The 144,179-nt window shown below is 36.4% G+C and overlaps 1 protein-coding gene across 1 annotated transcript; it reads left to right on the top strand.

Annotated features, from left to right (window-relative positions):
* Positions 1-58,111: 58,111 nt before the first annotated feature.
* On the top strand, positions 58,112-132,516 carry LOC114360477 (uncharacterized). The gene is made up of 4 exons (XM_028315199.1): positions 58,112-58,201; positions 58,549-58,701; positions 59,362-59,505; positions 132,340-132,516. Exons 1-4 carry the CDS (start codon positions 58,112-58,114, stop codon positions 132,514-132,516), a joined length of 564 nt encoding a protein of 187 aa, XP_028171000.1.
* The last annotated feature ends 11,663 nt before the right edge of the window (positions 132,517-144,179 follow it).

Below are 144,179 nucleotides of genomic sequence, written 5' to 3'. Positions count from 1 at the left end.
CTAACAAATTTTACTTTTTCAGGCCACAGTAAAACGAAATAGTACCTAATATAAATACATTCGCAGACATGAAAGTGAGCGGTAATGAGCTCTACAGTCATTTCGAAAGTCATCAATATCTTAGGCTGGGTTGCACCATCTTGGGGTGCGATGGTGAGCGACCTCCTCGTGGTGCACCCTGGGCAACGTCCGCGTGGTCTGTTCACGCGGGCGGCTAACTTCTCAACTGCGCGGCAGGTCTCGTCAACTCGGCGGGCCTGTCGGGCAACCCGTAACCCACAATTGAGTGGGCCGGAGGCCGTCGAGGCATTTGCCCGGGCCACGATGCAGGGGACATCTTTAAAAACCCCCACAGGTGGGGGCTGGCGGGGCGTTTGCCCGGGCCCATTCTTTGGAGGGCCGCTCTCGGTACTTCTCTGATCAGCAGAGCTAACCGAGCAGCGGCATAGAGCAGACCGTAACCCGCTACGGCGGGCCGGGGGTCCTGTTATACCAGGGCCGCGAGGAGAAAACCTCTNTAAGTAGGTATTATAAGCTTCTAAGTATTATAGAGGCCAGCTAATAAATAAACAGAAATACGTTCATACTCGTAAGTAAACGTGACTTTAGATTTATAGAAATCACACACTTATTACTTAGGCACATATACACACTAGCTTGCGTGACATGTGGTAGGTAGGTATATGGACGATTAGTCCAACTAGCCATCTTCAGGTGTTAATCTATCTATACTAATATTATAAATGCGAAAATAGCTCTGTCTGTCTTGCTTTCACGCCTAAGTCGCCCGGTTCAGTGAACCGATTTTGATGAAATGTGGCATAGAGATAGTTTGAGTCCTGGGAAAGGATATAGGATAGTTTTTGTCCCGGTTTTTGAAACAGGGACGCGCACGATAAAGCTTTTCTGTGACAGACAAAATTCCACGCGGGCGAAGCCGCGGGCGGAAAGCTAGTATGAAGATATTTTACCATTCTCTTTAACTATGGTAAAAACCGAGACCACAAATCAGCCAATCAAAGTTAACGATTCAATTAAAACTGGAAAGGTAGATAGAGGGTAGGCCAATAAAATCCTTATATCGTGTCCTAACACTCTCATAAATAACGAAGAGAGGACGAATATTTCAAATCGATAGATTCCGTTTAATCGATATGGAAGTGAGGTCACAAATTACGTCACTGAGGACTGGTGAGCTCAAGCCCTCTTAGGGTGATACATTATGGGGGAGGGTGATACATAAAAATATATCTTGTCGTGGGAACCTGTTGCTTTCTATGAAAGAGTGTGGCTTAGGCCGCATTTTCAGCTCTAAAGGATATCGCTCTCTTAATATACAGTTTCCCTTTACGGAAGGACACGATTCAAGTGAAGATCAAGCGGTGTTAAATTTTAATTGCTTTTTGCGCATTTTCAGGAGGGGAAGATTTTTTGTTTACCATTTTGGAGGAGGTGAAATGTGCGCTGTTTTAACGCTTGATAGCTTACCTGTAACAAAATGAAAAATAATAATTAGAATACAATTTGTGACAGATACATTAGAGAATAGATTCAAAAGACATAATCTTGTATATAAATAAAAAAGAAAGTAAAATTATACTAAAGTTAATGAACAGAAGTTTGTACTGAAGATGAAAAAAAAAAAGATGCTGTACAAAACCTTCGAAGAAAAACCATAGTCTTTTCAACATTAAAATCTAATATTTTTAACATTAAAATTCAAACCAAATCTTTTCTTGGCACGAGTCGAACGGATATCATTTGGAAGAGTTCAGTGAGGGTATATGAAAATAATAGTTCCGGAGTGTGTTCGTATGATTAATGATATCTAACTGCGGGACACTGGATGGCTCTTTGTGTTTGTGCTTATAGTCTTTTTCACCTAAGATGATCCGTATGACGTTTCGAGTTTGAAAGATTTAGAGATGTCACATAACTAAACCATAGCGATTTATCTATCGATTTTTATCGAAGAGTTACTAAAACCTACTTTTAGAGAAATATTTTGTATAGGTGTTATTTAACGAAAAATATGTTTGTTTTAATTACAATTATTATTGTAACAATTTTTTATTGATAATATTCAAATTTCATGGTTCGTGTTCAAAAACACGATTCCTAAAAAGTAGTGGTTCTGTTTCTTTAAATTAAAAACTATTAATTTATTTTCAATGCGTTTATTAAAGTCAATAATCAAAAATACAGTTGATTTTTGTGATGTTTTTAATAACTAAGTATTCACTGCAATCGATTAATGAACCGCGGAAATAATCGATTTTATTATACAAGAAATACCCCAGCACTAAATCTATTCCGTTTCACACATTGCGTAGGTACATTAAATAAAAAATATTTTTACATCGTATTTAATTAAAATATAATCAATAGACTCGGATTTTACTATATATTTCAAGACAAGTAGTTTTTTTTTTTATTATATTGCTAATAAAATACAAATATTTTTTTAAAAATATTCTGCATATGTAGTACCTATGCGTAATATGGATAACCTTGAAGTGTCATACGGATCATCTTACGTGAAAAAGACTATAGTTAAGTCTTGATAAAAACAGAGCTTTGAAAGTCACTTACATAGAGCGGTAGTATTACGTATAAGTAAGTGTAATGATTATGTTATTGTCTGCCTGTTTGTACACCTACTATGATAAGCTAGGGGGTAGTAGGGGTTTCTTAGCATGAGGTTGGATGTAAAATAACTTGTAATTACGATTTAACAAAGAATGGAGCAATTCAATCCGGCGACTTAGATCGTGGACCAAGTTATGAGTGGGCCCAGTCGACGGAAGACTCCCATTTAGTAAAATTTTATATTGTAATACGTCATACAAAATGACATTATGTATTGGACAGTTTGTAGAGTCTCATCATTAAGCTATAGATAGATTTTTTTAGTAAAAATATATAAAAATATCTCAAAATCTCGATCAAAACATACTTGAAAGTTCCTCCAGTGCAGTTGCAATCAAGTGCATTCATAATACCGACGCGTCAGTAAATTGCAGCTTGCATTCCAGTTATGCTTCCCGCGGATCTTGCGTCGGATGCTAGCTACTGAAATAGTGCTAAGGTGTTGCCATTTTTTAATATGGTGTACGGAAAGTACTGCAACGAGTCAAGGAAAAGAAATAAAGATATTTTGTCTGGCTGAGAAGGTCATATCTAGGTTTTTTGTACGGGCTTGATAAGATACTGACTAAAAGAAACCATACAGATGATTAATGTATTTAGTATAAAGGGCAAAATTAATTGTCTAAGTGGACTTAATTAAACGCATGCATGACAATGGATTAGGACGTTGTTAATCTTAATCTAAATTAGCATAATATATTACGTATCTAATATTGTTTTTGCTGCCTAATTCATTGTCAAAATTATTTCATTGGAAATCTATCACATAGGTAAACACATACGTCTAACAGAACAAATATAATTAGCCTAATTACTAAAGTCACAATTACTGTTCCATCATGGACGTTGCTTCAAATAATATTGAAACATGCTCAGTGTGTGATGGGCTTTACAGCAAAACAAATTACGAGTGCCTCCCCTTCCTAGACATGCTACTTTCGCATTGTGGAGGATGCAGTCAGTCGGGTCGCGGATGCAAGCGATTGAAATGTGGTCTTACATCCTACGTAGTTAAGACTACTTTACTTATAAGGTTGTCACGTAAATGTCTGTGTATCATGCTTTGAAAATTATCATGAAGATGTGAACGCGATTCAAACAATGACAAGAATAATACACGTTGTTATAGGAAGGTAAAAATGGATTTTTCATCGGCTTTTCTCATTAATGAATGACAAAATCAAGTAAAAAATGAATATCAAAAGTTAGGAAAAGTTTGCAACGATTAGTGCATTAAAATATTAATAGTTCGACTGAGTTGCACCAACTTACTTTAACGGTAAATAAGACAATAACCGATGTTTTTTGTATGGAGTTTGACACGTTTCTGACGTTGTTAAAGCTAAAGTAAGATGGTGCAACTCGGCCTTAAAGTTACACAGCAAACGCGGNAGCAAACGCTGTCTAGGCCCGTAAGTCAGGAGTCAATATCAATAAATGAAAAATGAAAATGAAAATATTTATTGCCAGATCAAGTAGTACAAAACAAAAGACAGACATCCACACTAAAAATTTGCTCTCCGGTAGTAAGACTGGGTTGCACCATCTTACTTTAACTTTGATAAACGTCCAAAATCTGTCAAACTCCATACAAAAAACACCGGTTATCGTTATAGTTACGGTCAAAAAGGTGGTGCAACTCAGCCTTAGTAAAACTTTTAATTAGAATCCAGTTATAATTTGAGTAACTCAAGTAAGCAAAAAATAGAACAAACAAACCCATTTTATAAACGTTAAAGTACCTACACACTCAACCCTTTTCAGTGCAACTAGAATCTTGACGTTGTGAAACTAATTTGTTTGAATGGAGATCTCACCCACCTTACGAGGTAGGCACTAAGGGTTAAAACACACTCGCTACTTTATAAAAATATCACAAAGACATTATATTAGAACATTGTAGCTGTAATAACAACAAATACTTTTTTCATTTTCAACATTAATGAAAGTTCAGAGAGAGCGCGGCACCCACCGTTGCTCTCGCCTACATGATTTTAAATGTTTATTGTAGAAAATTTTTTGGATATTTATTATGTACTCAATGTGGCTCTTAAATGGTTTGGTATAACCGGTATAGTTAATATTATTAATTTAAGAAGTCGATTTGTATGTTTGACTATAACCATAGCTTTTTTCTTTGATAAAATAATGGATGTTTAGATAAAATAAGATGCAAATGCATGAAGCATCTTATCCATTCGCAATTCTAAACCTAATAGCGTTAAACAAAATAGCGGTTTCAAGCTAAACGTGACGTCACGTTGACGTTTACATGCGGCTTGACAGCTGCCGAGTAAAGCCGCAAGCACACTCGCTCACCATCAAACTGTAAACACGTCACACCCAGCTGCGCAAATTTACCTGCTGCAGAGGCTTAAAAGTAGTTAGTGTAGTTTGGCCCTATTTTGTACAACAGTCCTTTACAACTCGCTCTACGTTGTAGAGGTATGAACGCTTCCTAATATACGGCAGGTATACGAGGTGTGGCTATTAAATAACGAGACTGACGCTGCTACAGGAGAAGTGCGCAAGCGCCGAACGCCAGCAACCAACATCTGTTAGCGTGAAGCCTTCTCTTTCGAATGAAGTGCCTCTCGCTTCTGTAAACAAATCAGTATAGCCGTAGCCTTCGTTCGCATTAGAGTAGTTTTTTTGTTTCGCCGTAAAAATGTTAAGTGTAACAGTATCTAGCAACGAATTGTTGTGAAATTTCATATGAAACTTGAAAAAACCGCTACTGAAACTTATAATTTATTGAAAGAAGTGTATGGCAATGAATGTTTATCGCTTGCACGTGTTTTTGAGTGGTTTAGGCCTTTTTAAAATGGCCGAGAAGACGTTCAAGATGATTCACGCCCGGGTCGCGCCTCCACGTCAAAAACGGATGACAATATCGAAAAAATCGGTAATCTAATTCGAACTGACCGTCGGTTAAGTATTCGTGGGATTGCTGAAACTGTACGAATTGATAAAGAATCCGTACGGCAAATATCACATAACAATTTTACACATGCAAAAAGTGTGTGCCAAAATGGTGGCCAAATTTTTCACTTTTGAACAACAAGAAGCTCGCAAAAATGTTTGTACTGACACTTTGAATGCATTATTCGCCGGATTTTGCGTCGTGCGACTTCTATCTGTTTCCTAAGGTGAAATCTGCATTAAAAGGAACAAGATTTGAGTCTGTTGAAGCCGTGAAAGAGAAAGCGGCACGCGTCTTGAAGGAGCTGACAGAAGAAGACTTCCAGCACTGTTTCGAACAATGGAAGATTCGCATGGAGCGTTGTAGGGATAGAGGAGGGGTGTATATTGAAGGTGATAATAAGTAAAAAAGTATGAAATCAAAATAAAATGTTTTACAGCGTCAGTCTCGTTATTTAATAGCCACACCTCGTATTAATTTTGAGGTGTCGTAAGTGATAATTCTTAGTTGTGGTGTTGTGTCTGCAGTCTCCTCGGTGTTAGCATATTTGATCATTGTTCTGATGAGAGTTGCGAAACCTTAATTAATATTATATCAGTTCTAAACAATCAATTTTATGAGAATTATGTATTTTTTTTACAAAAAATTGCGAATACCTAAACCAGTGAATCAGTTTAACCCTCTAATTTTGCAAAAACGAAAAATTTCATAACATGTATTTATTGTATTAATACCTTACATTAATACCTATTTAATGTATTATTAGTATCTTTTAAAGCTCTTTCAGAGATTTTGATGTTATGCTTATAAATTACGTTTTGAACCCTATACCTACTGCTCAAATTATTATGTACACTAGTTTTGTTTCTAACAAAATAGACTTGTAATATCTCAACTTCATTTACAGAAACTTTAATACAAACCACACAGTTATAATACCAGTAACTTCGCCGTTCCAGGAAGATGTGTAATATTCATTTTGCGACGAGCAAAACCACAGTACACGCTTCGCGTTACAATGGGGTGAGAGTTTGCTAGTTCTTTTTGGGAAGCAAATCAATGCGTATCAAGCTTCCCTCTGTCTGGTTTTCAGCATGGGCAATTAGTGAAAATTGAGATTTTGGAATATTGAGAGTTCAAATTTTGTGTTGGGCCAAACATAAATTGCCTTTGTTATGAAAAACAGTTTCATAAAAGCTAAATTCAGTGTTTCAAGTAAGTCTGTTCTTAGGTTATAAACTTTGTTTTTTTCCCTGTTTTATAATATTGGGTAATGGAAAGGTCATCCTAGCGATGTCAATATTAAAACGGCTATTTGTACCAGTAGGATTTTCACAGTTCAATACTTTATTAGATATATAAAATTGGCTCCTCAACTCGTCTGGTCAGCATGAGAGAGAGAGCCAAATTTTTAACTATCTTCGGTAAATTAGAGAGAGTCGTGTTTTTTTATCCATAACGAGGAAGCTCTTGGCCTGTATCTCACCTGATGGTAAGTGATGATCAGGCCGAAGGTGGAAGCGAGCTTCACCCAGAATCCTCAACCACGGAGGAACTGGCTATCTTGCGTCTAACTGCCGGAACACAACAATGCTGTTAACATTGTTGTTATGGCGACAGACTTAGGTAAGATGGTGGTAGCTAGCCAGGCGGACTTAGAACAACCTACCACCAACCAAACCGAATAGAAAAATCTGCCCCCACTGGGAATCAAACCCGGGACCTCTGCGTCTGAAGCAGGTGGTCTTACCACTAGACCACAGAGGCGGTTCTTGAAGTGAAGACGATATGACCTGATGATGATGAGAATGTAAGAAATTAACAAAGTTAACAAAGTGTTATCTGAGGGCACGGCAGTGCCCCCACCAAGTCGAGCAAAATAGCGGCACGGCCGTACCATCCTTTTCTCGAAGCAATTCAGGCCATTTTCGATACTTATGTACCTAATTACAGACTTAAACTTCGCCACTTATCATTTAACATCATCCTATATCTCTAAGAGCAAGTTAATGAACCTCAGGTAAGTTTTGCTTCATAGTTGAGATAGTTCTGAGGTTTAGTCTAACTAATAACTCTAGTTGATGTGCCAATTTGTAATTTGCGTCGCAACATAAAGGTGATGTATGGGATCAAATTGTTATGCAGCTATTTAGTCAAACTATAATGTGGAATCTCAGCTTCAAATATTATGACATTTTTGCTAAAACCAATATATTTACAATACTTTTTTTAATTGCCTTCGTGATCGTTTATGTAATAACTTTTAAACATGCAATTAAAATTAATTCATCGTATTTTATGTTGTAGCTTCATAAAATTATTCATTCACAACTGATTGTTTATTGTTTGTATTGATAAACTTATTCATATTATCTTTTATNCGAGGTAGGCACTAAGGGTTAAAACACACTCGCTACTTTATAAAAATATCAAAAAGACATTATATTAGAACATTGTAGCTGTAATAACAACAAATACTTTTTTCATTTTCAACATTAATGAAAGTTCAGAGAGAGCGCGGCACCCACCGTTGCTCTCGCCTACAATATGATTTTAAATATTTATTGTAAAAAACTTTCTGGATATTTATTATGTACTCAATGTGGCTCTTAAACGGTTTGGTATAACCGGTACAGTTAATATTTGATTTAAGAAGTCGATTTGTATGTTTGACTATAACCATAGCTTTTTTCTTTGATAAAATAATGGATGAGTAGATAAAGTAAGCTGCAAATGCATGAAGCATCTTATCCATTCGCAATTCTGAACTACTAGCAAATATAGGCTAAACAAATAGCGGTTTCAAGCTAAACGTGACGTCACGCTGACGTTTACATGCGGCTTGACAGCTGCCGAGTAACGCCGCAAGCACACTCGCTCACCATCAAACTGTAAACACGTCACACCCAGCTGCGCAAATTTACCTGCTGCAGAGGCTTAAAAGTAGTTAGTGTAGTTTGGTCCTATTTTGTACAACAGTCCTTTACAACTCGCTCTACGTTGTAGAGGTATGAACGCTTCCTAATATACGGCAGGTATATTAATTTTGAGGTGTCGTAAGAGATATTTCTGACTTGCTGTGTTGTGTCGGCAGTTTCCTCATTGTAATAGCTTATTCATTATTCTTGTGCAAAACTTGCGCCACCTAAAATACTTAATATTACTCGTATATCCGTTCTTAACAATCAATTTTATGATTATATTGTATTATTTATCAAAAAATTGAGAATACCTAAACCAGTGAATCAGATTAACTCCTCTAATTTTACGAAATCGTAAAATTTCATAAATTGTATTTAATTTATTATTATGTTATCTTTTAAAGCACTTTCAGAAGTTATGTTTATAAATTATGTTTTGAACCCTATACTGCTCAAATTATGATGTTCACTAGTTTTGTTTCTAACAAAAATAAGGATGTAAATTGCTCACAGCTTCATTTACAAAAACTTTACTTCGAAACACACTGTTATAATACCAGTAATTTCGCCGTTCCAGGAAGATGTGTAATATTCATTTTGCGATGAGCAAAACCACAGTACACGCTTCACGTTACAACGGGGTGAGAGTTTGCTAGTTCTTTTTGGGAAGCAAATCAATGCGTATCAAGCTTCCCTCTGTCTGGTTTTCAGCATGGGCAATTAGTGAAAATTGAGATTTCGGAATATTGAGAGTTTAAATTTTGTGTTGTGCTAAACAAAAATTGCCTTTGTTATGAAAAACCGTTGCAAAAAACCTAAATCCAGTGTTACAAGTCGGTCTTCTTTTAGGTTATAAACTTTGTTTTTGTCCCTGTTTTATCATGTTGGGAAATGGAAAGGTCATCCTAGCGATGTCAATATTAAAACGGCTATGTGTTCCTGTAGGGTTTCCAAAGTACAATACTAGGCATAAAAATTCATCCCCATATCTATGGTCAACAGGAAGGGTGTAGGCAAAATTTTCAATTTCCTTCTGGTATTCTTGGAGTCGTTTGTCATTCTTGCAGAGGAGATGAAATGATGATAAAAATTTAAGGCTGAACCTTATTTAGACGTAACAATAACAATAACCGGTGCTTTTTGTATGGAGTTTGACAGATTTCTGACGTTTGTCAAAGTTAAAGTTAGATGGTGCAACTCAGCCTATGAAATTAACAGAGTGTTTTACCTAATTACAAACTTCCTTCACCACTTATCGTTTTAGTATAGTTATTAACATCCTATATCACTAAGAGCAAGTTAATGTAACCTCAGGTAAGTTTTGCTTAGTTGAGATGCCTGAAATTAGTTCTCAGGTTTAGTCTGACTAATAACTCTAGTTGATGTGCCAATTTGTACTTTGCGTCGCAATTTATAGGTAATGTATGGGATCAAATTGTCATGCAGCTATTTAGTGAAACTATAATGTGGAATCTCAGCTTCAAATATTATGACGTTTTTGCTAAAACCAATTTATTTACAATACAGTTTTTTTTTTCAATTGCAGTCGTGATCGTTTATGTAATAACTTTTGAACATGCAATTAAAAGTAATTTATCGTATTTCATGTTGTAGCTTCATAAAATTATGCATTCACAACTGATTGTTTATTGTTTGTATTGATAAACTTATTCATTATCTTTTACNTCTTTTATAATGATGGATTGAAATCATCAGCTCGAACAAAACTCTACAATACCAATTTACATAATCACTTCTACAAATTACACTGCTTTGATCCAAATTATATTCCGTGTAAAACAAGATATCCTCTTACACTTCCAAACATAAGAATCCAAACGGAAAACATAGCTCGAACATTCAAAAACGAACGTCGAATAAGCAAACATCGAAATGAGGAATTTAAAATTACAAATTGCCTGGTTATTTCCCACAATCGATTCGTGTCAGCCACTGTGGCAGGTAAAAATCGGAGTCGCTGCCAGCGGGGCGCGCCGGGCCGTAATCCTATATCTGGAGCGAGCCGCCATCGCTCGCGCCAAACATTAAAAAAAGGCGAAAATGACATTTCCAATTTTCTACTGTTGCCCTCCGGCAAATTCATTTTATTTGTAGGCACGGATTTGCGCGTGAGGATTGGCGGCGTAGTTGGCAATATTTCATTGCCGTCAAAGGAATTTCACCCCGCACTGGAGGCGACTTTATTAACGAATAATTTGAACTTCCTCTAAAAGGAATTCCTTAAGAAAATTAAAGAAATTCCGCGCTTTTTGATTCCGCCCTTTTTGGCAAATAAAAAATAAATGAGTTGAGTACCCCACGGAGACTTTTTTGACGAGTTTTAATATTTGAAGGCATGCAGATGTTGCTGTTTATAAATTAACTTGTAAGATATTTATTCGGGGCATAAATTCAATATTATATTGTGATACCTTGAATAAATGTTTAATAACATCGATGAATGTTATACACCATAGTTTCTCAACCTTATTATCGTACGTTACAACGTCTATACTCGTATTATGGCTAAATTAAGTTAACATGAATATTCAGAGTCCGTCTCACCGCTTCGTGTCAATGTCCCTGATAGTTTATCAAAAAAATATTTGACGGATAAACTATAACAAATATTTATTGTTAGATATACATAATAATCTCTCAAGTCAACAATGGGGCATGCTGAAAACCAGCGTCGTGGCCTTCCCCACCGTGGGCCACGGTATATGCTGAGTGGAGGGAGTCCCATTGCGATGGGCATCGCAATATTTATGTGCTATTTCTGTCTTTTTTTCCGTATACCTTCTTTGTCCTTAACTAAGTGATGTTCATCGTAATAAATGTTTCTTTCTTTCAATCTGAATTTTCATCAGGCTCCGATGAACTGGCCTTATGTGAAGTTACTCTTTTATTTCTTCTTCCTTGCTTCTAAGCTTCTCAAACCTCCGACACGAGCCCAAAATATGTTTGTCTCACCTTAACAGCCACGGCAAACAAGTTTTAGAACCAAAATGAATGACGGAACGCGTCACACAGATAGATTCATGTAATATTCATGACCGAGCCCGCGACGCGCCGTTGCCGCGGGAATTTGCTATAAAATTACTCCCATCTAATCATGTTAGTGGGGAGGGGGGTCGTTGCAAACATTTCACCACTACATATTTAATGTCAAAAGTTCCATTCGCGGGTGACACCTGCGATGTGATTGATGTGTAAAATGTATGATAACCGGAGATTCAAATGCCTACTACTTACTGGATAGCATGAATCCTCTTTATAATATGCTGACATTGTAGTAGTCAGAAGTGGTTCGGAAACGTAGCCTCTCACTATAGGCCTTATACAGAAGCTCAAAGCTGCATAGCATGCTATGTTTCTCTACGAGATCGAATCAGAAATGAGGAGATCCGTAAACGAACTAAAGTCGCTGACATAGCCCGAAGGATTAGCAAGCTGAAGTGGCAATGGGCAGGGCACATAGTACGCAGAACTGACGGCCGATGGGGCAACAAGGTTCTGGAGTGGAGGCCGCATACCGGAAAACGCAGCGTGGGACGTCCACCTACAAGGTGGACCGACGACATCGTAAAGGTAGCAGGGAAGCGCTGGACGCAGGCCGCTACCAATCGATCAACATGGAAAGCATTGGGGGAGGCCTATGTTCAGCAGTGGACGTCCTATGGCTGAAATGATGATGATGATGATGATGATGTAGTAGTCAAAGTCACAACCCACATTAACCATCTATTTATTCAGTGGAGGGCTGGTGCACTAAGACACCGATAATCTTTGCCTACATTAGACACCAGTCTCCCACAATCTTAGTTGTATCGTAATTTAATAATAATCTACATAGTTGTACCAAATACACTTTTGTACTAGGTATGATAATTGTGGTGAGAAAATAAATTTATTTATTAAACTTATTTATTATTTTAACATCACATTGCTATGGCTGAGCTGCGCCATCTAATTTTAATCGTAACTTTATCGATAACCGGTGTTTTTCTATGGACTTTGACAGATTTTTACGTTTGTTAAAGTTAAAGTAAAATGGCGCAACCCAGCCTAAGTTAACAATGTTTGTTTGGACATTTTCCAATATTTCAACTTCATTATTTATTCAAGATACTTTCACCACATAAGTGTGGGAAAAGAAAAATAATTACCGTATACTTTTTCAAAACATGTTATCTAAGGCTGGGTTGCACCATCTTACTTTGACTTTAACAAACGTCAAAAATTTGTCAAACTCCATACAAAATACACTGGTTGTGTATTTTGTATGGTGGTACAAAGTACACCGTGACTATAACGATAGTCACGGTTAAAGTTAGGTGGTGCAACTCAGCCTAATATTCATATAAGTTTATATTTTAACCATTATAAATTACAGCTGTAACCAGTCAAACTAGCTTAATCTATAAGATGCTGGAATTCAATATTAACCCCGCCAAGCCTAATGCCCGCGATACACCGCAAGCTAAACTTACTTAAGCTTACAAACTGCAGCGTCTTTCATACTCGGTTTCGAAAACTAATCAATAGCGAAGTTATGTGAACTAACTAAACTTTGAACGCTAACTAACCTGACGGTAAACTTGCACTCTTTGCCCTTTTGGCTGTTCCTTCATCATCTTCTTTGTCAATTTTGTTGTGACATCACTTTAGACAGATGTCAGACTATACAATAGACAGTCTGTCAATAAGTTCCTTGCCTTTCGTTTCGTAGCTGGTTCCGCGTATAGACTTTTACGGTAGATGAAAGCCATGTCCATCCTACACCTAATAAAGATTGTCCACCTATTCAGAGTATCACATGAAATTTGAAACGGTCTGAAAATGCTGAAGCAAATGTAACGTTTGTGAATCTGGCTACATAAATTTAAAAACTGACCATGTGTGTGAAATCTTAAGTTGAAATACATTACACACGGTAAGATTTGGATCTACGTCAATGACCATTAATGTCCAACTTCTGTGATGATCCTATAGGTTAGTAAGTAGACTCTACTATTGAATTCCTGGTGGCATCAATTCTAGAAACTTTTTTACAAAGCAAATAACAGACGACGTTTCTAAAAAAAGAAGTATAAAATTCGTCAGATATAAAGTACTCATAATATTTTCAATTCGTCTCCAAAACAAACAGCAGCAAATATTAAAACCAGCGCAAAAAATCCATTCATTCGAATTTAAAGTGTCTACATGAGAAAACGTTCGGTCGCACACAGGTCTGACACAAAACGTATTGTTATGACAAATCCTATTAGCCCGAGAATTCTGTTTTAGGAAACAATGTGCGAAAACTTTCAAACAACGGGTTTTAAGTTCGGACCGGCACACCCACCGTTTAGACTTAATAACATTCGGAAAGTTGTTTGTTTATTGAAAAACCGGCTCGCGAGTTTTCTGAATCAGTCAGATGGAAAACAGAATGGAATATTGTTTTAGGTGTATTAAAAAGTAGGCAAGAGTGATTTGGGCGTTAAGAATGACTGTAAGAACGTATTTATTAAGCTTTTATAGTATTTTTCTGAAAAAACACCTTGAAAATATCTTTAAGTGTCAATTTTTAAATATGAAAACGACTTGTTCGGCTAGTTAGGTAATTCCTATCCATCCTACCTTATCCAATTCAAAAGTTCAACTGGTAAAGTTACATCATCAAGTTAGTGCTAACTCGGACATCATTTCAGTCGATCAAAATAATCACCAATCGTAGATATTTGGCTTGAAATACATATTTAATAGACTTTCACCGGCTAGAAGACTTTACCTTCAAATGAAAAAAAGAACTAAAAACGCATTCCAATATCAAAAATACCATTCTATTTCCACCACGGACCCCCAAAACTTTCAGCGATGTTCACAGATCGCTGGATCGCGATTCCGACATCCATGTTTTGGCGATGCGTAATGGGGGCCACGGTTCGATTGTTGGGTCACACAAAAAGACCGTGGGAACCACGCCGGTGGGCCATCATGTAACTTGTTTAAGGTATGCCCAAACAACTGTCAGGATTTGTGACCGACGTGACCAGCGTTGTGTTTCGCGGACGCGTTTTTTGAATAGTACTTACGTATTTGTATTTGTGTCCTGGTGGAATAATAATTGTTTGGGACTTTGTGGTCGCCACCAGTTGGACTAAGCTGTGAAATATATAACAAAACGCACAGATGTTTTTTCGTTGGTTTAGGTTATTATGATGCTGGCAGTTTTTATAACGTTTTGTCTCTATTAATTTTATGCAATATAATATTAATTGAAATTGAATTACAGTTACTTTGATAAGAATAATGATTCCAAATTAACAACATAAAAATGAAAGTTCAAGTTCAAAAGCTTAAGACATACAGACAATTTTGAAGACAGCAATAACCAAGTTGGAAGATATATAGTTATTTTTCAAAGTGTGTCCCAAACGAGAATTGAATCCAGGTCCTCCAAATCTACGATATCCAAATCTTTTAGATCATACAACACAAAGTTGGTTTATTACTATGCTAAAAACACAGCGTGAACAAAACAACAAAAGCAAAACAATATTGAGATATCAATTAAAAACTCCGTGTTATTTACCACACATTCGGCTCATAAATAAGTAATTAAAGGTAGCAGTTAAATATAGGACCTAAATTCAAATTAAACCTTTGGGTTTAAAACGGCCCACCCATTCGGTTCCGGAGGACGTACAAATTCCTAACTTCCAGTCCAGTGCTTTGCTAAGCAATTTCAGCCTCTTTGATGTTCCCAAAGCGTTATAATATCTAGAGAATCGTTTGGACAGAAACACGGATGTCATTTTAATTTTGTTTGATCACAATCCGATCATGATCGCTTCTGTGACTAATCGGTTCATTTTCTAATGTAGGATGTACGATTGTTAATTTCCAATTAACGCGTTCTAATCGATGGGAGGATATTACAAATTAGGATCCGATTGTGCTGTGATGTACATAGCTAACTGTTGCTCATTTAACAGGCGAGTGGATACTAATTAACATTAAATTTGATCATCTAATATGTATAAATACATGTAAGCTAACGCTCGTAACTACGTTCTTGTGAAGGTCAAAAGCTTTACTTTCTGAATTGGTTGATATTTTAATGACTGAAAGGACTTCTAATTAAAGAGGTTATAGAACAGAGATCAAAATGTGTTAGGTACTCTAAAATTCTTGAACTTTGATATTTCTTTAGCAGATCAATCACACAAAATCACTCTGATTTCTTTTCAAAAAGTTGGAACAATGCATCACATCCGACCGCTTTGATGGATTTGCTAGCTCTTGGTATTGGCTACGTAAAAGCAGTAGTCAAGAAATCAACATGAATCCGTGAAGTCTGCAATGGACCTTATAAATTTTGAAATAGTTAGATTTGAAATGGGTTTTCTTAACTTTCAGACACACTTGTTAAGTTTCATCTAGACTTAGGCCTTAGGCTTAGGATATTCGAATTGAGAAAGTATACCAAGTCATGGAGCCATAAGAGGATGCAAATCTCATCAGTACGTACTGGAGGCGCAAAGGTGAAGCGGTCAATCGAAGTGTCGCACGACTGACCTCAATCAATTGGACCTTCATGCCCCATTCATGTTGAACGCCCATGGCGTAGAAGCGGGAGCGGAAGCGATAGCGGGAGCAGGAAACACAGATGTACTTATATGAAAGAGCTAAGGACTAAGGCGCAGCGGTCAATCGAAGTGTCGCACGACTGACCTGATTCAATTGAAAGAAAAAAGATACATTTACAACAATGGACATCACAAAAATACAGGCAATTACATAGACATGACAGTGGCACATAATAATGGAAGAAGAAAAAAATAAAATCAAGAGTAAATTGAGCAGTGCCACCCATTCACCAACAAGACGCCCACTGCAATGGGACCTCACTCAGCATATGCCGTGGCCCACGGTTACGAAGGCCACGGCGCTGGTTTTCAGTGTGCCCCATGCCGAGTGAGGGTTGGACCTTCATGCCCCATTCATGTTGAAATGTCGCTTCCGTGAAGCGAGTTTAAAAGCGGGAGCGGGAGCGGGAGCGAGAGCGATAGTGGAAGCGGTAGCGGGAAAGATAAATGGGAGCGATTGGAGAAGCGAGCAGGAACGTGGAATTGGTTGTAACCAGTGGGTTGTAATGTATCCATATCCATGATATAAATGTGAAAGTGACTCTGTTGAGTTTGAAAGTCTGAATCACTGGACTAAACTAATTTGGGACCTTAGAAAGGACATAAGCATCCTTTTGTCGCAAAAGTAAATCCCTAGTAGGGTGAATAAGTAAAGGTTGTGGAACTTTATGATGTGTCCATCTATTAATGTTAACGATATGCTTTTAGTTACACTTAAAATACCTACTAAATAGTTTTTGTATTGTAATACTAATTAGCCGACCGAACAATAACCTTTTGATAGACTGAAACCACGTAGATTCCTATGCAAAAGCTAATTAAATATTACGAAAATCTATCTATACAATAAAAGCGGAAGGTCACTGACTCACTCAGTCATCACGAAATCTCAAAAACTACAAGGGTTAGGAGTCTCAAATTTTGCATTGAGGTTCCTTTTAGGATCCTATTATATCCAACGCTGACTGCGTTAAATTAAGACTTCAGGGAATAAATTTCTAGTAAAGATGAAGATTGCCATTTTTTCGGCAATAGATTAATCCCGATCCCATTATAATTCCCGTCATCATTACAGATCACATAAGTTACACGTAATGTATTACACAAACATACACGGCGGCCATTTGCCAGGCTGTCCGGTATAATGCGCTAATTAATTGGTAATCCGAATACAAAGCAAATCAATTAGGGGCAATTATTACTGAGGAGACGCTGTCAGTCTGTGGGTGACTTGCGGGGACAGGGATGTGTTGTGGGTGGCATTACACTGGTATTTGTGAGTCTTAAAATTCTACTCGTAGTACTACGTCACAGGACTTATTGGTCAACTTGCATTCAATCATAAAACCATTCGAACACGCTAGAAAAAAAAACATACGGGTCGAATTGAGAACCTCCTCCTTTTTTGAAGTTGGTTGAAAATAGAACATAATTATTATAAATAACTAGAGGCCGCCCGCGACTTCGTACGCGTGGATCCCGTTTTACCCCCTTCGGAGAGGAGTTTCGTAAAATCCTTTCTTAGCGGATGCTAATGTCTTATTTTAGCTTATGGGTTGAAGTAAAAACTAAAGTCGGTAAAGCATCATTTTGAGTATTTCTGTTGCACTTCTAGTTCTACTTTTTCTGAGCACTAGGTAACTTACAAAACTGAGTTCTTAACTTGATGTGGCATCGTCTGTGTAACTCTATTTGAAGGGAAAACCTGAAAATTTTAGAATAAGACCAGATTTACAACAATGTAACATTTCAAAGGCTGTTAGAGCATTCAAAGAGCGCAATAAGATTCTTTTAAGCTTGCAGCTTCACAGAAAGTATGTAAAGCTGGACGTGACCCGGGGCCAAGCCCTGACCTCGCGACCCACTGTTGGGTTTATACAAATCCCTGGGACATCCACTTGGGCGTTATTATGCCGACCCACTATTTTGTGAGTATGCTCAGTTGCAAACAAAACGAGTGTACGGATTACAATATAAGGGAAATTATTATAAACAATAGCTTTATCTCAGAGCACTTCTTTACCTGCATGATCAGATCAGTTTTTATTCATAGATACACTTTATCACTTTTTATATTCCTACTTCCAAAAACAATTACATAAAATTAACCAAATATTTATTATTGGGTACGTTGATTATTTGAAAATTATAAATAACTTGAAAAAATCGAACTGCCTAAGGCGGGAATTGAACCCACGACCTTCCGCTTGCCGGGCGACTGCTCTTCCAACTGAGCTACTTAGACACTGGATGAACCCGTCGAAATTTTCAAGTGTAATACACTGTTACAGCCAGCGTTTGTTTCATCAATGTTAAGTATACCTACCCTACAATATATCGTGGGTTCAATTCCCGCCTTATGCAGTTCGATTTTTTCAAGTTATTTATAATTTTCAAATTAGTTTGAGATGCGACTCTTAACGCTAAAAATTAAATAACTACGTTGATTAATTATTCGAAAGTTATGAAACGTCACTATTTTCCAATAAATAACCAATTAGTTAATCTCAATGTTTTTAAAAACTTATATTACAATACCTACCGATAGAACCACTGCAAAAAATATGTTTACTATTAAATATTGGACATTTTAAATATCCTTGGGTCCTGTTACATTACATTGCCATCAAGGCTTAATTTACTTATCCTATCATATCCAATTCCTGTCTCATCCCAAGTACATACATATACATGTACATATCTACATAATACGCAGAAGCCGCCTTCAATTATACACAATTTGATGTCGGATAATTAGCCGCTGCAACCGTTGACGGCCAATTACCGCTTGACTACTTCATTACAAACTACGGCTTCGAAATTTGAAGCGACGAGATCAGTAAGCACACGTCATCGTCATTATTATCTGAATAAGGCGCCATTCTTTTTTCGGGGTAAAAATGCACTGAATTGCACCTAACCTGCGGGGACAGGGTTAGTTATATGGGGATACCAAGTCAGAGAGACGAGGCACAGACCCACTAAAAATACAAAAATACCCCGGTGCTCCGTCATTCGCCTTAAGTGAGAGGAACTGTAGGATTCCGAAAAAAGCCTTCACGGCTACAGCTGAATAAAGAACTATGACCTAACCCAATGCTCTACATAATCATCATCATTTCAATCATAGGACGTTCAATGCTAAACCTAGGCGATTGGGGGATTGGGGGACCAATGATTTCTAGATTGGCCGGTTGGCAGCGGCCTGCATCTGGACGCAGGCCGCTGGCGCCTACTGCCAATTCTATCATCAATTACTGTTTCTTACCGTGGACTGTGGTATTGAGTACTTTATTTATAACTTAAATGCTCATAGATCAGAGTACAGAAGGTGAACTTAATGCCTTATGGCAATGTTTTCCAGTTAATTTTAGGGCCAAACTTCCTGTAAATTACAACAAAAGTACTGTAAAATGCCGTAACGTGGGAAATATAATGTATCAATAATATCATCCCGTCTAGCGTGGTCATTGTAAGCCAAATCCTCTCCATTAAAAGGTCGGTCTGTTGCAATGGCGAGCATTAACACAGAACATGGCTTTAAAATAAGTAACCTAAATCGACTCAAATCTTGAAAATTTAATTGTTTTCTTACCGTGAAATCCCAGAGCAATTTAGAACATTGTTTATCTCATGAGCTTACCGTTCTACTGTCACTACGTCCATTGTTGCAAACTACGCCTGAACTGAGCATGTATAGGATACTGAATTGTAATTAATTGTCAATTAGCTCTGACCTTTACTTGAACTTAGAATTAGAAGGGATGAGCGCAAGGGCAGGTTTTGTAGGGTAGGTTTACGGGCTAAGGGCGAAGGAGCTGGATGGCGTGAAGATTAGTGGGTTAAGAAAGATTATGTTGCGAAAGATTACATTATTAATATAATGTAATACGAGTATAATGTGATGATACATGCAGAAATACAAGTGCCTGTAATTGCCCTACCTTTGAACAAATCCTTACAAATGAGCTACATAAAATACTTGGGTGTGTAATATATTTAAGTATGACATAATTAACTTGATCGCTAATACTCAGCATTAACATACATGACATGTACTGACTGATAACTTCAGTAGAACTCGGTGATAAGTTGGATATGGAGGGTAAAAAACAAGTCACTATTTGGAAAACATGTTTTACATGCTTTTAAGAACTCATAAGCTGAAAAGAACTTTACTAAGAGTAGTATAGATAACTAATTCTATTAACCACTTCCAAAACAAAACAGCAACCCTTCGATGACGTCGCATTGAGTGTGTTTTATGCATACTAAATAAAAAATGAAGCTGAAAGACGGAATGGGTAAAGAAAAAAGACTCCATAAGAACAACGCTAGAACAAAAATACGCTAATGTAACGAGTATTAGCATGAATAATAAAAAAGCAAGGTTCAGTATCATAAAGTGATGTTATAGAAGTAATGGGAGGAAAAACGTCCCGAGGGGCCAGAGGGTTCGTAGGAAGTTAACAATATATTTAAATATTTACCTGGAAGTGATGGGTCCAGTTTTGAATGTGATTTCAGATGCTGAAACTTACTGAAAATAAACAGTGGGTCGAAATTGAAACTTCGTCGAAAGTTTACTTGGAAGATAGTTGTTTCAATATTCTTTGGTAAGTTTTCAGTTTAAAGAATAATTGACAGTTAATTTCAAGTGAGAATTGTTTTAATAAATATTTGTGCCTGTGGTGTTCATTCATGCGCATTTAGAAAAAAAATATGCTTTTAAAAAAGGATTTAAAAAATAATTTAAACGTGTATTTTTATGTTTATTTACCTAACCTGCTAAACAACTTTATAACTTCCCTTTTAATATATTTTTGGAGTTTCTTTTACACAGTTTGCTACATTAGTCAATTCACAAAGTCAGTTATCTAAACAAAAAACGAAACTTCATCTGCACCGAAAATATCAAAACAAAACCAACTCCAAAATACCCAGAACCCATTCCAGCGTCACTAACTCCCAGACCTATAGAATCTGCTCTCAGGAGTATGGGCAAATTCAATCTGAAGGCTCCACTCCCAAATCACCTGAACACTCTGCGGCGTATCTGGTTCGCTCCAAATCTAATTTGGATACATTTTCTTTCATTTCAAAAGTTACATCGTATGCCTTTAATGCCGGTGAAGAGACATGATCGATGTGTAGGGCAGGGACTCGTAATTTTGCCCGAATGCCTATATGGCAAACTGATACCTACGCTACAGTGCTTAGGTATGTACCTAGTTTTTTAGTAAAATATGTAGAGATGCCCAAGAAGATGTATTTCGAAGGTATTCCGAGGAGACTTAAGACGATCCTTTTTGACTAATACAAAGTTTTGAGTCAACAAAGTTATAATAATGATAACCTCAGCTGGTGTTTTATCGTAACTTTGTTAATGCATCAAATACGAGTAGGAAATATTACTTCAAAATTAAATGGCACATAAGTGAATCTGCATAAAAACTAAACTTGTGATGTAGGAAAACTATCTGAATTGGGTATTTGACACCATTTCCCAATAATTCTAAAGCACAACTTTTTTAAAAATACACTTCTTTGTGGTCTTAAAAACTAAATTAATTTTTAATTACCTGTAAATTACAATTTTTGGTTGCATTATTATTGAAAAAAGTAGTTTCATTGAGTTGATAAAATTGTGACGTCACATGCTAGTATTGCCGTACAAAATCTATGGGAGTGTCGTTTTGACAGTTTTAAAAAGTACGTCAATTGATTGGTGGTGTAAAATACCATATTATTTTTGGCTTCAAAAATAGATTTTGATTGAAACAAAAACGCATCATGGTGACCGTTTTGTTTTTATTCTCTGGATAGTTCATTGACTTAAGCATATCCACTGTAAATTGAGACGTATAGATCTTTTCTTCGGGCAAAAATTGGTTGTTATACTAGCCTCTCATATTGCTACTATACATCTTGCTTTGTCCCATTCCGTGTGGAGAGACGGCACGACACTCGCATACTGATGCGTTACTTTTAAAATTTATTACTACAGTTCTGGATAGTGCGGTTTTGTCAAATAAAGCATCGTCGATAAACAGAGTGAGAATGTTTTAGAACTCAAACATCTAGTTTATTTTTTCAATAAATAATAATAATAATAAAATCTTTATTTAAGCAAGACAGATTTACAGAAAAACGGATTGACAGTCTTAAGCTAATTACATGCTATGGTGGATTGTGAAGAAGTGTTGGTAGCGGTTCTCGCACTAGGTATGCACATGTATCGCGAGAAACCAAGTAACATTTTGCCAAGCAATTTTTGTGCGGGTGGACTGAATTGACGACTGCCTTTGGGTAATTTACTTACATAATACAAATTTACAACAACAAGCAAATTATACAAGAGTGGAGATATATTGTAAGTGTGTTTGTCAAGTAAGTAAAAACCTTTATTTTGTTATGCCTAATGTAAATTTAATCGTATCAGTTACTCAAGCTGTTTCTCTAATTCATTACACGAACGTGATTAATTTGTAACATTAGTTTAAGTTCAAACAAAATCGCATTTCTAAACATAGCACTAGCATTAAATTTAAGTGCCATTCCATTCTACGTTGAAACTTGAAACCGTCTGAGAGTTAGTATAAAAGTTCAGTGTAAAATCTATCGAGCCATCGACATTTACTATCGACAGCACTACCCAACGGTCGGTGAATAAGAAGTAACGAGTTTTCTTTGCATCGCGAACCTGACTTCTAGCCGCGATCACTAAACAACTTTTTTTATTTTGTCTCGATTCTCTTCATCAAGGTTCAGGCGACAGTTAACCGAACTTAACACTGTGGTATCTTATTTAATTGGAATAGGTGTTAGTTTGCAACAAAAATGTATAATCTGATGTGCTGTTGGCTGAATATTAACCAGCCTTAGAGTTGTTTGTTCCGCCACTGCTCAACTGATTAGAAAATCCAAAAATAAAATATTTTACCTTTTGATGCCACCGGAACTATTCCCTCCTCTCGTTCCACCCCTGCAACTTCTGTGTAGCCAGGATCTACAGCTTGACCGCCAATAAAAACCCAAACCAGTGAAGGTCAAGTTTGTCCTGGGAGAAAGTTAACTGTCATTGGAAATTAACCAGAAGAACATAGGATTTCGAAGTTCCTTTTGACGCTACTATCCAAAATCACAAGCCATTTTGAGCAGACTTGACGTGAAAGATTACAGAAGAAATATTTTGCAACTGTAATATTTTCTTTGAAATGAATTTATAATCCCATTGACCTTATCCTGAAATAATATGGTGGAAATGACGGTTTGAAAGCTTTTGAGTTTGTCCTTCAATATTTGACTTTACTTATGTTTAAATTTATTTAGCTGGTTGTTTTTCTTTTGGAAGTGGGTCATTCGGTGTCCTCGTGCAATTTAATATGATTCTGAAGACGGAGTTTACAAAACTTATTCATGTTTTCGCAAAGTTATTTTTGCAAGTTCAAATCAAACAACTTAAAAAGTGGCAAGGGAACGTCCCTAATACCTACCGNGGGACGTTATTTGCTACATAAGATTTAACTTTCACTAGAAAGAAACAGCTGTGAACTATGACAAAAATCATGTTTGAAATATTTGTAGTTTCTAATGCAAAATTAAAATGTCAATAAAATCTATGTGATGGCCGTTGTGGAAATCATTGGGGGAGGCCTATGTTCACCAGTGGACGTCCTATGGCTGAAAATGATGATGATGAAACTATGTGACTCCCCAACCCGTTTGGCTAGCGTGGGGAGTATTGGCAAAATCTTCCATTTGCCTCTGACAAAGAGGGTCGTGCTCCTTCCTGCAGTGGAGACTAAATGATCTGAAGATAATGAGGATGTGAAAATGCCTTCATTACTTTAAAACAAATTTGTGTGGGCTTGTAAAGTTAATTTAATCCCATAATCAGCCATTACATATAAGTCTAAAGGCACATAAAATAAAGTATTAAAATAAAATTCTGTTAGTCAAACAAAAACCATGAACAATTCGCCACTGCAGCGGCGACACGCCATTTGTTAAATATTTGTATGCGGGCGAGCACTTCGCGCTCACTTTTCTTACTTGCCGTGACGAGCTCGCTTCAGACGGCTGCGAGCTATTGAGCTACACATGCGGCCAAATACAGGGCGTAATTGAAATAGCGACTCCTATGTTAGTGTAGTTGGGAAGCTAAAATCACCCTTGCTTTCTTGAACAGTTTCACCGGTATTTTTTACATTTTAGCGTACTGGATTCCATAGAAAGTTTTTAGATCTAAGTATGAATAAGTTTGAAATAATTATTTTAGAAGTAAAAATAATGATTAAGACGTAGGTAAATTAAAGTGAGAAAAAGAAGAACTATACCAAATATTTTTAAATAGCTAAGAAAGAAATAATATTTTTCGTTAATGTCAATACAATTTGGGAGTGACAATTTCAAAGGGTGTGCACTCAAGAGCGAACTCTCTTGTCCGTAGCGTGTCACTATGAATTAGTTCGGCGGCACATTGGCGTGTACAGTCCACGGCACATCTGGCTATATTTCTGTTGTAAAATAGCACGTACAACTACCATAGGAGATGCCACAGTGTGTGACTGTACCGCTCGTTGCTCAGCTCAGCTTGCTCCGCTCGAATTAAGTTTCGCTCGTGCGGCGCTCGCTCGTGATACGCTGATTGAAAGGCATCTGTGTACGTGCGCTCTTATCTATTGTTGTTCGACAGCTCTTGGGAGGAAATGTGTCGCAATGACAAACGATTTGTATGTGCTGACGCTAGAACGATGTCAAGCACTACTAGAGGAGGAATATTTTATAGCGTACTGTACGTACCTACAAAATAAAAATAAATTTTACCCCTTTATTAATAAAAAGTTACGCGTTTGTTGAACACTATTTTAAAATGACATTACATCACTAAACGTTACTTTGAAGTACTGTTCATCTAATGTGTAATTTTTATTAGAAAAGGGGATAATCTTTTTAAGGCTGATTTTCCAACCGTCGAATATCATACAGTTAACAAAAGGCGACAATGGTATGATGCGATGACGCATCAAATTTTAGTTCACGTATCAATAATCAAAATAAATTTTATCAATGAAAACCGAGAACAATACAATAAAGTCAGCGACCTTCCTTCCCTTTGCGAAACTTAATATCACATATTTAAAACGATAGGATAACTCGTAAACCCGGTTCAACATAACTGCTAGTGATTCAGTGCAGAGATCCATATAAATAACAATGTCCATAGTATGTGATATATCGTTTATGAGCAACTTAAGTGCGCTATTGTCGTTTTCGTATCACCCGTTCCGTAGTTTATTGCTGGGTCCATAAAAATGCAGCGAACGGCGCACGGTTCGGCGAGCGATGCGGTGGGTCTGCATCTTCATCTTCATCTTCGTATTTGGGTAAGATGTGGCTTGCTATTCAAGGTAGGTATACACTGTGGCATCTTACGTCGTTAGGATAAGTGCGATTTTGTAAAAAAAAAAAAATTAAAAAAAAACTGGTGAGTAGTTACAAATTCAGCGGTAAATACCTTTTGTTCAATGGTAGGTAGGTATATAATTTGGATTTGATGAAGTTATGAAGTCGGTTAAAAACTTGATCAAATGACACACACTTGACAGAAACTTGATTTAGCCACAGTTTGTCATAGTTACATTAATTTTATAAGTTAGGTACCTTTCGGTAACTTTACAGTATGTCAAATTTTAAATATACTCTCAGTTGAAATTCCATCCTTTTTATCGAAATAATGAGTTTCATTATCATAATAAAGCTTAATTTCCTTATTTATTTCGGAATCCAGGCATTGGAGAAAACAATGAACACAAAATATCCCGAAAGTGAGGGTTAATTTTATGAAATATTTAATATAAATACTTCTCAATTTTACGGCGATCTCAATGAGATTTTAAAATTTCGTATTACAGTGGTTTCGATGTGAAATGAAATTTAAAATTTCGCGCTGACCGCGATTCTCCCTGAGGCGCCGTGTCAGTTGCCTGCTATCTGCTGTCAGAATTGTTAATGTGGTTCAAATCAACGGATTTCCGTAAACAAGAATAAAAAAATAAACTTAACTTGATAAATTTTTAATATTTTTCCAAAAAAAGGTTATTACCACTTTATTCGTTTAAAAGTGTCTAAAAAGACACTGTTGTTAGTGAGAGCAATATAACATTTTAATGTATGTGTAACAGGAAATGTATGAAATCCGTCATTGTATACAATTCCTAGGAATTGTGTATAATTACTAAAATCACACGGAAATGTGTGATGTAAATTATATTAGACACATTTCCTAGGAAAATTACACATTTCCTAAACAGCAATCGGAAATGTAATTAAGATAACAATGAATACGCGTGAACATGCGGTGCGAGGGGAGGATATTGCATCATCCGATTACGCGGGGTCTCTATCGAATCGCCAAAATTTTTTGTACGCCTAGTTGTCTATGGCACACAAATTTTAAGCCTAAATTTTTTTTACACAAAATTATTTTTATTACGCCACTTTTTTTTCTCCGAAACATAAATGGCGCTACCGCGGCAGCTATGTATGTGTAAGGTTGCAAGTCTAACCTAACCTAACCGAGACTGTTATCCAGCCACAGGAGTACTAAAACCTTCATGCCTGCGCTTGTGCCGCTTAGTTTTATACATTTCCTAATACAATATTGGAGTTCTATAAAATTCCTAGGAAAAGTATACATTTCCTAGGATATGCGCGTATTAAAAAATCAATATTTTATACATTTCCTAAATAGCTTCGGAATTGTATACATTTCCTAGGAATAGTATACAATTCCTAGAATTCATACATTTCCTGTAACATATGTACGTTTTAATATGCACAGGATAAGGGTAGCACTCAGTTTTTGAATTGCTACACACTATTAATACAAATTATAATAAACAATATTGATCTGTCACTAAATTGCCACTGCTAAAGCCAAAAAGCAGTAGAGAAAATTGATGCGGTTTTCTTTCCTTGTTCTATGACTCTACATCTGACTCTGAACGAACCGTTAGGCCTAAGTTACTGCAGTTTGACATTAAACGTGTCTTTAAGACTAAAATCGTCACCAATACTTCCCAGTCCCAGACCTCTACATTTACAAGACCGGTAATTTCATTGATCCACTCGCCCATCGGCAGCTCATAATTGAATTCTCAGGAACAAGAGCCGTCACAGAACAGTCCGCAGTCTCCGACCGCGCGGCGAAGTGCACACTAACTTGCACAAATGTTTGCCGGAGTGTAGGCTATCCTTGATTTGTTAAAGTAGGAGATAGAATTGCTAAAACCAAGTGGCAGTAAGTGGTGCACATACTAGTAGCTCTTAGAGACAATGGTTGGCAGAAAAGTTCTCGAGTGGTGACCATGGGATAGAAGACGTAGCGTGGGCAGGCCTCCCACTAGGTGGACAGACAAACTTGTGAACGTCGCAGGAAGTATCTGGATGCGGGCAGCGCAGGACCGATTGTTGTGGAAATCTTAAGGGGAGACCTTTGTCCAGCAGTGGACGTCATTTGGCTGAAACGAGGAGACAGTGTCTTGACTTGAACGCTAGTCTCTGGATTTGTTGGTTGGTTGATGAACTAACCACAAAAAGATAGCTGGCAGTGGCTGGATAAAAAAAAAGTTAGAGGTTTTGGCACTTTTTGGAAAAAGCTTTCATTCAGCAACGGCCAACAATATACTTAATGATGCAGAGCACGAATTATGGGAACCAACAAAAGATCAATTTCACAAAATTGTAGTAAGAATCATTCTCAAAACTTCCACGATAACCTTTTCACGTCAACCTTTTTTAATATACCGTTTTGCTATTTTTACCCCTTAAAACCTGACAGCTTGAAAACTCGTTGATAACTGGATTAAAAAGCCGATAACCGTTTTAAAATCTTCATTATACCATGGCACTCATTAACGAGGAAAGTGTGTCAGTACCTACATACTAATGTCATGTTTTGGCCAAGTTACCAAATATCCTAAAAACCTTCATTCAAGTATTGTCTGTCTCCCCGTCCTGGGGGGCTTATAGGGCCCACCGTGTCCTCGTCTTAGGGAGCTTGTAGGGCCCACCGTGCAGGCGGGCAATCGGGAGGGGCTGTGGTAGATAGGGCTTTGTCCAGAATCCCACAGTTTCTCCCTTAGTTTATAGCGAGTAACGGAAGCATCGGGGTAATTTTAATGGGTAAGCCTCGTACTTCTGACTTGGTGAGCCGCACATAGCCTACCTTGTCCCCGCAGGGTAGGTATGCGATTCAACGAAAAAAGAATTGCGAGGATTCCATTTTTTAGTCCTGAAATAATGCCAAATCATGGTGTTCGTAGTCCACAGGTTGAAGTTCATCGAAGTGCAGTGGCAGTGGTCTCACGGTAATCAACCTAAGATACCGCAGCCTGACGATGTTTGCCGATCTGATTATATACGTAGCATTAATGTAAGTAAATACAAGGTACCTATGACATATTGGATGTAACTTAAGCATTAATCTAGGTCAACATTCTAGATTCAATATCGATTTCGATCCTCAAATAGTTAATAATTATATTTTTGTGTCACTTCTCCTTGAGTTACTACTCGTATGTAAACTTAATTTTTTGATTGCTATTATCATTTATTTATACTTATAAGAATTTATCCTATCACATGCTTGACTTATTGTGAGTTTTAAGTGCTACGCGGGTCGTAATCTTCAAATTCGTGCAATTAATATAATTATCACTACTTATTAAGTACTCCAACCAAGTATGAAGCTCAGAGTTGAAATTAAACAGCACCGGCAAAGCCAAAGATATCACTTGATTTCGAAAATTAGCTAAATAACTTCTTTTGACGGCATTGCCTGTAATCATACCCGAATTTAATCTTATAATTAGTTTGGTATCAACTCCCAAAGTTTCGATGTTAACGCCCTTAAAAACTTCTCAATCTGATATTGCAATAAAATAACTCGCAAGTTTACTTCTCAAGTTTCAACGTAAAACTGTCCTTACAAAACGAAACCGATAGTTCTTGCTTCGGCGAACAAACAGTTGAATTAGGAGTCTGTAGATCTTTCTAGATTAACTGTTTATTTTACAAAGACGGGTCTCTTAAACCATCTGAAACGATAAGAAATTTTCTCAGCCTAACACTTTTTGTCATCCAAAACAATTTTTTCGTGGAAATGTTTCAGTATTTTTCAGCCGGCCCCACAAACTAGATTCTCGCGTTTTGCATAAAGAGAATATCAAAAATCACCACGTTTATTGAACAGAATCGAACTGGGAACCCGATGAAACGGGAGTAAATTAATAATCGTATTACTTTTTCAGTGGAATGCAAATATTTGATGATTGCGTTGCGGCGAGTGCTGAACGCCGATACTGGGGCACGCGGACGCGGCAGCTGCTGGATGCGACTGGGAATAAATAAACCAAGCTTTGAATGCAGAATGTGGAAAGATTTTGAAACGTGAAGTCGGTTGAGTTGTGAGCGAATCATAGATCGATTCGCGGGCTGTGAGATCAAACATGCTCGGAATGAAACAAGGCTTGTTAAACAGCCTCAAGCCAGATTTTGAAATGCAAATTATTTCTGTACTAGATACGATTAAAACGAGAATGGTCAATTCTTCGATGAGATGATTAGGTAGTCTGGAATAACTATTTAAAGTCATAATATTTTAATCATAGCCATTATTGTAGGAATTTAAGATAACACAAGACAGTAACTAAGTAACAAGCCGTCACCATAACACATGATTGGGTTATTAGTTCGTTTCAAGCATATTAAATTACATAAATTAACATAATAATATACAATATTGATGAAAATAGTCTATCATCCAATAAAATGTATAAGCAAACGAAGACGTCGTATCCAGAACTAAATAATTCCTTGCCCTGGTGACGAACGCTGCAAGCGTAATTTGTGTAACATTCATAATCGCTTCCCCTCACTTCCACAAAGCATTCGTATCGTGTTTTGATTGATTTTTCCGTACTTTCAAACGGTGGGTTTGAATCGGAAAATAGTACGATATTTTCCCATTTTATATTGGAAGTAATGAAATAAAGAAGAAAGAAAGACTTGCAAAGCGAATTGAAAATAGAAGAGTTTTAAATTCGCTATGCGAATAGCAAATATCAGACCGAAACGGTATTTCTGATGAAATATACAACTCATTGCACAGAAAATAACTAAGAGGAGGAGTAAATTGATTCTCGAGTAAATACCACGATTCAGCAAAATACCTTACTGTAAGTACTCGCGACCTCAAGAGCTTGAAGTACGAAATGGAAAATCCAGGAAACTGTTTGATAGGTTATCCTTAGAACCTTCAAAAAGCTGGCAATAAGTCGAAAGATGAACTGCAATCTAAGACAACCAACAACCAAACCAACCTACAAGGAAATAACTTGGAACTGAAACAAAGTGTTGCCTTATTTTAAAGACTGCCACGGCATGCATTGTAGTCAGTTTTTGAGTTTAGAAACTACAAATTTAAAAAACACGACCTCCTTTAGTGACATAAAGCTTTAAAATTCATCGGTCGACGCTTTGACAGCTGCCCGTCAACTTCACAATAGTGCCGCCAGTAAAAACGCTTCCTGCGACCGGAGGCGTCAGACCGCGTGTAGGTACATCACTAAATTATTCCGCTGCCCCTGTGGACGGTTTAATGAATTTTTAATCAAATTACAACACCGGCCCCGTGAGAAATTTTACAGATAAATCTTTACTGTTATCGTGATATAATAGCAGGATCATTGTGTCTGACGTAAGACCGGTTCCGAGTTTCGAAATGAGATTTTATTTGAGATGTTTACGTTGAATTATGTTTTGAAGCTCGTAAGAGAATGTTTGCATTATTTAATTTGGGATTTTCTGTACGTTACATTATTAGGTCGTTTTGGAAGACTCTCACACGTAGGTGCTCAGGTGTAATTATTTTTCCGTAGTCTTAATTGTAGAGACACGAGAAATTAGTATTTTCTTAAAATTTATGGTTTCACTGACTGTAAATGACTTTTATAAGACTGCTAGAGCGAACGAAAGATGGATATGAGAACGCATTACACAGCAAAATAAACTGTAAGTTAAAAAATTTTGATATTATCTCTTCAACCATCACCGCAAAAAATTCTGAAAGCAAAAGATAACAACAAAGTATATTTTGCGTTGTCTCAAAGACATGGTAGAGTATATTGGTTCCCCCATAATAAATGTGAGTACTAAAGGTTTAATATATCTTCAAGCATAACAGCAAAAATTCTAAAGGCAAGGACTAACAAGGTATATTTTTAGATATTTACGGCGCGAAGCCCCTCAAGAACTCAATTTCGAACGCGTCCTGCACCCAGACTACCGGAGATATGAGGCTGGAAGTGGCCAAGACAAGCGGAGAGGATAGACAAGCGGAGACGGCGCATTATTTATAATCTAATATGCATGGAACCGCTGAACGCCCTTTCTCGAAAATAATAAATAAATACGGGAGCGCGCGGCCTCAGGAATATTGGAGCCATGAAACCAGCGGGGAAAACAGAGCGTTTCTTAAGTTTAAAATTTTTTAAAGATAGCGGAAAAAAATTAGCAAAAACTGAATTAAAAATTAGCTCAGTAAGCGTATTTATATTGAAAACACTTATTTAAAACACAAAAAACTCTTTATTTTACATTTCTGCTCGTTTGCCTCCGGTCACATAAAAAAAAATCATACAACCTTCTACTGACTGACGATCTAGGAAGATCGCGGGAGGAAGCACCCAGATACTGCGTAAATGGTCGTTGTAGAATTAATCCTTGTAAGTATTTAGCTTTAAAATGGTCTAGACTAGAAGAAGCTCTACGAGTATTTTCCAGTTTTCCATCAAAATACAAATCATCAAAAAATAACTTGTCAAGCAACGCCAGTCTTATTTTTTTATTGTATCCTCTATTTTTGTGGCCCCAAGAAACAGCCGTCTAAAACAAACGTCGTCAAATTGAAATGTCTTAACAAACACTAAATTTGTAATGAACATTTTGTCTGAAGGAATTCTATAGAAGATCGCAAACTTTTCAGGCTTCTTTTGGATAGTTAATCCGTTTAATTTTGTTTTTTTTTTTCAAAGTTTAAACTTCTTACATTTATGTGAATATGCGGGGGTGCTGATATCCATCCTCAACACGTGTAAATAAAGGATATTTGTCACATAATATAATCATAGTATTTGACATAGTTTTCTGATCTCATATTTAATTCAGTATTTCTTGTTTTCGGGCCCAATAATAATATGCATAATAGCACCTACATACTTAAATTTCTACTATCTATCTATACAATGGCTTAAATCTCCCTCTATTGCTTAAAAAAACCAAACCTATAGACAATCTCTGAATCACGGAAAGAATTATCCCCTTTTTGATTTTTTACGATACTTAATTTCATCGAAAGAATCGAAAAGTAAACAAAATTAGGGATACTTCCCACCAAGACCACTAATGCTATTTCTTTTTGAACTCACCAAATTCCGCAGTAATCAATCAGTACTTTGAGCAAGCCCCCGGCGGATAACGGAACCAATCTATCTATTAAAACAAATTTCAAAAGGGCAATCGAAAGTGCGTTAGCAAAAATCCCATTTAATAATTAATTTTACAAACTTCACTCGGATAAGCTGGGAAAGTCGGAAATATTGAAAAAAGGGCCGATCACATTTTTATTGGGCCATAACCGCGGCTATTATGGGGGTCTAGTATAGCTTCGAAGCCCCTCAGTGCTCGGATAATATTTTTAGTCATAACACTAAAATAAAAATAATCATAAAACGGTGTAAAACTCAGCTACTGGTAATTTGGTGTATCCTTTACAGCTGAAAGTAGCGCGAAAGTGCAACCAAAAAGTACGGGCGAACTCGGGCCCGCGCTGTTGTATTACTATAGCGGCCATAATAGCATGACACACCGGACGCAGGACGGTAGCAGCGCGTTGAAAGCGGTTTTCGAATATTTAAANCCCCAGATTTTTGACAACCACCCGCGTTGCAACTGCTTTGAAACTGCGCTGCTTTCAGCGTGCCTCAGCCGCGCTGAAACTGACCCGCACTGCTTCTGACCCGCGTTTGATCTGTGGGAGCCTTAGACATTAAATGTATGACAGATTATACAGTGTCCCTACCGGATACTTTTAAGACGAAAATCTTCATAGATGTTTTTGACGCACTAGCTAGAGACGACGGTCAATGTAAACTCGCACTAAGCCCTCTGATGATAATATTACGAATGTATCAAAGGGATTGAGTTTCGGCAATACACGAGAACCCTTGTGTTATTGGTCAGAAATACCTACACTGAATAACCAGTAGCCCTGACAAATTCATACACCAGCAAAAGCTGTTTGCCTTGCCTGTGTGTAATCAAACTTTGAGGGACACGCGAGTTTAAACTCTATTGCATTTGAGTCCATCGTGAAATATGTGACGGTAGAGTCAATACACTTGTTTGCTGTGAGGTATATTGATGTTGTTGCGACACACCGAATATTAAATTTTGGCTCTATTCAATAAGGATATCAGTTCAACGCATTGATTTTTGGTAATTCAATATGTTTACACCGATGCGATCCTGTACATATAAATTATATTGCGGGAATGCAAATAAACAAATGTTTGCATTTGGTATTTAGTTTAGCAGCAAAAATAAAAAGCTTAACATTTACGTGGTTGTAAACACAATCTACTTATTTATTTAGAAGTTACTTGGGATCATAGCATTTCTTAGAGACCATTGGATTTTCTAGTAAATATAAATACGTTAAGATGGATGTATGATTGAATTATTTTCGAAATCAAGACAAATTCCTATTCAATTAAGTACTTGTAAAAGTATTAGCGCAAATGAAATGAAAATTAGGTCTCTACTCATGATATAATTTAAGTACATGCTGCCAGTAGGTATCTTTGCCTCTTGTTGCAAAAAATCTTCGCAGGTACATTGCTGAAAGCATAGCACAACTACCTACCTATACATCTTACACACAAATATTTTTAAATATGCATAACCAAATGCCATTGCTATCCCAAACCGTGGAAAGCAAACGATCGAACACTCGAGAGCGATCGGCAAACGTTCGCTCCAATCCGCGCGACCTATGCGCTGGCACGCGCTGCGACGCCCTCTGTGTTTTATGACGCATATATTTTTGGACGATGTTTGCGAGCACTCGAACTGGGAGTGCTGAAAACTATGTTTGGTTAATGGAAAATAATGGATCTATGTATACTTTTTGAAAGTTCTACTGAGCTTTACGCTAGGCTTACATAGCATTGGCACGATCCTGGCCTATGTAGTAAGAATTACAGAAATTGTAGCCAATGTTGTTCTGGTACCTAGCTAGAGGTTAGAGCAAATCCCTCTAGCAATTAAGGCCCACAAAACACACGTAAGACCGTGTAATATGAGAAAACTCATGTTCGTAATTTGTTTTCTTAATCCCAACTAATCCCAACTAATATTATAAATGCGAAAGTAACTCTGTCTGTCTGTCTGTCTGTCTGTCTGTCTGTCTGTCTGTCTGTTACGCTTTCCCGCTTAAACCTCGCAACCGATTTTGATGAAATTTGGCATAGAGATAGTTTGAGTCCCAGGAAAGAACATAGGATAGTTTTTATCCCGGTTTTTGAAACAGGGACGCGCGCGATAAAGTTTTTCTGTGACAGACAAAATTCCACGCGGGCGAAGCCGCGGGCGGAAAGCTAGTTCTTAATACGTAACTACGAGTTTTATAGCCTTTTTTAGCAAAAACCAAAAGTTTAAACATTAAACCATATTTCGCTCTCCGGCATCACTAAAGATACTTACTGCACATAATATTTCTATTCAGCGAGCCCGAGCCTCGCAGATTTTCAAAATAAATGTTACCTCCGCAGAGAAACTCGGCGTATTCCTTGCGGATTCCAGATAATAAATTTTAGAATGGCAAAGTGATTTAGACGAATGATTTCGGATTTGTGGATTGCGCCATAAAATTAAATGACGTATTGAATGCTCTGACTGAACGCTCCATTGATCTTTATTTGTCGATAAAGATGTTTTCTGGCTTTGTTGATGTGGCGAAAGTATTGTGATCTTGAGAAGTTTGCCTATGACCAGTGTGCCATGAGTTTACGTTAGGTGTGCTCGCTAGCGACTGCGTAAAAAATTACATTTAAATGTATGACATATTGTGCAGCGCCCCTAGCGGCTACTTTCAAGAAATAAAATCTTCATAGAATTTTTTGACGTATTCGCTAGCGAGCTCACCTAACGTAAACTCATGGTATAGATGACCCACGCTGAACTGTCCCGCCAAACTCAATGACAGGGGGGCGCTACCATCGTTCAACTATATGGTTTCCAACATGGCAAAAATCTGAACCAGCGATCCGGTATTGACGGTGGCGCCCCACTGTCAATGTCATTGACAGGACAGTCCAGTATTTTGGAACTATAGGCACACAGGCCGCTATAGCAAAACGATACTCAAATCTTGACTGAAACTTATGCATAGATCCTGTCATGTGATTAGTTTCATATCGAGATTCAACCAATTTAACTCAAAATCAACTTTAAGTGAATCAGTAAGGAAAAATATTGAAATTTGTTTTCTGGCACTTTTGAAATGGTGAAATGAGTAGGTACTCTTACTTCTTGTTGAACTTGAGTAGAAAAGTTTTTGTTCTTAAAATGTTTCTTAAAGACAAAAATGTTGAATCATTTCTTTGCGTGATTAAATAATAAACCGATCCTGTGAATACGCCTTAGTAGCATACGGAATAATTTAACACTGGTAGTTTTAAGTAATAATAAGGGCGCTTTCAAAACTGTTCCGTAACACCCGCTTTAAACGGGCGTATGTATATTTCCCTTCCAAAACACAATCTGATTGACCTGTCCCGTGATATATAGGTACTACATAAACCAATATAAACCAACTCGATCGCTGCCTCGCCTGCACCGTTATTAAATGTTTACATTCGAACGTACCGTGGGTAATGCAAACAATGTGGATTTTCGCTCAATACCACCTAATCCTTCAGTATTTTCAGGCCCATAATTTATTCCTTTTGTGACATCAAAGGTACAATTTAACGTTTTTACATTACCCGCATTCATGTAAAAGCATAACGAGCTATTTATCCAGCAGGATTAATACATCGATATCTGAAATTATAATGGGTTCGTGTTTGCGAAATACAGGGTGACTTTGCAATCAGTATCCAAATTTTTAAGAGCGACTCAGAATCAATAACTTAGGCCCAGTTTTTTTATTCATAGTTAAAATAACTAATTGTTAAATTTTGCTACTAAAGATTAAATATTAACAAAATGTAAACTAATAGTTGAAAAATGTACTAAAAGTCAAGCTAACCATTGTCCGAAAAAAATATTTTTCTGATATTTAACCACTTGTCATTTGACATCTGTTAAATTTAACTATTGGTTATTTTAACTACGAATCAAAAAACTGGACCTTAATCGATTTTTGTAAAGAAAACATTTTTTTTTTATATTTAACTTATTTTTATCCGCTGCGCGCGGTTTCAAAATTGGCACAAGTGGATAAGTTGCTTCTTTCATAGAAAAATACGTACACACAGTTAACTTCAAAGCTTAATAGACATAATGGTACGCGAAAATAAGCCTTAATTTAAAAAAATAAGATATGGACACCCGCTTAGATTTTCAATACCTACTGATTACAAAATCACCCTGTATATTCGTATGTTATTTGTGTAGAAACTTACACGTCTACGTTAACCACCGATCAAACTAACGGATCATGAAAGTCATATTTGCTCTAGTATCAAGTTAATCTAAAGTTTTAGTATGCATTTAAGGTTACCAAGGACTCACTTTGATATTTTAATATGGATTCTCTCTCATAAATATAATTATTTGTTTTATTACAACGTTATTTTCAAACGCCAAATTATGTTTATAAACTTAAGTAGTTAACTTACTTTTAAGATTTATCAAGCTGATTTTCTAAAAGGAAAGGTGTCCTACTTCTATCCATTTGTACTCTAAAAAGTGAAATCTTTGAGTAGCAGGTAGGTACTCTGTTAAAGTTACCAATACATTTTTATACCTAATATAAAACAGTTGGACGACGTGCTTATTGACGGGGGCGCTCTTATTTACTTACTTTAAATGCAAGTTATCTCACAAGTACTTAGTGAATAATCTCAACTAAAAATCTCTCTCTCACCACCTTACTGCGCTTAATAGAGCGAATATTCAAGTTGCAAATTATTCATTCTATGTACAGTTTGCCGGTTCGTGAGCACTTTATCGACAAGACCGCGATTTTAAGCATCACTAAACATCGATAATTGACGGGTCCTCTATTAATATTGACTCCGAGAAGCCCCTAGAACGCCTCTTGGTGTTAACGTTTAAGTGAAAGATATTATAATTTTCCACATGTTCGATTATCCCGAAGGCTTTAGGGGAATAGTATACAATGTAACTTTGGGTTAGTTTAATTGTGTGTGATTTTGAAGGGTGTGTTTATTATGAGCCCGTAAGATTTAACTATGGAACCAATTGCTGTGTTAAGGTTAAAGGAAAATGGATACGCCTTCATCTTGTAAAGGTCAGGTCAATTTCAATCATTAACTCCTAAATATACATAGGTCGTAAATTTAAACAATGTTTTTGCAATGATCGCAAAAGTGGAAATTGCGAGATTAAAAATAAAGTTGATGTCAATGAATATAGTGAGTCAAAAGAGGTCTGTGACTATCACAATCGCATATTATGAGCTCAATCAAACCGATTGATTTTAGACAGTCAAGTCCAATAAAGTTTAAAGATGCTCTAAACTTAACTAGAAGAATTTTTTTGTGTACCTATTTCAATTGGAAATCAATGCTTTTGTATTAAGAGTTAATTTCTAACTATCAAAATCGAGGCGTCCCAACAGTAAGAAAACTCACAAAAAACGTCCCCTAAATCACGAATAGTCCAGTACATTTTTGGCCACAAGTAAATTTACATGGGCTGTTATAATTGTTGTGTCTCAAAGACAGATGATCTTTGCCAAGACATTTATTTCTCGAAGCTAAACAAGTTAATCGTCGTTTGGACATAAATTGAGATTAACTGTTAATCGATACACTGTACAGAAGAAGGTTGCGCTGAGGGCTATACATTTCGTAATTTGCACAAGGTCTAGGGACAATTAACGCTGGTTTTCTTTTGCTTTTGTTTTTAATCCAAAATTATACAAGCTGCCCTTAAAATTTTCAAGCAATTCGTTTCAAGTAGGTTAATTTGAAATCAATCCCTTTGCGAATTTGTTTGTGTGTAAATGCTAAACTAAATACTTTGGCAAATAGAAGAAATACGGCCAGTATCTGTTTTAGTTTTCATCCACGTGAGTAATTTATTGAAACAATGTGCTAGGTACAGTAACCAAAGCTCACAGAACGAATGCTCGTAAACCAAATGCTCGCATAGAGTACCTACCGTGTCTAAGAAAGAAACGTCAAGCTAAAAACTATATAATTTTATTTGAATTGAGCCAATAACCTATTTAACCAATGTAACAAACATTCCAGAACCCTAAACAAGCAGGTACACACTAACTTATCACACAGTAACTAAACTGTTCCCCTCAATAATTCCAGCCATGTTTCAGACGGAAGCACTGGCATGCACTGGGTCGTTGATAAGCTGAAAAAGAAAAAGAAAAGGCAAAATGAGCCTGAGCCGAAGTCCTGTAGCAAAGGAATAAAAAGTGTGCAGCCTCAAATGATTTTGCCTCGAAAACGAACATTACTCGTTACAAAAGTTGAAAAACAAAGCAAGTAAGACGTTTCGAACGACTGCGGGAGTCGTCGGCCCCATTGACCCCAGTCCCGGGATGCATTCAGTTGCACAATCGTCTTGCAAGTAAGGCAAGAGACGTAGCGGTTTGCATAATACCCAAGGTTGGTTAAGGAAAACGTCGATGAAAAGTATATCAAATGAATATTATGGTGATGGTGTGAGTAATTAATGTTTACCTTAATTTGTTGTTTTATTTACTTTTTAATTTGTGTATTGTTATCTTATTTATGTCTTATATGTTATAATTTTATTTACGTTAACTTTGACAAATTATGTTCTTTTCAGCCAAATGACGTCCACTGCTGGACAAAGGCCTCCCCCAAGGTTTTCCACAATAAACGGTCCTGCGCTGCCCGCATCCAGGCTCTTCCCGCGACCTTTACCAGATCGTCGGTCCACCTAGTAGGAGACCTCGTAGGACAAATATGTTACTTCTATCTTTCCGCCCGCGGCTTCGCCCGCGTGAAATTTTGTCTGTCACAGAAAAACTTTATCACGCGCGTCCCTTTTTTAAAAACCAGGATAAAAACTATCCTATGTCCTTTCCCGGAACTCAAACTAAGTATCTCTATGCCAAATTTCATCAAAATCGGTTCAGTAGTTTAGGCGTGAAAGCAAGACAGACAGACAGAGTTACTTTCGCATTTATAATATTAGTATAGAAGTATAGATTTTGGTCAGATTTAATCAAACTGTATAATATTTACTATAATAACAAAAAAACGCGTTAAAGGTCATCAATTTTAATACTTATAATGTTTGTAATATTACCACAAGCGATGTACGCTTCACAACCATCGAATATCGTGAAGAAATAATAGTAAATATCACGATGATTCCATAACAATTCGAGTCTGAAATTGCGTTGAGAACGGCAGATCGTGAGTTGTGTCGTAAAAAGAGTCGTTGCACCCGTTAACCCCGAAACTCTGGATGCATCAGAATAAAATAGCTTTAGTACGCAAGTGAGGGACTGTAGCGAGTTAGGTAACAGCGTACATTAAGGGTTAAATGTAATTGTTGCAACTATCTCAGTTTTTACTTATGGCGCAGTTACACTATGCGGGAAATTGAGCGAGATGAAGTAAGAGCACGCACACCGAAGTATGGGCGACGCACGGCCAAACTAATTGAAATGCGTGTTTACACAATGTCCGGTCAGTATCTAGCATAGTGTAACTGCGTCATAATACTAAACTAGTGAGAAGCTAGACTGGGTAACGGACAAATAATTATGAAACAAAACATCTATATCCATAGTCTACTGATATTATACATGCTGTAAAGAACTTTATATGCCTGTTATTTATATCTTTTGCGCATTTTTGGTGAAATAATTTTGTTGAAGTTTGGTAAAGGTCTACTTTTCTGTCTGTCTGTCTCTAGACAGATTGGAGCTCAAATAAAGATGCAAGCTATCTTGTTATTACAAAAAATACATACTTAAAGGGTTTAAAATAGGTAATCAAATGTTTTTTAATCGGTGGACAAAAACTTTGGTAACTTATAATTCATTCGTGCTCATAAATGAGGTACTTTAAATATTTTCCCGTCTATACTGAAATGAATATAAATACAACCTGGATGAATTTCATTTACTATCCTAAATGTAGCGTAAATTATTGGAACCGCTATTCAATTAAACGTCCAACTTCATTATTTTGTTACGGCTGGTTTGATTTAAAGTACACACGTGACATCAAAGTGAAAACGAATAAAGTGTACCTAATTTAATGCATCACTAGTTTGTTACCGTCAGCATCATTATTGGTAAAACTGATAAATATAGACAACTAGCTTTTGCCCTCGACTTTGTCTGTCTCAGATAAACTTTATAGGTAATATTTTTATGCAGATCAAGGCAGGTACTTGACCACAATCGTACCTGATATTAAGTGAGATGCTGTTTAGGATGGTACATATTATTATGTCCTGTAAGTGCTTTTCAATCTCGCCTTGAAAAGGCCCGAATTTTAGTATTCGGGAAAGACAGCAGCAAGCAACGATTCATTTTTATGCATAACAAGGCAGGTATTTGACCACAATCGCACCTGATGTTAAATAGGATGCAGTCTAGGAGTATGCCTATTCACTCTCGCCTATTTCCGGCCCTAGCTGTCCCTGTAGGTCCTTTTCAAGAACCGTAATGAAAACTATCCTATGTTTTCCTTTTTGACAAATTTTACTTACCTAATAAACTCATAAACTCATGAGCTCTACTTATCTTTGTAAGGGCTTGTGAAAAATATCACACGATTCACACGTCTGTGTGAAGTGAAATATTACAATTGTCTTATATTAGAAGAAGATGAATGAATAAGACTTCAATAAAAATATCTGACGATAAAAAAACTACAAACAAGAGAGAGTCTGCTCTATATCTTGTAGTCACATTTTCTGTAAATTTCAACCCCAAACTTTTTCACAATATAAATTCAGTGATTGCGTCTTTCAGTAATTATGCCAATATGTGTGCCAATTTAACCCATAATAATCATAGTTTTAAACTCTTCTATCTTATCATCATCATCACCAGTAATCCATCCAAGTAAGACCATTGAAACAGCCCTCCCACTAATTATTTCCGCCAATTATCGCAATTCGTAATCCCCGGTAAGCCAGAACTATCTTAATAAAGGTATTACATAACACAATAACTTTGATGTGTACACGGTGCCTGTGAGGCCTGCGCTTTGATTAACCTGGACTGATGCTTGGGGATTGAGACAGCGCTCATTAGTGTACGGAATATTTGTTGTTACTAATCTGATGGTATAGATGCAAAAGACAGTAATATCGGGCTGCTAGTTACATTTCACACGTCTAAATAACTGGGTAAAATTTTGATAGATCTAAGGAGTTTAAGCTTGCTCCACCTGAAATGTTAGGGGATTAGCATAAAACTTGAACAAAAAACTTCTTTCGCTATACAAAATAATTAGATAGGTCCATTATTTTTATTATATTATAGGTAGTTGCCTAAAAATAAATACGAAGGCTATATACAAAGGATAAGGATACATACAAGACACAAGGAAAATATTTTAAATAACTTAAAAAGACCAACATTTACAGGAACTCTTTGTGAATCATTAAATAAACTGTAGTGATGTACCAACGGCAACAGTGTTAACTATTCATTCTCGTTCTATCGCAAAGAATCACCATTTGATGAGAGCGAGAGCAAAAACGGAAATGGATAGTTAACACTGTGGCCGTATGTAGTATGTATAAGTCGTTTCAAAAATTTGAGAGAGTGACGTAGATCAGTCAAAATAACTTAAAAGGCAATTCGATATTTTTTTAAAGTTAAAATTACTACTGTAAATTATTCTTTAATCAAAATGAAAATGACTGTTCCACTAGCATTCCCCAAAGACGGGTCTCAGATAGGCATAAACTTTGTACAAATTAATTGTGTGTTATACCTATTCAAATAAGCCACGAAATCACTATCTGTTTTTGCTTACTTAGCCAAGTTCAGACCCGATGCTGAGCTTCGGCCAAATATTATCTTGCCGTTTAGCATAATCGTTTATTTTGTAATAGGCAAAATTTGATACAATGTAGAGTGAGCCTGCGGGCTGAGAAAATTTGTTTAGTATCAAACAAAGGGTGGTTAATTCTTAAATTGCTTTCTAGTCACAGTGTTATTATAACTAGTATTGTTTTAATCTAGGCAGCAGTTATTAAGTTACTAATCAACAATCATTGAATTGATTCTTAATAAAATTCAATCACCGTTTCCCTGCTTTAAGTGAAATGTACATGCCAATAGAGTTTTAGTTTTTTCTCCCTGGGATTAATTAAAAAGTGATAATTTTAGCACATTTAAGAAAGTCAGATATTTTGCAAATACCCATCAAAATTTTATTTTGTTAAAAAGAAATAAATGGTTTATAAAAATGTTTAAATTTTTTTAACAAAAAAACGCAATAAATAAATGTAAGGATGTTGAATTCTATAACGTAACATTTCCATCGGTTAATTTTACCTCATAAAATATTTCCATCTTAGTCGTGTATAAGAAATCTGACTAACCCAGAAACTAAATCCCAAAACCGGCTCGTAAAACCGTAAACACCCCACGTAAGGGCCTTTGTCGCGCCGAGCGTAAATATCAGCTACAACTGGCACTGCCTATGCAAATTTCATTTGCTAGTAATCCACTCATCGGGATTGCTTCTGATTGATAGGCGCAAATTGGGAACGGGGCAGGAGCCAAAATGGCCGCGCGAAATCCTGGACTGGACTCGGCCGTTCCTGGAATTTTTGTTTCTGGAATTTTGTACCTGGACTTGAGTTTTTGACAAAAATAGGGTACTGTTTGAGCTCTTTTGTGTACAAGTCTGTTTGTCAACAATCATTACATTATCTATTGAATAAATCAATACATTATTTGTAAGTAATCCACTCAAAAAAGCCTGGAGTGAACTCCTGCAATTTTTTTTGACAAAAATAGGGTCAAAATACCTACTGTTTTTAGCGGATATCCTTCTATAAAAACTAAAATTAATACATAACTGTTATAAAACATAAAATTCATTAAGATTAGTTTCCCATCTTCTTATTCACTTAAAAAAATAATCATAAATACTAACACAAAGGCTACAGAAATAACCTTGTTTGTGTGTGTCTTGTGAGCTTAATGAAAATAAAAGTAATTTCTTGCGGATAATTCTGACGCTGGTAATATGATTCATAATCTTTCTAATAATAAATTCATAATTGAATTCAATGCCATTGTTAAAGTTGCAAACAATCTTAACTACGCCAAATGCCTGCCTTCTCCACAAAAGAAAGTAAGGATAATCCCATTTATATTCATTTCCCAAGAATCGTGTATAGAAAACGAAACATTCACTCAAACCAACTAGAGTTATAGTTAATTTGTTGTCAAACATTAAAATGATTAAGTTCGTAAGTCATGCACACCTTGTAATTACTTGTCGTACAAAGGAAATGGAACTTTACGGAGCAAAATATTTTACCTACTTTTACAACCGACACACGCCATCCGTCAACATAGCTCAAATTGAACGAGCAGTCAAATAAAATAAAAAAATAATTTCGAATTACCAATAAAAACAAGAGTTTTTATTTATCAGGTAAAGTAAATATTTACTCGTATTTTTATAATGAAATTATATTTAAAGTATTATTTGATCGAATAATCGAGATACAAAAAAAAGAACAAAAGGCTTGAGCTATTCTGGTCGTATAAATTTAGCTGAACAATTTTATTAATTCGCTGGAGAATAAAAGATACATTAAGTACCTACGACAGAAGACTATAAAGCTCCCCCATTATTACAAAAATCTCGCTTGACTTTGTAGTTACTTTATTAAAACAAAAATATTTAAACAATTTGCTGCAATAATTGAAACAGAATGTAATTTTCATTCAAACAAAACGACCTGGCTCTTCTAATTACGCTGTCGTTATCGGAGGGCTATGTTAAGCCCTCAACACCGCTTTGTTATTAGTTTTACTGCTATTTTTATAGCTTTAATTGAAGTTGACACCATTTCGTGTGCTTTTACGGCGCTCTTTATTTGTTTTGCTATTGTGAATTAAAAAAATATAGGGGTGTTCGCCGCAGCGAGCACTCAAATATTTGTAGTATGTTCCGATGTTTTATCTGGTGTCATCGTAAAATGTGACGATAGCATTTGTTTGGGTTTCGTTGATTTAAATTTCGTGATTTCATTGTGTATTTACGTTTATAGTTTTGGCTGTGAGGTGTCTTTTATGTTTTTGTTTTGACGTATTTGTTATTTTATCTATGTTTTTAGGATAAATTGTTACAATCAAGTGATTTTTGTCAATGTAGAGTTTTTTAGTTATTATTTTATTTTATTATGTTCTATCAGTGGTCAAGCCATCGAAACAAAATTGAATAAAACTTCATTATTTGCCTAATAACAGTAAGTTTTTTATTAATAAAATATTTTTGCAGTGCTTACTGTAAATCTTCACCGTAGTTAAATAAATCAAATACGAAAAATCTAGTAAGCTCAATTCATGCTACATTAATTTTATGTATTTTATAGCATCATCAGTTTTAATATAAAGTTCTTCCAAAAAGCGAACCCCGAACGAACTCCGTCCAATATCCACAAAAATAGGAACCGCATGAACTCTAAATATGAGCCAAGAAAAGGCATCCTTTTAATAGCAACTCTCCCATACTTTCCGAGCAATTGAAGAGGTCAGGGCTATAAAAATAAACGAGAGCACTCAAATACAGTTTCCCTGTACATACCTGAACCTTAACTCCAAGGCGATAAGGTTGGGAATGGAAGGGGGGGTTATGGTGGGGTGTGCTTCGAACCGTCTGGATCGGGATACGTCCAAATGCAAGTATCTGGATGTGTTTTGTTCCGCTCGAGAGGGCAGCGCCTTTGACACCTGTTTCTGTAGGGTCGCGTGAGCATACGAGGATGTGATACGCGTGCTCAGAAGACTGTGATCTGAGATGGGATCAGAGGCGCATTAGTTTTATCTTGTGGATATCTAAACCAATGATTTTCGTAAAGGAATCACTGTTTATGCCTGAATTTCCTGAATCAAAAAAGTCTGTTAACTTGTGGAATAACTTCAAATTGGCTAGTGACTCTTTTGAAAGATCATTCACGAAAGATCAGACAATCATTAAAAGATACAACTTCAAATAAACTACAATTCTATCCCTGAAATAACATAAAACAATTTTAATTAACTCTAAAATAAGGTTTATATCTTGAAAATTATAAATAACTTGAAAAAATCGAACTGCCTAAGGCGGGAATTGAACCCACGACCTTCCGCTTGCCGGGCAACTGCTCTTCCAACTGAAAGGTTTATATCTACTAGAACCTATTTTGTCTGAACTAAATAACTACATTTTTTCATCTGCTATCCCATAAAAACTACAACATTTAATTTTCATCTCTGCAAGTCTAACACCATCTTTCCCGTGACTCCGTTGAAAAATCCCGTTCAATAAAAATGAAACACGGAAACAATATTATTTGTGCCTGTCGTGTATGGTTTATATCCGAGGAGGCAGTTTATCAGCTGCTACCTCGGCTGAGCGAGCGGGACACCTGTTTATTCTCAATCGATGTCACCTGCACTGTGACAGGGGGGACACCGTTTCGTAAGTAGGAAGAAAACTACATATTTTTGCGTTTGTTTGATTCTTCTTTCTTGAAATGATCTCTTATTTCGTATTTTGTTCTCTTGTAAAAAAATAATAGACCGATGAAATACTGTGAATTATACGAGACACCTGTTTATTCTCAATCGATGTCACCTGCACGGTGACAGGCGGACAATTTTATTCGGATGTAAGTTGTAAGAACACAACATATTTCTGTGTCTGTTTGATTTTTCGACACTAAACGTAAAATTATGCCTTATTTGGTCGTATACGTTAGCCTATCAAGCCTCTCACATGTTTTTAGAAGAGAAAATGTGATTGATGACATAATGTACCTAAATAAAACTAAAGCACAAGGTACACTTTTTGAGATCCAAGAGGGAATCATCCTTTGTCGAAAAGAGCCTCTTCTAAAATTAAAAAAGGTGTATGTACCTATATATTACAGTCTCTACTTTGGTAAGATCAAGTCGACTGATGACATCGTAAAGGCTGCTACCAATCGATCAACGTGGAAAGCATAGGGGAGGCCTATGTTCAGCAGTGGACGTCCTTTGGCTGAAATGATGATGATGATGATGAAGATCAAGTCGTGTAATGATTGCGTTAAATCGATTGAACATCATCTCGTAACATTACAAAATTACAGTATCTTAAGTCTCCAATATACTTCAGATACAACCTTGGCGTGCCATGAGCAATATGAGCATCTTTGCCATTCTCAACTATCAAAAACCACGCACACCACCGCAGTCTACCAAAGACTGCGAAATAATTTCAAATCACATTACTTATAACATTAAAGCAAGATTACACCTAAGCCTGTTTGAAAGCAATTTAAGACCCAGTTTATTTCTTACCTGAAGAGACATCGCAACTTGTAATCAGCAGGCAATTATCTATATAATTATGGAGTACTCGGATCCAGTAATTTGCTTGTACAGTTACGTTATTCGAAACTCCAATCCGTTTAATGAGATTTTGAGCGTTTGATTTGTCCAAATTAAGGGAAATGTAAACGGGATTTTATTGTATGTTCCAATGGCGCTTTTGATTTAGATTTATAATTGGGAATTGCTTTTATGTTATGCTAAATTGTTTTTACATATTTCTTGAATTTGAGTTCTAGTGTACTTGTGTTAATTTTCAATTTTTACATCATTGCTTTATTTTTATCTTGGTTCCACATGAACATCTACAACGTGTTCATGTGGAACCAAGATAAAAATAAAGCAATGATTTTGTTGGTGGTGAGAATAGAGTCAGTTTATGTAACTCTACATGCATACAAACATGTACAGACAACAACACAGGCATTTTTAGTAAAAAAAAGCACTTATTACAATGTCTTAAGATGGTACAATAGCTTGACGTATTCGCTATCGTCTCTAAAATGTATAAAATATTCACTTCAGTACAATAATTTATTACTCTTCAAGTCTTAAGGCAAGAGTGAGAGTGTCGACTGTACTGATTAGTCTGTACATTTTGGTTGCTTATTTCGGCTCTTAACTACCTACATAAAGAAAAATGCCAGTGTATTGACGTGATATCCTGTGAAGTCACCTTATTTGGTGTAATGTCATCGTGTATGCCACCTATGACTACATTTAATAACTTCAAGCAAAACTGTGAGTAAATACCTGCCTAAAAAGTTACACGACACTTTAAAATATTGCAGGCACCCTTGACTCGGACCAACTATCGCAAAAATTCGTTTGTAATTAGAGTTCCTGATCGATTTAATTCTGTTTGTGATGACATGGAACTAGACTTGTTCAATACCCCTATCAACCAGTTTAAAACAAAATTTAATAATCTTTTCTTTGTTAGATAGTAGTTTGAACTTCATAAATTAACATCGTTCTCTGTCCGCAATAAAATTAATTAATTGTTTAACTATAGGTGGGAACTTTTAATTGGCCTTACTTTAATTATAAACATTACTTAATGTAACACTTAGCTGTAAGTTCTCCAAAAAATTGTAAAATAAAATAAATAAAATAAAATATGACTAAATAAAAAACATCATTCATAAGCTAATAAATATCACCATGAATTGCAACTGACATTTAGGCTTAAAAATACCGAGTAACTTCGTTTCTAAGAATGTGGAAGGAAAAGGCGTTTTGTTTCTGCAAATGGAAAGGCCATCAATTGCAAGTGCAGACTTCTTTGTCCAAAGAATAAAGGGTGCAACGGGGGTGGGGGTCATTTTGAACGCCTGTCACTTGTTGTTGGTTGATTTTTATTCGTTTTCAAGATTGAAATAAGATCCCTGTTACAATAAAAAGAGTTTTGAATTCTGAATTCTTGATGTTTAGATGCATCATCATCATCATCATTTCAGCCATAGGATGTCCACTGCTGAACATAGGCCTCCCCCAATGCTTTCCATGTTGGTAGCATCTTGCGTCCAGCGCTTCCCTGCTACTTTTACGATATCGTCGGTCCACCTTGTAGGTGGACGTCCCACACTGCGTTTTCCGGTACGCGGCCTCCATTCCAGAACCTTGCTGCCCCATCGGCCGTCAGTTCTGCAAACTATATGCCCTGCCGATTGCCACTTCAGCTTGCTAATACGTCGGGCTATGACAGCGTCTTTAGTTCGTTTACGGATCTCCTCATTAGATGCATAGACTTATTTTAAACGCCAAAACCTTATAATTAACTTACGAACTTTTCATAATTACAGCAAAAGCACTTACCTGTAACAAAAAAGGATAAATGGTCAATGATACAGACATAAAATTAACAGCCTTTATGTTGTAATAAACAGGTTTATACAAGGGATTTGAAAACAGACAAAAGAAAATATTAAATGTGTGAAGGTAGGTACATAATACGAAGTCGCAACATACAAGTATGTAAACAAAACGCAGGTGTGTTCAAAGAAGTGCTGTAGAAAAGTTTCTAGTCCTGCAAGTACCTGCAGCGAAACAAGACTTATAAAAAATCTATGTTACCGCGGTCTCATGTGCCCGTTTAGGCTAAGTTGCACGTGGCTGTACCATCTTACTTTAACTTTGACAAACGTCAAAAATCTGTCAAACTTCATACAAAAACACCGGTTATCGTTAAAGTTACGGTCGAAGTTAGGTGGTGCAACTCAGCCTTAGGGTTCCACGAGTTAGATAGTAAAAAAACATAGCCCTCCTTCTGGCGCAGTCGGGTAAAAAGGCTTACTTGTAACTCTTCTCTAACGTCACCCATCGTCAATCACGATCGGACTTAGGTTTTAACCGAAACTTTCTCCTTCGGCAATTTCTTGTTATTTCGCGGTTTGTTTTTGTACAAATACATTACTTAATCAGCTGGTAATCCATCAAACTGTCGGTGTCGACAGGCACGCCCTCTGGTAACACCTTTATTCAATATTCGTCGGAATTCGATACAAAAACAAAGCAGTCGAATGAATGGGTCTCAAGCTCCCGATCGCTCATTTAGATCAGCCGCGCTATGTGACGTGCTGTGAAATTACGGATTTGTTAAGTAGAGAATCTTGTTTCATATTTGATTTAAATCTATTCAAATATTGAGAATACGGCTTAAAAAAAACTTATTTCCAAGGTTTCAGTAAACAAAAAACATAATTAATGCTCATTCACTCCTTCTTTTAGTTAAAAACCTTTTTATACCTCCACTTAACAAAAAAAAGTGTAGAAAATTATTTCAGGTTGTTATTGTTATACATGACAATGATTTTGTTATCAATCCTCTCGTATCTTTGTGTAAACACAATTGTATTGATTTAAAAGTCACGGTAACAAAATTACTCTTACTCATTCTAAATAATTTTATTTCAATGAGGTATACAATGTACATTTCGATCAAAATAATCAAATTTTTTAGTTAAATGTTGTACTAGACAACTAGAAAATAAATATAATAAAACATGGGAACTAAAATGCCAATAATGCCTACTCCTGTTTTTCCATGAAAATGTCTGGAGCATAACTCCCATCGAATTCATGGGAATATAAAGGTTCGTTGGAAAAATCTTTCAAAATCAAAATCAAAATTTTCTTTATTTGTTTAGACAAATTAAATTAGTTCTTGCAAATCGTCAAATGCTCTTAAGGAGCCTATACATGTCTCATTCTTTTTTTGCCCTACCAGCGCTTCGAGACAAACATTTGGCAAGTGCTGAGAAGAAGCGCCGCAACAAACTCAGTCACTTTATCAGAGATGCTTTTATCGTTAAAGTATTTGAATTTCCTGCGAGCTTAACTCTTGAATTTCTTCAAGATGTAGAATAATATCGTCCATCGGTCGAGGCTAAGAGTATTGCCCGGTTTAATACCCGACTGCTAAGAGAGGGGTATTTTTAGACCGAACATACCCACATGTGTATTAACAGCGCTATCGCTGNTATCTCTATCGCGTACAATAATTATTGTGAAATTATTTTTTAATTGTTGTGCTAGTAAAATTGACACATTCACAATTAAAGCGGGGTCGGTAAAGTTATTGATAGAGGAAGAAAAAAACTAGTACTTCTATTCATGCAATACAGAGGCAAGATTTTTCGAAAAACTTTGAATTTTTAGTTAACTTAAAATTAGTGTGTTAAGCATTTAACCAAAAATATAGTTAAAATCGCGGGAGGTGTCTGTATGCGGGCGGCGCAGGACCGGTATTTGTGGAAAACCTTGGGGGAAGGCCTTTGTCCAGCAATGGACATGGACGTCGTTCGGCTGAAACGAACGCTAAACCAATCGCCCATCAGATTTATAAAAATACCTATTTTTTATCTCCACGGAGTTCACATAGATTTATTACTTTTTCTATTCATAGATTTAAAAAAATATAGCGACCCAAGTGGGCTCATAAACCAATCGCTATTGAAGAGCTACGGAGCAGTAAGCGGCTTGATATCTCAATATCAAGGAGCTCAGTGCCATTCAGCGATGCCATAGAAACGATTAGAATATTGAAAGATATACGTAGGTACCCCCTATTAAATATAATTTCCAAGAAGATCCACGAGGCATCTGCAAGCCAGTTTTAACATAAAGTGGTTTCAAATAGAAATAGAAACATAGATTCTCAAAGACAATGAAAACAGTTTTAAATAGAAGGATAAATAAATCAAAACGTCTTATTTATTTTATTCAAATTAAGTAATCAAAAACCGTCATTTGGCTGAAACGAACGAAAGAACGAACGAGGTAATCAAAAATTCTAAGGGCATAATATGAACAATTTGGAGACGAGAAAATGTGGTCTCTACACCAGTATTTATTTCTACCGAGTTGTAGTATATTACTATTAGTACATTATTATTGTTTTACACTTTCATGGTCACTAACAGAACAATATTGACGGGATTGCTGCAACAGTGCCGAAATATCGGAGACTCGAAATTAAGGTAGTACATGGTAGCAAATAGCAATCCCGTCAATAATAATTAATCTATTAGTTTTTTTTTAATGCAGCACAAAGGAGACTGCAATCGCACCTGATGTTGAGTGAGATGCAGCCTATTATGGTACATTCCCAAGTAAGTGCCTTTTTACTCTTGCCTTGAAGAGGCCCGGATTATACCTAATGCTCGGAAAATTATTAAGGTTAACAATATTTTTATATAAAACTAGCATCTATTAAAACTCCTTAATGCCACAGTGTTTAGATTGATATGTGTCTATCAATATACATCCTAATATGCCTTGCCTTCAGATAGACTGCTCACAGAAGAGATAAATAAATTATAAAATAATATTAATAAGCTAATTACAGAAGCTTCTAGTTTATTTTCACGCACCTCTGCCCTTAGTAATTTCTTAATCACAATAATTAGGATCACAATGCCACTCACTGTTTATCGCCATTATAGATAATTACTTATTTTCATGTATTCTTTTGTCAGGCAATTTTAGATCTTATCAAATGATTTCAAACGAAATTAAAGTATAAATAGTAAAAAATATAGTTTTGTAACGCACAAGTGCGTAAGCCATCACAATAATGTTTTGTGTTCATTTAAAATTTATTACTATTTCCTCTGTACTCATGTTATATTTTATTTTGGACTCCATCAGTAACGGTGAGAAAGTAAGCTACATAATATTGTAATGTATTGTCTTATATAAAATAGCTCAGAATAATATCTTTCATAATAGTAATAAACATTATACATTAAATTCGAATGGTTCTTTGTTAATTTCTCATGTGAAATGAGTATATTATGTTATGGTAATTAGTATGTTCTTTTTTTTGTTAAAAAAAAATTAATATTTTAATTAAATGACACTAATACATTTTTGCAGTGGCTGTAGTCATTTGTAATTTTATAAAGCTGAAAAATATAAAAACCAGCCATAGGTGATAAAAAAAAACTAACTCTATCTCCTAAACTAAGCAAAATTGTAGAACATCTCTGTGGTAAGACCACCTGCTTCAGCCGCAGAGGTCCCGGGTTCGATTCCCAGTGGGGGCAGATTTTTCAGTTCGGTTTGGTTGGTGGTAGGGCTTGTTCTAAGTCCGCCTGGCTAGCTACCACCATCTTACCTAAGTCTGTCGCCATAACAACAATGTTAACAGCATTGTTGTGTTCCGGCAGTTAGAGGTAAGATAGCCAGCTCCTCCGTGGTTGAGGATTCCGGGTGAAGCTCGCTTCCACCTTCGGCCTGATCGTCACTTACCATCAGGTGAGATACAGGCCAAGAGCTTCCTCGTTGTGGATAAAAAAAAACATACATGGGGGTGATTTAGATAAACCTTGATGTAAGGAATTCAAATTTTAGCTTTGAATGTCAACTCCCTGGCCACCCTGTATATAATTGGTTTTAGAAGAGCAGATTAAAATCATAAGTCACGTTAATTGACTTTATTGCAGATCAGGTACATATCTACGGAACATCCTAATGTAACTTACATAAATCCTAAATATTTGGAAGCAGCTGAACTAACCTCCGAAAGGTACGGCCGCACTACACCATTCTATTATGTAGGTTTGCATATAAAACCTTTAATTTATCTGGACAACAATGTTACGGTAAGTTTCGTATTGCTCATGCAACTTGCATTTTTTATGCAGAACATGGTAAGTATTTGACCACAATCGCACCTGATTTTAAGTGAGATGCAGTCTAAAATGGTACAAATCCACCCTACCTTTCACTTTCGCCTTGAAAAGGCCTGGATTATAGTGTTCGGGAAAGACAGCAGGTAGGCCTGGAATTACAGTTGCAAGCTGTTCGCATTATAAAAGAGTTATCGAAATGCTTAGTGCAAGCTGGTGGAACGTCGTTGAATGATTGTGGTTTGGCTTATTTTATATCTAGAAAAGGAATAGAATTTTTCGTTAGACAACTAAGGGCTCTTTCCCATGGCAATCCAATTTTGAGGGATCCAGTATTGCAGGAAACTGGACTGTCGTATTAAAACACGTAATCTGTTTAAAATTCGAATAACACATTCGAACAGATTCGTGAAAACTTTAATTATAACACGTTCCTATACTACTTAACGGGGTCCTGCAAAAAATGGGATGTTTACGTAAATCGATTAAGTTACTGATTCACTAGCGAGTAGCTCCTTAGGTCGACTTAATTTAAAAATTAAAAATTTGGAGTCTGATTACATAACCACTCTGTATTTGACGTATTTTAAACGCTATTTTTAATAGTCCATGCAAATAAAGGAATTTTGACTTTGAATAAACCCTCATTGACAGAAAAAAATATTCTAATCTATCGCGGTTATTTGTAGTTTTATTATTTTGATTACAGGTTGATTTCTACTTTTTCGAGTTCCTTTCGAATGTGTACAAACGTGGTTTCATTGAGATGCACTTCAAATTCTGCGATCTGATCCATAAAGATAAATTCTTCGGAGCTCCTATGAAGCAAGGAAAGTTTTTACAGCCGTGTCCATATCCACCGGTAAGGTTCCCGTCTCATTAAGAGTAGGCGCATACCGTTGATTTTTCGTCGGCCGATAATTTAGTCGGGCAGTTGATCAGTTTGGGCATGTATGGGAGTGCGCACATTACGCCGATTCGATTTGGCCGATTCTTCATACAATTTAAAATCGGCCAACTAAAAATCAACGGTGTGCGCCTACTCTAAGGGTTCATCTATCTATAGGTAGGTATCATAAAGGCCGCTACCAAATTGGGCGATGTGGAGATCATTGGAAGAGGCCTATGTTCAGCAGTGGACGTCCTATGGCTGAAACGATGATGATGATGAATCTATGCTCTACAAAAGTTCTGGAGAATATGTAATGTCTGAGGATAATTATGACGTAACTAAAAGAATTAAACATAAAAAGAGAGAGATTGATTTAAAAATTATTCAGGCGACAGTACCCCAACAATTAAGGTGTCGGACTGGGCGACTCGAGATGCGAAGAACGCAATTCGAGCTCTGCTATCACTGGACTATTGTGGTGAACCCCCTCGTAACACTGCAATGCGCTGACGCATGATGACAGTTGGCGCTGACAGCCGAAGAGCATCCCCTAGGAACGTTTTCTTTAATTACATACATATTGATCTGTCAGCGTCGACGATCAGCGAGCGGTCAGAGCGATTCTAAAACCCGCCATATTCAGCTTTGCTGGAAGGGTTGACGAGACTATTCAACATACATATTCTTTAAACAAAACTTTACACACATTTTCTCCACTAACTTATAATTTATAGACTAGGTAAGAAGTTTTTGTTGCTTTATATGTTTTTAATACGTTTATTTTTCAGGACGACTATTATTTATACAACATGAGCATTGACATCAGGGTTATTCCACGCGGTTTCCCATTCACTAAAGGCAGAATTTATGCCAATGCATCATACAAAAAAGACCATGCACTATCTGCGTATATCGATATGGAGGTAAAAGAAGTGAACATAAGAAGACGAGGAGAGAAAAAGGGACTGAAACTTCTGACTTTGGTGTAATTTATTTCCAATAAATGTTTAAATTATAGTGAGAGTTTAAATATAGGTGCAGGCCGCTACCAATCGAGCAACATGGATAGCATGTTCAGCAGTGGACGTCCTATGGCTGAAATGATGATGATGAAATGATTAAAAATAAAAAGAGACTACTAATTATGTGTGGAAAGGAAATAAAATCAAAGATGTAAATTTATTTGTGTACCTGAACATATTTGTTTGTATTTGGTCTGGGTGTTTTCTATCTACAATATCCTATGTATTAAAAAAAATATATAATAATAATAATAATTCCTCAGCCTGTGACCCTGACCACCGGTAGTTTGGGCCTTGCTCCGCTGCCAGCGGGTTAACTATTTTTAAGATTTTTGTATTTATAATGTATTTTTATTTTTTGATAATTACATTGTAAAAAGAAAAAAATAAAAATAAGAAAGAAAATTAATAAAGGAGATAATAATAATAAAATGTTTATTGCTATTAAATCAGTGTACAGAGTATTCTTATGACTAGCTGCTTCTGCACTAAGCATAGCTTGTGTCGCAGGAGCCTTTTAGTTTTTACAAGAAGATCTTTACTTTGGGGTCTGAGAACACACAAGTCAGGCAATTTATTGAAAGAAAAAAGAAAAGAAAAAAATATTTGGTACAAATTTTGGCTATAAGAAATTAAGATTAAAGCATATAATAATAGTAACAAAGCTTACATTAATGATAATGGTATTAGTCTCTATTAAAGGCTGACAAGTAAAATTAATATCCATTTTCTGGTACCCATAGTACCAGATTTGCTTAGTTTGGGACTAGAGACGCAGTGATATCCAAAGATATTATCAACTAGCTTTCCGCCCGCGGCTTCGCCCGCGTGGAATTTTGTCTGTCACAGAAAAACTTTATCGCGCGCGTCCCTGTTTCAAAAACCGGGATAAAAACTATCCTATGTTCTTTCACGGTACTCAAACTATCTCTATGCCAAATTTCATCAAAATCGGTTGCGAGGTTTAAGCGGGAAAGCGTAATAGACAGACAGACAGACAGACAGACAGACAGACAGACAGACAGACAGAGTTACTTTCGCATTTATATTAGTATATTCGCATTTATAAATTGTGAAAAAAATCGCTATGTCCATAAATCGCAATTTCGCTCCATAGTGTGGCATTTTGACTAGACCCACTGTTTATCAAGGCGTTTGACAGAATATAGCATATGTTTTGAACTGTCAAGTGTATACGATTGCTTTACACAATTGCACCTTTGGTACGAATGGGGCAGACGTGTGGGTGAGTGCGAGGGAGAGTCGCATTCTAACGAGGTGCGCAGTTAACTCAACGTTGACTGTTGAGGTATCAACGTACCACTTTTCTAAAAACGTTTGATGTAGTCATAGACGTGCTATCAAATAGCACTTAATGATATCAATACTGCCACTTGCGAGTGACTGGACGTTACTATACGGAGGTGCCACTCTAGTGATTGAAATTATGATAGTTTGTCTACCTTTCTAGAACTCTACAGTTGACGCCATCGTCTTAGACACTAGTGACTTTACAGTGCACAGTGACTGAAGTGAACTGATGAGGGCAAATGCTGTAGTCCTCGTTCAAAATACTTTACTTTTTTATTTCTTAATGAATTTTGTGATTAGCGTCGTGCCCTAAATATTGTGGCGCATGACATTGTTTTGCCATCCCTATTCTAGTGGATGTAATCCACATAATTACGACAAGTCTTGAAGTCTTGACTGATTGTCTTATTTTTATACGTACGCACATAGGTATGTACCGTTAAAAGCAACAAGCTTTTTCTTTTTTATATACAGAGTGTTATTTTTATATTTGATCAAGCAATAAGAAAGACAGAAAGAAAAAACGTTTGTGTGACAATTTAAGAATTACAGGGGGCGTAATGTTAGTTTACATCAATTGTATTCGATATCGAGTGTGTCAAAAAAGTTTATGAAGATTTTTGTTCTTCAAAGTGTCCACTAGGGGCGCTGTACAATCCGTCATACATTTAATGTTTTTTTTTTTACGCAGTCGATATCGAATACGTACGTTTGGTGTAAACTCACAGAACGACATACTACTAAACTAAATAAGGGTGCAAGAACTTTTTCCCAAGTGACCGAAGAAAAGCCTTGGCCTGTATCTCACCTGATGATTGATGTATGATTGTAAGTTTATATTTCTCCTATTGAGTCCTGCAAGAAGTAGTAGAATCAACCTTTTGGTTTGATCAACTATTAAAAGAACATTCTGTACTACTACTAGTAAATTCAAATGGTAGGTCTTTAGTGATTGTAATATCGTTGTTGACATTATAAATGATGACTATTTTTTATGTATTGTGTTGTTTGTAGATTTTAAAAGATTATTCCATTCAAATGATACTTCAGTTTTACAGTGGTATGTAACTGGTAAATCATTTTGTCAAAATGACGCGTAATATGCTGACATATATCTTGACTTTCTACTCAACCAATATTTTATTTGTGATTTTGTATCCATATTGTACGAGTGAAAGAGTAAGCCGTGTTCTATGTTTTAATATACAATATAATGCCATTTTCGTCATCATCGTCATCATCATTTCAGCCATAGGACGACGTCCATGGCTGAACATAGGCCTCTCCCAATGCTTTCCGTGTTGATCGATTGGTAGCGGCCTGCGTCCAGCGCTTCCCTGCTACCTTTATGATGTAGTCGGTCCACCTTGTGGGTGGACGTCCCACGCTGCGTTTTCCGGTAGGCGGCCTCCATTCCAGAACCTTGTTGTCCCATCGCCAATGCCATTTTGCCAATATTATAAAGAGGAAAATAATTTTGTTTGTTTGTGTGGAATAGACTCCGAAACGGTAGTTCGGTAGGTTTGATTAGAATTCTTCTACCATAAGAATCTTATTCCGATGAATATATGACGGTTCAAAAAAAAATAATGAAAAAAAAAAACTTTGCAAGTTATATTAGTTCGAGATTTAGACTTATACTTTTTTGCTTATTATGTTTTTTTTTTATATTTTAGATTAGGTATATATCTACCGAACACCCAGTGAAGCTATACGAAGATCCTGAAATATTATCAATAAACATGACTTCCCAAAGATATGGTCGCTCTAACCCATTCTATTATGTCGGTTTGCACTTTAGTACTTCTAAGTGGATAGACAATAATGTTTCGGTAAGTTTTTACAACCAGATCCAGCTAACTGCGCACCTTGCTAGAATGCGACTCTCCCTCCCGGATAACTAGGCACCCCTCAGCGCATTCGCCCCGTCCGTATCAGAGCGTCAATGTAACTCGACGTTAACTCGACGGGGTTGTAAGATTTGTACAGACGACAGCACATCAAGGTAAACACAGCCTCTTATTCACTTACAATAAGGGCAATTTTGCAACAAAAACAAGACAACTGAACAAGTGAACACTATCACAAATGCAGTCGGAGGCATCAAATACAAATCACCAACAAATGAATTAGTCATTGATGCCTCCGACTGCATTTGTGAACACTAAGTTGTTTACAGCTGGATTTCTACTTTTACGAGTATCTATCAAATGTGTACAAACGTGGTTTCATAGAGATGCACTTCAAATTGTGCAATCTGATCCATAAAGACAAATTCTTTGGAGCTGCTATGAAGCAAGGAAAATTTTCACAGCCGTGTCCATATCCACCGGTAAGGTTACCATTTCATCATGAGCGACAGCTCACATGCTACTTTAGCATGGGCGATCAGCGATCCAGCTGCTTTTTAGAAGCTAAATGCAGCGCAGCAGCGACCACACTTATGAATGCTAAACGCGGCGATTGAGTCGCTTTTATGGGCTCGATACAGTGAAAATGTCATTTCCGATACCTCATCCGACCTAGTAAAGTCGCGAAATCGGGATTCTGCATCGATAGAGTCGCTAAAAAACGCGATTCCGATACCGCGTCCAACCGCATGGAGTCGCGAAATCGCGGTCCTGCATTAATACAGTCTTAAATCGCTGATTGCCTGTGCTAAAAATACCACGTGCTATGGCTCTAAGGGTTAATCTATGCCAATGCTCCATAAAAAAAATGTGAGTGGTATGGAACTAAAATGACTTGGCACCAAAAAATATGATATGAAGTAGATAAGTAGGTTGATTTGTAAGTTAAATAAATAAATTATCTACTGAAATAAAAATGAGATTGCCATGTCAAGGCGAACGAGATGGGGCAGCCCTCCCACTAGGTGGACCGACGATCTGGTGAAGGTCGCGGGAAGTACCTGGATATGGGCAGCGCAGACCATCTTTGTCTTTATCTAGCAGTGGACGTCATTTGGCTGAAACGATGTTTTTACTTTCAGGGAGAATATCATTTATACAACATGACCATCAACCATCTGTCCATTCCACGCAGTTTTCCATTCAATGAAGGACGTATTTATTGTAATATCTCATATTTTAAGAGGTTGGTTGCAGCTGGGTACATTGACATGGAACTGAAGGAAGTGAAAACATCAATCGATATAAAAAAGGAAACAAGCTACATCTTACTTATTTTCTTACTAACCCTACAGTTAATATATCTTTAAATCAAATTATTACGTCTCTAATTTAAACATTTATGATGGAATCCTCCTACTACATAGGTACGAGTAAGTAAGTAGTTTGCGTACATAATTATCTAAACTTATTTTAAAGATAAGTACTAAAAAATAATTATACAGCTTTAAAACTAATATGGTATTCAGGGTTAGAATACAATGTTTTTATAATGGCTCGAGTTTAACGAATCTATTTTTTATTAGGATCGATTTAGGAGTTATTATATTTTATACATTTTTACATGAAGGAAATGGAGCCATCAAACATAATTAGTCAAATGTAAATGGTTTGTAGGCTCATTTGTTTTGTGTTAAAATGTCGATTATTGTCCTTGAGTTTATTACCTACTTATTATCTAGCTTATGCTCACGACTCCTCTTGCGATTATTTTAACTGTTAATATTCAATAGAGCGTAGGACGTCCACCCACAAGGTGCACCGACGACCTCATAAAGGTAGCGGGAAGGCGCTGCTGGATGCAGGCCGCCACCAACCGGCCATTGTGGAAATCATTGGTGGAGTCCATAGCGATATGAAGATATGCCAACTAATGCGCTGAGTTCGAAACTCAGTGTGGCAATAGAAATTCACACACACACAGTAATCAAAATAATATTATCTGGTCACTATCCACTGCGGTATCAGTACTCAACGTTAGAATAATCTTTAGTACCTACTACGCAAGCAATGTAATACCTTTCCAATTGCCTCACTGAGTTAGGTCCCTTTTCTTCAGCACAGTAATTAAAAGCCCCTAATAGTCCAGTCAATAAAGCATTATAGACGGAAATCCGTGGAACAAAATTTCTGACTGGGACTTTATTTAGACTAGTTAGGAGGTGAACATAACATAGATTTTTGAACGGCAATACATAAATAACTGTTTGAGATATATTTATGAAATTTGAAGCTGATGTTTATCTTGCAAGACTCAACATATTATTGTTATGAGCCGAAGTGTTAATGCACAGTAGTTTTTGAGAGATGAGGAGTCAAAAGTGGGTCCAATTGGTTCGTCTAATTATACGCACGGTGCAGTCCCCTCCCTGGAACTAGGCTTAACATGCTCCCGCATGTCTATAATGTTTGCTCAATGTTGATTTAGTCGATTTTCTCCTGATGGGAACATGTAAGACAAAAATACAATTTCCAATATTACAGACCTTCTAGAGCAGATGCCGCGAAAACTATACAAGATATAGAAAAGCTTGACTATCTTACCTGTAGCAAATTGAATAAGCTTTTTTGGTTCATAGTAGTCATGTCACTAGGACGCAGTTTCCGAGGATTAAGCGAAAAACCGAAAAGTGGTACCTTTAAACCCCCCTCTTCCCGTCGGCTCAAGGGCTGAGGGCGGGGACTTTTGCTATGTTCACCTCCAACTAGTCTAAATAAAGTCCCGAGGTCAGAAATTGTGTTCCACGGATTTCTCTCTACACCGTCGTTAAAGCATTCATTGACTGGACTATAAGACGAAAAATGAATAGTTTTCCTGTAATCTGCATGCATTATACTATTGTCGTATAATTCCAGATCCTATCAGAAAATTCAAATACCTAATTTCATGTAATATTGAACATTAAGGTAAACACCATGTCGTTAGTGCACCTGATTCAGGTGCAATATAAATGCTATTTAAATGAATATATGTGCGTTTTGTATAAAAGCAATTTGTATCGAAAAAAAATAATCAGTAGCATTTCGACAAAATGTCGCGTAGTATTTTAACTTATATTTTTATTTTCTTCGTTTTTAATTCGCTGTTTCTTTCTTATCGCATCTCTTGCAATGAAAGAGTAAGTGATATTTTAAATGATTTAATATTTGATCACATAAATTAATTTGCTTTCTTTAATTTAGTTTCTAGACTAAAACAGAAACCAAAAAATGAATAAATTATGATACAAGATACTGATTTTACAAACATTGTTAAGAATTAAAATTATTGTAACTTACTTATGAAATTTTACTATCTAAAAAGGTATAATTTTTTATATTTCAGTTTAGATACATATCTACGGAGCGTCCTAAAACAACATACGTGAATTTGAAATACTTATGGTTTAACATCACCTCGACAAGGTTTGTCCGTACTACCCCCATCTACTACGTCGGTTTGCACGCCAAAACTTTAATTTGGATGGACAATAATACGACGGTAATTTTTATTTTATCAGGTTATCAGGCTCTTTCCTATGGTAGGTACCTACTTCAGTTCAGCAGGACTCAGTAATGGTGAATCCCGAAAAACTGGACTGTTGTGTGAACACACAGGTGTGTGTTTGAAATTCAAATGGATCCCTTTTTGTGGGATGCTGCAATAGAAAACGTGTTAATGCTAATAGTAAATCACTTCATATACTGACCACTAAACGGAATCCTGCAAAAAAGCTGATGTCTCCGCAGCAAAGGGCCCTGCTAAACTGTGTGGTTTTATTTAACATTCCAATTTCCATAACATTCATAATATTGTTTGATTTAATTTCATTTACAGTTAAGTTTCTACTTTTACGAGTATCTAACGAATGTGTATAAGCGTGGCTTTATTGAGTTACACTTCAAGTTTTGTGATATGGTCAATAGGGACAAAATATTCGGGGCACCTATGACCCAAGCCTTCAATTCTACTAAAACATGTCCGTTTCCACCGGTAAGTAACCATTTCTATCTGAATCTGAGTAAAAGCTGTTATGCTTCAACCACATCAACGAGTGCGCGCCATCACGGCGCGATCATAGGCCAATGACAGTGTGCTTACCATGAGTTTACGTTACGTGTGCTCGCTAGCGACTGCGTAAAAAAATGACATTAATTGTATGACATATTGTGCAGCGCCCCTAGCGGCTACTTTCAAGAAACAAAATCTCCATAGAGATTTTTGACGTTTTCGCTAGCGAGCACACCTAACGTAAACTCATGGTAGGTACACAGGTCGCGCAAACTGTCATGGGTATACAACGTATTTACGTCGATATCCCCGTAACTCTAACCCCCTTATTAATAAAAAAGTTACACACTAGTTGAACACTGCTTTAAAGTGACGTTAATTATGGAAATGTCACTTTAAAACAGTGCTGCTCTGTTACAGTCAAAACTCATAATCGGAAAAACCACTTTTGACTGCAAAAATCAGTCAAAATCAATTTGACTGATAAAATCAGTCAAAAGTTATATTGACCACGGGCATCAGTCAAACCCACTTTTGACTGATTTTTTTTTGCATTTTGACCGATTATTAGTTTTGACTGTAACAGCTCTTTCTTAAATAAAGGTTTAGTCAGTCGTACATGATAAGGAATATAGGCACAATTATTAATCAGTCTTTCTACCTTAGAGTTATTCTTACTAGTTAGATTTACTAAAGCGAGTCAACTTACCTTGCCTTCAAAGCAAATACTTAAATATCACATCATCAGGTGAGTCACAGAATTAGATGAGTCTAGGCTGAAGGTAGATTATCTATTTTTTCAGGATGAATACCACTTATTCAACATGACGATGGGCACAGAATCCTTTCCACGTAGTTTCCCTTTCATCAAAGGACGTATTTATTGTAACGTTACGTATGCGAATAATATACTGCTGGGATCTGCATATATTGACATGGAGATGAAAGAAATACAAATAAAAAGGAATAGTAAGACAAAAAAATCAATTACTTTAGTCTAAACTTTTTTGTATAGTACGCATTAAATTTTTTAAAGCAAATGAATTAAACGTTTTTTTTTGTATAACTAAGTTTTACTTGAAACATTTTAGAAATACTTCTGGTTCGATTTAAAAAAATGATCATCAAAACACAAATTTAGGATGAAAGTTTGTAAATAGTCCCGAACATTTCTCAAAGAATCAGAAACGCATATATTTTTTTTAATAACTTTTATAAAAAAAATCTTATGATAGGATCATAATTATGAAGTGGTGTAAATTGCTTACATGCCGTGAGCAGAAGCTACTAATACCAGGCCTGTTCGTTCATCTCCACGAGTTTGCATCGAAAACAAAACACGCGCGACTACACCTCCTGAGATCACTAATCGACAGGACAATCACGAGCGAGCATTGACGCACGCACGTGTATTCGTCACCCATTTACATTGTAAAGACAATAAACTATGTACCTATGTAAAAAAGGTGGTGTATTACTGTGCAGTATTTTAACTCATGGTTATTTATGTATTTCCTCCGCCATTTCCCGCAGTTTGGCACCTCACGTCACACATCATTTTACCGAAGTCAGCCCTATGGCTTCGGCGCAGTACCGATCACTGACGTTTGTCAACAAAATGGTGCTCGACTCTTGAGACAAGCTAAGTTACACCATATTGTTAACGACATTGAGCATATTTTTTTAAATACCTTCGCCAAAAATACTTTCTGTACGTAGTACTTATTATTATTCTGTGCTAATACGTTGAACGGTAATCAACGTATCTTTACTTATATGAATATCCATAATAATGTAAGAAATCCCAACAGGGCAGACCTCTACAGAGCACTCTGTAAACAGGGATGCAAAGCGTAATAATTTCCGTTTCCGGCAAAACTTTGCGGGGAGGAAATTTGATCAGGACCGTGATTAAAGTGCCAGGGGTTCTGTTAAAAATACTCCTTTTGTTCTCTAGTTGATGGTAATACAATTTCAAATTATTGTACAGCCTTTGAAAATTATGTTGGTAGTAGGGCACTTTATGAAAAAATTACAGGTTTTATCGCAAAATATGTTTTTTTTGTTGGGTTCGGAAAGGATATTTCAAGTATTTCATTGTGTAGACCAAATCCTTCCTTTTCCTCTGGTAATTTAGAAGGAGTCATCTTACTGCAGTCGAGATTTAAAGATGATAATTTTAATATCATCACAGACGATAATTTTAATACATACAGAATGATAAAAATACATAACTTTCAGAATAAATTTTACGAGCTAAGAACCAAAATTTTATTTCTCACGGATCTTCTAATTGAATGAATAAACTTAAATAATGCTTATAGTTGTGAAAACCTTTCAAACTTTAGGTCTAAAGCTTTACTGAGTCGAGCGGCACGGATGGATGTTTTTGTGACAGTCAAACGTCAGTGAGACTGAGACTTCAGATTTCCTTCAAATCTGTATACTCTGTCACGTCATAAATGTAATATGCCAATATGACCCCTCCCATGTCGCTCCCATAGCTCAGACACTAAGTAAAGTGCTATACCTATGTCAAATACTATTAAGCAACAAAAGTCTGTGGGTCTAGACAAAGTGCAAATTATAATCGCAAACCAGTCGAAAAGTGGTCGAAAGGCCCCTTTTTTGTATGGAGATTTGACAGATTCGATTTTCGATTCGATCAAAAAGTGCGTTTTGTCTAGGGGGGCTAATGCTAGCGACTCTAAATGTCAAAATTGACATAAATGAGTTGTCATCCTCAATTTAATGCAAACAAAAAGATGTATTTCAATAATATTTTGCATTCATAAGCATTGACTAATATTATAACTATGTAACTGACGTGAAGCGCTAGTTAGTGATTATGTCATTTGATTAAATTATATTTTTATTTCATTCATAACCTTAACAATGTTGTATTGTAATTGTTAGTATAGTAGCAATTTATAACCGGAAAACAAAAATATGCTTAATGTTGGTGAATTATTGCATAAAAAATATGAAAATTTCATTGGAAAATTATCAATAACACTATTGATTATTAAAAAACCTCTAAGTTATTTACTTAACGTGTTAAAATACCTGCTTATTTATAACACTTGCACATAATATAACGCAACTGCAACGAAACTGCAACTTTCTGATGATTCTGATGAATTAAACTGAAACTGAAAGTTTCAAACTGATTGCGTCATGTGTGGTCTCTCAACGGGCGCTATGGCAGAAACTTAGATGCAACTCAAAAGTAACTAGCAGTTGCAGTTTCGTTGCAGTTGCGTTTCACCGTCTGTTCTGGGCCTAAGTACGTCAACTAATTTTACTGTGCCAGTTGTTTCGGCTAAATTCTTAAAAGATACAGGCGATAATTTAGTGAATCCGTTGTCACATCTAGCAATAAAATCCATTTACTTGTTCAACAAACAGCATCTTTCATCTCTCCCTAGCTCAAGCAATCACCCACGGGCTTGAACCGAAAACGGTGTACATAATTATACCGTGTATCGAGTCGCTCCAAGTTGTGAAATTCCGAGCATGTCGCACGTAACTTAATTACATTCTATTATACGACACAAACATAAATAACTCCGGTAGACGCTTGAAGTGGAAGTTTAAATTTAGAAAGAATGGGTCACTTGCAATTTCTTTCGTTGGGACTTAAGGTGACAAGATGTAACCTGTACGTACTTGTAAGAAACATAAGTGTTTTAAGCCAGTATATTTAGTGAAGGCACAAACTTAGTGTTTGAATACAAACCCTATCATATGAATTAAATCTTTAAGACCGAGTTGCACCACCTAATTTTGACCGTAACTATAACCATAACCTGTGTCTTTTGTATGGAGTTTGACAGATTTTTGACGTTTGTTAAAGTTAAAGTAAGATGGTGCAACCCAGCCTAAAATAGTATTCAAAAAAAATTTCAGTACAGGATTTTACTTAAAGAAACAGAAAATAAAATTGACTTAAATTTTTCTATCGAAATCGTTACCCATCACTTTTTAACCATAACGAACCAATATTCGATTGCATTGAAATTTTAAACGAAATCAAATCGCCCAACAAGGAGTGGACCACAATACCACAATACATAATGGTATTCATCACGAACCCTCATATTTGCACTTTAAAGTTGTGCAAAGTGAGTTACCTACTAACGTTGCATGCGTCGCGACGCAATGAAATTATCTGTAGGCATCTGTCCCAGCGATGTGCTATTGTTTTACGAATTTGAATTCGATTGTTCTAAATTCGAAAATTCGGCTGATCTGATTTAATAAAGGTGTTTCGTTATTCAATTGTTTTCTTTCTTTTTTTATTAATAAATACTTACTACGCCCGCGATTTCGTACGTGTAAAAATAGTTTGAATATTTTTTCTCGTTTTTGCAACATTTTTCATTGATGTTCTGCTCCTATTTAGTTGGTCGTAGCGTGATGGGATTATAGCCTTCTATGGTTGAGGGTTCCGGGTGAAGCTCGCTTCTACCATTGGCTTGATTATCCATCGTGTGAGATGCAGACCAGGAGCTTTATCAACAACGATAAAGCACTTGGTCAATACTTGGACTTGGTTTGTTTTTTTTCTACTCTGGTAACCGGGTGGTTACCAGAAAAAAACGTATTGACTTTAAAGTCATTGGAATATTAAAAGTAAGTAGGTAGGTATTGACCTACACATTTTTTTTTATTATTACAAACAAACCTTATCACAATCGAATACTGTATCGGTTTATTCGATTCATTCAAGCGATTCGATTCGCCCAGCACTAGCTGTCTGACGGCACTTCAATTTTAGCTGAATGCCGTGGAAATAACGGCAATTTCAAACAGTTATTAACTTTGCCAGCAAATCTTGTAGCTATTCCGATAAACAAACAGAAAAACAACATGATTGAAAGCATTTTCAAGGAGGTTTAGGCGTTGAGAGTTTCGATCTATGTATTCTTGTTACTTTTTTTTTGTTTACTTCGAAAGAGGATTAAATTAACAATACTTTAACTCTACTTTTAAGGAGAACACGATACGTATATTGTTACATCATCAAAATGATCATCAGGTCATAATATAGTCTCCATTGCAGGAGAACAACCTCCCTTAACCCATTATAGACTGAGTTTTCTTAGTGTCAGATTTTTGTTTTTTTTTTTTTAATATGTTCATAATTATGGTCTACATAATGCTATACAAGCATTAAAAAATTGATCCGACCTGTAATCTAGAAAAAAAATGCTGGTACCATATGGTACCGCTAGCCTCTTACCGTGTCAGTCGGTAAAACATAACTTTATCATGGACTTCATAAAAATAGGGTAAATTATATATTTTATTATTATTATTATTATGTGTATTAATATACAAGCAAATAACAGAAGTGATATTAAATGTAAAAAAAAACTGTATATTGGTTAAGGAATATTCATTTTTGTCTTTGAATATTCAAAAATTTGAAATGGAGCTTGGCATTGCACGCTGCACTTAGCCCCACTTAATATTTCCTATACTATAATATTGTTCGAGAGTTGCAATTATCTCAGTTCGTTCTATAAATATCTGCTTCGTCTTGGGACCTTCATCGAACTCCAAAACTGTCAATGTTTCGTGTAAGTTACATCTAAAATAAATAAAAACCCATAGTTTTGTAAAGTATAGGAAACTATTTTACTTTATCTTCCTGTATACCTTATATACCATTGAATATATCACATACTTCCCAATAAATACAGTAAAAACTAAAAATCATAAAATAATTAAAAAGACACGGTAAGCGGCTAGCGGTACCGTACGGTACCAGTAATTTTGACATACAATATTTCCCATTATTATTACCTATCGACGTAATTTTACACCATTTCACAATAAGAGCACTTATGGAGAATACAAGATTGTAACAAAATCAGTATTTGACTATCACACAAAAAAAATACGATCACTTACTTGAATGGCGCGTCAATTTTTAAGAGAAAATTTTGATACGCTCACTTCAATCATCAAATTACACACAACTGAAAAAAATAACTGTCAATTTTTATTCCTAGAAGCATAGACCATATCTATTGGCTACGACTTGCATCAATCAGAGTACTGCATATTTTCACGTGTTAATGTATAGAGCCAAATTAAAGCACACAAAAAAGTGGTACCATATGGGACCGCTAGTCTATAATGGGTTAATTTACCTACTAGAGGCAAATGAAGGATTTGGCTTAAACTCTCCACTCCACTAGCCATGTTAAACGGAGATGTTTGTAATATACCTTATGTGGATCTGAAAGTTACCTTGATTCTTTTATTTCACAACTAGCTTTTGCCCGCGGCTTCACCCGCGTGAAATTTAGTTTGTCACATATTGTCATAAATTATAGCCAATATGTTATTCTGGGTTATAATTAATAACACTGTATAGTTTCATCAAAATCCGTTCAGTAGTTTTTGCGTGAAAGAGTAACAAACATCCACACAAACTTTCGCATTTATAATATTAGTAGGATGTCATAAGAATTACCAAAATAAATTCTGTGTGGATGATATTGACTCATCAAAAAGTAGTATGATTATGGCATAAAACTGTAGTGTACATACTTGCTATAACAGTACCCTCCAAACAACCAACCTTATTGGGACAGCGGTATAAAACAGAAAACATCGGCTTATTAGAGTCAAAGCTGAAGTAGGGGGTTTTATCAGCTGGTAGCTCCCTTATAAATATTCGATTGGGCACCCGCCTGGGGCGCTCTTTGTAATATTGAGATTCATAATTTGACCCGAAACTAAGTCGGCGAGCCACTGAACTCATAGAGTAATAAACCAGTATAAATAAAAGTAGTGGAGTTGGCTAAAAACTTTCAGTTATACACCTCCTACATAGATTTAAATTAGTCATTTTTGTACGTTTATTTTTTGAATACACACCATTTTTGCCTGGCTACAAACTACGAGATATAACAACAACGTTACTTCTAAACATAAATACAATATGATGAAGTAAAAACCTACAACACATATAAGGTAAAAAATAGGTTTTTTGTTTTTGCATAAATTACTAATAGTCCCGTTAGTCCCTCGTACAAATCTAAATATGCTAGTGTCACGAGTGGGCTCACCACAATAGTCGAGCGATAGCGGGAGTTGAACCTCTCTTCCTCGGACAACTAGTTGGCCAGTCCAATCTCTTAACCGTTCGGCTATCGTGGGTGATAACTGCTCAAGCAGTTGGTATTAACTGCTCAACAAATCACAAGCGAGCGCACCGTGGAATGAAGAAAGTGGGCGGAGGTAACTGCGCGAGAGCTGTCGACAGCTCGAGCAGTCAGTGTATGGCTGGCGCCTGCTTGGCAGCACGATGAAAATTCACCTGACAACTGACCAATTCAACATCATTAAAATTTTACAACTGATCAGTTACTATAGTGCATTAATTGAAGCTAACTAAATACGCCAATTATTTGCAAAAGCACCAGTACCAATGTAACCACAACGTCGAAAATTCTGCGGCGATAATTTAACTGTAATTTTAAATATTCAATTACACGAATATCTGAAGCAATTAGTTCCCANATCGGTTTATTCGATTAATTCAAGCGATTCGATTCGCCCAGCACTAGCTGTCTGACGGCACTTCACTTTTAGCTGAATGCCGTGGAAATAACGGCAATTTCAAACAGTTATTAACTTTGCCAGCAAATCTTGTAGCTATTCCGATAAACAAACAGAAAAACAACATGATTGAAAGCATTTTCAAGGAGGTTTAGGCGTTGAGAGTTTCGATCTATGTATTCTTGTTACTTTTTTTTTGTTTACTTCGAAAGAGGATTAAATTAACAATAATTTAACTCTACTTTTAAGGAGAACACAATACGTATATTGTAACATCATCAAAATGATCATCAGGTCATAATATAGTCTCCATTGCAGGAGAACAACCTCCCTTAATTTACCTACTAGAGGCAAATGAAGGATTTGGCTTAAACTCTCCACTCCACTAGCCATGTTAAACGGAGATGTTTGTAATATACCTTATGTGAATCCGAAAGTTACCTTAGTCCTATACTAGCCAGGCGGGTTGGCGAGAAGTTCTTTGTAACCCGATGTGGATCTGAAAGTTACCTTGATTCTTTTATTTCACAACTAGCTTTTGCCCGCGGCTTCACCCGCGTGAAATTTAGTTTGTCACATATTGTCATAAATTATAGCCAATATGTTATTCTGGGTTATAATCAATAACACTGTACAGTTTCATCAAAATCCGTTCCGTAGTTTTTGCGTGAAAGAGTAACAAACATCCACACAAACTTTCGCATTTTATAATATTAGTAGGATGTCATAAGAATTACCAAAATAAATTCTGTGTGGATGATATTGACTCATCAAAAAGTAGTATGATTATGGCATAAAACTGTAGTGAGCATACTGTACCCTCCAAACAACCAACCTTATTGGGACAGCGGTATAAAACAGAAAACATCGGCTTATTAGAGTCAAAGCTGAAGTAGGGGGTTTTATCAGCTGGTAGCTCCCTTATAAATATTCGATTGGGCACCCGCCTGGGGCGCTCTTTGTAATATTGAGATTCATAATTTGACCCAAAACTAAGTCAGCGAGCCACTGAACGCATAGAGTAATAAACCAGTATAAATAAAAGTATTGGAGTTGGCTAAAAACTTTCAGTTATACACCTCCTACATAGATTTAAATTAGTCATTTTTGTACGTTTATTTTTTGAATACACACCATTTTTGCCTGGCTACAAACTACGAGATATAACAACAACGTTACTTCTAAACATAAATACAATATGATGAAGTAAAAACCTACAACACATATAAGGTAAAAAATAGGTTTTTTGTTTTTGCATAAATTACTAATAGTCCCGTTAGTCCCTCGTACAAATCTAAATATGCTAGTGTCACGTGGGCTCACCACAATGTCCAGCGACAGAGGGGGTCAAACCCGCGTTCCTCGCATGACCAGTCAGCCAGTCCAACCCCTTCACCGTTCGGCTATAGTGGGTTAAAATTGGTATCTATGCCCAAAACTCTACTGACGACTAAAATGAAACTAACAGTTCTAACGCCCGTATTCACAAACGATGCTTGCTTAAGTGAAGCAGCGAATCGAACGCACAGCGTTGATAGAGCTTTGTGATTGGTTCGTGTGTCACCCTGTGGGTCCACGCTCACTGTGAGACCTCATAGTAATGTTTGTGAATATGGGTATTTCACTACAGTAAGTCTCTTTTGTGTTTCACCCATTGTTTTGAGCTTAAAAAATCAGTTGCAACAACTTTGTAGGCAACACTGACCAATTCAAAATCATTAAAATTTTACAACTGATCAGTTACTATAGTGCATTATTAATTGAAGCTAACAAAATACGCCAATTATTTGCAAAAGCACCAGTACCAATGTAACCACAACGTCGAAAATTCTGCGGCGATATTTTAACTGTAATTTTAAATATTCAATTACACGAATATCTGAAGCAATTAGTTCCAATTAAGTTAATTTTAAGAGCACTCTACCGTACCTGGCAATTAGCTCCGAACAATAACTAGATGATTTATTTCTGTTCAACCGAGTTTACAGACAAACGAATTCAAAAGAAATTGTTTTAAAATGAAATTTTAATACAAATATGTAGGTAGAGGAGCGTTTGGCAGAACCTTTGTTCGTAAATTATCAAATATCCTGTTATTTCACTGAATTTAAAATTAGTTGATGAAGTACTAAAAACACCAGGTTTGTCTAGCGAACTAGGGTTTAGTACTTCCTTGGTTTTACTGTTATCACCAAATCAAATTAAATTGGCATTCACTACTTACTTGGTCCGTTCGTTGCAGCCAAATGACGTCCACTGCTGGACAAAGGCTTCCCCCAAGGATTTCCCCCTATACTTGGGTCGCCAGTCAAGCTGTAGTATGTAGCTCCTTTAGTAAGGACATAGCAACGATGGGACCGATGGTAAAGTGGGAATAATCGTAGTAACTCCACACCTTTATAGGATTAAACCGGCAGATAGTGGTGACTGAGTTTGTTGCGGTGCTTCTTCTCAGCACTTGCCAAATGTTTGTCTCGAAGCGCTGGTAGGGCATAAAAGAATGTGACATAGAGGCTCCTTAAGAATATTTAACGATTTATAATCCGTTAGGATTTTAGACAAATATTTTCACAAGGCGATATAAAAGGTTTCATAAACTCAATTACCTAACCTTTTCAATATTCCTCAGCGTATGCGCAAACAGAAGAATATCAGTAGTAAACATTAAAGCGGTTAAACGACTATAAAATTTTACGTCGCCATAATGGAATATTGAACTCTTGATGCATGAGAAATAGATCAAGAGGCTTAGATATTGAACTATTCGTTTAGTAAATTTTGCATAGACCTAGGAGCATTATACAATACTTATGAAGACATCGATACCTCATGAGATTACATTTTTTGTTTACCAATTTAAGCATTAGATACATTACTTCTAAGGCTATACTCGTATGAGTTGGAATATTTTTAGCATCAGCCGCTAAGCCAAAAGATGTATGTAGGACAAGACATGTATTTCTCTTGCAGGGGTATAAGTATTATAAGGAAGTCGAAGAAAAAAATCGTTAAGCTAAAAAGTATGGCTATTCTATTAACCTAGTAAAAAATAATGTTTCCATGTCAGAGAAGCCAGTACCTAAGATTTTAAAAAACCTACATCGCTAGTCTTTGTCCCTTTAATCTAGACCGGTATGTTCACACCTAAGTAACTCTACCACGGCAGAAGTCAGAGAACTGATGGCAAAATTGAAACAAATCAACCGGGAGTGCCACCGGAGGGCCGGCACCTTCGCCCGCCCAATTTGCGCGAGGGCCCTCGGCTGACAACCACAGAGGACCGTGAAATTTATCGAGCGTGCACACAAGTGCTAAAATAAAAACAAATTGTAAGTGTCAAAGTCCGTAGGCACAGCCTTTGTGCTAAACAGATTTGAGTTATTTGGCGTGTTTTGTAATGTAGTTCTGACTTAACCACATTGTAAGTCACTGAAATGCAAATTGGAAAGGGCAGCTTATCTTGGAAAAGTTTAGCGTAAACAAGCCTAGGACGGAGCATTAATACGTCACAAAAAGGGAACTCTAATTCAACATCTTGTGTGCCATATATTTCTAAAGGAATTAAAATCTATGAATAAGATGCTATCATACCTTTTCAACGCAAATCCAAAAATACCCTCAGTATTTTTGGATTTCAACTCAGACTCAGTTTGAGAAAAAAGTGAACTAAAAACAAACATTTAACGAACAAACAGTCTTCAGCAAAGTGGGTTTCAGAGAAAATGAATCGGGATTCATCTAGAGACGCATCTTGAGTCGAGTATCGGAGTCAGCCTGCTATCCTGTTATTTGCTATTTCACAAATAGCCGAAGCTCCCCAAGGACTGAAACAAAGGTACGCGAAGCTTTCACACCATAAGAGATTCACTTAGTTGCGAAGAAAGTTTTTGAAATACGGAAACATTATGGTAGCACACAGGTGAGTTTGGGGGATCAAGTTTTTGTCCGACTTATAAAAACAAAGGCGAAGTTGAACGATATTATTTATAACTTGATACTGATACGCAAACAGAAAATTACCAATTTTCCATATATTCCCGTTGTGGGTTGAAATTGGATCGTCTTAAAGAATCAATCAACAATACGCATAACCACTTATTGTTTTTTTTTTACACTAAGTACAGTAAAATTTTCATTTGATATTGTGACTATTTATAACTCTTGCTTAAAATAATCACCTATGAAAAATTGCTGATAGATACCAATTCAGTAATAAGTGTATTGATGAGGTTGTGATGAGTTAAATTTAATTTTTAGTACACTTATCCTATCAAGCTTGATTCCGTTCTTGAGAGTAGCGTCATACTTGAGCGTTGTTTCTAAACTCAGTGATATCGCCCTTTATTCGATCAGACAACATCCGCACACTTACAAAATATTTCGAACCAACAAACTCTTTTCAAACTACCCTCAGTTCCGAAAGCTTAGAGAGTTAATCGCGCTATCGAAAATAATAACTCCATCGGATGCAATATTCAGGGAGCGGAACTTCCTGTTTGTAGCGGGCCAAGGAAATTCAATTACCGTCGATAAAAGTAGGGGGGTGAACTTGAAACGTGAATCACCCCCCAATCGCCCCATCGGTCTTTGAATTTGAACTGAAATAATGAGGTATTCGGACTTGTATGCTCGAAGGTTTCGCAGTATTTGGTCTGGAACTATTTAATGTTTTGGATTTTTCGTTTCTAATGTAGACGCGACGGATCGAACTAAACACTATGGCATCTTATGTGTATGGAATTACATGACGTTTTGAAGCAAACTATACCTATGATTATGATGTGCAATAGACCGAACAGTCTCTAACAAAAGTGACATCATTGACTCACAAAAAATAAAAATAAATGATTTTTCTTTAAACTGTAGGCACAATCGCCAATTATTCAACCTATCACAAATGTTTTAATGCTCAATTGATAGATTCCAAGCCTTATACAAAAGATTTTAAGTTAAATTCGTTCATACCGTCCTAGGAATGTCCCAGCTCAATTTCCTTAAAAGTAATATTCCATCCAACTATGTTAATCTGGACCTCAAACTATGTACAGCACATAAGAACACTGACCGTCCTATGTAAGACGAGAGGTCAATCTAACTTCGCCGTACTTTGATGGCTTCGACGTAATAATATGTATGTTAACGTGCTATGCATGATATAGAGCGAATATTAAATAGTTTCATCTAAAATAAAGTTTTAAACCGTAATCGAAAGGCTCACTTGATTTATTTTAATGGGAATATCAAAAATACTGAAGTTATTTTCACATCCATAGTAATTGTCAATCACATTAGACTTTTTTGTTGATGCAAAGTCACACTAATCAACGGAACATAAGGTTAAACAATGTTGAGTTTATACTTCTCAGGCTAAGTGGCACCACCTTAATCGTAACTTTAACCAGTGATTTTGTACGGAGTTTGACAGACTTTTGATGTTTGATAAATTAAACTAAGATTAAGGCTTAGATTCTCATAAAAAGTCGTTGAATTCAAGCAAAATATCAATAGAGATAGAAACGGTCTGAACATGCAATGAACAGAATTAGATACATGCTAAATTAACACTTCATCACCCCCAATAAGTTGCATTTTCCAATGCATCTGATCGCAGATCTGTACGGGACTTCGCCAGCGATCCCGTTCGGGATTGTGCGTTTACCCCGAAATCTCTTCGTCGTCGCTACGTAATTGTGGATTACCCCGGCTCATGTTTTCATTCTGTTCCTTCGTAAGTACTTTTACAACCGTTTTTATGTGCCGGATAAATGAGTTGTTGTTATCCACCGTTTTGTGGCGATGGATTTTTGTTAATGTGTTTTTGTGACGTGGATCTTTTGTCGTTTTTTGAAGTTGTACGAATATTTTACTTGGCCTTGGTCTTTACTTTAGATTGACTACCGTAAGCAATAAATGCATTTTTAATCCAAAAGTTAAAAAATATAAAGAGAAATTGATCTGTTTTCAAGAAATAACAATGTTAACAGACTTCTATCCAAAGATATTTGTACATCACTTAAAAACTCACATAATTTTGCTATTCCAATAAATGACGATTTGGTGATAGACAGACCACATAGTAGGTGCAGTTTTACTTTATTACATAAATAAATAATGACAACAAAACAAGAAAGTCTATTTGAAGCACCTCAAAATCTACTAAGTCCTGGATAATCGCATTTTCAACTAAAATATCGAAGCTCTAACACAAACAGCTCTGAGTGATTCACTAAAGTATTCCCTTAAACATTTGCACTTAACCTAAGGTTTACGTGAGGCAGGATGTTTTCTAACAAACACGCGAGTTAATAATTCTCTTTATAGTCTGCTAAGTTGGTTAGCTAAGCAAGTTTGGTGGCACCACCATGCAGGTACAATGGAGACAATACCAGTAGCCATACTTCTTCCAGTGTGCTTGCCATGAGTTTACGTTAGGTGTGCTCGCTAGCGAGTACGTCAGAAAATTCTATGATTTTTTTTTCTCCTGAAAGTAGCCGCTAGGGGCGCTGCACAATATGTCATACATTTAAATGTTATTTTTTAACGCAGTCGCTAGCGAGTACACCTATTGTAAACTCATGGTAAGCACACAGATTGTAACTCCCTTAATCAGATGTCAAGCAGAAAGTCTGACCGGGATAATTTTTCTAATAATATAAATTAATGGCCAGTGACTCTTTTATATAAAACGAATAAAAAGAAACACAACATTAAAATACCTATGAAGGTTACCTAAACATGGCGATTCTCAATCGGCTGATTTTAACATCGTTGATAACTTTTAACTGAAGAATAAGTTTGGCACATAGACAGTTTCAGTATGGGAAATATGTCAAAATGACAAGTTTATTCTTCAGTTAAAAGCTATCCGCCGATGGGTAAAATCAGCCTATAAACTACCTATTTAATTAACAATAAAAATAATATAGTAATGCGTGTAGAAATTATAAATAATTATAAAATTGCTCAAAAGGAAAAGAGGATAAGTTCGTGACATATTTAGATAATTAATTAACTAGACCTGCTCGTTAAAATCCAATTGTGGCTCAGGTGAGCTATTTAAATATTTGTACATCAGATGAAACAGAATTAAATTTTGACTTTGACTGTACATGACGTTCAATGTGATTTTAGGGATTCTGTTGGTTTGGGACAGAGCTGTTTTGGATTGAAGTGTTTGTCTTGATGATTTGTTTTACGCGATTAAGCTATCTTTAGTTGGTATGGGTATAAGACGTATTGTTGAAGTTTTACGTAAGTTCATTCACCAGTTACAACTTTTTAATAGTTCACAATCTAAAAATTAAGATGAAACACAATCACTCGCAATACCATGGTCAACGCATTGCTGGCGTTGTAAGGACCTCGTGTTGTATTCGAATAGAACTAATCTATGAATTGTAGTTTCACAACCAAGAGAAGAAAGAAGAAATGAGAAGAATCCATGAAAATACCTATCAAGCAACATAGAGTAAAGTATCATAAAACGTCGAGTAGGTATAAAATAACAAAGGAGAAGCATCAAGGCATTTCATTCCACCATCCATAAACAACGACAGCTAAAAACATAACCCTAAACTGCTATAGGCTGATATTATTTGAGTACAGATCGATCTGACCCGCCGAGATAATAATAAAAAGTTGAATGGTACTAAGCCCGTTCTATCGGAAAATACAAGTGGATCTTTAGTACTGGGAGTCGCCGGTAACAATGTCGCGTACTGCCGAGCGCAGAAGGGCTGCGAAAATATTGGAAATTTCATCTCGACCGAAACAAAATTGTGAGGCAGAAAAAAGTATTCGCTTGCGGAGATAAGAAAGGCCTTTTACGCTCAATGGAAAATAAAGTTGCGATTGAAATACAATTCCAAACTAATGCACATTCAACTTAATCGTTTTCAGAAAGAAAACTATTGTTATGTTTTTAGTAAAGTCAAAGCTCGAAAGATCAACATTTGGTTCATATGTTTTATAACGAATTGAGATACCCTAACTACACAATTATTTACAATAATATTACTCGTAATATACAAATGTGTAGAGCTTATTTAAAATTCATATTATGTACTAAATATGACACAATATTCGCTAAGTGGAATAAATTGTTCTATAAAAGCACTTCACTATTCATAGTATTACCTAAAGTGCTCGTACGAACACAAATCGACACAATCCTTCAACTCTTTTGTGGCTCTCTGTACGCAAATTCCAAGTTCAAATCCCGCGAGCATTCGCCAAATATACGCGAGCGGGGCCGCGGACAAATGTAACGCGCGACGGGTGCCATATCGACCGTTACATCATGTTACGTTTAACGTCAGTGATGTACAAATACATGGTCTATTTTACCTTTTCCTATTGCATTTTGGGGTTAAAAGTAGAATTTGTTTTTGTATTTGAATAATTGAAATATTAAAGCGCTTAGTTGCATAATTGCCTAATTCGCAAAATGGCACCCGTCGAAAGGACTGATTCGCAAATGGACTAGGATTCTCAGAAGGACTTATTTGCGAAAAGGTTAATTCTCAAAAGGAATAGATACTAAAATGCCTAATTCAGAATTTGGCATTATGCTAAACGTATCAAAGAGTAACAGACTCGATGCTTTATTTCTCTGACAAATATAATAAACTGCTTTAAGCTTTTTTAATTGCATACTCATAGTATGCAATTAAGGCTTAGTTTGTTATTGTGCTAAACCTATACATCGCTAGTGCTCTCTTTTAAGCACATTTCAGTATAAAATCAAATAAAATTTCATTTTATAATCACATACCAGTTACCCCTAAATATCCGTTAATACGATTAGTGACTGTATGGTCCGAAACATAACATACCTTTTAAGTCCGCAGACCTAGGGCTCGCCCGAGCTGGAGCCCGCGAATCATTAAGCCAATTATCAGATTCCACCGTGACGGGCTCAGTCGTAATTCAATTTTTCAATACCTCAGTAAGCGCTGGCTTACTGAGAGACACCGCTAATTTCAATCCGGTTCAATCCAGTTTATTCTGCCTATCCAGGGGCTAGTTTTAGCTGGTAAATTTAATTTTTCAGCTGCGAACGGACGCTGTCGGTGACAATAATGCTTGGTGACCGGTGGTAATGGTATCGGAGACTCGTTGCTCATGAAGATGGATTTCATTTGTACGGCTCTCAATGAGATTTTCGTTCTGTTTGAATGCAATGTCCCAACCCTATGTGATGAATTGAATAATGTGCAACGTCATTTAGTTAAAAGGGTGCTGATGCGAAAAATAAATGGCTTTTTGACTTTATTTATCGAATCTTCGATAGATTTTTCGTTGGTGGACGGAAAAGGACTTTTGTAACATTTGCAGTCTCAATGTCGTTGCTTCGTTTGAGAAATGAAACCTTTTTCAAGTACTAAGACAAGATTTTTTAATAAGCACATCTTAAACAGAGCATGTACTTATTAGCCACTCCTCACTGAGGAGCATAATTGTGAAGCTCAGAGGTATCATGAAGATGACGTCACGGCTCGACCAGTCAGCTGATTGGACTCAATTAACATCCGAGCCTGTTGGCTGCCTGTAACACAATCGGGGCCTTTGAGGCACTCGATAGGGTTGACTCGATTAATCGATAAAGATAAACGATTAAAAATAATTACAATCAAGCTGTATTTAAATTTTTAAACACACTCTAGTCCTTACAATTTTTGTAATGCTGACGTTAATGTTCAAGCAACTTAATTTTAGGAAACATTTTGTGTTTCAAAAATATTGTTTCATAAAACACAGACAATTCGTAAACAATGAAAAAGAAATCAAATTAATTAGTAATATCTTTGGGAGCTTTTATTGAGGAAGTTTATAATTTTATACATACAAAGACTTTTTATTTTTAAACGTACAAAGCGCATCTGAATATATTATATTTTGGATGCAAAAGAGCAACTACCACAGCTACACAAGATGACGTACAGCATCTAAGGGAGACCGAGGAGAGTTGTAACATATGAGAGTTATGACATTGTCGATTTTTAGAAACCTATAAACTATCAGCGAACTTGCAACAGCGCGTATTTGTTAGTTCGAGACTTGAACTAAAAATGCGCACTGTTAAAAGCTCGCTAGTAGTAGCAGGCCTGTTCATCTCCGCGAGTTTACATCGAAAACAAAACACGCACGATGGCCCACCTACAGGATACTATTCGACAAGGCCTCACATACGAGCGAACATTGACTCACGCACGCGTATTCTTGTGTATGATGGAAGAAAATAAAAAAAATGGTGTACTAAATACTGTGCAGTATTTAACTGCCTAAATAATAATAAAAACACAGAATGTACTTTTTTAAGTTGCCTCAAGACACTGAGAGGTAAATAAGTAGTTAATATTATTCATGATAATTCATGCTAAATCATGTATTTCCTCCGCCATTTTCCGCAGTTTGGCACCTCACGTCACATCATTTTACCGAAGTCAGCCCTATAGCTTCGGCGCAGTGCCGATCACTGACGTTTGTCAACAAAATGGTGCTTGACTCTTGAGACAGGCTAAATTACACCATATTGTTAATGACATTGAGCATTTTTTTTTAAATACCTTCGCAAAGTAAAACTTCTGTACGTAGTACTTATTATTATTCTGTGGTAGTAGTTCTTACAACTGACGAAGGCGAGTGAGCTTTACTTGCGTGTGTACGTGTACATGCACATAACGATAGTGTAATGTCTATCAAAACTTTGAAAAACGAACAGTAGCGAGCCACCACACATGTAAAGCGCACTCGCCTTCGTGAATTGCGACAACTATAATAAGTTCCAAAAAATTGACAATGTCACAACTCTTCTTTGTTACAACTCACCTCGGTCTCTCTTAGGCTGAGTTGCACCACCTAACTTTGACCGTAACTTTGACGATAACCGGTGTTTTTTGTATGGAGTTTGTCAGATTTTTGACGTTTATCAAAGTTAAAGTAAGATGGTGCAACCCACCCTTAGTATTTATCTAGACACGTCGTCTATACGAACCTGTCTACAACTCTATAATAGGCGTCTGACATAGCTTGCATTGAAACTCGTTCCATCAGCCTTGTGCCATGCAGGACACACGACACACGGTCAAATGCTCATGAAAAGGCCTCTGTGCCGACTTTGGGCCGTCAATGCCGTCATGAAGGAGCGGTACGTAATGANGACTTACCCTATTCGATGCTTTGAATTGCAAAACTTTAAAGCAAGCTCTGAATAGGCCGGGACTTAGTCTGAGGTATTTTGCTACTTTGTGGCGATTTTTAGATGGACACGTGTAGTTTCCATTATGGTATTGCGGGTATTGTATTGTTTTGAGTTTTATTTTCAGACAGCTTTTATTGTGCTGTTGCTTAATTACGACACCTAAATGGGTTTCAGAAGATAATTAAGACTCAAGGAAAACCCTATGATTATTTTTATCTCGGTTTTTGAAAGGGGGCTGTGGGACATAAAGCCTTTTCGCGCAATATTCTTTTTGTGACAACCATATTTACGTGGGCAAAACTGCGAGCAAAAGCTAATATAGAATAAATTGATAATGTTGCTACCAATTAATACATTTTATGCAACAAAATATCATATCCAAATCGAGACCAGAGAAACTTCGAAGAAAACTATCTTGATTTTTCTTCACAACCGCAACAGTCTCGGCTCAGCTCCAAGTTTTCATATCAAAACTACCTTCCGATACTTTCTCTTTGAGGCACTCCTAAGAGGCTTTAGTGCAAAGAAATCTTCGACTCAGATTGTGAGAGCGAAACTTTTTGAAGTCAGTGGTATCGCTTTTAAATTTATAATTGGGGATTGGTGCCTTTATATTTAGGAAACAAATAGAATTAAAAATAACTATTTCAGAAAAAAAACGTAGAAAAAGCAATAAAACATTGCTTTATTTCGTAAGTATAGCTATTATCATCTGTTATCGGGTTTAGTTATTTCCCGCTACGTTTTTATTGGGGTCAGTCCACCTTCAAAAAAATCCTAGGCAATGAGATGCTTCTACCATCACCACAAAAGCCTAATCACAATAATTTAATAACGTAATAAATGTATATGCTTACTGATTCTGTCTTTACCAAACATCAACCGACAATCACTGCGCTTTTTGTTCCAGTTTCGTATCGGATAGGACACATTGGTTGAATATCCAGCCAAATCTCTTAATAAACAAATAAGTCCTAAATGAACCAGAAAGTTACAAGCCAGATAACATCCAGGCAAAATATCACCGAGATTTGTTAATATTAAAACGGGCTCTTTGCAGGATTAACTTTATATAGGTTTTGTTTACTTTAGTAATCCTTTTGCAGCGCTAGTGGAGTCATTTGGGCCTCGGGCTGAGGTGGGGCCAAGTGATGCGATGTAGGGAATATTGTTTAAGATACTGAAAATTACTTACTAATTTCCAAACAGATCCGATTCTTTCCGATTCCGAGTAGCCAGGATTTACAGCTTTCATCATCATCATCATCATTTTAACCACAGGACGTCCACTGCTGAACATAGGCCTCCCCCAATGACTTCCACATCGCACGGTTGGTAGCTGCCTGCATCCAGCGTCTTCCTGCTACCTTTATCTTTTTTACAGCTTTATTGCCAACAAAAACTCAACTAGTGTCGGTCAAGTTTCTAAAAATTAAGCAGTACCTGAACTTTTAGAATAATGAATCAGAAATGGTAAAAAAATTTAGGAGATAAAGCGTGGATAAAATCATTCAATTAATTTTATTAATCAAAGGTTAAAAGGAGTTTTGAGCGTCGGATAGCTGATTCGAGGATCGTAAGTTCGAACTCCGTCTCCCTGAGCTATTGTGGTGAAGCTACTCCTCAGACTAGCATAATATTCCGCTTCGCTGGAGGATTGCGCAATATAACTTGCTGGTATTTTTTAAATACCTACCTAGGTAAAGTGATATGCCTAGATCTCATCACTTAGACGGGACCATAAAGAGTGTCCAGAAAGCGACCTGCCCTCTAATTAGAGAGGAAGACCCGACCAGGAGCGGTGGCCGGACGGCTTTTTAATTTGATCAGGACTCCGAACCAACACCGAGGATTTTTATATTGGGTGGATGTGTGCGTGGAAAGGAAAAGTTGAAATGTTATTCTAAACTGAACCTTTTTTATATGACTTACGAATTGTGACTAAACAATTTAATTCTCAAAGAAAGAAAGTAGGTAAAATCACAACATATCCTGTTCATTTTTGTCGTAATAACACCATGTTGTGATTGGCTTATGTCCTATCGTTTAAAGAATTTTTCATCACCCAATCTAAATTCTAGCATATAGCATGCATCAGCCTACGGTTGAGTAGCAAACAGTTTGCAGGCAATTGAAAAAGATATCATAAGAACCTATAAAGTGAAGACTCACTTTAAACTCCTCTTCTTATATCAATAAGAACAAAACCAAGTACGTAGATCTCAACGACTGAATCCTTTTAATTCGCAGCCATTTTGTGTTCTTTCTGTTTAATTAGACCGGCTATTGGCCGCACCTGAGCCTGCCTGTCCGTTACGAGCGAATTGTCTTCGCTGTAATTGGTGTTTTAATCACACCAAACTGTAACAGCTATGTTACAACCAGCAAAAAAAATTCCAAGTTCAATTGTTTCTAGTTAGAAAGAAAGAAAGAAATATTTATTACGATTAACATCACTTAGAGAACAAGTTACTTTCTTAGAAACTAAGCTCTAACAAGAGGCTAACGCGTCCTATGGATAAATGCCAGATAACCAATAAGCATTATTAAATAGAGCTCGTTCATTCATCAGATCAACATTTGACTCCAGTGGGATTAAATAAAATACGCAAGCACACCGGTACCACAACCACATACGGTATGTAAATATCCGTGCGCCTGTCAGCGTATAAGGTTTTACGCTTACCCTGATCAAAACAGAGGTATCTGATTAGATTAAATTTCTATCAAGTAATGTTTAAGACACCAAGTACTCTAGTAAACGAAACAAACATTGAGAAAAGCGCTTGTACGAGAAAGGCATGTGTATCAGCCGAGTCTATATCAACTTACTAGAGTGTTAACCAATATGAATGCAGCACTAATTACTTCTCCAGCTTACATGTTACGGCACAGTGTAATTAATGTCCATTTTAGCGGTAAATGGAAGTACAGGGTGGAATTGCGCGCCGATGTTCCGCGCTCTGCGTCCTATGAAAGGCGTCTCCTCAAATTGCTCGGCACGACTGTGCCTAGCCAACCATGCTTCGGTGTGATTGGTGCCTGCCAAGTTTCGTGACTAGGTGAGCTGAAGTTTGAGAAATATGTATTTGACTTTAGTTAATTTGGGCTAATTGTTAATTGTTTCGCGCGTTGAATTCAATAGTAATAGCCATTTTTCTTGGAAATTTCTGAGTTTTGCAATCTTGGGGGCGCTCCCTATACAAATCAAAAATGTAGAGTACATTTGATATAACATTGTGTCAGAATTCAATCCCTTTAATTTATGTGAAGACTGTAAATATAACATAGGTATTCAGGCGATTTTTTCTAAAACAGACTATTTAATTTGGTACCGGGATATTGCGTAAATCTCGGACTAACACACCAAAACAAAACTGTCAATAGTATAAGAAAAAATGATTTGTTTGATATTAAATCATGAGAGCAAAATGCAGTACCTATTGTAAGAAGACAATGCCACAGTCTAATGCTGCGAAACGAATCGAGTACGGAACAAGTTCATTGTAGCTCGAACATAAATAAGCATTTGCTTGAAGTCTTATGGTACGGTGTAAGTGACGGAATGTAACGGTTTGGTTACAAAAGTAAAATGCATTTTTTTATCGACAACGAGGAAGCTCTTGGCCTGTAGGTATCTCATCTGATGGTAAGTGGTGATCAGGCTGGAATCCTCAACCACGGAGGATCTTACGTACTTACTTATAGAGGAAATTACGGTATATACTGAAAAAAATGATTGGTTACTGCTTACACAACAAAAGTGACCACCGAACTAAGTGTTAACTATAACCAAACTAAGTCTAGCTCACTACAGAATTATTTGTTTAATTTACACAACATTTTGTTCCTCATTACCAAAGTGTTTGGTGGTCACTTTTGTTGTGAAAGCAGTAATCAAACATTTTTTTCAATGTACCTACCTATTCTGCCGAAGGTATACCTACAGTGGTAAGGCCAGCTAGGGTGCCCTGTAAAGCTCCTTGTTGATAACAGTGTGAGTAGAACTTACCTGAAACAAACAAAATAAAGATATAATGCATAGCTGAATTATCATCATCATCATTTTAGCCACAGGACGTCCACTGCTGAACATAGGCCTCCCCCTAGCTGAATATTTTTGAAAAAATAGGCAACGAAATTATAGTGTACGTTAAGTTTATATTTTTTTAATCTCAGTCTCAATACATATCACAGCATTTTTAATTGAATATCTATTGTTTTATTCAATATAACCATACGCCTCTACACATTTTCCTGGCATGTTACTGATGCTGCCGGCTTATTGTTCATTTTGTGTTGGGTCTAATGACAGTTTAACTTTCCCCGAGACAAACTTGACCTTCACTGGTTGGGTTTTTATTGGCGGTCAAGCTGTAGATCCTGGCTATACAGGAGTTGCAGCGGTGGGAACGAGAGGTGGGAATAGTATCTTCCCGGCATACTGCTCTGGTGTGATGCGACGAGATACGGCAAGATATGGCGAGATACAGCGAGTCGATGAGTTCGGAGTTTCGCGCACACACACACTGTTCACTGTTACTTTGAATGCGGTTACCGAGGATTTCTTTGAATCCCTTAAGCTGCCACCAAATGTTGTACGAGGTCTCGAGATTGGAGTTTTAAAAAACAGTTTGTTGCGTATTAGAGTTTATTCCACTTTTTAAACACTTTACAGCGGGGCCTCCGGCGCTCCCATAGTTTAGAAACGCTGAATCGGCGCGACAGCGGCGGGTCAGCCTTATTCTATACAAAGACCGGGTGTAACAGTTCGCTCATCGCTTGTACCCCACACACGACACATAGAGGGTGTCCCAAGAATTAAGATCGCACTGCCGGTGATATATTGAAACGGTTGAACGCATAATAAATCAAAAGCAATTATTTTAAACAATACCCACGTTATTTCAGTAAGAGCCCGTTATTATTTGAGGTAAATTATTTGGGGGATAAACTGTTTATTTACTTTTGGAGACGTGGCCTATGTGATAAAAGTAATTTTACTTAGATAACTTAATCAAAGTTATTAACATTTATTTAGATATGCATCTTACAAGTTTAAAGCTGGGCTACCACCATCTTACTATATAACGATAACCGGTGATCATATTTGTATGGAGTTTGTCAGATTTTTGTTGTTTGTTAAAGTTAAAGTAAGATGGTACAAATTAGCCTTAGTTAATTATAAATTCGCTTATTGCTAAGAAATGTCTACTAAAACTGACCCTACCTAGTATAATATACTTACATAAAACATAATTTATAATATGATTTACCCATCATTTAATTAGGCAAAACTTCATTTTCATTTCTAGATTTAGGTAATGAAATACCATAAATATTACGGCATGGTAATATAATTATTGATTATATAATGAAGTTTATGTTGTCTAGCTAGAGGTATAGAGCAAAATTAAAGTGCTTCAAAGAGTGAAGCATATAATTTTAGAAAATATCCTGCAGGAACACGCATTAGTTTATAAATATAGACACAAAGTGAGTAGCGAGTTGCAAGCTACTCCGCAATGTTATGAGCCTTTATGGAAAAGGCCACTTCAAACGATATTACATAAAATATTTCCTCTAATTGCTATTATATCATGCAGTCTCGTTCGCCCTCATACAAAAGCAAAAAATACCATTTATTTATGGAAACGGCTGGGCTCTGTTTTCTTTTAAGTGCAAAAGTTTTCTCTGTAAATTTCGTACACAAAATGTTGCTTTTCGTTGCGTAATGTTGCCTTTCTGGTTTGTGTTAATTGGGTATTGTTTTTTTCTATGTTTTGTAATATTTTTTGCGACTGGGAGCGGTCAGGCGATGCGTAGCGAGTTTTAAAGTACCTACATCTATAATTTTATTATTGAGAGCTTGAAGATTTTATACGCCATTTAAGGTCAAACATAGTCATCATCACCATCATTTCAGCCACAGGACGTCCATTGGTGAACATAGGCCTCCCCCAATGATTTCCACAACGCCCGGTTGGTAGCGGCCTTCATCCAGCACCTTCGAGCGAGTGATGAGTTCAACATAGTGACATTTACTTATTTACTACTATGCCTACCACCTGTATTATGTCCACCTATATTTTGCAAATGACTAAGTAAACAGTTTTATTTTATTAATATTAATCTTTGGGCAGATTGTGCCAGTGATGACTTACTGCTAAGCTCTAGGGCATTTAAGGCGCAATGGAAAGAGCTATTAGATAACTTAAATTTAAACGTCCCAGCTATGATATTGTCAGGAGGGCGCTACTATACTGGATTATTAGTCCCAATTATTGCCACGTATATAAAATTATGACATTTAGAGGAGGGCGCTACTATCAATACTTACTGGGTTGTTACTTTTCGATTTTTGCCACTTGACGTTTTAAAATCATTGGATTATATTTTTTGCTAGATAAAAAGTCGATTACTAAAAAATAACTACCATTCCGTTTTATCAAAACAGAATTAACAACGCATTAAAAGACTAACACATATTATCCTCGTTTCAACTAAAAAGAATGGTTGTTTGTAAAAGTGTAATACACTCAGCTGGTCCATTTTAATATGTTGCTAAACGCGGGCGAGAGGATGGGCCGCGTATTTCCAAAGTCTGGAATAAATTCATGTCAGTCGGAGCACTCTTGAAGGCTGAATACAAATCGAAGGAATACACTGAATTGAAAATTACTGGCTCTTGAACTGGACGCGCGAAATCTTTTTGAGTTCGCAGATCGTGAACTTTAAAGTATATACTTATACAAGCAGCTTAGTGCATGTTTTATTTTGAATTTTTCTTAGTGTAAGTATGATATAAAGTAGTATGTGATTAATCCTGAACCTGTGTGATTAATCTAATATTGTTTAAAGCTGCAACATATCCACTCCATAATGAATAATTTTACTAACCAGTGTTTCTCAGTGTAAGTGAATGTATTTTGTTTTGAGAAATAAATGTCTTAAACTGTAAATCATAATAACACCCAGATATGCTACTTCCAATACTAATTATGGACTCACTCTTACTTGTAGCTATAATACTGATTTATTTATTATTTATTTATTTATTTATTTATTTATTAGGTACACCAACAAAGTCACATACATAATACATTTATTTACTATTTTACTATTTATTTTATTACATTACGTATAGTAGTATGAATATTTAACTCTTTCGTTCGATGCTCTTACGATATCACTTACACCCAGCCAGCTCGCAAAGTACACCAATTTTACCACCTATATACATCCTAAAAATAGAGCGGGGTCTTCTAACGCAGTATCTTTTTTAGTTCTTTCACAAGCAACACAGTGTTAGCAAAACCGCGGCAGGGACCCGATCGCTATTCAATACATACTTCATGAAATATTTATTGTGTTCCGAGGGACGATAAAGATTCATACGGAGCGGAATTACATCGGCTGTTGTGGTCCTGTTTGTGCTGGAGTACATATTTTTGGTTAAACTCGATTGTTTTTATCTTGAAAATATATTATGTAAGTGTACGAATTAAGAGCTAAAGCACACGACGCATAGGGCGCGAGGCGGCGAAAGCTCTGCGGTTTCACCGCTAGTTTGCCCGCCACAGATATTTCTATGTAAGACGACGCAGCGACACCGCTCCGACGTCGCACTCCACCACAACGCATCGTGTGCATTGGCTCTAACGGCGTCGGGTTGTGGTCCACCGTGCGGTGTTTCATAGATAGCAATAGACTGACAGCTGACAGCTACGCACAGCTCACACATCTCCCCTCATCTCCTCAGCGCTCCGCTCTTCTCCGCTCCGCTTTGGTGGAAATAGCCTGCCAGCTTCACCGCACAGCTCTCGTTGTCGTACCGTTCCGCCTTGGTGGAAACGGCCTATTAATTGCTGAACGCTTGGTTGGAGGCTTAGGCCCTATTTCCACCAAGACGGAGAAGAGTGTAACGGAGCGGAGAAGAGTTTTAAATAACCAATCAGAATTCATTATTTCCATTTCTCTTCGCGCCGCGCCGCCGCCGCTGTTAAATTCTACAAAAAAAATTGACGACCCGAAATATCTTCTCCGCTACGCTCCGCTATGGTGGTTTTAGTGGTACAGAGCTGCTAATCATCGTATAACTACACAAGCAGAACCAATAGCAAGAGCAAACTGCGTAATCCCCGGAGAATGCCCGGCCACACGGCGCGGAGTGCAAACCGTCAACAAAACGAAACCGTATTTACTAAGGGGTTATGAAGAATATCCCTTGATGAGGACGAGATATATCACGAGTGTACAACTGATATAATTTTAGTAAAGAATTACGCTTTAGATGTATATTATCAGATGCAGATTATCAGATACTTTTAAGATTATATTGAAGAGAAAGAAAGGAGCGTTGGTAGAGTCACGTCAAAATCATCTCTATCAAATGGCATTTTAGAACCATTTCTTTTTGGAACTACTAAGGTCAGGTCAAGACTGTCAGACTATGACCCACCATAGGTTTTTGACATGGCTCAAATACACCAACGACTTGAATTGCTTGCAAATCTCGGATTATTCTTATCATGGATTGATTTTTATCGAACAATAAGGCTTAGTCTTACTTGCTGTGTTTTGCCAAGTGACTGACAATTTTGTATGTCCCACCTGGAAATAGAATCCAAGACTTCCTCTCTAACCTCTAGACTGCCAAAAACATTAAAGATGAGTCACTAAAAGTTGAGTAATAAGTTTTAAATATTGTTTTCGCTGAAAATGCACCCGAAATATATTTATGTCATAGTAGGTAAACATCTCACATAATTATATTATTTCTCACTAAAACATTTATAACGGGTGTAGATGGAGCTCGGAAACTTGGCTAAGAAGATTACACGACCGATCTAAGGTCGATTGCTTCCGATATTATAGCAAGTCTGTGAAGACGTTTCAGAATCAGATTTGGGACTGACGAAATATAGACGAAGTTGTAATAGTTTCGACGACCTGAGTGCAATGTGAAATTGAATTTTGGTGCAGTAAGATATAGTATTATATGCAGTGGCAGGTTAGAAGTGTTGTGTCATGGTAAGTTAGAGGACAGTTTGTATCAATATCACCCTTAATACAATACTCATAAGCACAGAGTTTAGCTTGAAGTACCGTAATATGAAATAGACGATTAGACTCTAATAGTAAAGAGTTGCTATTTTGCACTATAATACTAAGGCTAAGTTGCATTCCCTCAACTTTAACCGTAACGATAACTTTCCATAACCGGCGTTTTGGTATGGAGTTTGACAGACTTTTGACGTTTGTTACAGTTAAAGTAAGCAAGCAAGCCAGCATCAGTCTTATGTAATGTACGTACATAGTATTATAGCCATGACACTAAGGCTGAGTTGCATCACCTAACTTTGACCGTAACTTTAACGATAACCGGTGTTTTTTGTACGGACTTTGACAGATTTTTGACGTTTGTCAAAGTTACAGTAAGATGGTCGAAAGTCGCCATTTAACAGGTCTATAAAGGTGTTACATGATAGATAGAAAGCCGAAAACAGACTCAACAACTCAGTCAAGAGTTGAACACTAAAAGTACACTTTTGACTTTGAGTCTCTAAAAGAACACTAAAACTACACTTTCAGACCCAAATAAATTACCAAATTCATACGCCTTGATCTGACGCGTCCGCAGTACCCCAATTCGGTAAACAAACGCGAATCAATTTAAAACAGCGCCACCTGAACTAATCGAGATGCGGACCGCGTGATTTATTCGCGTCAAAGTTGAAATTAATTTGCAGCGGCGCGCTTGGCGGGGCGAAATCGTACTACGGACGATGGATGACGGCATATAGAGCTTAGCACTGTGGTTGTATTAAGGACTATTTTACCTCCCACGACCTTTATGAGGTTATTTTTCCTGCGGCAGGGGTACGGTAAACTGAATGCAAGTGGCCAGGGACAGAAGTCGGTGGAGGGTTGAAGAGGAGGCCTATGTTCGAAGATGAACCCCCGAAATATAAACAGATTTACATATGTTTTCACGATGTAATAATAATAATAAGATACTATAACATTATATCTGTCCCCCCAATATACAATGCAATTCATAAGCAAATACGAGTGTTTTTTTATAATAATCTTACAAAAGCTTTTCCGTTTTACACTTTTTCGACAACTTAGTATAAAAACAACTTTTGTTCCTAATTGCTTAGTAAAACATGAAAATAATACGAATGCAATAAGTGAGTACCTATGTAATAAAGATTTTGAACGATCTATTTTAATATTTATGTAAATGATGTTCTCATGTAAGTGACTATATTATTGTTTTTTTTTTGAGAATACATTACTTTAACCATACTTTTTTGCTATGCTGACAATATTGTTTATACCTAGCAATGTGTGTGTTTAAATTCCTGGGATCAGGTTTTTTATCAGCACTAGAATGCATACAACTAAAACTAAAACGTTGCCTGCATTCAGTCAAGCGCACTAGCTCTCGCGTTAAAACAGGAACCACCGATTCTGGGAACACTATCATTACGTAACAAACTGGACAGCTGTTAACAGTAAGTTTACAAACAATTGAAATACTACATTGTTTCAGCCAGTCTCGAATTCCGCGCTACACAGTCGCTTTTTGAAGCGCGCGCTCCGCTCGACGAGCGGTTTTAATAACGCTTTGTTCGCTCGCTCGCTCAGCTCAGCTCGCGACTCTAAATGACGCATTCCTTGTTCAGCTGAGGGTAATCAGCATGCGACATTTGATTCCCAAGAAATTTACAGACAACTTCAAACTATTGCTCTTTTGTGTTACCTGTTAATGTAGATGCTAATAAATTTGTTTCTAGAACAGTAATGTATCTGTTTATTCCTACAAATAATATCTTGGTAACAATGCAGATTATTTCGACGTACCTAGAGAACTAGGTACGTCGAAATAATCTGCATTGTGAGATTTGCGATTTGTGGACATTATACTCGAAAAATATACGCTTCCTGGGAAGCATGACGATGTTGTTACATGAATGTTACAAGAATGATCCTCAAGTTTATTGAATATACATAAAGCTCTTAAAACCCTATGACCTTAAGTCCTTCTAGACACCAGTGAATCTGTAGGACCAACTCACTTTACCAGTAAACCCAATCACAAACTAATAATAACACGTACTCACTGTACGTGTCCACCCACAAGTTGGACCGATGACCTCATAAAGGTAGCAGAAAGGCGCTGGACGCCAGCCGCTACCAATCGGGAAACATGGAAAGCATTGGGGGAGGCCAATGTTCATCAGTGGACGTGGACGTCCTATGGCTGAAATGATGATGATGATGTTGACTCATTGTACAAGTATAATAATCATAAATTTTTGTAGTTTATAAGCAATTTTTCAGAATAAATACTGTACTTTGATGTAGTTAACTGCACAAAACAGCCAATAAAAACTGGGACAAGGTCACCCCAAGAATCCGAAGTGTGAGGTGACGGCGGATCGCGAACTTTCCCTATTTAACATTAACAACTACACTTCAGTAAATAGATCATAACTTTAGATTAAAGCGACGACATACTTAGCGAATTAACTGGTGTAAACAGCGAGCTATGGTTTACACGACTTGATGATTTAAATAAAATAGGCCAATATTTTAATGTTTACATATTTAGATGATTTTAGATCTTAATGAAGAGTCCTATTTTAATAGTAGATTTCAGTGTAAGGACAATTTGTAAATTAAGATTAACGATGTCCTGCTATTTTTTCAATCGACTGTACAGATGATAGATTCAACTTTAAAACATTATTATTGCAATGAAGCGCCTCTATACTCATACTCATAAATATACTCCCACATTTAATTAAATCGTTTCATCATTTTACAATAGACAATAAAACTAATAGAAGTATAATATTATTTAAATCTAAAGCCTGGTCCGTGAGCACGTAGAATTTTGTCCAATGACCCCAAGCTACCCAACCTTATCGCTCGTAATTATAAGTATTGCTGTCGCGACTGTGTGATGGGCGCCCGCAGTGAGTGTGCGAGCGCGACAGCAATATAATTACTCGCGAGCGATAAGGATGGGTAGCTTGGGGTCATTGGACAAAATTCTACGTGCTCACGGACCAGGCTGTATAGTAAGTCTTACACTTATAAATTACCACGAATTACTAAGCTATCTGATAGTTCGACATTACACATTTTTTTTTATGTGACATGAGGCAAACGAGCAGACGGATCACCTGATGGTAAGTGAAATTATGTATATTATGTATTAATAATGTGTACGTACATTACGAGTATCTACACATTATTGGTTAAATAAATTAACACTAATCCTAGAGGATTCAACAAATTCCTATCCCATCACTAGTTGGAAACCAGCACATTAAACTAAAACTATCTTATGCAGTTGTATTAAGGTGCTAATTTGCAACAAAATTTTATAGTCCGATATGCTTGACTGTACCACACAAATCATTTAGGCGAGCGCTTAAAAATTGTAGAACCGAACAATTGTTCGCGCCATAAATAAAAATTGTTGCGAAAACACCTCAGCAGTTTTAATATTTTAATCCCCGGGCAGAGAACATAAATTTCGTTTGACTGGCTAGGGCCAGGTATTAGTATTAAACTATGGCATTTTGAAAAACACTTTGTTGCTAGGTGGATAAAAAAATAAAATTTTCTTTTAGGGTTTAGGCACATTTTTATCATTAAGCTTCGAGGGAACTCCTTTGTTAAAGCATCAGTTTAGCGGACAATAAAATACGTTTTGTTGAAAATCAATTTATCCTGTTCTCTTAGGCCCAAAACAGACGGTGAAACGCAACTGCAACGAAACTGCAACTTTGTGATGATTCTGATGAATGAAACTGAAACTGTAACTAGCAGTTGCAGCTTCGTTGCAGTTGCGTTTCACCGTCTGTTCTGGGCCTTACTTTTATGATGGCATAGCAATAACAATAGCCCAGTTTTTGAATTGATTAGATTAGATCGATAGATAGATGCCAAAATCTCAATTCACACCCCAGGCCTAAGAAATAGAGAAAAAGTTTCAAATACATAGATCACTTATCAAGGTACTCGACAGCTCATCAGACTGCATTACAACTGCATAAGATTGTTTATATCTTGATGTGCCACGTCTTCCTACGCTGAGTGCATCCATGAGTGGTCCCAGTTAAGTGCATTACTGCGACTGGAACTGAAACGGTGATGTGGTATAAGCACGCGCACAGTGGAAAAACCGCATACAAGACATAAAACCAACCTCCTGGATTTTTATCTGTAAGGGAACTCAAATTTGATATTATTAACGTGAGATCCTGATATTTTTGTAAAATAAGAGAATGACTTTGCGTGCAACTACGATATTTTTCTAAGATAAGAGAATATCACATAAAAATAATATAGATTCAACCGCTCGGACATCTCATACTCAATCTATATTTTTCTTCAAGGTAAAGTAAATACACGCATTTAATGGGCAGATGCACCGCCTTTAAGCTTTGTGACCTCATAGATACCTTGTATGTACAAAACAATAAAGGGATTTTAAGCACCAATGTCAAAACGATTAAAAATTGCACCATCTTTCCCCTAAAACTAAAGCGTTTGAACATGATTTATTTAACAATATTGCGACTTTTACGATTGTACTGGATCAGAGCGTCCAGGCTTAACCCTCCAGCGAGGCATTTATTCGCAAAACCGTTCGGGTATAAATCATAACCGTTTTGTCAACCCGCACAAATTGTATCGGCGCGAAGAATTTTCACACTGCAGTATTTACAGGTTGATTTAATGCTTTCATAAGTGGGATATAGGGATGGGGTTATTTGTGCGAGAAAGGGTTTGGGCAAAACATTTTAAATATTAATTCTTGGAACATAATGTGGCATTAAAGGCTTTAATATTTTCTCACATAAATGACGTTGGAAAGGCATATTATTTTCTAATAGTCATACAAACGAGCATGCATATCATTTTTATAGAGTTGTTAGTACGTTTTGATAAGGTTACTACTTGCATCTTTAACGTGTTTTTAGGACACTTATGTTACTTAGCGCTATCAATTTATTAAGCTTCATTAGGTACCCTCACCTACTGTTACTGCCTATTAATATAAGTGACTAACCTTTACCACTTTTCTAGTTAATATTTCCGTAATCATTTTAAGCTCATGTTTTCAAACGATACTCGTGGTTTTGTTATTTAAAAAAAAGTCAAACTACATCCCCCTAACAGCTCTAGGCAAAACTCTCACCTCTCACTCTCATGAGAGAGTCCTACCTATATTAAAAACTTACAAACATTTCATTGCTTAGCCTTGATATTTGTCGCAGGAAATACCCTCTATTTGCCTTTTAAGTAAACATCCGGCTAGAGGGTAGTTTCATTGATTTCTAGTCAGGGACGAGCCTTTGATATTTGTATATCGTTGGGCACATAGTAAATAACGGTTACATTCAATATTTGACTATGACATGCGTGCATATGAGCTAGCCTGTTATTGGTAACATGCAGTGGGCAGTTTTGTAATCGTTGGATGAAACTTTTCTTAGTTTTATGTAACTAAAATGATGATACATCCATATTTCAGCAGTTTAAAGTTTTCAAATCTACACTTTTATTGTCAGAGGAAAGATTTGATTGCATTGTATTGAATAGGTAAAAGAAAATTCTTCTAAAATAATACTTTACCATGAGAATTCTACATTGGTAGTAGAAACTTCGTTATGTTTAAAAAATAAATTAGGTATTTACTTCGCCATTTTCCCCAATTGTCTACTCATGATGTCCCTCATGTAGCTTACTTATTGATAAGAATAACATGTTGTTTATTCCTTCAAAATATTTAGTTAAGTACTACTACTTATTTTCTGTGTAATTAAATAAAACATAACGCAAAGAAATAAAAAAAGTTGTCATACTTTGTAACACTAAGTTTCTAACAATAATTCTAGACGTATCATATAAAAAGATCCGCTAGAACACTGAATCGTCCGTTCTAAAATCTCCTCTCGAAAATATTCCGGCCCAATAAAAAATAGGAATTTAGGCGCACTGTCCACGTAGTCCCGTTTTCCCGGAGCCCCGTAGTCCCGTCGCCCGGGGGAGTTCGGAATTCATTACATTCAAAATTAGTTTGGGATATGAAATTCCTAAGACGCCTCTACAGTTTTAGAACAATTTGCGTTATTTTCAAGTCGTAAAGTCACCGGTTTTCTCCGTTATTTTGCGAATAGATTGGTAATACTCGTATTTATAAATAAGTATAATTTTTCATGGAACGGTATGCTTAGGAACTTTAAAAGGGAAAATGAACGAACATGTACTATTTATTAATAATTTTGATTCGATGAAATCGCTTTGCGACTAAGGCCCAGAACACAGGGTGAAACGCAATTGCAACGAAACGACGAATGACGATCTAGTTACTTTTAAGTTGCATCTAAGTTTCTGCCATAGATGACGCGACCGGTTTGAAACCGGTTTGAAATGGTCAAACTGGTTGCATTTCACCGTGTGTTCTGGGCCTACACTGAAAAAAAGGTTTGGTTACTGCTTACTCAACAAAAGTGACCACCGAACTAAGTGTCAACTACATATAATTAAACTAAGTCTAGCTCAAAACATTTTGTTCCTCATAACCAAAGTGTTCGGTGGTCACTTTTGTTGTGTAAGCAGTAACCAATCATTTTTTTTTGTCAGTGTAATATCCATGTATAAGAAAGATCAAAATCTCGTGTCGAAATCGAATGATGTTAGACAAACAGCACAAAAAAGCGATGTTTCAAAGCAATGCATTGTATAACAGCACGAAAAAGGTCAAAGTTTCAAAGGATTAAAATTCAGTTTCGCTCGAGCCTAGGTACTGCTAATATTTAAAACCTACTTTTTAACCTGCGATCATTTACTGTTGTCAACCAGCTTCTCTTGATGCCTCTAACTATTGGCCTGTGAAGCAACAGTTTTTTGTTTCTTTAACAAAACACGAATGTTAAAAAATACTTGTAAGCAAACATTTATCCAGCCACCTGAAATACGAGTACTTCTCCTTCCAGTTCAATTAATCAGACCATCTTCAATTCCAGCTACCATTCCTTTGCCAAATTTAAATATTTTACACTAGAAAGGAGGCTCTCGATCGTTACCTTAGGCATTTTAATGTGCCTCCGCCATTACTCGGGGTTCAATTAGATGATATCTGACGTTTATAGTTCTTTATGCATTCAGGAGTCAGATTATATTCGTTGAGTTCCAAGATAATGCCATTTAATGGGCGTCCGATCATTACATCTACAGTCCACAACAGAATAAGAAACGGTAGAGGTGTTCTGCGTTTACAAAAAACTAGCTGACCCGGTGAACTTTGTTCCGCCTTAATGGCAATAAATAAGCAGACTTTTTTTTTATTTCGAACGGGTTAAAAAGTATCCTATGTCCTTCTCCTGGCTCTAAACTACCTCCCTGACAATTTTCAGCTAAATCGGTTCAGCCGTTCTTGAGTTATAAGTGGAGTAACTAACACGACTTTCTTTTATATATATAGATCTAGATACCTTAAGCAGACAGATACGGGACTATTCCCACCACTCGTTTCCGCCACTGCAACTCCTATATTCTTCTGATTAATTTCGCTGCAGGTCCAATGACAGTTTAATTTCTCCCCGGAACAAACTTGACCTTCACTGGTCGTGTTTTTGTTGGCGATCAAGCTGCAGATTGTGGCTACACAGGAGTTACAGCGGTGGTATCAAGAAAAGGGAATAGTCCCATGTGCTCCAGTTGGTACACTCGTTAAGAAAGAACCCACTTTTAACAACTCCATTGTCGAGAAACTGTGTAATGAAAATTTCGGCCAGGTTTACGAGATCGTAAGAAGGTATTTAATGAAGGCTTTTTCTATCTGGTTTATGATTTTGGCGATTCGATAGACTGTTGAATTTTTATGTGGGACACCACGAAATGTCTGATAAAGAGTTCCCATTTGATGGTCAGACCTTATGGTCCGTTTATGTTTGAGACGTATCTTAGATCAGGGGGTAGGTTTAGTACGATATGGTATTAAAATGTTACGGTATTTTTTTGTGTAATCAGATGCTCTTTGTTTTGAGTAAAGTGCGTAGGAGACTCGCGTCTTTGAATTTGATACGTTAGTCCAACTCTCTGAAAAAAAGTGGTTTTAGAATGTAACTCCATTTTCAGAGAAAAACCTATTTGTACCTTACCTCACAGCTTATTTTAAATAATATCAAAACGCATAATGCACTTGCACACCACACGGAAGAGAAGAACACAGAAGAAACACTCAAAACAGATTGAAGCTAAAATTTAGTCCTTTTTATTGCTATAGAGCGATCTCTTCTAGACAACCTAGGGAGAGGCCAGTTTTTTCTATAAAAATAACAAGGAATTGTAAAACTATTTTAAAATCACTTCTAATGTTACTAAGAACCTTACTTTGGAAGACATAAATCTGTGAAAATTATACCCAGACAAATCAATTCCTGCTGTCAAACTTAACGTTTCATAATAAACGATTCAATCAGCTCTTAATGCTGCTGTTACCAGGCAATCAAAGCGTAAAACAAAATCATAGACTAAACATACCAATGCAATGTATATTCTATCACAAACAGCTAAGGTTCAAACTGGTTGGCGTTTTGTCTTATAAACTGCAAATACTGTAAACATCGTAACTCGTCCTCCTCATAAATAGTTCCTCCGGGATATATCGGTGCAAGAGATAAGAGAATTGAAATTTATATGTTATTTTCTATTAGTAGAACGCTATTGAAGCGATCGTGCGGTCGAATTTTGAGTTATAGATCTTTATCTATTTCTATTTTATGCAGAGATATTTCTTTAGGGTATTTGGATTTCTCATTGATGTAAGTATCTACTTTTGCAATGACAGAAGATTCATCATTATAGCAATAGGTAAATCCGAAACATCGGATGCTCGTAAATAAAAAGTTACTTACATGGTAGCAATCTCGTATAATAACTATTCTAAAGAGTTAAAGTTTAAAATCATGCGATTTTCCTTTTCTTCTTCTTGTCGTGTCGACAACAAACCTACACAGCGTCAGCCCAAAACTCCGCCACAAGAGTGGCGTTGTCAGTAGCCTTCATTAAATCATCCTGCGTGCACTTGGGCACGCAGGGCACGACATCATGTGCTTCGTCGACTGGGGAATAAAACCACACTAGCACTCTAAGTTTGAGCCATCCAAGAATCCCCACCTGAACTTTTAATAATAATAGTCTTTGGAAGCACTGAATCAATTTTGAAAAACTATATTAATCTGAGTCAATCTTTTATGTATCAGGCCAATATTTACACGTGCTAGGCCGCAAGTAAAATCTGAGAATCACATGAGATTGGAAAATTAGATCAATTTGTCTACGAAGTTTTACTAATAGGAATATAATATGATTTTACACTAAGCATTTTCAATCAAGGTAAGTAGTTAAACAACTTGATTCCTTGCTCAGAGAATACAACTTTTTACACTCTCATATTGTGTTATCTACGAAAAGGTATTCTTTATAACCTTTCAGTGATCACATAATTTCTTGACTCAATAATCGCTAGTATCCATTCACTTAGTCCGTTCCCAGCAAATCAATCACTGATCCTGTGTCCCTCGATCATTTACTTATTCAGAATGCTGCGACACCACGGCTCATGGGCCATGGACCGGTTTGCTCAAGTCTAAATGGAGGGGTACGGTGTTTACATAGAGAGAACATAGGTCAGTAATATCAAGTTTGTACTAAGATTTGACTGTGGGCCCATTTTTGCCCGACTGCACCAGGAGAGTTAAGTATTTGTTACTTTACCATGGACGTGTGGTCTCACAGACCGCTTTATTTGTAGAGCTAATTTATAAATAAAACTTTTGGTAGTAGTTGCTTTTGGCAGAATAAACACTACATTGTCTTTTAACCGACTTGAAATGAGGAGGTTGACATATTGGTCGTGTGTAAAACCATACAAAAGTTTACAATGTTCATTTATATTTCATCATCATTATCATCTTAGCCATAGGACGTCCACTGCTGAACATAGGCCTCCCCCAATGCTTTCCATGTTACCCGGTTGGTAGCGGCCTGCGTCCAACGTATTTATAATTTAAAGTAAATGAAAATGGAGATTTTCACAAAAAATGGGGTTGATAGATAGAAGAGTATGTGAACCGCAGACAGATAATATTACAGGTTACAGTAAAGATTCTTAGGTAAAGAACATTTTTAATTTGTTAATTTATTTAATCACAAAGGTATAATAAATGGCTGAAAGTAATTGAAAAAATTCAATTTATTGACTCAACGATTTAAGAGTATTTGAACCGTTCCAAGTACGAAGCAAGAAATATTTAAAGCTCCAAGTCATTCAAGTCAGGATCCGAAGAATTTGCACTCTTAACTTCGGAATACCTCGACTTTCTAACTGGCTCGCAATTTTCATAAACGCACTAATAACTTACAGTGGCGTGTAAAGGGTGTCCTTAATAAGGGTTGGTGTTTACGAGCATCTGTATTGTCTTTCAGAATGGTCGATTGAATTAATGGTTAAAACAGTAAAAGTACACAGATAACATGATCAGAAATATGTAAACGAAAATCGGTAAGAGCATTTCAGTTTCAGTAGTTCCTGTAATAATAAAAAATACTAATTCACTCAATTCGTATAATTTTAGACTCGTAAAATTTCAGCATAGTTATCGAAGATAAGCTTTGTTACTATTGTATTATTCATCATTTATGACAACTAGCCTTTGTCCGCGGACTTGTCCGCAAGATTTTTTTAATAACAAAAAAGCTATTTCAAACGTTTTATCAATTTTCGCCCAGTAGCTTCTGCGTAAATAACACCTAAATACCCATGCACCCATCCTCACATACTTTCAGCTTTCGTGTTTAATATCAGTAGGCGTATAACGTAACTCGACCAACTTAAAATATGAACTTGATTATTCTGCAAAAAAACACCCCGTATACTACGTCTGGGACAGTAGGGCGTTTAGTGTTTTATATGCCAAAGGGATTTACGATATTACCGTCCATATTTCTGCAGCCAGAACCTGCTGAGAGGTCACGAAATTCTCCGCGACCACTCATCCCTTTCGCTCGTATGGGTTCATCCCTTTCGCACTCATCCCGCAGCTTTAAAACGATGAATATTAGGCAGGGGGCTATTCTGAGCACGTACAAGCGCAGCGAACAGACTCTCATGAACTCTGATCCCCAACAAGAGATATAACGTTAACAATGAAAAAAGTGGGCAAGCGTGACATTTTTGGGGTAATGTGGTCCAGTAGTATATTACGAGAAAATAAGGACTCTTATTAATTAAATAAATAACAAACAAAACCGAGCTTGCAAGGTTTGTACTAAAAGCTTTCATGTCATTCATTTCAGTATGCATTTTTACATAGAGTTGTAACAAAAACATCAAAGCAAATTGTGCTACAACTAAGTCGATTATAATATTTGTATCAGTACTTATTATGTTTTTATACAGTAACAATCGAATTAACTTTACTTCTTTCTTGCGTGAGCTTTCCCGTCTTAAAGGTTAGACTTCATATGCATGCAAAGGCGTTTATACATACACCTAGGTTTTGTTCACTTATTTGTGGACAAATGAAAGGAAAAATAAGCATCGAAATGAGCAAGGAACCCTAAAACGTCGTCGCTAAACAAGGTGGTGGTTGACAACTTCTCTCGAAGTTAGTAATCAGATGTAACGAATTTATGTCGCGTGCGTGCGGCGCATGTTTTCGTAAACATTTTCTTAGTCAAAGGTGAGTGTATGCTTTAGTTGGTTTAATTACTCGAGTTAAAATGCGTTTTTTTTTACATAATTATTACTTCAATAAATATTTGGTAAATGTAGCTACATAAAATAATTTTGGCCATCTTGAGTTTAAACTAAGCCTGTGGTTGGTGTCATATTTGCAATAATCTATTCATTTATTTCAATCCATCTTTTTTGATGATAACAGAAAATCTGGTAACAGCATACACTCACATCTGGTGGTGACAAACCGTTAAAAATGACATGTTTCATTCATACTACGCCATACTCATGCTACGCTACATTTATACTACGACACCCTCATGCTACGTTACATTTATACTACGACACCCTCCTGCTACACTACATTTATGCTACGAGACTCTCATAGTACGCCAAACTCGTGCTACGCTACATTTATGCTACGACACCCACATACATTTTATACTACGACGATACACTAATGCTACGCCACATTCATGCTACGCTACATTAATATGCTACTACACACTCATGCTACATCTCACTCATGCAACACCAAAATCTAACTCCTCTTTTCCCGAGGCTTCAAAATTGTACGAGTTTTGGGTGCTACAATGCTGCTACCAACGGACCCCTAAAGCTAAGGTGGGTCGCGATGACAACTCCGAACTTGGTAATCAGTTGTAACGAATTTATTGCAAGTTTGCGAGCGATTCGAATTTCGGTTTACGTGTGGCAGCCGACGTCTGGTTTCTGCTCGCTGTTCGGATTCGTGCTTTAATAATTTGGTGACGTCATTTTGAGATAATGATCAGTTTTTTAAGCTGAGTTGCACCATCTTATTTTAACCGTAATAATAACCGTAACTGGTGCTTTTTATAGGATTTTGACAGATTTTTGACGCTTGTCAAAGCTAAAGTAAGATGGTGCAACCCGTGGTGCAACTCAGTCTTAATCAATCTGCGTTTGACAAAGTCTTACTTTTATTTGGATTGGACGTTTGATACTGGCCAATCTTATGCCACTAATTTACATCAATTTTATAGTCAGCAAGAAACTGTCAAATCTTTCGTAATTATGGACCTTACACACCAAACCCACCTACTGTCGATCACTCGTACTTTCTATACCTTTTGACAACATGTCTAATTCGGCAGATTTGGTATGTAGTCTACATAATGAATCCATTTCATTATGAGGTTTGAGTCTATTACTTAGGATTTGGGTTTCCCTTTCGTCAATAGCGAAACATAATAAAGTGTGCTAGGCTAACATTCGTAAGGAACGAACCAAGTACAAGGATCTATTACCGTAAAATCTCTTCCCACTGCACAATCGGAACTTTGTTAGCAAACAAGATAAACATTTAATCCTCTCACGTGGGCTAAAATCTTAAATCGACAAACAGCGAGTAAACTCATGCAAAACAAAGTTGCGATGCAGGAGTCCTTAGAATGCCATTCTGCTTAGTTTTCGTATTTCTTAATACGACCTAATGCGTGGCTGCAAATGTGAAGCAGATAGCGTTGTATCGACGTATTGACAATCACTGCTTTGAACTTGACTGTAATGTTGATCGGGAAAATTCAATTGATTGAAATACGAATTAGTGACTCTTGTTAGAATATACACCATGTTTTTACACTAGTAGATAGAATAGAAAACCATAATAGACATAAATATTTTAGAAACTTTATTTAACTAATTCATAAAATTTGTTGTAACTTTCTACTAAAGATATAAATATTGGTCACATATTCTGACTGATTTGTGTATTCTGTTTTGTTCAGCTCCACTTTTGTTGAGTGGCCAATAATCTCTTACAATATCTACTTATAATTATATTGTGCAACAACACACATCGGATAAAGCTATGTGAAGTTTCTTTTCAAGATTGCATTACAGTTTAAGGCTTACCTACACTTATTGGCAATTTTAAAAACATCCGCCGTCGCCCAAAACTTTTACCAAAACACAAAAGCTGAGCTCGGATGAAAGAAACTGCACCTTAAGCGAATACGTGGAGTCAATTTGCGACTAAACTTTAGCAGTTGGTTTGGCATTGCAATACTGGCTAGACTTCTTTGCTGGCTTAAATATAGTAGTTTGTTCGTGGCGGGGCTTTTTTGTCGCTTTTCAAATTTTTTGGGTGGAATTTCCGAGAACTGTTGAAGGAATCATGTAGAAACAGCTTTCTTGTGTTATCGTTCGTTCTTTCGTTCGTTTCAGCCGAAAGACGTCCACTGCTGGACAAAGGCCTCCCCCAAGGACTTCCACAAAGACCGGTCCTGCGCCGCTTGCATCCAGGTACTTCCCGCGACCTTCACCAGATCGTCGGTCCACCTAGTGGGAGGCCTGCCCACGCTACGTCTTCCAGCTCGTGGTCGCCACTCAAGAACTTTCCTGCCCCTGTCTTATGTTATATGGGTATATTATTATTTGCTTATTATGTAAGAATTTTGTCATAATTAGGCAACATGACATATCACCTTAATTATTATCTTACTAACAGTAAGTTTGCGGGTACGAATAAAACTTCCTTACTCTTTCTCGCAAAAACTACTTTACGGATTCGGAAGAGATCGTCATAGACTCTGCATGAATCTCTTAGTTGATTAATGTAATCGCACTCAATAAGTAGGGATCCGAATACATCTTGTTTTTACAAAATGAATTCTAAATCCTAATCTAGGCAATCTGAAACGCCTGTGGCATCCTTAAAAAGGCATCTCACCAGTTCATAAAGTACGGGGCCCAGGGTAGTCCCCTGTTCAATCCGGCGGCGTCACGAACAGCGGTAATACAGTCATGAATATTAATGTTTGTCAGTTTATATGCTTATTTATTAGCTGTGAGCCCGATAATAACGTCCATGATTATATTTGCGGTTTGGTTAGGTAAGGTTAGTATGTGATTACATGATTGAGGCGTGTGAAGTTTTTTTATGTGGGTGCCAAGAGATTTTTGTGCCACATAAGTGATAAATGTCACGTATGTTGATAAAGTTACAACTTGTAGGTGTATCTTTCGACTTATTAAGGTCACATTTTAGAAAAGTAATGTGCCGTTAGCTGATAAACAACAAAATGATGATATTTTTGCATACCTACAAATACTGAGCCACCTAACATTGAGAAAAAACATACATTCCGTTTACTCTTAAAACAAACTTAAAAAAAAATACTTCTCTGGAAAGTTACTGCGATTCAAGGTTTAGAGAAACATTTACTACCAAAAACATTTTCATGTAATATGATGTTATCAGATCTTTAGTAGAGTCAAGGTTCTAGACGAGACATAATTTTACTTATTTTAGTCTTTGCCAATCAATCAATGTTTGTATCGAGCGATAAATAATAATTTCCTTCCAATCCCCAGTAAGTAGCGAAATATTCATCATCTTTGTGTAATTTATTAGGGGTTTTGCGTTTGGTTGCCTATTGGGAACATCTTAGGTCGGCCGATCCCTAATTGTCAAAGGCTTTGATTTATTTATTGCACTATCGCATCGCAAAACGTCAGGGCCGATTAAGATTGATTAAGATGGAGTTTTAGTTCATTTCGATTACAGCAGTAATAGCATCATTAATTTTTCTCACTGTCTAATTTCTCTAGGCATTTGTATTTTTCGATATTCTTGAAGAGATATCTAGTTCCCTTAGCTTATTCGATTAGTATTAGTCCACAACATCTAAAGATTAGGTTTTTGAAAGTTAAGTCAAGCGACTATTTCTTGTTTATTACGTAGTACTAATACTGCTATTTTTAAAAAGAAAGACCTAATTTACAGATGATGAGTAAACTAGGGAGAATAAAAATTGGTATAAAATAAAAAGATACCACTTTTCACACCTAACGTTACTTTTCCCGTAAAAATGATGTCCAAAGCGCTATTTGAGTATTGTCACATCCAATCCTATTTTTGCAAGACAAAAATAGTAGTGGACTCTATTTCAGCAAGATTACGTCACACATGCCAAAACGTCTTACAGAAAAACGTCCCCGAATTTCCAAAGTGTCATTTTCAGCACAGCATTAAATCCGTGTCACCGATATCAGGGAGTATATTGATTAGATTCCACGACAAACACCTGCGTCGCAAAACTTTGATAAAGAGGATTTTAGCATAACTCGTCAAGTTTCCGACAAAATAAGCAGTGATAACTCCCCCCATCTGCTCATGATGTAGTCTGCTGGGTTACTTGAGAATACTTTGGCGAAATTCTGAAGTTGCAGAAGGATCGAAAGTGCGGTACTTTCACAACTTTCATTGATTTCTTGACACTAATAAGATTTTTGTAACACACAAACTTAGTTACACTTATTTACATGAAAACAATTGATATGGATACATTAATGAGCATCCTTATTTACATAAATTAATAATTTCACCAATAGAAAAAAATATTTTGAATTGAATTTTTATAATTCCAATTTGAATTATTTTTGATCTATCAGAATAAATTATTAGTTATTTTTCAGATTTGCTGTCGATATTTTCTTTAAAGAATAAATCAAAAGGAATTAAGTCACTAGTAAAAACAAAGGAATCAAACCCAAAATCAATCACCAACTTATAAAAATAATAAAAAACACCCCATCAAACATTAAAACACAACCCTGGATCGCGGAAAACAAACTCAAATCCAAACAGATTACAGCGATCCGGTCGGAACCAGTATAAACCAGTCTGAAACGTTATTTGTTCTGATGCAATCTCTTCTCGTATATGATTAAAATAGTGCATAGGACATAGCCCTGAGGGAAATCAGTGGCGGACGCACTGCATAATTAGCAAAGGCATTCTATACAGGGGCGTATTCTGGTGCCTGGCGAAATTTAATGGCTTGTCGAGTGACTAGCAATTGGTTCATTATGCATAATCTGTCACTAGCGATGACTGTAAATCGAACACTACCGTCCGATGTAGGTCAATACTGAAGTTATTAGGGAGTGAAATCACTGTTTGAATGTTTGGTAAATGAGTTATGAGTGCTGCAAGTACACGAACTAAACACATTACAAATTGGTGTTCGTAAACCAATTGGTATTCTACGTTTGAAAATGATTGCCATTTATTTATTAAAATGAAGTTTAATACCCGCTTGCTACCAGAAAAGTTTTTATTTTCTATTTCAAATTTTTAAACGATATTATAAGGAATCTCAGACAGAATTTCAAGAAGCGTCGTGTTTTAATAACCTTCGATATTTAAAAGGCGCTCAATTTTATCGAGCATCTTGCGAATAGTCTCGGCGTCCACTCAAGTTGAGAACCGTCTGCAAACGTCCACTGGACAAACAAGTCGGCACAGAGCTAAAATAAAAGCTTAAACATACATTCCTTCAATTATATCAAGCATGGCGGCCACTTCGTTCGAATTTCAAATTAATTCTGCATTTTAAGAGCGGTTTCATAAGTTGCCAGTCTCTGTTGATGTCGTAGGATGCTCTGATGAGAACTTAAATGAGCGTAACGCTTTACTTTTCAAGTAAGTGCTCGGTTGTTGTGAAATGTTTGTAATTTAGAGTGAAAAAGCTTTAAGGGTATTAGGCTTTGTATAATTGCAATACATGTTAATATTTTAGTTGTTAGTATTCTAATTCTGATTATTTATTATTTTAGTTTTCAGTCACTTTTGATGGAACTCATACACGGCCCAAATACATTATTATTATAGCTTGCCGTACCTTACCAAATATGAAATCGATTTTCATTTATTTTGCTGTTCCCGAATAAAAAACAAAAAACGATCTGCCATTTTTTGTAAAAAGAAGATGCACAAGAAATGCAGCAACGCAAAAACAAATAACTACTGCTTTGCGGAACTGCAATTATTGTTATTTTTATAGCTGTCAAAAACGGGGCAATCATTCACAGTCACAAATTGACAAGTCCCCAACCCCCTCCGTCCAGTGGGTTCATTATTTAGCCGATGACGTTGGTGATGATTAAAAACCTTTGCTTATCACAACAATGCCATTAGGGTAGATATTTAGTTTGGGACTGTCGTACCTAACGACTATAGTCGTAAGGAGCAAAAAAGATGATTATACGCTAGGCCACCTCCAGGATACTTGATACAGTTTCCTATAGAAATTCGTTATTTAAACCATGAAACCCTATTTGTTCCCGATTGGCAGGGCTTGAAGGGTTAAGAGTAATTTGAGGAATGTCTTTGTGGTTAAATAGGTAGAGCTTTGAAATTTTTGGATGCAGAGACTCCATTTTAAAAGTATTATATCGACAACTTTTATCCCGCACTTATCGACTTTTGACAATATTATGTCGGTGACATGTCTGGGACTTGCGTGTGAGCTCATTTTACGACAGTCGAGAAATAAAACAGACGTCACCGGTTGTCATAGTGACAGTCGTGTTGATAGCAACTGCCAAATTTTTCCAATTTGAACGACGACAGGTGAAGTCGCTAACTAGTCCGGTGACAAAAAAGTCGATGGGTTTGATGTGCAGACTTCATTATCTACACTTAGGGTGGGTTGCACCATCTTACTTTGACTTTGACAAACGTCAAAAATCTGTCAAACTCTATAAAAAATGCACCGGTTATCGTCGTAGTTACCGTTGAAGTTAGGTGGTGCAACTCAGCCTTAATTTTGCAGTGCTAATAAAATCAAAAACCACAAAATCGTGTCGCCATCGTGTCGTGAGCCCAAACCGTCCTCATTTGACAACAAACTCGCATGATTGATGACAGTGGCCGACTATTTTTCGATTCATCACAGTCAATTGTATCAGAGTGTATGGTTTATTCCAATGAGGTGCGCCCATTAACGGTTATACACGTTCATTATCTACTAATGGATCGGATAGTTATTTTTAATTCGCCTACTTTTTTGGCAGGAGTTTTATATTACTTACCTGTGTGTATTAAGTCTAATTGTTTAATTGGTGGCTTATAATAATACTAGTGACCCGCCCCTGCTTCGCACAGGTACAATGTATTACCAAAGCAATTAATAAAAATTGTGTTTGGCACTATCAACTAAATTACAACTGTTAAATTAAATTGGTGGAAGAATCAGCGTCTGTCACACAGTTTAAATGTAACTAGTATAGACGTTAATGAACCCTATCTTAATACAGCTCCTATTGTTAAATGTAATTCTTTTCGTGAAGATACCATGAGCATTGTTAAAGACACAATAAAGTTACTTATTTATTTATGTTATTTATGTTTTATACTTAAAAACCTTCCTCTTGATTCACTCTATCTATTAAAACCGCATGAAAATCCGCTGCGTAGTTTTAGAGATCTAAGCATACATAGAGACAGACAAAAAAGTGACTGTTTTATAATAATTATGTAGTGATAACAGATGGCTTAGGGCTACTGTCTACATAAAACTCACATTATGTGCACGTTACAATATTGACGATTGCTGTCATTTTGCGCAAAAACAATTAAAACTGTGTCCACACACAAAAACGCCTATCGTCATGTGTAGGTTACATGTATTCATCAAATGATGGACCGTAGACAGTCACGTGTGCCTTATGCCCGTTATCACCATCAATCCCTAATGATAGTATAACCTATAGTGTTACTATAGGGGTCACTTAAAAATAGAGATTGATGGTGAAAACGGGTATTATTCTATCTACCTACTCCCATTCTATCCTAGAATACTTGTAACTAGGTACCTATAAGTAGTTGCTAGTAATAACTAGTCAAGATTTAAAGTAAATAAATAAATAACGAAGCTGTAATAAAATTGGAAGACGTAGCGTGGGCAGGCCTCCTACTAGGTGGACCGACGATCTCGTAAAGGTCGCGGGAAGAGAATGGATGCGGGCAGCGCAGGACCGTGCATTGTGGAAAACCTTGGAGGAGGCCTTTGTCCAGCAGTGGACGTCATTTGGCTGAAACGTAATAAAATTGATCTTTAATTTGAGCATGCCTGTCCATTATTTAAAACTATGTAAGTACCTTCATTAATCATCGATCAGACATTTTTCATGACTATTTAATCACTCGTAGTGAACATTAGATGATCCTAAATAACATAGTAAGTAAAAGGGTATTCGTGTCGTATCATTCCGAAGCCGTTTATTTCAAGATCGATAACAATATACGTAATTAACTGGTATTATTAAAATCTAATTACTTTACATATTCACGTGATATTAGAAAATTTACTGTCTCTAGGGAGTTGTTAGTTTGAATATTGTGGGACAAATATTACGTTCGTTACAAGAGATTTCCGTATTTATTTATGCTTTATCTATAATTGCATTTATGGTAGCTGTAAATAAGGATAATCTATACTAATATTATAAATACGAAAGTAACTCTGTCTGTCTGTCTGTCTCGCTTTCACGCCTAAAACACTGAACTGATTTTGATGACATTTGGCATAGAGATAGTTTGAGTCCCGGGAAAGGACATAGGATAGTTTTTATTCCGGTTTTTGAAACAGAGACGCGCGCGATAAAGTTTTTCTGTGACAGACAAAATACCACGCGGGCAAAGCCGCGGGCGGAAAGCTAGTCTTAAATGAACGAAAAAAAAAGCACCACAACTACGAGTAATATTTTTACTTTGTATTGAATCTTAATACCTATACTGGATACTTGAAGTCAAAATCAGACACAATTGAATCAATATTATTAAAATTCTGGAAATAAACAGTGAGAGTTTGTGTGATCGCCAGATACATAAGATAGTTTGCAATACTGAATGCAATAATAATTTATATTAAATGAACTAAGTTATGTTCAAGGCACATAAGACGCCAGGTCGAGGAATGCATAAGTGGTACTAAATCAAGCACGACTTACTCCAACTAAGTCCAGTTGGACACGGTATTAACAGTGATTCCTCTAGAACTGGATGTAGACTTTAAGACAGGCATTTGCATATAACTGTATAAGCTGCCTAATTTGTAAACATACTGATACACTTTTATTGAAAACTCATACCTTTTATAGGTTGTTAAACTAAACAAGTTCATTAGAGTTGAGTTTCATTGGAGGCCGAGAACAGCCATTTAAACATATAGATATAGTTTTATTGAAAACTCATAAATAATCCTTTCATAATATGTTGTTAAACTAAACAAGTTCATTAAAGTTGAGTTTCATTGGAGGCCAAGCTGTAGATCCTGGCTGTACAGAAGTTGCAGTGCTGGGAAAGTTTGGTGGGATAAGCCCTTTAACTAAAGAACTTCACAAAATGTATGTGTAATTGTATATGATTAATGAACCTTTATTATAAAATTCTCAGCTATGGAACAACTATCATTGCCAGTGTTAAGAATAAGAGCATCTCAAACTACACTCGACATCAAATAAATCGCACCTCCCGCGACAAGCACTTTCAAACGTATGCATCCGCACTTCCCACCAATATTGGCACCATTTAAAAGCCTAGTTCTAAATTTCATTTAATTAAATGAAAGGTTTTTACCCCAAAAATGTGTCTTTAGAAGGATCCAGAGTCACTTCTTCAAAAATAGGTAGTTACGCTTGAGTCAACTTTTATGGCTATAAAACTGTTAAGTGGGGATTAATCGCTATCAATCTGTTAAAAGGACACGTGTGATCATTATTTGGTTTTATAACCATAAAATTTGGTCTAATTGATCCCAGAGGTCTTTTTTCAAGTCACATTTAATCATTTATTAAGAAATTAAATGTGTTTTTCTTTAAGGATATTTATTGGGCTTTCAAATAACACCAATATTGTTGGGGCACCATGATTGTGTCAGAAGAAAATCATTAAAGTTCGCGTCGCGGAAGGTGCGATTTATTTGATGTTGAGTGTATTTTGGGTGACAGAGAGTTTAACTTCATTTTCTTATCAACCACGTCAAAACAAGCTTTTTGTGTGGCATCATACTTTTCATGCATACGCCTGAAAATCTAGTGAATTCGAAACAAAAAGTCTCAATCATCCATTCCCCACCAACCGGAAAGGAACCTACGAATGAACGGTAATGGTAAATCGGTGTAAGTCCAAACATTCAGCGATAAACCCGTAATGACTTCTGTTCATACTAAAAAGTAACATCCCTAAGACGTCTACAGGAGGCAACACACTGTAATGAAGACGCAGAGCTGTGTTTAACACCCTTTTGTTTCCCGCGCCTGCGTTTTAGCACTCATTAAATTAAAGGATGGGATTTACACTCGTTAGGTTCGGATCTGCTGTGTTTTTGTCAGCACCCTTTGTGATGCGCCTTTAGTGAACGCTGTGCGGTGGATGGTTGTATTTCACAATTAAATGTACAAGAAATATTGTGTTGTACTTACGACGGTTTTGCCTTTTGTTATGGGGGCTTAATAGATGTGTGACTTACCTGAAAAAAGAAGATGGAGGTTAATTTTAGGCTCATTGTATCCATAAATAAAATGGTTAAAAACAAAAAACAAAAATTGTTTAAAGTCGAATACAAATTATGTACCTAAATATTTTAAAAATTAAATTCTAAAACTAAATATTAACTAAATCTTCTTGGCCGATATTGAAAAAAGTTAATTTATATCATGCTTTTTGCAATGGCCTTTTAATAAAAAGGCCTTTTAATTTTAAAAGCCTATTTTGCATGACCCTAATAGACTCTCTATAATTAACCACAACCACATCCATTTTCATGATAATAAAACACGTACGCACAATGAAATCCGCAATATAGTACTTCATATAGAACATATTTCTCAACTTATCGATTACCCATTTCGTTCCATCTCAAATTTCCCATTTCCCCACTTCCCCATCTTTGTAACCTTTAACTCGCAACGTAACACATCTTGAAAGGGAGCGCTGGCTGGCCAAAGCTCTGCCACGTCGTCGTTATTCAATTTACATGCAAATGGGGGGTGGTGGGAGTGCCAATAGTAGCTGATGTATCGCGTCAGGACGTGTCCTGTGTGAAGGACGGCTTTCGAGTAAGCGAGAAGGTGTCGGCTGTGTTGTTAAATTTTTAACTGGAAGTTTACCTATTTCAAGCAATTTATTGTTACCTATTATGTTTTTGGGTCAATTCCATTTATGCCGTTAACTAAAAGTAGACCTATTTGACGGGGTATATTGATAGCAAGTAAAAAACCATTTTCACAAATAGAGCAAAATACAGCACGCATTACCACCATATTAGGTACTTCGTTGTACGGAATACTTTATTTTACCCATCATATCACGATATTTTGCATAATTTTTGCCTAAGTCCAAATGCAATTTTATTTGCGGGACATATAGCCGTTTTCACCATCAATCACTTAAAAATTAAAGTGACCCCAATGGTAATACATTTACAGGCATTTTGTTTTCATAGGGGTCACTTAAAAATTAGGGATTGATGGTGAAAACGGGAATTAGTTTCCCAATTTCCAAATCAATGTATGTAGAGTTGGCTGAGACCTACTACTACCTAGATGTGTCACACCTACCACAGTTTGACCCATATCTACCCGCAAACCAAACCACAGTAATACGCGAGTCTGCCAATTACAATCCCATCTCGTCTAGTTATTACGGAGACAATCTGCCTGCGGATATTGCGATAGCAGGCGATCGAACCTGCGACCGACGCGCCACCGCAAATCTCATGGTATGGGTCATCTCCTGTACATCTTGAATATTATAGAACCATTCGTGACATTAATTAGGTTACAAAAATTGGCTACATGAAGGTCAAATTCAAAAGCTCTTCTGGATCAGAGATATAATTTTGTCAAAACGCTTATTTTTTACTGTTACTTTATATCCTTACCGATTTTATCACATAGTCTTGGTAACTATGTCAAATATATCATCTAATTATATTAGCATTTTTTGAACACTGTATACATCCCAATGCTCATCTAAAATAATTAGCTTAATTTTTAAAATAATTACTTGACGAATGTAGATCCATAATCATCAAAGTACTTTCATCTTTTCTGCAAGCTTACGTGACTCGTTACTTAATGCAAACTATGTATTATACATTTAAGCAACTGGTGAACTGAGCACAGTACATAACTGATCATCATCACTGCGAAATGCTTAAAATATCCCAGCATAATTCTTTTTTCTCTAAAACTCTTTATTCCAAGTCGTCAGCCAATTCCTTTACTGTTATCTTTATTTGTGTCGCTGTAGAGATTTTAATAAAAAACCATGGACGACCAACGTTTTGTTTTTTCATCGGCCACTTTATTGCAGTCGAGGCATCGCGTCAAAGAGCCAACAATCCATTCCGCCCCACTTAAACAAACATCCAGACGAGCAGCCGCCATTTTATTTTAATTAACATGTCCCAACTCGTCCCGTGCGGACGGACATTACGTCACATTTACCACGAAATACACAGCTTCACGTCTGATATCTCTATTTGAAGACCCATACAGACGAGACTTGGTTTTAAAATAATCCTTATTAGACACGTACGAAAAGAATTCGAAACGAAAATTGTACTGTTCCCTCTAGTCTGTAAAGCAACGAAAAATTCGTTAGTTTTTCTCGTTTTTGTTGAGACAGGACCGGGAAATGGGGACAAAATAATTGCTGGAACTGCTATGATGCATTTTGTCCAGTTTAATTTCGGCTGGCTCATATCGCGTAATTTTTACGTGCAAAACCTGTGCTATTTCTCTGAAATAAGTGAGAAACATATTAATTTCAATATAAAACCAGGACAAAGCACCAAACCTTTTTATATCGAGTTTCCATTGTTACCGCAACACCGAAACAAAATACTGCAAAGTAATAATATAACGAACAATACCTCAATGAGTCTTCTCGCCTCGTTCTGACAACAAAAGAACTCACCTCTGAGGATAAGCATACCACACAAGTGTCATGTGATTAACAAACCCTTCGCCGTCTTACTTACACCTTCGTCATAACTGATTAATTATTAACTCAACAAAAGGAACGTTGTTATTGTGGGCTTGCAACTAGTCACGTGGAGCATGCGAAAATGGGTCTTCAGGAGTTTGATATTTGGACTACCTTCGCGCGCAGACGCACCCAAACCTACAAAAGGCTTCCCTAATGGTGTGTGAACTGATTTAATCTAGCTTTATGTCTGTCCCGGACTGGTTACAGCTTTTATGGCCGCGGTTTTTGCGTCCTAGGTATTTTTGTCTTGAACGTTGTTAGGATATTACAATGTGGTTAAGTATCGCCGAGACCCCGTCTGCGAATAACCTAATTTTACCATCAATCAGTGTCGTTGGAATAAATTGAGTTAAAGTACACTCAATAGAAATTCGAGATAGAAACTTTGGATGGTTTCTTAATCACAAAACAATGGAGATAGAACAATAATTAAAAAGCATTTTAGCATTTTGAAAAGAAGACTGATAAGCTGTTAAAAGAAGTTATTAATTTAGAAGGATTTTTTTACAATACGTTATAAATACCTACCTAAAAATATCTTCAGATAAATTATAAGGTAATATTTTAACAAAGAATAAACATTATTTTGCAGAAAATACGATCGAAACAAAACACACTCGTAGCCGTTAATGTGCCTACGTGCCTTACTCTCGCGCATATTTCATGCCCAAACTTCTTGGCATGTTTTCACCTCATTCAAAGTTGTAATTTGTTGGTAATGCAATCCTGCATGAGCAAGCACAGGGGTTCCGGGAATGTATCCACGTCGCCAAATAGGAGCGTTGATTGCAAAATATTAACTGCACTTGGATGCTAAGCTTCTTGTTCTTTGCTCTATCTTATACTCTATTTTGTCTAGTGTTCAATATTGTTCTGTAATTATTGCCTGTTTGAGTCCTTTTTATGTAGTTTTTACATATAATCATCATTATCATTATCAAACTCTACAAGTTCACCTATCACACTAGATTTCTCTCTTCCATAATACTCTGTCGCAAGCGACACTGGATCGTTTGCATTCGTAGCTATCCTTAACCTTATCCAAGTCATCGGTCCATCGGGCCAAAGGAAAGTCTACACTTTTGAGTTTTTAAGTCAATATACAGGGTGTTAGGTAAATGGGCATATGAGCCGAGACTAGCCCATGTTAACATAGGCATAAACATAAATAGTATGGTGAAGTCAGAAATTTGATAGCATGATTTTAATTTTTTAAATTTTCATACAAAATAAATTTTACAAAATCCGATTTGTATGAAAATTGAAATAGTTAAAATAAAGATATCAATTTTCTGACTTCACCATACCATTTATATGACCATGTTAATATGGGCTAGTGTCGGCTCATATACCCATTTACCTAACACCCTGTATAAATTGTATGATAGTTTGTTATCATCATAAAATATTATTATTTTGAAATGCATTTGACTAAAAACTAACGGAGAAATATAACCGCCACTAACGTTAAACGATTAATGTTTGTTCCTTTATCGATTTGTCTTGTTGTGACATGCTGCATAAACGTGTTTGTGTTCCTGATGAAAAATAAATATGCTCTACCCCTAGTGCATAACACATAGTCATACCAACGTGTATGACAGTTTTAGTTTCTTATGTCAATTTTCGTAATAATTTGGTTAAGATATTGCAAAATTGGATCAATAAAAAAGTGAAGACATTTCAAATTATAAAAGAATTATAATTTGAAACAATATCCTTATCTCCAATTCTACACTCGGATAAAATAACTGAATTGAGAAGAATAATTTCTTCAGGTGTTTGGAAAAGATTTACGCGTTGTAATTTGACGGTAACCGGCTGAGGACGGATACAATTCACTGATATTTTTTGGTTTTGGGTTCTGTATGTTAGGTAAGAAAAAAAATTAGGCATAAAACACTAGACAGTGATAAGTATCTTCTGTCAACTATGTCATTTCGATTGAGCTAAACTAAAGAATGATGATGTTTAAAACTATAAATCAACCTATTCGAAATGCTATCACTGAGTTTTAGCGGAGATTTTCGTGTAGTTGTGGTATGATAATAATATGATGATACTATTAATTGGTTTTTATCATAATAAAAACATCTGTTAATATTGAGATTATTTTGATGACCTTGATTTCAAACTAATATAGAAACATTAAAATTTACTGTTTTAACATGCAAACTNTGCAAATTATCAGTTACTCAACCAGCGTTCAGTGCTTAACAAACTGACTTACATAACCTTCAGGACCTTTCCTCGCGGACCCCTAAACAGCCGGTCCAATTTGGGAGGCGTCCTAATTAATTGATCTGAAGATTCGGGAATTGCTTCCCCCTCCCCCCACTCCTGTATCTTTGAATTTGGAATTGTTGGCGCAAGGCAGTGCAATTTAGGTAAAATAATTGTTTGATTTCGGATACTCCGTCGCTTACCCTTCTGGATCGTAATTCGGTTTATGAGGCTTGTCTTTGGGTTGCGTGGTCAAATAAATGTGCGGTATTCTTCCAGAAAGGTGTTAGAAAAAGACAATATTGAACAACGGATAACAGTATTTCAAAGTGTTGGTCGATGGATGGATGACCTTGATTAATAATGACGTGACAATATTGAGTAACCTTTGTAAACCACAGACCTCTTGCATGCATGGGTCTATATACATCTGTGACGAGTAGGTATGTAATGTACTCGTAGGTAGATACTCTTTGTAACCAAAATTAAAATCAAAACGAAGCGGGATATATTATCAATTACAATTTTATAGCGCGTAAGCGATCTTGCTCGTGTAACGTCTTGGGCTTCTAGACAGTGTGGCATTACGATAGCTCCGACTTTGTGATCGCTTCAAGAACATTTTTACACGTCACCAGTCAATTGAAAATCATTAGCGGAATTTTCAATCTAACACTGGCTCTAAATAAAACAGTCTTAACAGCAACAATTAAAGCGACAAATCGTGTACGGAACCAACGTTATTTATCGACTCTAGCCCCTTCGGTTGCGGTTTTTCCAAATGTAATGAGATCGACTCTCGCAATTCTGTTAGACTAATAAAGGACATACCATTCAGCAAAGTAGGCTCTACAAAGTAGAATCATGATGAAATAATCATTCAGAGTGGAGAACTAGCCTTCGTGGTCTTTTAGGTACGTAATACAAAACTCGATTCAATTTCAGACACAGATCCCGTCCTGTAATCTGTGTCTGGTACTTAAATTTGTATCCAGTTTTAGGAATCCTTTTATGATGCGCACCCAAGGGTTTGTTCCCACGGCGACACGGCGCGTCCCCGTTTTTTACTGGAACTGTTTAAGGCAGGATACCGTTTAGAAGTATATGTATTTCCATTTGCAGGGTCCAATTTTTCAAGATCATGCATTACTGAATCCCCCAAAAGTGCCGTGTAATTTCCTAATTTTTAAATGACCCCTATGAAAACAAAATTCCTATTACGTGTTACAATAGGGGTCACTTAAAACATAAGATTTGACGGTGAAAACGGACATAATTGCACTTTGCATTTCGCTTAGGAATAATATCTTGATTATAACTCGTATGATACTAAAATACATCCCATTCAGCTTGATAAGGGGATTCACGAAAAACGCAAATCNAAGGCTCGATAATAAGAGTGGAAAACTACCCGACTAAATCAATTGTGATCCTCTTTGCATATTTTTATACCGAAACGGTATCACTTGAAGGACAATTTCGTAATATTCCGTCCTTCAATATGCGAATTTAGGAAAAACCCGAATTTGATGTGGGTAATTTACGATAAATATTATTTAATAATAGAAAACCACCCGACTGAGGAATACGTATCCTTTCATATGTTTTTTGGAATACCTTTTCATCAAACTTTAGTGAGAATGATATCAGTATAGTAAGATTTATTATATTATACTCGTAGGTGGGAAAAACTCGTGTGGTTGAACGTTATAGTTAATAAATATGATTTTATAAATCACGATTTTCGCCTAGAACGAAAAAGTGGCTATAAAGAAACGTCTTAATATAATATGAAGTCACAGACTCTTCAGATCATGAACTATTGTAACGATACTGAAAAGTTATTAAGTGAGACAATGTAAAAATACAAATAAGAACTTACTTACTTATCAAACACTAAGTAGTTGTCAAGTTTTTAATTAATTTTAACTGTAACTATAAAGATATCCGATGCTTTTGGTATGAAGTTCGACAGACTGACTGACGTTTGTTAAAGTTAAAGTAAGATGGTGCAACCCAGCCTTAGTTTTTTAAGTTTGACAAAGTTTTGTTTGTAATCATCAGCTGACTCTACAGCCATACATTAACCTTGCGTATGACAAAATAACAACATTCTGTACCTTTTTCCAGAACTTTTCAGCATTGTGTTATTTTTTAATATTTGCAAGCAACACAGACTCACCTACGACGATAATGCATCCAAATTGTCGTTAACTCGCTCGCAGCCGCGCGCTGTATGAAACTTGTTATTATTTGTGTGTTTTATTTAAACTTGCACGGTGATTAACGACCATCGCATTTGATTAAGAACAAAAGGCTTTCATGTGTGAGGGTTGTTATGTATTATTCATAGTGTGATCGAATTGCTAATACCTCATTTTATAAAAAACTGTAACATAGAGAAGGTAGAAAAGGGAGAAGAATGTACTTTAGACGCAAACAACATTAATTTTCTGGTGACTAGATTTAACAATTCATATAGGAATTGGATTTGAGAAACACAATTTGAATTAAAAAGAAATCTAAAGGCAGCAGATAATTAATACTATGTAGATATACTGATAATCCACAATTTTGATAATATTAAGTGGAAAGATTTGATTGTTTAGCGCAAGGAACTTTGCTAAGTCAACTAGTGTTATAATAATAGCATCACAAACGATCACTACAGGTTTCTTTTTGTGTAAGATACACTTTTACTCATAAACGATTACAGTTATTAACATGTCTGCTAACTTGTAACCAATTTATAGTAACTTGTCTGTCTTACTGTAGCACTTTGCGCAGAACGTTACGGTAATTGCTCGAGATTGTAGCAGGTGTCGGCGCAGTCGCGCAACTTTAGACCGCGAGTTAGCACATAACGTGTTTATCTGCGACTTGGCAACTCTGGTAGGGGTACATTCATCTTAAAGGAGAGAAGGAGGACTTCTTGACACTTTGGCTGGATTACCACCATCTTATTTTAAAATCTGTCAAACTCCATACAAAAACACTGGTTTTCGTTATAGTTGATTGAATTTATGTGGACCAACTCAGGCTTAGTGTTAATACTTTGAAGTTACAAATAGGTTGGTAAGTTGTTGGTGTGTTAGGGCTTAAATCCAACTTTACATCGTCCGCAGTTCTTAGTAGAGTTTAAGGAAATTCTACGAGATGAAAAACTGCTTATTTTTTTAGTTTCTCTATTTTCTCTATCGTCATTTTCTGATTTAAAGATACGCAAAAGAACTACAGATCATGCGAAACTAAATCTCAAAAAATCAGAAAATATCCGTAAATATGTAAAAACACTACAAAAGACAGCACTTTTTCGAGACATTAAAAATCAGTTATCAAGATACTCGTTCGTTCGTTCGTTTCAGCCGAAAGACGTCCACTGCTGGACAAAGGCCTCCCACTAGGTGGACCGACGATCTGGTGAAGGTCGCGGGAAGTACCTGGATGCAAGCGGTGCAGGACCGGTCTTTGTGGAAATCAAGATACTATACCCAAATAATTCAGAAATCGCATTCAAAATCTCTAAAGACTTGTTATTTAACNAAACTAAACACTATCTTATGCAGTTGTATTAAGGTGCTAATTTGCAACAAAATTGTATAGTCCGATATGCTTGACTGTACCACACAAATCATTTAGGCGAGCGCTTAAAAATTGTAGAACCGAACAATTGTTCGCGCCATAAATAAAAATTGTTGCGAAAACACCTCAGCAGTTTTAATATTTTAATCCCCGGGCATAGAACATAAATTTCGTTTGACTGGCTAGGGCCAGGTATTAGTATTGGGGGTTTAAACTATGGCATTTTGAAAAACACTATGTTGCTAGGTGGATAAAAAATAAAATTTTCTTTTAGGGTTTAGGCACATTTTTATCATTAAGCTTCGAGGGAACTCCTTTGTTAAAGCATCAGTTTAACAGACAATAAAATATGTTTTGTTGAAAATCAATTTATCCTGTCCTCTTAGGCCCAGAACAGACGGTGAAACGCAACTGCAACGAAACTGCAACTTTGTGATGATTCTGATGAATGAAACTGAAACTGAAAGTAACTAGCAGTTGCAGTTTCGTTGCAGTTGCGTTTCACCGTCTGTTCTGGGCCTTACTTTTATGATGGCGTGGCAATAACAATAGCCCGGTTTTTGAATTGATTAGAATTTAGATCAACACTCTGATGCCAAAATCTCAATTCACACCCCAGGCCTAAGAAATAGAGAAAACGTTTCAAATACATAAATCACTTATCAAGGTACTCGACAGCTCATCAGACTGCATTTTTGTTGAAAAACAATGCCTATTACAACTGCATAAGATTGTTTATATCTTGATGTGCCACGTCTACCTACGCTGAGTGCATCCATGAGTGGTCCCAGTTAAGTGCATTACTGCGACTGGAACTGAAACGGTGATGTGGTATAAGCACGCGCACAGTGGAAAAACCGCATACAAGACATAAAACCAACCGCGTGGATTTTCATCTATAAGGGATTTAATTCAAAATGTCATGGGTTTCAATAATAAGGTATTATTAACGTGCGATCCTGATAATTTTGTAAAATAAGAGAATGACTTTGCGTCAACTCCGATACTTTTCTACGATAAAATAATATCGATTCAACGGCTCGGACATCTCATCATCATCATCATCTCAGCCACAGGACGTCCACTGCTGATAATGGGCATCCCCCAATGTTTTTCTTTTTGCCCGGTTGGTAGCGGCCTGCGTCCAGCGCTTTCCTGCTACCTTTATGATGTCGTCGGTCCACGTAGTGGACGTCCCACGCTGCGTTTTCTTCATACTTAATATATTTTTCTTCAAGGTAAATACACGCATTTAATGGGCAGATGTACCGCCTTTAAGCTAGAGCTTTTTGTGACCTCATAGATACCTTGTTTGTACAAAACAATAAAGGGATTTTAAGCACCAATGTCAAAACGATTAAAAATTGCACCATCTTTCCCCTAAAACTAAAGCGTTCGAACATGATTTATTTAACAATATTGCGACTTTTACGATTGTACTGGATCAGAGCGTCCAGGCTTAACCCTCCAGCGAGGCATTTATCCGCAAAACCGTTCGGGTATAAATCATAACCGTTTTGTCAACCCGCACAAATTGTATCGGCGCGAAGAATTTTCACACTGCAGTATTTACAGGTTGATTTAATGCTTTCATAAGTGGGATATAGGTATGGGATTATTTGTGAGAGAAAGGGTTTGGGCAACACATTTTAAATATTAATTCTTGGTACGTATGGGGTTTAAGGTCACTCTCATATAAATGACGTAGGAAGGGCATATTATTTTTTAATAATTATACACACATTTTTTTTTCATAGAGTTGTTAGTTTTTATAAGCGCTCCTGCACACGACGCCGCCACCGCGCCGCCAACGCGCCGTCGCCACGCCCCTACACTGTTCATACGCGCCGAGTAAAACCACCGCCGCGCCGCCACCGCGCCGTCAAAGCATAATATCGCCAGCGGCGCGGCGGCGGCGCGGCAGCGGTGTTCACGCGGCGCGTATAAACAGTGCAAAGGCGGTTACTCCTTGCATCTTGGACGTTGTTTTGACTGAAATTATTTTTTTCTTAGCGATTAGAGTCACTTCAATTGTGGGTTCAATTCCCGCCTTAGGCAGTTCGATTTTTTGAAGTTCATATTTTAAATTGTCACCTACTGTTACTGCCTATTCATAGAACTGACCAACCTTTACCCCTTTCCTAATCAAAATTTTCGCAATCATTTTAAGCTCATTTTTTCAAACGATACGCACGTGGTTTTATTATTAAAAAAAACATCAAACGACTCCCCTAATAGCTCTAGGCAAAATTCTCTCATGTCCTACCTATATTAAAAACTTACAAACATTCATTGCTTAGCCTTGATATTTGTCGCAGGAAATACCCTCTATTTGCCTTTTAAGTAAACATCCGGCTAGAGGGTAGTTTCATTGATTTCTAGTCAGGGACGAGCCTTTGATATTTGTATATCGTTGGGCACATAGTAAATAACGGTTACATTCAATATTTGACTATGACATGCGTGCATATGAGCTAGCCTGTTATTGGTAACATGCAGTGGGCAGCTTTGTAATCGTTGGATGAAACTTTTCTTAGTTTTATGTAACTAAAATGATGATACATCCATATTTCAGCAGTTTAAAGTTTTCAAATCTACACTTTTATTGTAAGAGGAAAGATTTGATTGCATTGTATTGAATAGGTAAAAGAAAATTCTTCTAAAATAATACTTTACCATGAGAATTCTACATTGATAGTAGAAACTTCGTTATGTTTAAAAAATAAATTAGGTATTTACTTCGCCATTTTCCCCAATTGACTACTCATGATGTCCCTCATGTAGCTTACTTATTAATAAGAATAACATGTTGTTTATTCCTTCAAAATATTCAGTGGCGTAGCGTGGCTTTTCGCCGCCCGGGGCCGTCCGGAAATCCGCCGCCCTTTATTTTAATTATAAATATTTTAAAGTTTAAATATTATATTGAATGGACTTCAGGTACACTATTCACCGTATTTGTTGAAAGTCAAAATAAACTACCACGCACTGCTTCAGAAGGAAAATACATTAAAGAGAAGCAATTGCTGGAAACCCACAGAAAGTTGATATTTTTTTATATAATTTTTTTTCTTCCAAAACTAAGCGGTATATCCTGATAAAATAAAAACAGTAATAATGCTAAATAACAGGCAATACTAAAAAAATACATAAAATACACAAAAAAGGCCAACAAATAATAAAAAATGAAATTAATATGCTTTTAAATTTGTGTTTTTTTTTTGGTTATTTGATAAATTTATCCAAAAAATGCCCCTATAACCGGTGGTTTTTATTACTTTGTATTATTCTCTATCGTATTACCTTCGTAAAACCAAAAATCGCATGTCTCTATCCCTATCACAACGTTTGCAATGATCCTTTGAACTAAGCCTCTCCGGGCGCGCCATTCAAAGCTTCGTTAACAACGAAACTGAAAATGGCTCTAGATTTGTAATTTTGATAAAGACAAGTTAGATTTCAAATAAAAACAAAAGATTTCGAAGTAAAATAAGCATTTTAGTTAAAATTAAAATTGTCTCTACTTGTAGCGGAGAATAATGTTGTGGCAGGCCTTTGTTCAAACGATCATAGCAAATGTTGTGATAGGGATAGAGACATGCGATTTTAGGTTTTACAAAGATACTACGATATATAGGGGCATTTTTTGGAGAAATTTATCAAATAACCAAAAAAACACGAATTTAAAAGCAGATTTTTTTCAAAAACTGTCATTTTTTATTACTTTTTGGCATTGTTTGTGTTTTTTATGTATTTTTTTAGTATCGCCTGTTATTTAGCATTATTACTGTTTTTATTTTATCAGGATATACCGCTTAATTTAAAAGTTATTACGTTTCCTTTACAATAAGTAATTGGAAGAAAATTTTTATTATAAATTTAAAAAAAATCTCAAAAAAAAATTGACCTCTTTTTTGTCGATAAAAATAGGTCTAGTTTAATATATTTTCATATGTAGGGTCAGGGANAATTTTTACAAAGTCTATGATAAAGTTATGTTTTAACCAACTGACACGGTAAGAGGCTAGCGGTACCATATGGTACCAGCATTTTTTTTCCAGATTACAGGTCGAATAATTTTTTTAATGCTTGTATAGCATTATGTAGACCATAATTATCAACACATTTCAAAAAAACAAAAATCTGACACTTTAAGAAAACTCAGTCTATAATGGGTTAACATTTACTATCAGATTTCGCGAAACTCCTTTAACCAACAACGTTCATCCCAAAAAGATCTTCAGTTTATTTTCCATTCCTCAGAGAATTTTATTTCATTTTATAAAAATGAAATAAAGAAGCGGCTTTTGTAACCTTATCCTATATCTGACTAAACACTCAATGTGCGGGGCAAAAGTGCTTCTTCAAATGAATAGGGCGATCAAAATCTACCCTCAAAGGGAAGGCTTTAAATACGTTTCCTACTAACACAAGGAAAAGTAAGACGAAACAATAATTTTGTAGGAATAACAGCTTGAGTCAAGTGACTTTTAGTTTAAGTGGGTTCGGTAGGTATTTGAGGAGACAAGTGTCATTGCGGTCAATAAAGTAAATACTGGTGACCATCTAAAAATTTGTCAGTTTTTGTCATCTGGCTCAGACCTAGTACCTACCTAGTATTATTACAATTAAATTAGATGCCTTATAATTTATTACATAATAGCTTTTGCCCGCGGCTTCACCCGCGTGAAATTTAGTCACAGATCGTCATAAATTATAGTGTACGTATAATACGTATATGTTATATTGGGTTATAAAGTATAATAACTGTGAAGTTTCAACAAAATCCGTGCAGTAGTTTTTTGCGTGAAAGAGTAACAAAGATCCATCCAGACATCCAAACTTTCGCATTTATAATATTAGTAGGATTACCTAATGTGCTGTCAATACTCATGCAAGAACAAGTCTCTCATCTCTTTGAATATAGCTACAATATTCACTGTCACAATTTCATGCCACTAATATTAGTAATTTTAGCAGTACCCATCTACTATTAAGCTCTTTCATTAGTTTTGTTCGAATAATTTTGATAATATAAGTGCAATAATTAATTATTTAGCTTCAACGTCAGTGTACAAATACTGGTATTTGTTAACACCAGAATGCTTATTTAATTAGGCTGAGTGGCGATAATAGTTCAGGTTACTAAATAATAGCTTGTTAGATAATCAGAATCAGAACAACATTTTAGTCAATGCAACGTCAGTAAACAATTTTATGATATCACAAAATTATTTCAAACTAGAGTCAACCTTTACACGAGTAACCTGAGTGAATATAAACTGTGTCGCACTAACATAAATGACTGAAGATCGTATCTCAAAGCGAAGCGTACAAAGACGCTCTAGCTCCAAGAAAACGACATAAAATACGGTTTTACATCTCTAACTATGAGAAAAGGTAAGTACAGCATTAAACACATTTTATGGCAATGAAATATATCGAACGACTTTGGATCGGAGCCAAGTGTGGAAGCAAACAAACAGGACCAAGGAACGTTCAACGTACTGATTACGGAGATTAGAGTGCATTCAATGTGATAAAAATACTGGAAACCTCAAAACTTAAAGCGTCAGAATGCACCCTCCTCGGTTGCAGTTGTTTAACAAAAGGAGCAAAGATTTTTGCAACTGTTCCTTACAAAAATCCAGCTTACATAACGTTATTATCCGAGCAGAGAGCCCTGCTTTGAACACGGTACAATACTCGCTGCGATATGCTACGGTTATACGTACGGAGGCGAAGCGGCAATGCACTGCATTCAGCCCTCACTGCACTCCTTGACCGTTCTAACTTAATAATAAAACCTCTCCGCTGTGACGTCCAGGTTTTTGGGTTCCCCACGAATTTTACTACACGTATTCCCTTTTAGATTCGCAGTGACAATACGCTAGTCATGACATAGGTAACTTAAAGTTGTCCTGACGTAAAAAATGTTACTCATAAATCATACTATGTGTGTTGGACAGGTGCCAAAAATATAATGGGGTTAGTCATAAAACGAGTCGTGTTAGAAATGTGGAAATGTCACCATAAAATTAGGTTCCATACATTTTATTGCTGTATTTGTGAGCTAAACATAGTAAAGCGAAAATCAATGACATGAAATACGTTTAGTGTTCTAGCGGCCACTCGCAATTAACTTTGTCCGCATAGTGTCATAATGTTTTTTTTTATACTTTATTATTTTGAGTAAAATATTTTTAATATTTCTACAGCGGCAGGATCATGGAACTCTCTTTTTACCCAACTAGGGCAAAGCAAAAGGAGAGTTATGATTTTTCAACTAGGTAAGCATGTGTCAAGAAACAATTCGAATAAAATTCACAACGAACACGGTAGACTGACAAGCGATTATGATGATATCCGGGTGAAATTTTATAAAATTTTCAACAAACGAGCAAACATTATCATCATAATAAACTGCTCTCAAACGTTGGACTTTCTCTCAAATATTCAAACTTTGGTGCACTCAAAGCGCTACAAAAAGACGTATCATCGTCTCTCTCCATAAAAAGCCAAACAGTTGTTTACAAATGAATTTGCGACACGAAATATACAGAACCCAACCCTTTGCGCGGCGCGCCATGCTTTTTTTCCCGTTCCGTTTTACTTTCGCAAGGTTCTACCGGCACGGAAAACGTTCCTTCCTTCCCTATTTGTCTAAAACTGACGTGGACTCGAGAGGGTAGTATTGGAGTAACTTTATTTAGTTTAGTTTTCTATTTCGTTTTGTGTACATCGTGTAAATGAAAAAGGGTCCGCGAATGCATTTGTCATTTGGTTTCGGGCAAAAAAATTGTGAATTTATTGCCCTTTTTCGGTCTGTGGCTGTGTCTTGTGTTATTATTATGAAACGCTGTGTTTGTCTATAGATACAAACATCTACTTTTTAGTCTGTTTCTTCATTTTATCACGTGTATTGTAACAAATAAAGTGAAAACTCTGCTTTGCGACTATATGAGCCTTTTGTGAGTGCATGAGGTGAATGAAAATTGCCGCGTCATTATCCTCCAAAACAAGGTACTTATTGTATTTCTTTAAATTTTGATTCTAAGAAATTTATTCTATAAAACCTAGGCTTCCATTAACTTCAATGGATCTTCTCAATACTGCTTTTAGAGAGATAAAACAATATTCTCGAGACTAATGATTTCCAAAGTAACAGAATATACCTTCTTAGTTCTAATTGGCACGGCAATTTAATCTTGATTCTAATTAACGGATTAGTTACGCTAATTAAAATTTACGCGTTGTGTTTACAGTTACTATGAGTTTGACTGGAAGTGCTTAGATCGGTTACGCCATTATTTAATTAAGGATCTTTTACCATGATAAGGGCAAAGTTGATTGTTATCTAGCACACAATAGCGGTACAAAAGTCGTAAAGTACAAGTACTTATGTGGTTCTAAATTACTGTTTCCTAATAAAAGATTAGAAGTGTCTATCTAGGTATTAAACACGGTTGAAACTAAGCCAAGGTTTTACTAATTTGTAGCATGAAAAGTCAAAGCAAATATTGCGCGATTTAAACAAAATCATATCAAGGAACCTCCATTAGAAGTCAAAACCCCTTAAAACGAAACGCCAATGAAAAATTCAAAGACACAATTTCATTGACCCCAATCTCGACTTTTCCGAACAATTTCGACGAGATAAAAAGACGTTGGTGGAAGACACTCAATAATTGTCAAAATTAAATGTTTCAATGTAGTCGACTGTGACAACACACTCGAATCGAAATCTTGCAGATTGAAGAATGGCGGAACGAGAGCGCTCCCTTGGCGGCCCCGTACATCTGTCGCGGCGGTAATGCACATTTAATCTCAAGCCACTCTAAAATCTGCCAAAATGCTTTATTGCTTTCGTGAACAAGTTCTCGCGTTGAAGATAAAACTTTACAAGCATAATGAATCTAAATCGCGCCGCCAATCCTCGGAATTGTTCAAGAGTTTTGTTTAAAATAAAACTTGGATTTATCTCGTTTAATTTCGCCTTTTGTTATTGTGTAATCGTTTACCTGTCTGCGTTTTTAATTTGTCTCTTAATAGGATTGTGCCGCTAATAAGATTTGGGCAGTGTAAAGTGAAATTAGCGACTCCCGGTTTGTTTTAGATTTTTAATTAGCCAATCTTACGCCCATTTTCCATTTATTTCATTTGAGCAATTATTTCGTTAGTTGTTCACTTTCCGTATGATGTTGTTTTCTTTTGATATTGACAGATGTTTTTCGATTTACAAACTCAGACCATACTATTGTGGTTTATAGAAAAAAAGTTCAAGAAAAAACTAAAAACTAGTCCAGCTACGTTTTAATTAAATGAACTTTCAAAAACAAGATGTTGAATCCAACAACAGACCCCGAGGGTTGGTATTAGGTCTAGACTTTGAGGCTAACTTTTAATCCCTAATATCCGTTGCTAGGAAATGAAGTTTAAAGTCTGTACATCCGTGGCCTTGCGGACGGAGTCAGGCTTAAGTCAGACAACAAATTCTGTGTGTGCCAGTGATATGTGTATTGACTCTGCACTATGTTCTTTATAAGTTTCTACTAAATGGTGTTGCTTAGCATAGAGTTTGGAGATCTTTTGTTAATTGATATGACTGTGATCTGTATCAAACAAAAAGACTTTAATGGTGTCTTCAGCTTTCCTTTCTATTTTTGACTTACCCGATTACTAGCCACGATAGAGTCAGAATATGAATTGTCTTTTAGTGATTTTTTTTTCAAATCACTGCTAAAGAATTAGAAATACTTCAGAGGCAAGTAGGTACCGCTATAGCTATTTTTGGTTACATAACGAGCGGTTCCAAAATCACAACTTTGGCACATTCAAAACGCTGCAGATTCAAATAATCAAACTAATGAGGGGAGTTGACGGTGGATCCCGGCGCGATCCCCGCTGACCGCCCCGGGCCAACGTTCCCGGATTACGTGATTTCACGCAACTACCCCCCGTTCAAGCAGGTTTAATAACCGAATGTTGTCCAACAAAATTATGAGCCCTTGATTTGATTCGACAACTTTGCAGACAGGATTGCAATAGTAACTTTGGGTACCTGAATTCCTGTATTCAATCTGTCATCTGCTTTATTCAGTGGGACACCCCTCTGTTTCGTCAATGGGTGAAGCTCCATACTGGGTACCTAAATGTCAATACTTTTTATATGTACATCCTCCATACTAACCCTAAGTATTATATTCTTCTACTACTACTAGGGAACCAGATTTCCGAAACAAATTATTTGAATATATTCAGATTAGGATTGTATCTTTGCTAGTGTAGTAATATTTTAAAAACTAAAAATCCAGTTAAACCTCAACTCAGCCCATTATCATTTCAAATAACTACACTTTAAACCCGCAACGACTGTAGGCAATGCTCCCAGTAATAAGTCAGGAGGCATTTTCACACCGCCCATTTGCGTCGCACCTCTAAAGTTGAAATAAACAAGCTAACTTTGCCCATTCCGCATTGTGCGGACGAGCTTTTATGTGAGGTTCCGCGAGAATTGAACTTGTCAGATTATGTAACTTAAAGCCTCTAGCTGTTGTGAAGGTATCATACCTAAATAAATATCGTAACCAAATCGCAGAGCATACAAAAAGAAGAACAACATAATTTAAATCTGAAGAAATTTCAAGATGGTTTAACATTATGGAAGAACAAACATACTTTTAAAATGATTTTTGCCATGATGACACGGATATATACAAATACAAAGACATAAAGCTAGATACGTAAAAATAACAAAAACCTTTTTTCCGCCGGGAACTAAAAACAAAAAGTTACGGGTTACCGTTTTGAATAATCAACGTGAACGTCAATAACCAAATAATAGCTGTACTTAACCTCATCAATGTAAAGCGACATCAATATTCACAATTAAACAAGCCCCATTCCTAGTACGTACCAAAATAAAACACTTCAACAAAATAACTGAAATCTTAAGTAATGGAGTTTTTGAATCGGCCTTTAATGAATCTGGTGGTTCGAGGGTAAGTAAATACTGCCCCATTGTACTTTATTACAGTACCATTCAGGTTTTAATTAATTGTCAGAAACTGAGGATCGTTTGACTGAAACACTTCGGAAACTTGTTGGATAATGTTTGGACAGGTTTCATCGACAAATCTTGTCTATTTGGATTACAAGCATCTTAGCGAATAATCTTTTCAATAGATCGTGTTTCACGTCGATGTTTCAGAATAATAATTATTATTATTATGTTCGAGATGATTTGAACATAATATTAGACATACGAGTAATTGTTATAATTACTCAAAGATCGAAATTATAGAAACTCTTTCAACATTTTTAAGAACACATCATCATTCTTGCAGTAATCAATTGCTTCAAACATTCTGAAATGTAGTTTGTAAATGCGACAAACTAAGATAGGGAGTCAAACCAAAAAACCTTTTCAACTTAAAAGTAGCTACTTTAACAAACTTAAGATAAGTCAAATCTTAAACATGAAAGTCCCAATTAGTGCACGGCCAATAAAAATCACTGTACCTACTCTGAACTTTGCTCTAGAATTAAATTTTAAGCAGCTCTAGTGTTTCCAATTAAAAAAGCCATTAACGATGCCCGAATTAACTTGGAAGCGACTAACATTGTATTCCTACGAATAATTTTCACGGGAACAGAATTAACGGTAGTTTAAGCTAGTTTGGGGGTATACTTTAAAATTACGAACTACCTAGAGGATGATGGAAAATTTACACCGGCCCGCAAACAGTCTCATTTACATCTACGAGAGCTGACAGATGGGGCAATTCTGTACGCCACACATCCTATTTTTTTTTTTTCTATTTATTTGGCACAAAAACAGTCATTACAAATATCGCTTCTAAACAAAAATAGTAACTAAAACTATTATAAAGGTATATGCATGCTAAGCAGATACTGTGTTTCTAGGGCGACGTGGAACTTTGTGGGACGAATTGTGTCTTTGTCAATTTTAGTGACATTTTGTGTACAGTACTGATCGTAATCGTTTGGCTGTTGAGACAATAATTTATGTTTGATTAATGATTTTTCGTATTTCAAAGAATTCAACGGCTTAGTACGGATAGTTAAAACTAATAATATAGGAAGTGGCTCATATTTTTTTCATGTTTGTAGTCGAAACAAGCCATAAACCATAATTTTATGCCAATTTGTACATCAACAACACGGTGATTATATTTTTATGCTTATAAAACTGTTTGACCTAGTGACCTAGTTTTGTTCAATAATGCAAAATACTTTTGCGCTTGTTAATACTCATGATCACAATTATTATTATTAATATTATGGCATAATCTGATTTTGAAGTTGTAATATGAAATATTTCTTACACCTTAACTTGAAACAATATTCATGTAAGAGTTGCAGCGCTCAAGACAGCTAGCGCCACATATGAACGAGTTTCGGAACTTTGTTTGTGAAAGGGCGCAATAAGTTTTGAAGTATCAATTTTCAATTTACAAAAGACAAAATTTATAGTAACAATGCATAAAAAATAGACGATTTGAACGACCAATATTTTTTTTCTTTATTGAAATGTAGTCCTATGACTACGCGTGGATATTCATACGGTCTTCAACATACATCAATATAAATCATCCAGTCAGTCATCACAGTAAAAAACAACATAAATAGACACAACATCAACATGGGATCGTTTATTATCCCATAAGGTACCTGATGTTGCCAGTCGTCATGAAATTGCCCGAGCGGGATGCAATCACGACGCCTCGTACGTTGAAAAGAGACGGTGACGATAGTCGCACGTTTGGAGTTCATATAGTCTTTTTTGGTCACGTTTGTTTATACGATCATAATTTGGTGATAATATGGGTAACTGTTGTTGTTGTGATTGGGGTTATAGGTCCGTGAGGGCCAGAGACTGACTGGCGTGCGGCAGTTACGGCAGCAACAGGCGGTCGCAGGGGCGGAGCGTGGTACCCGCGCGCGTGCGCCGTCCAACTCGGTTACTATGACAACGCCTCCTCTAGATGTTTGTGATTACGTACTGGAAGGAAACTTTGCCGTGATTGACGCGTGATGTTCAATAATTGTATTTGGATGTTGGGCAGCTTTTTATGAAGTATTAGCTGGGCTTTAAGTTCAGCTGATTTATAGATTTGGCCGCAACTTGTAATGGAATTTGGTGTAGGTACGCTTTGGTAATGATGTACTTATTGGAGATGGAAACGCATATTGTACTGTTTTATTTGTTTTAGATTCTAGGTTTTAGCTAGATTTGTACATGATATATGACTAAATTACTAATGCTTGTCTTAGCATCAAATTGCAGCGACACTATGCATCGCGTGGAAATATTGGTAACATTGACAAATGATGTGGTGTGACATCGCGTCATAGCGTCGCGCGCGTCGTCAGTAAATGACATCGGACGAAGTACCTACCTATAGCCCTTTCTACAAAGAGCTGTGGGTTTGTCGTCCGATGTTGTTAAACTCAACACCATTATGGGATTAATCGTGTATCCATGTTGTTTCAGATATATTACATACCATACTAAATATTTTTGTGTCCTGTGAAGTAATTAATTAGAACTTTTAAATGTAAAGTAAATTACGTACCTACTTACATTAAAAAGTAAATTAGGAAACAAAATCAGTATATTTTTATACAGGGTCAATTAAATTATAAAGATCAGCCTCTATTATTACGTCTAAAACATTTTCTTGATAGGTCTACTAAGTGACCTATCAGAGCACTACCCAGATGTTAGTTAAGCAAGTCTCTNGCGAAGCCGGGTTTTCATCTAGTCTCCTATATTTTCACCCAGACTTGACCTGTTCTATCTCTATACGATATTGGCTATATCCATAAGAGTAACTATCTGGGGTTCGCTTAAAGTGAAACAAAACTTTATGGCTTGAAGCTCTTAGCCTTATAGCCATAATGCTGTAGAGTGCCCCCTACCATTTGAATCTTGTCGCTCACGAAAAATATTCGCGTTTGATTCCAATTGTTGGAAGGAAACGTAAATAAATACGTCAAATGTAGCAATATCTACTGTAATATTAGATTAAGTTTATAATCAAATTACAGAAAGAAAATTAATTCAAACCAAGTTTTAATAGAATTATGAGTGATGATAAAATCATAAAATGATAGCGCAGATTACATAATAATAGTTCTCGTTATCATTTTAATTGAAAAATAACAACGCAGTAAGCGCTGTGTTTGATTAAAAACGATTTTAATTAGCCAAATTAATTGTCAAAGATAGGGAATGGGATGAATATGAAAAACCTGAACAAATTACATTGAAAGGTTTGTGTTCAATTCAATTTTGAATCCACTGGATCTTAATCCCCACAGCTGATCTCCTTGACATCTGCAGCTCTCTGTGGACTGTGTTATAAAACAAAGAAAAATGCTTGCCGTTTAAATCCTCAGGTACTTAAATCAAAACGAGATAAAGGTAATACCTAATCTAATGAATGAATCAAAAAATATTGTTTTCAAATCAAACAAAATTGAAAACAGAAAAGCTGTAATAAAAACTTAATACTCGTATTTATTGACGGTTAATAAAGCAATACAGCTTGCAAAGAAAAATGAAATAACAATTACGAACTAAAACCACAATCACCAATTTTGAAGAACAATAAACCATCTGTCGTTACAAAACCGCATATTGCCAAACCACAAAATCTCGCGTTCACATAAAGTAATCTAGAGATACCAATAAAAACTTGGGACATCAACGGCTTTACTGTTCATTAAGATGGTAATAAGTGCAATACGGTACACGAACGATACATACGTGTAGTCCGGGTTTTATAGCGCAAGTTGTACCGTTACGTCGCGCTCGCGCTCGTGTAGCGTTCTAGGGAAGTATTATGTGCTACGATGGAAATTAATTGCTTTTAAATCTGGATAGTTTCTATGTGGTAAAGCGATTTCATGTAAAGTGACATCGACTGGTTACTATGGACTCTTTTAAGCACTTAATACATAAAATTTTGGGTGTGGATTGATTTAACTAAGACTTAAAAGCGTATACCTACTCATTTTCCTTATATTATCATGTCAAACAACTGCAGTGTTGTTGGACAACTTGGATATACGTTAAAAAAATAAGGGAACAAGTAGGAAACTTAAATTATGCGGCAGATCCTCATTGCACTGGTATTAGGATTACAATATTTGTGTGGCAATAGTTATAAGCTCGTTCATTTTTAGGTAGCCAAATGTCAAAAAACGGAACCCTTATAGATTCTTTTCAGATTCATTAGCTACTGGGGAAACAGCATATTACCTACCTTAAGAACTTTTAAAATTTCGAGGACATTTTTCTGCAGGATCAGTTTTTGTCGTCTTTTAGTTGAAACCAAATTTCCATACGATCAAGTAAAATAGTGTGCACCTCAAACGTATTTTTCTCTAAGTGTCATTACCCGAGTCTACATCAGGTAAGATTGCGGCGAACTTTCAACTCATTGGAAGTTCTTCATGGCCGATAAATTACGGAGTCACTTTTACAGCTAAGAACATACGACTAAACTTTTGAGAGCCTGTGTCAGTGGAGAGAGAGGTGGCGTAGATCAAAGGATTAGTCGCGGCGTGAAAAATTGGTCTGCAATAGTGTTATTTGGAGAGGGTTAAATCAGAATGTATCTGTTTGGGCCAATTTAATCATTATCCACCCACAAGGTGGACCGAAGACCTCATAAAAGTAGCGGAAAGGCGCTGGATGCAGGCCGCCACCAACCGGCCATTGTGGAAATCATTGGGGGAGGCCTATGTTCATCAGTGAACGTCTTATGGCTGAAAATAAATGATGAATAATTATTGTAAAAATTCACGTCGTGTCGTACGGTGGATGATTAACTCATCTTAAATTAGCATACAGCCAAGCCTGAAGAGCGACGCCGTAATTACGTAGTTCTCTATTTGTCACCGTCACTCGTGCTGGAATTTCTTAGGCGTGAGAGGGATGGAAACACACGAAACTTCTGATAACGTTTTTTCAGTAGCTCCCCAGATCTTTTGAAAAATTGACAGAGATATGGAAAGTATAAGTCGTTGACTGATTCTTATGAATAAATGCCGCCGGGTTGTCTTTAACGCTTAGTTACCCAACAAAGTGGTTGGAAAAAAAAACGAATAGATGAAGGAAAATGGATTGCCAAATATTGTTAATGCATACCACTCTCGTCCAACCACTGAAACCGAGCCAATTAGCAATTTATCCTCAATTTAAGTTATTAATAATTTTAAAACGACAATTTCGCTGGCGCTCGCCCTTTGTGGTGGTTGTAAGCCCCAGTTGCATTAAGTGGATAATCCCGGAGTTCATACTTTCATCTCTCTAATGGATGCAGCGCAGCCATTTATTGGTATCGGATGTTTTTATGTGCACTCTATTGGAGTGACAATATTGAGTTTTTAGAGTGCCCCGTAAAAGGCGTTACGTATGAAAATTCATTTCGCCGCCGCGTGGTTCAATTAACTTCTCGATTATGGGACGCACATGATTTTATGTTTCACTAAAAGTTTTATTCGCGCAGAACATTGTGTGTTACAATAACGCGTTTTATTTTTAATAACTATGTCACAATGACCACTACTCATAGTTTTGATCCGAATAGACATGAGTTTATTAAAACTGCTATACTAATTTGTTACATGAATAAACGCACAATATGAAACCACTAACGTCTACAACACATTTCTAGGCTAACAAAGATTTGAGCCATACCTACTTCCAAAGTAGTATTGTTGTAAGTCTTTTAGGCCCGAGTCGACCAAAATGTTATCCGAGAATAACAGAACTCCTGGTATAACATTGACAGTTTCATTATGGGAAAATTATGTCAAAATGTCGAATAACTGACGATTTATACTGAGATTAATATTTACTCTTGTTCCGTCGAATCCACCGATTATATTATTAACTGCTATAACTTTCTGTTTTAGTCAACTATTGTAAAGATAGTTTAATAAAACTAACACTTAAGATTTTTTCAAGTGGGTTAAGTACACTAAGGGTGAGTTGCACCATCTTATTTTGACAGTAATTATGACGATAACCGGTGCTTTTTGTATGGAGTTTGACAGATTTTTGACGGTTGTCAAAGTTAAAGTAAGATGGTGCAACCAAGCCTAAACATACTAGTGTTACAAAAGTCAATGTGTATCTACCTAACTAATTAAGAATTTAATGAAAAGCCTAAACACCGTTCTCAACGTTCTACTCGTAAAATTGTGCTTTGAAAACTACTAAAAGCAAACAATCCTCTTCTAAGTCTAATCTAAGATCATGTTTCTTAATCATTTAGTGAAATGAATCTCCCAACAACAATACTCTCTTGGAAATTTTGTAAAGTGCTTGGATTTTTCCACTTTACATGTAATTAGTTACTTAAGTGTGGTATTCTGACATTTTCTTTTTCTTATTAAAGTGTCTTTAGAATATTCTACATAATATTATTACATTTTAAGAACGAATTTAACTATTATACAAATTGCTGTCAACAGAGCTTGTGCCATGGTAGTTTTAAGGGTTCCTTGTCAGGACACCCTTATAGTTTCGTCATGTCTGTCTGTCCGTCTGTCCGTCCGAGGTTTTTTATTTGTTCGTTTCAGCCAAATGACGTCCACTGCTGGACAAAGTCTTCCCCAAGGATTTCCACGACGATCGGTCCTGCACTGCCCCAAGCACTTCCCGCGACCTTCACTAGATCGTCACTTTAATAATACACTTATAAATATATTTTAAAACGTCTAGAATTCAGGGTAGGTATATTGTTGGTATGAATATGATGAGAGGACATCACTTCGCGCATTGCCAAGGNTACATTTTCAAGAACTAATTTAACTATTATACAAATTGCTGTCAACAAAGCTTGTGCCATGGTAGTTTTAAGGGTTCCTTGTCAGGACACCCTTAAAGTTTCGTCATGTCTGTCTGTCTGTCTGTCCGTCTGTCCGTCCGAGGTTTTTTATTTGTTCGTTTCAGCCAAATGACGTCCACTGCTGGACAAAAGCCTCCCCCAAGGATTTCCACAACGATCGGTTCTGCGCAGGATACAATCCAAGCACTTCGCGAGACCTTCACCAGATCCTCTAGCATTTAATCTGCAACAATTGTATAGAGAGAACTCTAAACGCCTAGTCGACTTAACAGTAAATTCATACAGTTAGTATCCGAAAACATAACAATTTGGAGAATTTTAGGAGATCTCAAACTCTATAAGACCTATAAANTGGAACCCCCAAGGAAAACGCAAGCGTGGTCGCCCCAAGCAAACTTGGCGGCACACTGTGGCCGACGAGGCGAAGAAGATCGGCAAGACTTGGAGCGAGATCACACATAGCTCAAGACCGAACGCGATGGAGGACTGTTGTGTACGCCCTCTGCCCCATCTAGGGGACATAGAACCATAAGTCAAGTCAAGTAAGACAATTATGATGGTAGGTATATGATGGTTAGTGATTATTGTATTCTGCATTTGCTCCTAGTGAGATTTGAATCTGCAACGATATTAAATGTTGTATAGAGAGGACTCTAAACGCCTAGTGGACTTAACAGTCAATTCATACAGTTAGTATACGAAAACATAACAATTTGGAGAATTTTAGGAGATCTCAAACTCTATAAGACCTATAAATGCTATAAACTGGCTAACTGCTATTCATTATAGCTGAGGCAAGTCTAGACCAAAAAGGACGCAATTAAAACTGCAACAGATAAAACAAATTCAAGCTCAACTTTTAAACTGAACACATTCATCACTATGTTTACTTCATAGCGACGGCTGATAAATTAGTTGAGAAAAACAAACAGTTTTTGTGCTATCAAAGAGCCGGAGCTAAAATATTAAGCTGCAGATTTAGACGCAGTCGTATGTACTAAATACTATTTATGTTATTGCGAAAATTAAATGAAATTGAATGGATGTGTGAGGAAAATCTTTAAAGTTTTTAGAGACGAGCAAGAACAAGAGCAAGTACTATGTTTAATAATAGACGTTTGGCTTAAAATAAATAGATTAATCTATTCATAAAGGTCTTAGTTATGTACTTGCCTATAAAAGTGACGTGAGTTGCCAAACTGCGGAAAATGGCGGAGGAAATATGATTTAGCATGAATTATCATGAATAATATTAACTACTTATTTACCTCTCAGTGTCTTGAGGCAACTTAAAAAGTACATTCTGTGTTTTTATTATTATTTAGGCAGTTAAATACTGCACCGTATTTAGTACACCATTTTCTTTATTTTCTTCCATCATACACGCGTGCGTGAGTCAATGTTCGCTCGTATGTGAAGCCTTGTCGAATAGTATCCTGTAGGTGGGCCATCGTGCGTGTTTTGTTTTCGATGTAAACTCGCGGAGATGAATAGGCCTGATGAAAGTAAGAAGAAAAATGCAAAATCAGATTTTTCTGCGGGTGATATGAACGACATTTACGAGTAATCTTGCAATGATATGTATTTTAATGATTTGGGTGACAAATGTATAAGGTATAAGGTCAAAATTTGATTTTCAATGATAAATAATTATGGAGCTTTACATTTTGTAGGTCTGGATAATTATCGAATTAACAAACACTCGCGTTTGCAACACAATGTACCCCAAACATACACACAGAGCCATCTATTAGGCGCTCTAAGTTCTCGACATAACGTCCGAATGCACAACGTTGCCGCGTTGGTGATCCGTCATGACGAATAGGTTCCGTGACGTCACACCCTGTCTTGTTAATACCCCTAGAATATTCGTAACATGCTGTCTTGATTAATTTTACGACGGATGTGTTTTAGTAAGTTTATCAACTAAATACTCACATTCTGATGTTCAATTGTTTATTTCAAACAGTACGAGGATTTCATAGTGATAACTTTAGTTTCCTCAGGTAACTTAGAAGTTTTCAGCTGACTTACCTGAAACAAAAAGATATGATTTAATATTTTCGTCAGAAATAGCTTATGAAGGATCTAACACCCGTATCCACAAATGATACTCGCTTAAGTGAAGCAGCAAATCGAACGAACAGCGTTGAATAGAGCTCCGTGGTTGGTTCGTGTGTGACCCTATGCGTCCACGCGCACTGTAAGACCTCATAGTAATGTTTGTGAATCATCATCTCAGCTATAGGACGTCCACTGCTGAACATAGGCCTCCCCCAATGCTTTCCATGTTACCCGGTTGTTAGCGGCCTGCGTCCAGCGCTTTCCTGCTACCTATATGATGTCGTCGGTCCACCTTGTGGGTGGACGTCGGACGTCTCACGCTGCGTTTTCCGGTACGCGGCCTCCACTCCAGAACCTTGCTGCCCCATCATGTTTGTGAATACGGGCGTAAATTGCTTATGAAGGAAGCATGTATGTAACCGAACAAAGTCTTAAGTCAATATTACAAGTAACACAAAGAAACATCAAATTAAATTAAGAAATGAACCATTTATTTGACAGTAACCTGTAACTTTAACTCAAATCACACACCATAAACTTGATTCTAACAAGAAAAACATAGAAACATACTAATAACAATCGTCAGTGGTGTAGACGGAATATTTAGCGGCGAGTCATTTGTTACGGGCTTATTAGAGGAGTCAGGGAGCTTGCGAAAGATTGTCTAGGGCACCTTTGAGAGCTAAAGAATCTAGATGTGGCTGTGGGAATAAAATTAAATCTATACATCCTATCCTACTAATATCCTACTTAATATTATAAATACGAAAGTTTGGATGTCTGGATGTTTGTTACTCTTTCACGCAAAAAACTACTAAACGGATTTTGATGAAATTTTACAGTATTACTTATTGTTTATAACCCAAAATAACTTATAGGCTATAATTTATGATGATCTGTGACAAACGAAATTTCACGCGGGTGAAGCCGTGGGCAAAAGCTAGTAACATAAGTTGCTACACAAACTTCAGCTCATCTCGGTGTGCTTACTGCATTGAGTTATAATGTACTTACTATTACTTCAATGGCTTACTGCTGCATATTTGTGCGTTACTTACTTTTTTCTATTACTAGCGGCCGCCTGCCACTTCGTACGCGTGGATCCTGTTTTACGTTCTAAAAGGAAACCCCACGCAAAATTCTAGACTCCTATCACTTGTAGTTTCTGAGATTTCGTGATAAGTGAGTGAATCGGTCAGTCAGTGACCTTTCGCTTTTATAGATATACATAGATAAAGCATATATTGAGCAGGTTAAGGCATGTGGCTGAAGTGATGTTCAGGTTGTTTTACATAATCTTGACATACTTTCTGTGGATGATCATGTGCGTGCAGCTATGTCACATGACATCCAACATCCATACGTTTTCACTAGTGTTTGACTTTGTCAAATGTCAGAATTTTAGAAAAAAATAAGTGCCTGACTTTTCTTGCGCTTAGTCGGTTTCTAGGTGTTTTAATTCTATGGATCTTACAATGTTTTTTGGAGCTCATACTTATATGAGCTCCAAAAAACATTGTAAGAAACAAATAAATTCAAACAAACAGTTTTTTGTGACAAATACATCTTGTAAAATTACACGTGCCATATTAACTTGATTGAACCAATTGTAGGGTAAAATCCAAACCTTGCAAAATAATATTACTGGAATCTAGTATAATCCCAAAAAGAAACACTTCGGAATATGCTTAGCTATCTTAGTAAATAATTCGCAGAAATCAGATCTGTACTTTGAGAGATTACCTCTCACAAATATAGGCAAAGAAACATTTATTAGGAATACAGATCAAATACAATATTTTTCTTGAAATTTGCTGTAACTCAATTCAGGTAGGTATACTAAGAGAGACAGTATAAAATCTGGAATTCAAAACTAAGAGAGTAACTTTTTATGACAGCAATAAATGTAAAGAAATAAACATACTGTAGGTTGCTCAACGAAAGTTGAGCCCACACTGATGTAATATTCGAATACAAAACACAAACATTACACTAATTGCAGTTCAAATATCGAATACACTAGATACCACGCTGTTAATGGCTGAAAACGAGATAAAAAGAACTTAATCAAGTAAAAAGATACAAATATTTGCTTGTGGCCTCAACTCTCGTTGCGCCATCTATAACTAGTTTTTTTTTATCCACGAGGAAGATCTTGGCTTGTATCTCACCTGATGGTAAGTCAATGATCAGGCCGAAGGTGGAAGCGAGCTTCACCCGGAATCCGCAACGTATAAGTAATTATTTTTAGCTTATGCCACATCTAGTCACTCTATATCAGTAGCAAGATTTTAAATTACACTCCCCCTTATTGTGAGCAGTTTGCATATCGTTGTAATTGGTTCTGATGGATCCAGCAGAGGGCGCTGGAATACAAACTGCTTTAATTACATAATTTACATCGACCTGACATTGCTTGTAAGTGTCAGTTCAAATTGTGTGCAGACAATTGAAATCCTTGTTGCAGAAAAGATTGTACATAGTGTTTTTCTGCAGTAATATTTTTAAATATAAATTTAGAAAACCTAAATTATAGTTACATGCTTATTAGACAAACAACGTCTGTATTATAAATTAACCAACTTAAACCAGTTTGTAAACGAGTAAGTATCCCGGTAGAGCCCAGCTTATTTGCAGTGTGTGTCTACCTTTACTCGTATAGCATCGTTAGTACGTTTGAGACGATGTTATTTATGATGCTCACTACAAATACAGCGGTTCATTAAGGTGTTTTGGCAAACCCCTGGACAGATAACTAGGGGATTGAGCCAATTGAGAGAAACACCGCTGTTATGAATAGTCCCGCATTGGATTTCATTGGAAGTTTGTTTTGCACGATGTTTTTCCACTTATTGCTTGTTTACTGATTTTACCACTCGTTCCGATGAAAAGAAATATTCAATACAAACAGGTAATAATGGACAAAACATCAAAGAGTGTTTCACAAATGAACAAATAGAAAATTACCGAAGCAAATTGACTTTGGTTTTTGTAACGGTTTTTTCAGAAGTCTGGTCAACGTTCAATCAATCAAAAGGTTGTTTAGAAAATTGTTTCGTCTGGGCCTAATCTTTTATTTTTCAGGACCTTTACATTTCTCATTATAGGTGTTCCTCTGTATGATAATAAAAAAATGCTATTGTTATTTCATCATGTTACCTTGCGATTTTTTATTTATTTTCATAAATTATTTAATATTGATTAATCTGTTTTTTGTTGAAGAATTAAGTCTTAGACATAAAAGTTCTCCCTTTTCCTCTCAAAACCCTGAAACCTTTTTGTATACCAAAATGGAGCAATAAAGAATTTGAATTTGACCTTCACAACCTGCTCAATTTCACGCTGAAAACCATCTGAAAACCTACAAATCGCCAACGCCTATGCGCGAACATGTTTCCCGTTTGATTCCATCAGTTTACGGTTTCAAGAAGCCATTTAAAATTCCCCATAAAATTCACAATCTAACCCCTGTGTTTTGGCAAGCTCTATATCTTTAGCGCTGTTAGATTTTTATTCGTGGCCCGTTGAAGGTTGAATCAGTTTTATGGGTGGAACGTGAGCCTGGACTGCTACTTAGCCAATCGTAAATCTAGTAGAACGATGTACCTAGCTAGTTTATATGCCACTAGCGGTCTCCCCCGACGGTGCTCGAATGGAAGTGTTGTGTATAAAGTATCAGATTTGATGGCTCTGCGACGTTTATAGATATTTTGCTTTAAATTTTCACGGTCACTTACAGCAAAAATGATAAAACTTACGCTGTTTTGCACTGACTACTTTTCAGTTCAGTTAATATAGTTAAGTTCAAACTTCAAGCGTCTAGAATTTCTCGAACTTATTTGAGTTAGCGTTCTTTTTCTTAGAATTTTGTCAAAGAATATCACTAAGTACGGGCTAAAAATATTGTATGGATTAGCATATTTTATTTAAGTAAACATTTAGATTTGTGATCCCGTTTTACCCCCTTAGGGGTGGAGTTTCGTAAAATCCTTTCTTAGCGGATTCCTACGTCATAACGTCTACCTGCATGCCAAATTTTAGCCCGGTCCGTCCAGTGGTTTGGGCTGCGCGTTGCTAGATCACTATGTCAGTCAGTTAGTCAGTCAGTCAGTCAGTCAGTCAGTCAATCAGTCAGTCAGTCAGTAAGTCACCTTTGAGTTATATATAATATATAGATATCTCAATGAAGACTACATCATACTAAAAAAATTCTGAATACCTTTGTTACAATTTGTCTTCAATTTCGNTTTTGTATTTATTTTTCATGGGGTATTTTTTTTATAATATTTTATGAAAATTATTACACAAATGGAATCTTAACTCGATACCTATTAACACCTTAATGGATCGGACGGTGTTTCCGTTACATATTGTATATAATATATAGATATCTCAATGAAGACTACATCATACTAAAAAAATTCTGAATACCTTTGTTACAATTTGTCTTCAATTTCGCCGAAGTAAAAAATCCTCGACCAGCCGACCCAGAGTGAGCTCCGCCATAAAAGCGAATTTAAAATTGTTCAGTTCTGCATGGTAAGCACTGATTCGGGTCGGGGCAGAACGGAAAACGAAAAAAGTGGGGAAACCGGGAAAAAAGAGGCAGGTATCGGCCGAAAGCCGACATTCCCCCGCTTTTTTTCAGCATTCGTTTCAAACTATTGACTGCCCCGCGTTTCACAGTTGCCTCTTGGAGTTGGTGGAAATTGCTTGTGGGGTTGTGGGGGTTTTTCGCTTATTTCACAAGTTTGAGATACGGTGGACG

The sequence above is a fragment of the Ostrinia furnacalis genome, unplaced genomic scaffold (genome assembly GCF_004193835.3).
Source record: "Ostrinia furnacalis isolate ACB-3 unplaced genomic scaffold, ASM419383v2 OfSCF5051, whole genome shotgun sequence".
Taxonomy (NCBI): domain Eukaryota; kingdom Metazoa; phylum Arthropoda; class Insecta; order Lepidoptera; family Crambidae; genus Ostrinia; species Ostrinia furnacalis.
Note: the sequence above shows the minus strand (reverse complement) of the source record. Positions and strands in the feature narration are given on the sequence as shown.

Excerpts from the sequence above, each read along its gene's own strand:
- LOC114360477 (XM_028315199.1), top strand. The coding sequence starts at position 58,112 with ATGACTTCCCAAAGATATGGTCGCTCTAACCCATTCTATTATGTCGGT. Across the intron at positions 58,202-58,548 it reads GGATAGACAATAATGTTTCG|CTGGATTTCTACTTTTACGA; the intron begins GTAAGTTTTTAC and ends AGTTGTTTACAG. Across the intron at positions 58,702-59,361 it reads AGCCGTGTCCATATCCACCG|GGAGAATATCATTTATACAA; the intron begins GTAAGGTTACCA and ends TTTTACTTTCAG.